This window comes from Lactuca serriola, chromosome 5, assembly GCF_051521515.1.
Source record: "Lactuca serriola cultivar US96UC23 chromosome 5, Lser_US96UC23_V15, whole genome shotgun sequence".
In the NCBI taxonomy this organism is placed as follows: Eukaryota; Viridiplantae; Streptophyta; class Magnoliopsida; order Asterales; family Asteraceae; genus Lactuca; species Lactuca serriola.
In genome coordinates this window covers 12,499,061-12,643,239 of record NC_136412.1, presented here as the reverse complement: position 1 = coordinate 12,643,239, position 144,179 = coordinate 12,499,061, and the positions used below count along the sequence as shown (strand labels likewise).

Sequence of the window (144,179 nt, the reverse complement as noted above, 5' to 3'; positions counted from 1 at the left end):
TGCCCCGAGTGATTATACGAAGTTGAGAGAGATTTTGAAAGAGATTTGGGAGAGACTTGTCGTACTTGGAGAGATTGGGCATTCTTAGAGAGATTTGGGAGAGATTTCACATACTTGCAGAGATTTCTCAATCACGGAGATATTTGGGAAAGATTTCACATACTTGGAGAGATATCTCATTCAAAGACATATTTGGGAGAGATTTCACATACTTGGAGAGATTTCTCATTCAAAGAGATATTTCGGAGAGAATTCACATACTTGGAGAGATTTGGAAGATATTTGACATTCTTGGAGAGATTTCTCATACAGAGAGAGATTTGGGAGAGATTTCACATAGTTGGAGAGATTTCTCATACAAAGAGAGATTTGGGAGAGATTTTACATTCTTGGAGAGATTTATCATACAAAGAGAGATTTGGGAGATATTTTACATTCTTGGAGAGATTTCCCTTACTTAGAGAGTTTTGGGAGAGTTACAGTGAAAGAGATTTGGAAAGATTTCTTTTGTGACCTTTTTGAGTGTTTGGCTTCGCAACGCAAGGTTCTTATACTCTATTTAGCCTTGTTATGAATGTTATATGCTCTCGAGGGGTATGGTATAATGTTTTATCGAGTAGAGTCATCACTTACTCTGATTAGGGTTTAGAATTTCCGAACACGTGAAAACGCTAAGTGATAATTTGTATGAGGATTGCGAGTTGTACAATCAGAAACATAATGGAAACCCTAATGTAAAAGGGTTAGATAAGTTGACCGATTTGACTTGTTGACTTTAGTTGACTTTGACTTGGCCAAAAATTGACGGTTGTCACGTTGTTTGGTTTTGGTATAGACCCTGGTTAGGGTCATATGTTCTGTTAGATGACTTGAGGATTGTCATATGGGGATTGAGCAGCCGAGGGGAGCCAACCTTCACGCCGGGGGCAGTTTAGACGCTACACGAAACCAAGGTGAGTTACCTTCCAGTAAGGGGGGGGGGTCTACAGCCACAATGTTGACCCACCAACAAGGATATTTAGTAGGTAGTTGTCTTTGTGATAATTATCTTGGTTTGGTTATGTTACTGGGTCAAAAGATATGCGTGCGTATTTTGAACGTTGTGGTAGTGGTAGTGGCAGGGAATAGTCTTTCCCTGGCATAGGTCGTTAAGACCAATGGGTAGGTCAGTACCCAATATGCATGACTGTATGTTTATATCTGGCTATTGTACGCTAGTGGTAGGGGTGAAATAGTCCTTAGTTACCGGTTGAAAGATATCGATGGTAGTTACCGGTTGAAAGAAACCGATGACAGTTACCAGTTGAATGATACCGATGGCGGATACCAGTTGAAAGATACCGATGATAGTTACCGGTTGAAAGATACTGATGGTAGTTACCGGTTGAAAGATACCGATGATATTATATGGTATGCGGTATGATGGGGGAACTCACTAAGCTTTGTGCTTATAGATTTTGGTTGTGGTTTCAGGTACCTCTTTGTCAAAGGGGAAGGAGCCAGCGGTGTAGCAGTGTCACACCCCAACACCAAGAACGGCGGAAACGTTCTGGGGCGGAGGACGTCATGTATAGTATCACAACACAGAAATACAGTAAACAAGCAAACAACATCATCCTTTTCATTACTGATGTATTTTAATACAAGTGTGTTTTGTACAGTTTATAGACATCAAAAATGTGAATCAAAATGAAAAGACGAGTCTTATAAGTGCTCCATCTCCTCAAAAGTTGGCATCAGTACCTGTCTAATGATGACCTAAGAATACAAGTTATTTTGTAAGAGTTTATCAGCATTAAAGCTGGTGAGTTCATAAGTATTTTAGTGTCGTTGTTTGCATGAAAATGATTGTAAGTATTAAGTGTGTAAGTTTGTAAAAATGTTTGTAGTAATTGTTTGTAACTCTCAGAAAAACCTATATTTTCTATTAAAAGTAGCCTTCTACCAAGGCATCAAGTGCTGCATGTTTGTATATTGTAAAAGTGAGTATTTCTCCCAAATGTGACTATCATTTAATAAAATATAGTTCTTTCATTTATGTTTAAGTGAAAAGATCACAAAGTAGATGTAACGAAAAAATAACGAAGTACTTTGGTATTATGATATAGTAATTATTGTTGTACTTATTACCTTAAACCAAATGTTAATTAAGGTATAATGTGATATAATTGTAACCGTACGAATTGACTAAGGGAAATCACAACGCTGTAATACGTCGAATAGTAATGACATTTGTCACCCGAAGATCTGCAGATCCCACTATAGCTAGAAGTAAGGTGTAGGATTGTCAATCCAGTATAGATCTATACACAAATTCACGTTCTCCCTCTAGGAGATTCTTGATACATATCGAGCCATGGTAGGTGGTGCCATGCCACGAAACAGTGGTTCACATTTATGTTATAGTATGTATGTATTGTATGTATTTTTGTAGTGAATGTCCTCCCTGATTCTCATCATAGTATGTTCTTTAGTATAGTATTTAGTGTGTATGAATAGTGTGTAATAGTGTATGTTCTCTCTTTCTAGTGTGTAGTATGTTCATTTTTATAGTGTAGAGTATATATTGTTTACAGTATTTATTAACTCACGTATGAACTGACTCTTTGTATGTTTCGAAGTACTAAAAGTAGTAAGTAGTATATCACTAAACTATACCTATTATAGTTTACTAGAAAGGTTCTTTGTATAACTAAGTGTATTGAAATAAGACAAAAAGCTTTTATATCTATACATATACAGATGATATATAACTAAGGTTTAAACGACACTCGGAGAAACAGTAGGGGGCTCTAAGTCCACAACCAAACAAGGAACAGGAAATAGAGTGTATTATCAGTCCTAAGTCCTTCAAACCTTACTTATATAACTATATATGTGTTGGACATGATTTGACAGTATATAAGTTGAAAGACTTTGAAAGTAAGGATATGGAAACTGAAACTAAGTTCTATAAAGAGTTTAACATGTAAAGCTGTTTAGAAATCATTTTGAAGTAGTTTTGTTGACAAGACAGTTTAAAGCATAGTAAATCCATTTGTGTACTAGTTATTAATCACATGTAATTGATATAATAACTACTATAACTCAACTTGTATCCCCCCATAAGGCATTTAAAAACCTATAAAAGGATAATTAAGGGGATATGAACTCACCTGTTAGTGAGTGATGCGACATTAGGATCAGTTTAGGAGGTTGAGTGTCACTTGTGGACTTGAGCACAAACGAATCCTATTAACCATATTATGACATATGCATGTATACAATTAGTGTTTGTAACAACTAATTATTGATTTGGGACCACCTTAGGGACTAGTAACCACTCATATTGAAGTGTTACAATCATATATGATTGTATATAACGAGTGTATGGATATACAAGGGAGTGTATGGTCAAAATACACCATATTGGTGTCTGTGCGGCCAGGGTGTGTGTGCGGCCGCACACTCCCTATGAAGTGTGTTAAAACGTATTTTAAGGCCGTAGAACCTATCTAGGAAGGTTTCTCACTTCATGTTCTAGCCTTATATGGAGTTTATTGCCATTTTAGGACCTAAAAGGGGTCTGTATGGTTGCACATGGTGTGTGCAGCCATACACAAGGTGTGTGCGGCCGTACACTCATGAAGATTGTAAGAAATGGCATTTTTTCAGCATATCTTCAAGTGTTCTAGGCATATAACTGTTGGATTAGTGTCTAAGCCCGTAACCATATTTGGTAAGTACTTGACCCGGTTGTGCATGGTCCTTTTGGGTTGCCTTCACCAAAGCAACTTGACTGGAGAAATTAAATAGAGAGAGAGGTTATTTTGATTTATTAATATGTTATAAGAATAATATATTAAAGTAAAAATCATATTTGTTTAATTAATATAGGTCAATAATTAATTAGGAATTAATTTTGTGATCAACTGTAATTAATTAAACTAGAGGGGCTGAATTGTAATTATAAGATAGTTGCAAGATAGGGCAATATTTATCCTTTTTAAAGGATGGACGAATTCAAGGACAAGTATATCCTTAAAATCATCCAAGGATAAGTAGATAAGGGTTTTTAAGGCTTATCTTGTGGTTGCTTGGTGGGCAAGCAACTGGATAGGGATAAGGACTGAAACCCTAATCTAAACCCTATATAAAGACCCCTAGGCCTTTAGAATTAGTGTACATGCTCCTAAGAGGTCCCAAGGACGAATTCCATCTCCTCCCTCCTCTATCTTAAGCCTCTACAATTGCTTGTGGTGTTTGTGAGCCATTAGAGGCACTATACTTGTGGTGCTTGCTTTCAAGACTTGGGATTTGAAGATTTAAGTTGTTATTGCAATATAACAACAAGAGGTATGTAATCCAACCTTATATGTTAATTTCGAAAATAGCAATGCACATTAGGGTTTTATTCTTGTGTTCATAATGTTGTGTATCTAGTAGTGAAAACATAGATCCAAACTAGGGTTGCATGCACACTTAGGATTGTTTGTATAAAACCCATCAGTGGTATCAGAGCCTTTGGTTAACTTGTTTTCAATTAGTTTTATTCAATTGTATGAACTTGACAAATTAGGGTTTATAGCCAACAAACCCTAGGAGGCCATAGATTTCGAGATTAGGGTTTCCTAACCCCAATTTGCGAAAACCTTGAAAGGGTTTTTGAATCCTTTCCTTTCAATACAAGATTTCGAAATCTAGGGTTTGCAAACCCTTAGATTTTGAGATTTGCCTCCTTCCCCAAGATAAGATCCTAAATTTTAGGGATTTGGATAATCCCATATCTTGTAATTATCCTTTAATAGTTAAATATGGTAATTAAAGATAACTTAAATGTTTAAATGGTAATTATCTTTAAGGGATTAGGATAACTTAAATGTTTAAATGGTAATTATCTTTTAGATTTAGATAATCCCTTATGATTTGATAATTTAAATTAATAGTTTAATTTAAGATAATTATTAAATCAAGAGTTTTAATAATTAAAATTTTAATTTAAGTGACATTAAATTTCAAAAATTTTAATTGAAGATTAAAACCCTAGTATTTTTGAAATGTTTAAAATACACCCTATACTATTATATTATTACAAGCTTAATATATACATATGTATAATTAAAATGTTAGTCTTACCGTTAGTAGGCCTCATTCACGAAGCCGGTCTATAAGGTGGGTATAAGGTTGCGGCCTATAAAATGGCGCTTAATGGGTGTACACTCACACCCACCGTTTGCTTGATCGGTGGAGGGTCGTTAGCCGAACGGGTAGGATAGGGCAACCTCATTCTCTCATTAAAAGTATAATAAGAAATACAAAGTAACTACATGTTTTCTAAAATTTCCCAATCTTAGTTACTTTAGGAAAAGTGAATTTGATGCAATCCCATGAAATTACACTTTGCACCTTGCTAAGAAGTTAGTGGAGCGTGCGTGGTTTACCGCCACACTAATTGGTTCTAAGCGAAGGTGGCAAAGGGTGATTCATTGTTTATCATAGTTTGATGGAGCGTGTGTGGTTTACCGGCGTATCGAATAGGTGATCGTTACAACGAAGGAACCATGTGAATTTGCATGGTAATTCACACCCACTTTGTGATCCTCGGTATCCCAGTCACAAACGAGAGGGGCATATCGAGATTTAAACATGCCATTGAAAAGTTCAATGAATCTCATCCGAACCTATGAATTCTCAATACATTTAGAACTTAGAGTTAGGTTTTTCATGATGGAGAATTAGTGAATCGTCATTCACTTACCTTCAAATTATTTGCATTTAGATTACAGCATCCCTTTTCTAAGATGTAAATATTGTTGTTGGATCCTAGCCCTAATTTTTCTTATTGGGTGATAATTAGGGATTCATATTCTAATCTATCTTTCTCCTTATCTTTTGTAGATGTCGAAATCAAACAACGCTGTCGATAGTTCCTTCTCATTGATGAGCCTTTGCCAAAAGGTTACTTTCGATGGAACGAACTTTAGCGAATGGATAAGATACATTCGCACAATTGCTCGCTACGAGGACAAGGAGTATGTCCTTGATGAAAAGCTCGAGAAGATCAATCCAGAAATCGCTACTCCGGCTGAAATGAGTGCTTTTGAGACTCATGAACGTGATGCAACGAAGGTTCACTGCATCATGATAGCCACAATGAACTCCGAATTCCAAAAGTCTTATGAGGACATGTATCCATACGAGATGCACCAAGACTTATTGGAGAGATACCACCGAAATGCGAGACAAGAGCGTTATGAGATTTTCACTAACATGATTTCCGCTAAGATGGGTCATGGAGAGTCTCTTACCGTGAACCTGCAAAAGATGCAAAGGTATGTCGATCGTCTTCGCAAGTTGAATGTTGACTTTGGGGAAGACTTGGCGATCGACATGGTGCTTCACTCCTTGCCTCCGGTGTACAATCAGTTTAGGATGACCTACCACATGAACAAAGAAGAGGTCACCCTAAGCAAACTCCAAGGTCTCTTGAGGGTCGCTGAGAGCAACTTCTAGGACAAGTCTGTTGCACCAACTCCCAATCCACCCGTTGCTCCTGTCTTGGCTATTGGTCAAGGAAAGGGAAAGAAGAGGAAGGCTTCGTCTAAAAACTATCACAAGGTTAAAGCCCGAGATGGTGCCTCTTCTAGTGGGACCAAAGTTGATCCCGCTAAGCCCTGCCCTAACCCTAAGGAGGCAGAGTGCCACCACTGCCACAAGATAGGACATTGGAAGAGAAGCTGCCCAGAGTACCTGCAAGCCATCAAGGAAGGAAAGATCAAGCCATCTTTCGCAAGTATATACACAATTAAATCTAACGATTCTAATCATGCTATTTCTTGGGTTCTTGATACCGGTTGTGGTTATCACATTTGTTCTAATGCGCAGTGACTAAGAAGAAGTAGGGATGTGGAGCAAGGAAGAATCAATCTAATCATGGGGAACAGAAGATCGTCGCCTATGACCAAGATTGGAGTGTATTCTTTAGTGCTTAGGAATAATTTATGTTTAGATTTGAACAATTGTTGCTATTCGCCAGAAATGGCTAGAAACATCATTTCATTTCATGGTTTATATAGACAAGGTTTTAGATTTTCTTTTAATAATGAGAATGGTTCTATTTTAGCTTATCTAACTGGTGTCTTTTACTTTGAAGCTATACCATGTAATGGAATTTATGAAACTGTTATGATTGTTGATAACTTAGGAAATGATGTTTTGAATATAGATTCTTCCAATAGTTTGGATAAAGCATCCTTGTGGCATAGTTGTCTTGGACATGTCAACAAGAAACGCATAGCCCAACTCCAAAAGGATGGAGTGTTAGAGTCATTTGACCTTAGGGAAGATGACACGTGCGAGTCTTGTTTGCTTGGAAAGATGACTAAGTCACCCTTCTCTGGTACGTGCGAAAGGGGTGAAGGTTTATTGGACCTAATACATACCGATGTATGTGGACCGTTTAGATCAACCACGAAGGATGGGAACCGCTTCTACGCGACTTTTACCGATGACTATAGTAGATATGGGTATATCTATTTAATCAAGCAAAAGTCAGAAACTTTTGAAAAGTTCAAGAGTTTAAGAATGAAGTGGAGAATCAATTGGGCAGGAAGATCAAGATGCTTCGATCCGATCGAGGAGGAGAGTACCTAAGTCTTGAATTCCATGAATATCTCAAGGAGTGTGGAATAGTTTCGCAATTGACGCCACCTACGACACCACAATTGAATGGTGTGGCAGAAAGGCGTAATCGAACCTTATTGGATATGGTTCGCTCTATGATGAGTCGTGCTTCACTATCAATCTCTTTTTGGGGGTATGCCTTAGAGACTGTCGCCCATATCCTTAACCGAGTCCCTACTAAGAAGGTTGCCAAAACACCTCATGAGATGTGGACGGGGAAAGCTCCTTCGTTGGCACATATCAAGGTTTGGGGTTGCGAGGCTTTCGTAAGACGAGACACTCACGACAAACTTGAACCTCGAAGTGAGCGATGTATTTTCATCGGCTACCCGCAAAAATCCTTTGGATATCTATTCTATAGACCGAAGGACAATGTTGTCTTTGTTGCGAGGAGAGGAGTTTTTCGAGAACGAGAACTCATAGGCCAAGAGGACAGTGGGAGGCAAATCGAGCTTGAAGAGATTCAAGAGTCGATAGATGAAGGAACCTCTACCGCGGGCACTCAACCCGAGGAGGAAACTCCGGTTGAACCAATTGACGAGTCCTTACCTCTTAGACGTTCCGATAGAGTTAGAGTTCAACCCCAGTTTTATGGTTTTCATATTACTACCAAAGAGGACACGTATATTAGTGATGGTACACTAATAAATCTTGATGAACCTAATAGCTATAAGGAAGCCATGGCTGGCCCGGAGTCTGCGAAATGGAAAGAGGCGATGGATAGCGAGATGCAATCCATGTATGATAACCAAGTTTGGAATTTGGTTGATCATGTGCCCGGACGTAAGACCGTTGCGTGTAAGTGGATCTTCAAGAAGAAGACCGATGTGGATGGAAAGGTACACACATATAAAGTGCGATTGGTTGTGAAGGGCTTTACTCAAACTCCCGGAGTTGACTATGAAGAGACCTTCTCACCAGTTGCGAAGATAAAATCTATTAGAGTGATGCTAGCTATTGTCGCATTTCATGATTATGAGATTTGGCAAATGGATATCAAGACCGCTTTCCTTAATGGAATGTTGGCTGAGGATGTTTACATGGCTCAGCTAGAAGGGTTTGTGGATCCGAAGCATCCAAATAGAGTGTGTAAGCTTGAGAAGTCCATTTATGGACATAAGCAAGCATCTCGCAGATGGAATCTCTGCTTCGATGAGAAAGTCAAAGAGTTTGGATTTGTACGAAGCGAAGATGAGTCGTGTGTATATGTCAAAGCCAGTGGGAGTATAGTAAGCTTTCTAGTTTTATATGTCGATGACATATTACTCATAGGAAACGACATCCCGACTTTGCAGGAGGTTAAGTCCTAGCTCGAGAAGTGCTTCGCTATGAAGGACCTCGGAGAAGCTTCTTACATTTTGGGAATAAGGATAGTAAGAGAAAGAAGTAAGAGACTAATTGGACTTAGTCAGAACACTTAATTAGAGAAAGTACTAAAACATTTTAGTATGGAAAACTCAAATTAGGGAGAATTACCGATACAAAGTAATGCCAGATTGAGTAAGACTCAAAGTCCGAGTACCGAAGCTGAGATACCTGAAATGAGCCGAGTTCCATACGCTTCCGCAGTTGGCTCAATCATGTAGGCTATGAATTGTACTCGCCCTGATGTAGCCTTTGCTTTGAGCATGGTTAGTAGATATCAAGGGAACCCTGGCAGAGCACATTGGATTGTTGTGAAGAATATCCTTAAGTACCTTCGGAGGACGAAGGAATGGTTTTTAGTCCTCGGAGGGAGTGATGACTTGAAGGTGCGAGGGTACAGTGACGCCAGCTTCCAAACCGATAAGGACAACTATCGTTCGCAATCGGGCTGGGTCTTTACCCTAAATGGAGGAGCAGTGACTTGGAAGAGTTCCAAACAGGAAACAGTAGCTGATTCAACGTGCGAATCAGAGTACATAGCAGCGAGCGAAGCGTCGAAGGAGGCAATATGGCTGAAGAACTTCATTGGTGACCTTGGAGTTGTACCCGCGATAAAGGAGCCCATGGAGATTTTCTGTGATAATGAAGGAGCGGTTGCCTTGACCAAGGAACTGAGGGATCATGGTAGATCTCGACATATCGACATAAAATATCACTTCATCAGACATCGTGTAGAAGAAGGAGAACTCGTAGTGAAGAGGATATCATCAGAAGATAACCCAGCAGATCCACTTACGAAGGGACTGGGTAGGGTTAAGCACTTGCAGCATGCTAGGAGTATTAGGCTAAAGGATGGTATTAGCATAGATTAGAGAGTTTTAGAAACGTGTAATAGATAAATTTAATTGACATTTGATGATTAAATAAAGGAGTTTTATTTATAAGTAAAGCTACTGTCATATGTTAATTGTTTAACTATTGTTTCAATTTTTGCATGTTTTGACTTCCAGAATAATTGAGTTTATTAGGAATAATCGAATTATTCAAATTGTCCACAATCGTTCATGTGTTGGAAGTAGATATGAATGAAGATTGTCATGAATTGGTGCGTAGATTGTCTAAATCGTATTAGACATAGCAAAGGGTTGATGCGACGTTCATGAGTGCTTATGAACTGGTTTTGAGCATTGGAATAAACCCGCGCTTGCTGGAATCACCGTATGGAATATGATATATAAGAGGTGATCGCAAGACGTTAATATCATATAGTCTTAAAACCTAGATATATGGTTTATTATTTGCTAATTGATTGTGCATTGATAATGCGAAAACGCATTAGTAACTCAATGTTATAAAATGCATTGTTGTGTATAGTTGATTATTGAATAAGTAAATACATATAAGTCGAAGTTTATCTATAAATTTTATCCTAAGAGGGTAGAAGAGATATCTCGGTTGCTCGATGATTTGATTTGACTTATGTGCTGGGCCCGGTCAGAATTAAATTAATGTGTTGGATTAAGTTCTATGTCAAATAAATCAGAGATCGAGAAACCTAAATGCTTGACTAATCATTCCATAGAATTGTCAGCATGATATCTAACAGAGGACTGTACGATCCCTTATCTAGAGGACAGGTTACTGATAAGATCAGAGTTTGACAGTGTCTTTGAGAGCTACGATTGCTAATCGGGTTGCACGTTACATTTGTGGTTACTAGACTTATCCAAGTGGGAGACTGTTGGATTAGTGTCTAAGCCCGTAACCATATTTGGTAAGTACTTGACCCGGTTGTGCATGGTCCTTTTGGGTTGCCTTCACCAAAGCAACTTGACTGGAGAAATTAAATAGAGAGAGAGGTTATTGTGATTTATTAATATGTTATAAGAATAATATATTAAAGGAAAAATCATATTTGTTTAATTAATACTGGTCAATAATTAATTAGGAATTAATTTTGTGATCAAGTGTAATTAATTAAACTAGAGGGGCTGAATTGTAATTATAAGATAGTTGCAAGATAGGGCAATATTTATCCTTGTTAAAGGATGGACGAATTCAAGGATAAGGATATCCTTAAAATCATCCAAGGATAAGTAGATAAGGGTTTTTTAAGGCTTATCTTGTGGTTGCTTGGTGGGCAAGCAACTGGATAAGGATAAGGACTGAAACCCTAATCTAAACCCTATATAAAGACCCCTAGGCCTTTAGAATTTGTGTACATGCTCCTAAGAGGTCCCAAGGACGAATTCCATCTCCTCCCTCCTCTATCTTAAGCCTCTCCAATTGCTTGTGGTGTTTGTGAGCCATTAGAGGCACTACACTTGTGGTGCTTGCTTTCAAGACTTGGGATTTGAAGATTTAAGTTGTTATTGCAATATAACAACAAGAGGTATGTAATCCAACCTTATATGTTAATTTCGAAAATAGCAATGCACATTAGGGTTTTATTCTTGTGTTCATAATGTTGTGTATCTCATAGTGAAAACATAGATCCAAACTAGGGTTGCATGCACACTTAGGATTGTTTGTATAAAACCCATCAATAACAAGCTATGATAAGTGTTTACACGATCTAGAGGCTTAGAAGTATCGATAAACTCCAAAAAGTTTAGTATGTGTTCTTGGTGTTCTTGGTGTTCTTGAGGATATATACCAAAAACGTGTTTTCATGGATCTAAGTGGGGAAGAAGGCTAGTTAAGTTCAAGTACCAATAATCAAAGGAAGTATTACTTACTTTTATGAAGAACAAGATGAAGATTTAGATGATACTTGAGATAAAAACGTGTTCCATCTTTGAAGGAGTGGGAAAAGTGTTCAAAATGACCAAGGATGGAATATATAGGCAAGAGTATGTGGTTGGGATGGGTGTGTGGCAGCACACACCTGTGTGTGGCCATACACTCAAGTGTGCGGCCGCACAGTCCATGTTTTGGAGTGTTTGGCCCGATTTTGCTTGATATGCATCATGTTATCCCATTTTTAGGTTCCTACCTTAATTGTACAAGGTTTAGAACACTCAAATAGACCCCAAACAGCGCAAAAACCTAGCAAAACGAGTCTAACTTTGATTAAATTGATCTCTTGTACAAGATGGAAATTTCGGGTTATCACAAGCAGCCCATCACACACATGATTTCCGCATGTAGTTTTCTGGGAATGCACTCTGATTTTATTACTTTCGATGATATGGTTTTCAGACACATTGTTATGGTTTTTATAAATTGAAATGACATTGGCAATGTTTGGTAAATTATGTTATGAATTACTTAATTTAAAATGAAATTTTTGGCCTCGATTTTTGGGATGTTACAAGTTGGTATCAGAGCCCTGGTTTGAAGGATTTGGACACACCCTCAAGGGTGTCTAGACTCAAACCGAGGGATTAAAAGATTTTTCACAAATAAAACGGTTTTCTAAAATTCAAGTAAAGGAATTTGAGAAAGAATAAGGTGTGTGATGCATGCTACCGGCTGAGCTCAAGTAAGTTTTCCCCAAGATACCCATACTTGTTATGTTATGACATGTGATATATGATTCTGAGAATTGCATGCTAGACTAGGGCTAAGGAATTAGGAGGATGCCTTGTATGCCTGATATATGCTTATGAGAACTGCATGCTAGACTAGGGCTAAGGATATAGGAGGATGCCTTGAATGTCTGTTATATGAGCTATATGCTAGGACAGTCTAGTCAGCACTAGGATAGCCTGGTTAGGCCATGCTTGATGTGGTTACTCAACGCACGAATGCTACTTGCTTTGTGCTATAGGGTTCTGGACTAAATTTAACTAACTAGTGAGCGGATATGTAACAGTATCCACAAGCTAGTTAGGGAAGGGTGGTAGGGACTCCTAGTGTAGCTGATTACAGAGAGTAGGTCGGAGAGTGCCCTAGGAAAGCCTAGGACGAGATTAGTTGGAAAGGGATATTGGTTGAGGGACTTGGCAAAGTTGAGGAAATCCTTGAGGAAAGTACGGATAGATGTGGAAGGTAGTATGGGCCTGTACTACTGGAAGTAGAGGATCCGCACTCGAATCAGGGAGGGCCGAGATGGAACCAGGAAACTTGGAGAGTGTGTGAAACCTCTCGAGAGTATGTATGATCCTGACGATTGCGTGCTTATTTTCAGTATGGTGGTTACACACATGGAGCGACAGGTTCTTGATCAGGGCCAGGATCGGGCTCGGGTGCAGGATTCGAGGAGGTTGACGGTACTATGCGAGTTCATCGTGTCTGAGATCACGAGAGGTATCCTTGAGTCCACCCCGGTTATTTTAGGTTCGAAAAAGGAGGTGATTATCGAGTTGATGGAGGATCGTCTCCGATCATTCAGGGGTGATTTGGCATCTAGCCAGACGGGTATGCGCACAGTATCCTTCAAGGACTTTCGTGGGAGTGGTGCATCGGATTTCCACAGGGTGAAGGACCCCATTGCTGCCAGGAGATGGATCGTACGTTGATGAGCTTCTGCCCAGAAGAGTTGAAGGTCCGCTTTGTTGCGGGATGTCTAAGGGATAGAGCCAAAGATTAGTGAGAGTTAGTTGGTGATTCGTTGGGAGCCCCAGCCATTGAGGCTATGACTTGGTTAGATTTTGTGACCAGATTTAGGGCTGATTTTGCACCAACTATGGAGCTTCAGTAGCTAGCCAGGGAGTTTTTGGATATGAGACAGACTACGAAGACTGTGGCAGAGATCACCACCAAGTTCCAAGAGAGAGAATTGTTGGTACCCCAGTATGCGGGGGATGGGGAGATGCGGAAGACCCGCTACCATGATATGTTGAGGGCTGATATCCAGGAGCATGTCAGCTATTCAGCCTGCCCGACCCTGGAGTCCATGATTGCCTGGGCAAGGGAAAGGGAGCTCGATTTGGAGCACATCAGGAAGAGGAAGTCAGAGACTGTGCAGGTTGTGGGGGTTTTACGGAAGAAACCCAAGGGATTCAATGCGAGGTCGAAGGGCCAACAGGGGCGGGACCGCTGTGGGAAGTTTGGTCGGTCACATGAGGGAATTTGCCGCACTAGACCGGGTTCTGGCTGCTATAAGTGCAGCCAGATTGGACATTTTGGTAGGGATTGTACTGCCCCGGCTCCCATGGTTAAGATATCAGACCTGATTTGCTTTCATTCCAATTAGAGGGGCCGTAAAAAGGCCAACTGCCCTAGATTTTCAGCAGCGACAGCAGCAGCGCCAACCCCAGCGTCAGCACAGGTGACGGATGGCCGAAAGGACAAGGTAGAGGCTTCATTGGTGCGGAGCCGAGTAGTTCAGTTGACAGCTGAGGAGGCACACGCTGCACCCGATGTGGTGACGGGTACGATTTCCTTCTTATGCTTTTATGTTATGTCGCTGTGATTTTGATATGTTATGTATGTGTTTTGTTTAGGATCGTTCCATGTGAACGGTATCCCATTTTAGGTATTTTTTTATTCAAGTGCTACCCGATCGTTTGTCTCTCTTGCGCTTAGCAAGAAGTTTCCTGAGTCTTCGGGTATGCTGGATTGCCCTTTGGAGGTCGAGATTGCGGACGACCGGTTAGTGCGAGCATTAGATGTCTACCGAGATTGTGTTTTGAGGATGTTCGAGGAACGTTACCTGGTAGACCTGGTTCCCATACCTTTATGGGGGAACAAGTTTATTATTGGTTTGGATTGGCTAAGCCCTAATAGGGCAGTGATTGACTGCGCGCAACAGTTGGTGCGGATCAGGACCCCCAGTGGGGGAGAGCTGGTGATTCAAGGCGAGAGGCCACATCGAGGACCAGCTTTATTTTCAGCAGCGAGAGCAGGTGCTACCTCCAGCAGGTTGCACAGGATTTGTCGCCTATGTTATGGATACCCGAGAGGTGGGTAAGGCGACGGTGGGCGATGTGCCCGTGGTGCGAGAGTTTACGGATGTATTCCCTGAGCAACTGCCTGGGATACCTCCACAGAGGCAGGTAGAGTTCAAGATTGACCTAGTGCCTGGGGAGGCTCCGATAGCCAAGGCACTGTATCGGTTGGCTCCTCTTAAGATGCAGTAGTTGTCGAAACAGCTGCATGAGCTGTTAAACATGGGATTCATTAGACCGATCAGTTCACCCTGGGGAGCCCCGATTCTGTTTGTAAAGAAGAAGGATGGGTCACATCGGATGTGTATACACTATCGAGAGCTGAATAAGGTAATGGTGAAGAACCGTTACCTGCTCCTGAGGATTAATGACGTCTTTGACCAGCTATACGGAGCATCTTGGTTCTCCAAGATTGATCTGCGTTCAGGATATCATCAGATGAGGGTTACAGAGGAGGATGTGCAGAAGACTATGTTCCGGACGCGCTATGGCCACTATGAGTTCGTGGTGATGCCTTTTGGGCTCACCAATGCTCATGCTGCATTCATGGATCTCATGAACCACGTGTGCACACCGATGTCGGATCGGTTTGTGATAGTTTTCATGGATGACATCTTGGTTTATTCCAAGACGCGAGAGCAACATGAGGAGCACCTACGGGAGGTTCTGGGTACATTGAGGAGGGAGAGCTTTTATGTTAAGTTCTCCAAGTGTGAGTTCTGGTTGCACGAGGTGCGGTTTCTTGGGCACCTTGTAAACCAGAACGGGATTTCGGTTGACCCGGCCAAGGTGGAGTCCGTGATGAGGTGGGAGGTTTCGAGGTCTTCATTTGAGATTCGGAGCTTTCTAGGACTTGCAGGCTACTATCGGAGGTTTATTAAGGACTTCTCCCAGATAGTCGTGCCCCTTACCCGGTTGACGAGGAAATCCATGGCTTTTCGCTGGGGGCCTGAGCAGCAAGCTGCATTTGAGACGTTAAGATAGAGATTGTGCGAGGCGCCAATCTTAGCCCTGCCAGAGGGCATGGAGGACTTTGTGGTATACTACGATGTGTCCATCTCAGGTTTGGGTGCGGTATTGCTGCCTGGTACAAGAGATCCACGGCGAACTCAAAATCCTGGCAGTCCTTCGACAATCTAGCTCACTATCAGAGCTGGGAACAAACCTGGTCCTTCCCATTGCGTGCTCATCTGCATTCTGCATCGCAACTGCTCCCACATTGCAAACATAATCAAGTATTCCCCTTTGTAGGCTTCTTAGGTTCTCCAAGAATCTCACTGATTCGAGTATGGATCCTTTGCTTTCAGTAGTACGGGCCCATACTATCTTCCACACTTATCCATACTTTCCTTAGCAATCCTCCCAAATCCGTTAAGTCACCTACCCCATTGATCCACTAAACATCCGCTAAATGAAAACACAATATCCACCGAAGCCCCTCCTAGGCTACCCCTAGGCTCCTTACCTCACTGAACCACCCCACTAACTCATTGGAGCACATGCTAGGCTTTCCTAGGTTCCCAACCTCGCCCTGCCATCATCTGCTAAAGAACTCCCCATGATGCCAGCCATTCACCTCCTAGATATCGTCACATCCACTTATTAGCTGACTCCCGTCACTTAAGAGTTCCACATAGCACAAAGCAAGCAACATTTAGGTAATCGGTAAATCTAACCAGCATACTCTAGACAAGTCATTCTATCCACACATCCAATCCCCAAGCAGGTAACACCTATCACTAATCTCATCATCGGCTCTCCTTAGGGTAGTCTCTAACCTGCGAAGCTATCATCAGACAATCGTTCCACATACCACAACCCATGTTGTCCACATCCATCCATCCTCGTTGTCAGCTGTCTTTGTACATCCAAATTGTAAATAGAACTGGAAACGAGTCCTAACCATATACAATTTTTAAAACATACACTTAATAGTTACAAATACCAATTATCATTCTAATTCCAGTGTGACGTTCAATATCCTCATGGCTACAAGCACCACTTATCAAGCCAACCTATTGCTGACTACTCAGCACTAGCATGCAAGTCTACCAGCTCATACAACATATAAGGCATCTCCCCTAGCCCTAACTAGCATGCGATTCACAGATTCATAAACCAAATCATAACAGACAACATATGTCAGTATTCTAGGGAAACTTACTTGAGCTCGGCCGATTGCATGCACCACACCCTTTCTTGTCTTAGAAATTCTTTACTCGAAAACATCTTTCTTTCAAAAACTTTACAGATCCTCAGTTTGAATCCAGACTCACCCGAAAGTATGTCCGTATCCCTCAAACCAAGGCTCTGATACCAACTTGTAACGACCCAAAAATCAAGGTAAAAAAATTTCATTTTTAATATAGCTAAAACATTGATACCATTTATTTTAAACAATTCCAAGTCATCATTAGGTAAAAAATTTATTAGAGTTCATCCCAAAATCAATCATTGCGGAAATCATAGGTATGTGCACTGCGATCAATCTGAGCCCTCCTGTCCAAAATGATGATACCTGAAACCATAAACAAAACCTATAAGCACAAAGCTTAGTGAGATTCCCAGAGCATACCATACACACAAACTATAATCACATATCTTGTTGCTATAAAAGCTACGTGTATCACAATTCCTGATAATTATAGAAGCTACATATAACACATAAGCCATGCATACAAAAACTTGTAAGGATGTCGTGGGCTCCCCCCAGGTCTTACACCATTGTGCCATGGGCTACCCCACATGGTCTTAACCTAGGAATGTCATGGGCTACCCTACATGGTCTTATATCTAATGCCAATGGCTCCCCTCCCCCCCCCCCCCCCTCGAGGTGTTCCATGCAAGTATCACAAAGACAACTAGCACAACACATATCACATAAACATATCATATATCACAGAAATATCTACACATAACACAAATAACCTGAAAGGATGTCGTGGGCTCCCCCCAGGGTGTTACACCGTTATGCCATGGGCTACCACACATGGTCTTATATCCAATGCCACGGGCTCCCTAGGGTCTTCCATGTAATAACATACAATCACCTAGCATATCAAATCACATATGACTAACACTTAAACCATAATCACATAATGGGCCGACCTTGGTGCCTGAGACCCATTGGTATGGTGAGAAGACTCACTTCGAATGCAGAAGCTTCCTGAAGAAATGCATAGCTGGTGCCCACTAGCTTCCCGAGTCGTCACTACCAATCAATATACCCAAGTTAGCAATTGGGCCCCATACCATAATCCTTGATCCACGCATGGGGTTAAAATAACCATTTTACCCCTGGCCCAATTCCAAAACAAAAACCCAACACTAGGTAGGCTTTCCAAGCCCATTAATGGCACAATTTGCCAAATTGGGCCCAAATCCTCCAATGGGATTTACCCTAAGCCCGAACATCTCCTTGGCACACCTTACCTGACTTCTGATGACCCACTATAGAATAAAGGCCCAAAGTCCAAAGCACAGCCCAAACCGAGGCCTATTAACCCAAAGCCCAAACTGCCAGAGTACACGGGGCGTACGTCTACATACGCTAAGCGTACATGCAAGATGGTGAGTACGCTGGGTGTACCTGGATGTTCACTCAGCGTAATTCCCCTGTTAGGTCCTTTTTCCATTAAGCGCTTATTTATCCACTCCATAGGCTACAAACTCAGATCCAGGTCCTTTTTCATGTCTTATTCCATAAAGTCATTGACTTGGTGACTTTACTTGTCCCAAACAACCCAAAATCCAAAAATAATCTTCTACTTCCATAAAAAGGGCTAGATCTCATGCATGATTATGAATGGACCATCAAGTTCGAAACTTTATTGCTTATGAAACACTTTTAGCCTGGAGGGTGGTAACCCGAAGCTCAAAAATGAGATTTCATCATAAAGGTCCAATCTTGGGACCCAAAATGACTCAAAAACTCCATTAGACTATATCTATGCATCCTTAAGTAAAGTTATGAACTATATACCTCCACAAAATTAGGGTTTCTAGGCATTGGGAGTACGCCAGAAGGGACCCACGATCTTTTACCCATATACGCTGGGCATACTCGCGCATTTGCCACCTTGCATACATGGTTCTTGTTGCCATTTATTTCCATTAGGGTTCATTTTTGTCTATAACTCAAAGTGTCATAACTCCTTTGTTCCAAGTCTGTTTCCGAAGAACTTTATATCCACGAAAAGGTGGCGAGAAGCCCTACGCTTCTAATGACACAACCCAGCCCAAAACCTCTGGAATAAAAACTCAAAACCCATAAAAGACCGAAACACCTCTATCCTTGGCATTTGAACCCCATAAACGTATATTTTCAAAGCAAGGTGTTACATTATAGGCCCCTTTCTACAGAATGTTCATGTTACTAGGAAGTTATGTGGCGTTGTTCTATTGTTTGTACGACTACTAGAAGTAATGAAATGTTGTCCTCTTAACGCCTTTTTCGATACTGTTGTGAGTTTTTGTATACATTTATGTGTTTTATTTATTATTGTCCGTTACTTTGTAGATGTACCACATATATATAAATCATGGAATTTTGTTGACGCACCATATATATATATATATATATATATATATATATATATATATATATATATATACCACGTTTATTATCATCTTTTGTTTCGAACAATGAGTTAGCGATACATTCCCTTCCTAGGTTACTGGGAATAATCAATATAAGTTCATAAATCATGATTTGTTCTTATGTTTTAGAATATTGTATGTTCCTCCCAATTTCTATTTATAGTATGTTCCTCCCTGTCCTAGTTATAGTATGTACTGAATCCTTAAACTATATCTATTATAGTTTACTAGTATGTTTTACTTGAACTGTTACTGACTTGAAGAAAAAGACTCATTTATCTACCGAGTTATGATTGTACTTTAAATAAACGGTGTTTTATAAACAATAAAGTAACATAACTTAAAAAGAGTTTTTGAAATGGTTTTGATCACTTATAAAAGTATAAGAAATCCTTTAAAGTAATGGTTATCACGAATAACATTTACACAATTATCATTGCGTTCAACTTGTATCCCCCACCCCCTTAAAAGCATTTAAAACATTTAAAAGATTGATTATAGGGGTATGAACTCACCTTATGTGGGTGATTCAATTGCAGATTCGTGTAACGATGAGAAGTTCCATGAATGAATTTTGAGACACAAACGAGTCCTAACTGACATATGTAGACATGTAATTAGTGTTTTAAACAACTAACATGCAAGGAAACACCCTTAGGGACTAGGAAACACTTGTTAGGAAGTGTTACAATCACATGTGATTGACTAAAGGGAGGTTATGGCTAAAGGCAGGTGTGTTCACGACCACACATGATTTTACGGCCTTGGGTTCATGGCCAATGAGTGTACGGCCATACACTCATGGAAGAAACATGCAAAATAGGTAATTGATCCATGAAAAATCAAGGCCTAGTCGTGAAAAGAGGTAAACAACAAGTCAAGGGTGGATTTCTTATGATTTGGAACCCTTTTAGGGTGTGTACAGCCAATGAACCTATGAAGGGTTCACGGCCGTACTCCCTTCTAGATCATGAAGGTGATGCTGAAACATGAAGAATCAAGGCTTGGATCTAGTGGTCTTTCAAGTATAACAAGGTACATGAAGAAACACTTATGATTTTGGCATCCCTTGGGAGTTCACAGCCACCAAGAACAAGTGTGTGTTCTTGGTGTTCTTGGTGAAAGATGATGATCTTGAAGATCTAGAAAAAAGTGGTGAACTCATGGATGAAATCAACGGGTTGTACTAGATTAAAAAGGCTGTCAAGGAATACAAGGGAGAATCACTTATGATTTGGATCAGAAATGGATTAATTCTTGATGATACTTGAGAGAGAAGTTGGATTTGTAAAGAATGAAGAAGGAATGAGGGAAATCTATACACAGTTCACTGCTAGAGGGTGTGTACGGCCATACATAGAGTTTACGGCCGTAAACCCCATGTGTTGGGTTTTCTTGCTCGTTTTCATTCCCCCAATACTAAGCTAACACTTCATAACACTCAATCTTTATGTTCACTAGGCTTAGAACCCATAAAATGATCCTTAACAATGCTAAAAGATAGCAGAAACAAGTCTGACTCTCGATTGATTGGCTGGACTTACAAGATAAATTTGTTTGGGTTCCCACACAAATACATGTGGTGCAAGTGAAAATGATGAATGTTCGTGCCTTGTGCAGAAACACCTATATAGTTGAATCTTTAGAAATATATGTTTTTTTAATAAAGCAATAACGTTGTTGTTAAATTTGATATAATAATTCATATACTAAATTGATATAATATATTGATTATTTTGAATTATATAATAATATATACATCTATTATAACTACATAATCTCAATGGTTTGAATTACTTCTACCCGCGAGTTACATACGAATAAAATTAAATATAATATATGGTTTAATGTTATTTATAGTTGTTGTTATTGTTAATTAATTTTTTAAAATTTATTTGACTAATGTTTCAATTTCTATCATTATAATTATTTACAAAATTAAACATTGTTTTTTGATTTTAAAGGTAACAATATAATTATTTATATAAAGTTATTTTTAACTATTTTTACTGTAAGTTATTTTAAGCTACCTATTTGAAAACTTTTAACGATTATAAAAATATATTTAGGAAATATTTTAGTTAAATTGAGATTACACTTTCGTTTTTGTATTTATCACTATAGTTTATCACTTTTAACTATTTACAAAATCTTCTTTGGTTTTTTTAAGTAAACTGAAATTTATATTTAAGTTGATATTGTAATGTTATATTTAAAATAAAAATTTAAGTATTTTGTCAAAACTGTTCAAAAGATGTAGCTTTAAATTGATAATGTTTTACATACAACAACATATTAAATCTAATAAATTAAGTATAGTATGTTAAAAGTTAAAGACACAACTTTATATGTAGAAGTAAATATATTATTTTAAAATTAAAATTTAGTATATATTTATGATTTCACTTTAGGTTTGATATTTATTTAACCTTATTAATCAACTTATAATCATTATTAGAAATACACTACAATTAATCACTTTTAACTATTTACAAAATATTCTTTGGGTTGTTTATGTTAAACTAAAATTTATATTTAAGTTGACCATATAATGTTATATTAAAATTAATAATTTAAGTATTTTATACAAATTGTTCCAAAATTGTATCTTTAAAATGATAATGGCTTACATCCAACAATATATTAAAACTAATAAATTAAATATAATATGTTAAAAGTTAAAAAACATCAGTTAATAAATAGAAGTAAAGATATTATTTTAATATTGAAATTAGGTTATATATGATTACACTTTAGGTTTGATATTTATTTAACCTTATTAACCAACTTAGAATTATTATTAGAAAGAAATTGAAAAGTAATGGAAGTTTCAAATGAATATGGTGAAAGGAAATATGCATGAGAGTCTCAAATGAATGTGGTAATAGGAAAAAAGTTTTCTTTATAATATAGTATGATATGATATGATATGATATGATGATATGATGATATATATATATATATATATATATATATATATATATATATATATATATATATATATACTTATAAAATAATCATTTTACTTGTACCACATGCATTTCAAACCTCCATGACTTTTCAAGTTCTTTTTAATAATTATTATAAATTGGTTAATGATGTTAAACTAATGCAAAAACTAAATTCTAATTATAAATTAACTAAACTACAAAATAGTTAAATTATTAATTTCAATATAATGTTAAACGGTTAACTTTAATCAAAGTTTTAGTTAAGCTTGAAAAAATCGAGAGATTATTTTATAAATAGTTAAAAGTTATAAATTATAGCGTTAAACATAAATTGTAATCCTAAATAAACAAAAAAACATGAAATTATTTTTTATAAACAATAAGAATTTTCAAATATGTAGTTTAAAAATATCTTACTATAAGAATAGTTAAAAGTAATATATAAAAAAGTATAATGTTATCTTAAAAAAACAATGATTGTTGTTTTAAATAATTATAATGAAACAAACTAACATTATTCATCAAATAAATTTAAAAAAAATTAGATTTCTAAAACCAAATTAAAATAACTAAGACTTTTTAAATACGTTATTTTAAGTAATTTACAACAACAATAATTAAAAGTAACATTATATATAAAAAAATATATTGTTAAATTTAAAAACAAAAACAATGTTTTATATTTTAAATAATAACAATGATAGAAATTAAAATCTTAAGAAAATAAACTTTTTAAAATTAGTTAATCATAACAACAACTATAAATATCATTAAATCGTATATTATATTTAATTTTATTCATGCGTAACCTGCAGGTAGAGGATATTGAGACAATTGAGATTATAGAATTTTAAAAGATGTCTATATTATCATGTACTTAAAAAAAACAATGTTTATATCAACTTATTACAAGATTTATTATAAAATAGTTAATAACAACGTCATTGATATATATTTTAAAAAAAATATATATTTGTGAAGATTTCAAATATATTGTTATATTCTGCGTAACGTGTCGGTATTCGCCTATTGTGTGTGTGTATATATATATATATATATATATATATATATATATATATATATATATATATATATATATATATATTGATTTGAAACTCATGTCTTTTCAACTTCCAACATTATCTAACTTATTAAACAAAATATTATCATTAATATGATAGATTATTTGAAATATTATTAGAATATATTTAGTTGTTTAATTTAAATATGTTCTTGATCAATAAATTGTTTATATACAATTTTTGAATCATCAATGTAATCTATTTAATTTATTAATTTAAATATGGTATTAGATTTAAATGCTAAACCAAAATATAAAATAAACTTCAAAACTAATCAAATATTTTTTAGATAGTTAAAATGTTTAAAAGTGTTGAATACAAACCTCAATCGAATTGTCAAAGTAGTTAAAATACTATCCATAAACTATTTTTTAAAGTTAACAAGAAACTTAAATATATCTATATCTATATCTATCATCAAAAGTAAAAGATGGTCATATAAGTAAATTTTCAATTAATCTTTCGTAACAATTATTAAAAATAACCGTAAATCGAAAAGTATATCAATTTTATGTATGTGCAAGCAGCGGGTAGAAGTCATTAAGTCATATTGTTCAAAATAATTGATTTATAGATATAAAGTTAGTGGAATAACTATTACATTAGTTTTTCGTCAATAATATAACCCTTTTTAACAATATTTTTTAACATACGCAATGCATGAACATTCTAGTTATACTTATAAATAAGTCATTTTTTTATCACCACATGCATTTAAAACTCCTATTCTTTTCATATTATTTATATTTAATAATGATTCTAATTTTAGATGCATGCAAAACCATTTCAACTTATGTAACTTACATTCCTAATCTTTTCAGCTTACAAGAAATGTGATTCTTTATAAGTTTATAGTACGTTTTTTCTAGTTTTACTTTTCAAGTCTCAACTTACACGCATGAAAATTATTTTTGAATTAGTGCATAAACAGAGTCCATAATCACCACCTTCTGTAACATCGCAGAATTCATGACCAAAAAATTCATTTTTAATATAACTAAAACACATTTGTAACTTGGTTCACACATTGAAATGCATTTCAAATAAAACATTTATCAGAGTTAATTCTCAGAAATCATATATTGCGAAAAACACAGGTTTATGTGTTGCGATCATCCTGAGCTTCTTTATTTGAAAGTTGGAGGTACCTGAAATCGAAACTGAAAACCGTTAGCACGAAGCTTAGTGAGTTCCCGAAATACCATATACCATACAATAAACATACTGCCTAGCATATCAAGGAGCTGTCCTACCCCATCGGTCTCTTTCAATCAGATACTGCCTAACATATATGGGTGTTACCCTACCCCTTTGGTCTCTTTCAACCGGATATTGGGTCTATTTCATCCCCTAACACTACCACATAATATCCTAGCATATAACCACATAAATCACATACTATCATACATAACCGTGAGCAATACATATCATTCATATATTATAATCAATAAAGGTGCTATGTGACACACATAGTCTTGCCAATATGCCACGGGCCGCCTCATGGTCTTTCTTGCCAAGCCAGGGGCCACTCCATGGGTCTTACACACAAGTGCCAAGAGCCACCTCCTGATCTTCCATACAAGCATCACAAAGACAACTAGCATACATACTACTCTACTTAAACAATTAACATACAATTTGCCAGGAGCAACCTCCTAGCCTTTCATACATAATGCCTAGGGTTAATCCTCGGGTCTACCTACAATACATAAACCAAATAGGCCGGCGTTTGTGCCTTCGGCCCATACAAATAGTGAGGAGACTCACCTCACACTGCTGAAGTCCCGCGAATAAATCTTTAGCACATAGCTGACCGATCCCCCAACTTTCAATCATCAAGACAAGACCCAATTAACTATTTGGGTTTCAATGCATAACCATAAATCCACACTTGGGGTAAAAGGACCATTTTACCCTTAAGGTCCAAAAGCCAAATAATCAACCTAGGCCCGACTATGGCCCAATTTTCCAAATTAAGCGCAAACCCCTCACTTGGGCCTTACCCTAAAGCCCATCCGAATATCCTAGTCCATATACTTGTTCTCAGATGGCCAAAAAAGAACCCAAACACCTATGCCCAAAAGGAAGGCCCAACTTGAAGCCCAAACTTAATTAGGGGTTTTCGCATAAAATGATGATTAGGGTTAAGTGTTCTTACTTAACCCATTAAGGACTTAATCCAATAAATCCATCACCCATTAGGCCAAACATACAATATAATCGGGCATAAGTTATAACATTAATCCAATTATCCAAAACACGGGTCCCGATAATTCCAAACTAAAATATCCAAAATTAGGGTTTTCTAAACCCTAATTAGGGTTTCCAAACAAATCACGTGCCAAGTAGTCAAATGGTTAGGTTTTTAGGTCAATTAAGATTTCATTAGGTTGGACACCACCCACTGCCACCTCGAGCGGTGGAAGCCACCACCTCGTGGTGGTGGTGGCTATGATTCTAGACTAAAGCAAATCAAAAGCATCCCAAATAACAGTCCAATCACACACAAGTGCACATTGCCACCCAAGGTGGCGGCAGAATGGCGGCATGAGGCGGCAGCCACCACCTCACGGTGGTGGTGACGGATTTCCTTGTTTATTCCTGCAACAAAAATATGAAGATATAACATAATATCCAAAAGAAACTATCACAAATTATAACACACATACACACATACTCAACCACCCTTATGGCGGCAGGCGGTGGTCGGTGGTGATAGCCACCACCTCATGGTGGTGGTGATGGATTTTCTTGTTATGTTCGACCAAGAAAAATATACACACGTCATGCACACTAGCATCAAAAGCTCACACACACACATATACACCTCTTAGCCCAGAATATGAACACAACCACCCACCTGGTGGCATACAAAGACGGTAACGGCCTGAATGGCGGCACCAATAGCGCTAGCGGCGACAGACGATAGCGGGTGGAACAAACGCTGGAGCGGCAAAGACGATGTAACAATACGAGAAAGGTGGCGGAGAGATGAACAGGTATAGTAATGATGACAACCTCGACATCTGATGGCAGCTTCGTCTTCAACGGGAGTGGTGCAGCAGCGACAACATCCCTGGTCGTTCACGAACCACACACCAATGCTCCTTGCTCCGCCTTCGGTCTTCAGTGGGTCTCCCGACTGCTCACTATGTTCTCAGAAGTAGGATGGTCGCGGTGGTTGGCTTTGGTGGTTGACGACGGATGCTTCAGTGTTCTTTGGTGGCAACAAAGGGCGGCGGCTGGAGGAAGTTGAAGTAGGGTTAGGGTTTCATTGAGATGCATCCTTCAAACGGGTAGGGAGAGCATCGGGTTTAATCCTGTCTCCATCTCCCAAACTTCATACAAAATTTGACACAACTGGCCCCTCCCACTAAAAATCTTTTCGAAACAAGCCCATAAGTTACCATTCAGCCCTCAACATTCCAAAATCCTTTCAATTTAAGTCCAATAATTACCAAACACCCCCTGCCTTCAGAAATCTTTATAAAATCACTCCTAAATTACATTTAACCCTCAATATTCCAAAAATTATGACATTTAGCTTCCAAAACCAATGCCTTGCTGAATTATTATGAATTTAGGGCTACAATAAAATAACATAAGAAAATGATATAATTACATCTTGGGGTTTAGGGCTACTTATTTAGTTACTAATTTTCTTTAATTTAAACAGAATGTTACACCTTCGCTAGTCCTAATGTTCGTGTCTATTTATTTTGTGTCTTATAGCTATTGTTTCCTATTACAATTCTTCTTATAGGTTTAGCTCTTTCATCACAGCTAACATTACCATAAATCAAAGGATTGTTTGTGTAGGTCTAATGAACTATGGATCAATGGTAGTGAAACTCTTTACTTGCTGCTAGAACATTGTTTACATTGTGAAATCTACAATTGATATGTTTTTATAGGGTGACATCAATTATTAATTTGAAATTATCTTTTTGATATTTAGCTCATCATGGCATGACAATATACTATAATGATGAGCGTTTTGACTGAAAAAATTGAATCAAAACCATTGGTAAAAATATGCTTAAATGGTATTGTTATCGGTTCTAAATATCCCTCAATTTCTTTATCAGTTTTGGTCTTAAAAAGTATCATTTATACTGATTTCAAGAATAGGAACCGAAATTTCAAAAGATAGTAAGCTTACAAAACTCTATTAGTAAAGACTTATAAAACTATTATACAATAAACTGTTTCTTATTTTTAGCATATGCGTTAGTAAGTTAGCAAGCTAACAAAACATAACTTGGCAAGTATTTTGGATTTTAATTGTGTCCTATATTTTGAGAAAAATTCTCTATGATTCTCTAGGCAATATGTATTTGTTATTTATAACTATTTCTGTATGGATGGTTTCTTTTTTAGTGGAATTTTGATGTTCTAAAAACAAATATGCATGCATGTATTTGACTATATTTGTATTTACATGGATGTAATAATCTAATAGAGGATACAGTGAACTATGGATCCATGGTAGTGAAACTTTTTAATGTTGCTGGAACGTTGTTTACTTTTTCAAAGCTACAACTGGTATGTATTTATAGGGTTCCATCAATTGTTAATTTTTTATTAGATTTTTAATATTTAACTCTTGATGGCATTCCAATATGGTGGAGAGATGAGGGTTTTCAATGAAAAAATGAACCAGAACTGATTGGTGCAAAGTATGCTTAGACGGTCCAATTAGAGGTTCTGAATATCCTTCAATTTCGTTATCGGTTTCGGTCTTAGCAGGTATCATGTATATCGGTTTCAAGAATGGGATGCAACACCTGATTCCTAATAAGCCTTTAATTCAAGTATTTATTATGTTTTCCTTTGGGACTCGATGAGTTGGAGACCCAACTCGTTGAGTAGAGTTATGATCCGCGGGATGTTTACGTACTCTACTCAACGAGTCGGGAGACCGACTCAATGAGTAGACACTGTTTGAGTTAAACCCTCAATTGAGGGTTTACACCCTATTTAAACACATTATAACCCCTCAACCCAGCCCCCATCGTCCCGAGCAAACCCTAACTCAAAACTCTAGCCTTGTTTGAGTGTTCTAAGGTCATTTTATGCATTTTGGTGGTTTATGAAGCTTGGGAGTTCAAGTGGGAGCTTGGAGATCCAGAGATTGTGTTCCATTTCCAGCTCATTTAAGGTAAAAATCACCTATCTTGATCTTCCATTTGGATCTTGGTATATTTAGGGCTTTCTAAGCCATTTTAGGTTTGTGAAGTGTAATACGAAGTTATGACTTCAGATCTATGGCCATTGGGGGTCTTTATAGCATAAAGATGCCAAATTTGTTGCCACAAACACCCCATGCATCTTGTAGACCATCTTTTATGGCTTTTTAAGCCAAAGATCGCATGCATGTGCACCAAGCTTGAGACTTTACGTGTAAAATGGACATTAGCAGGCCAGATCTATAGTTTTGATGTTTTAAAACCCATTTAAATCGACTGTAAAGTAATGGTCAAGGATGGACTCGGTGAGTCATTCTTCAGACTCGGCGAGTCGGGGTGTAATGACCACCAAATCCCTTCTGTCAAAGGACCAGATGATAGTGTGGAATGTTCCCCAGTTGTTTAGGCTCTTAAGGGACCTGGGAATCATGGGACTCGACGAGTGCTAGAACACACTCGGAGAGTCCAAGGCAATCTCCCAATCTTTGAAGATGGACTCGACGAGTTCTTCTTACAACTCGGCTAGTCATAGACTGGACATATTCATATGCTGAAGATGAACTCGACGACTTTAAGGAAGAACTCGCTGAGTCGGTTGAAGATTGACTGAAGTGTTGTTAAAGGTGCACTCTTCGAGCTCTTGCTAGGCTCGACGAGTGGGGACGGGTTTATAGTATTATGTGGACGAAGGGACTCGGCGAGTTGGCGGACCAACTCGGCAAGTCTGGTCAACCAAAGAGTTTACATGACCAGGGTTTGACTTTGACTTTGACTTGGATTCAAGTTGACCCTTGTAAGGGTTGTGGGTACAAATTAATAACCTATAAGGGTTGTCGTGTAGGGATTAAGGAGTCAAGGAGAGCCGAATTTCACACCGAGGACAGTGCAGATGCTACACGACATCAAGGTGAGTTAACTTCCAGTAGGGGTGGGTATAAGGCCACAATGCCGGCCCACCAACAAGAGTAATTGTTAGATAATTTTCTTTATGATAATTATGGTATGCTTAGGTGATATGCTTATTAGATATCCTTATGTGATATGCTTATGATATATGCTTATGTGATATGTTCATGAGAAATGATTATGCGATATGCTATCTGAGTTAGTGGTAGTAGTAGGGAATAGCTTTTCCCTGACTCGGTCGTTAGGACCGAAGGTTAGGTTAGTACCCAAGATATGCCTGACCGTATGATTATATTTTGTTATTGTATGGTAGAGGTAGGGGTGAAATAGTCCCCGTTGCCGAATGAGATAGATCGTAGGGTAATTGGCACCCCAGAACGGCCTGACGTGGGTAGTTCTGTACCCCAGAATGGCTTGACATGGTTAGGTCAGCACCCTAGAATGGCTTGACATGGGTAGGCCAGGCACCCCAGATTTGCCCGACAGTATCTATGCTCTGTGATTGTATGGTATGTGGTATGATGGGGGAACTCACTAAGCTTTGTGCTTACAGTTTTAGTTTAGGTTTCAGGTACCTCTTCATCCAAGGGGAAGGAGCTGGCAACGTAGCAATGCATCACATACACCCACATTTGATTCCGCATTGAGTTTTCTGGGATTGTACTCTGATTTATACTATTGTTCAATGTTGTGATTTTTAGACTTATTCATTATGGTTTATGGGTTTATATGATACTGACAATGTTTTTAGTAAACGAATATATAATTTACTTAATTAAAAACGAAAAAAATTACTCGAAAATTGGGATGTTACAAGCTGGTATCAGAGCCTTAGTTTGAGGGATTCGGACACACACTCGGGGGGGGGGGGGGGGGGTCTAAACTCAAATCGAGGGCTTGGAGGATTATTTTTACAAGGAAATAGTTTTTCTAAAATCTAAATTAAAGGGTTTTGAGAAAGAACAAGGTGTGTGATGCATGCGACCGGCCGAGCTTAAGTAAGTTTTCCTTAAGATACCCATACTTGTTATGTGTTTATGAGAACTACATGCTAGATTAGGGCTAAGGATCTAGGAGGATGCCTTGTATGCATGTTATGTGTTTATGAGAACTGCATGCTATATTAGGGCTAAGGATCTAGGAAGGATGCCTTGTATGCCTGCTATAGGAGCTCATTGAACTGTATGTTAGAGTTGTTAGTTAGCAGTGAGATAGCTAGATTAGGTTATGCTTGATTTGGTTACTCATTGCACGAATGCTGCTTGCTTTTTGCTATAGGGGTTCTCACTAACTTTAACTAACTAATAAGTGAATATGTAATAGTATTCGTGAGCTAGTTAGGGAAAGGAGGTAGGGACCCCTAGTGCAGCTAATGGCGGAGAGTATGTCGTAGGGTGGCCTAGGAAATCCTATGATGAGATTAGTTGGAGAGGGATAATGGTTAAGGGACTTGGTGAAGTTGAGGCAATCCTTGAGGAAAGTACGGATAGATGTGGAAGGCAGTATGGGCCCATACTAATGAAAGCAGAGGATCCTTACTCGAGTCAAGGAGGGCCAAGATGGAACTAGGAAACTTGGGGAGTGTGTGAGACCTCTCAAACCTATGTATGATCATGATGTTTACGTGTTTTACGTTCAGTATGGAGGTCACACGACATGGAGCATGGGGTTCAGGATCTAGAGTAGGATCAGGATCAGGCTCGGGTGTAGGGTCCGAGCGGGTCGATGACAAGCTATGCGATTTCATCACGTCTGAGATCATGAGAGGTATCCTTGAGGTGACCTTGGTTATTTTCGGTTCGATCAAGGAAAGGATTGTTGAGCTGATGGAGGATCGCCTCCGAGCATTCAGGAGTGACTTGGCGTCCAGCCAGTCGCGTACGCGCACACTGTCCTTTAAGGACTTTCGAGGGAGTGGTGCGTCAGACTTTCATGGGGCAAAAGACCCAATTGCAGCCTATAGATGGATTGCGGACATCGAGTCTGCACAGTTGATGAGCTTCTGCCCGGAGGGGTTGAAGGTCCGCTTTGTTTCGGGTTGTTTGAGGGACAGAGCTAGAGATTGGTGGGAGTCAGTCGGTGACTCGCTGGGAACCCCAGCCGTGGAGGCTATGACCTGGTCAGACTTTGTGACCAGGTTCAGGGCGGAGTTTGCGCCAGCTGTGGAGCTTCAACAGCTGGCCAGGGAGTTTCTGGATATGAGACAGACTACAGAGTCAGTGGCGGAGATCACCACCAAGTTCAGGGAGAGGGCATTGTTGGTACCTCAGTATGCTAGGGATGAGGAGATGCGGAAGACTAGCTACCATGACATGTTGAGGGCTAACATTCGGGAGCATGTCAGCTATTCAGCCTGCCCGACCTTAGAGTCCATGATTTCCAGGGCGTGGGAGATGGAGATTGATTTGGAGAACCTCAGGAAGAAGAAAGCAGAGACTGAGCAGGTTACAGGGGTTTCGGTGAAGAAACCCAAGGGATCCGACGTCAGGTCTAAGGGCAAGCCGGGCCAGAGCCGCTGCATGAAATGCGGCAGGCCGCATGAGGGAGCTTGTAGAGCAGGATTGTTAGGATGCTACAAGTGTGGCAAGACGGGGCACTTTGGCAGGGATTGTACTGCCCTCGCCCCCACAGTTCGGACATCAGACCTGATTTGCTTCCATTGCAATCAGAGGGGCCATAAGAAGGCCAACTTCCCTAGATTGTCAGCAGTATGAGCAACAACAACAATGGTTGTGCCTACTCCAGCAAGAGCACGAGTTGTGGATGGCTGGAAGGTCAAGGTAGAGGCTCCAGTGGTGTGGAGCCGAGCGTTTTAGTTAACAGCTGAGGAGGCACGCGCCGCACCCGATATGGTGACAGGTATGATTTCTTCTCTCTAATCTTTTATGTTATGTCGTTGTGATTTTGATATGTGATATGTATGTTCCGTTTTGGGTCGTTCCATATCAACGGTGTCTCATTTCATGTGTTGTTTGATTTGGGTGCTACCAAATCGTTTGTCTCTCATGCGCTTAGCAAGAAGTTTCCAGAGTCCTTGTAACATCTTAATTTTCGAGGCCAAAAATTTTATTTTTAAATAAATACTTTGCAATATAGTTTACCATAACATTACAAAAGTCATGTCGTTTTAAAAAAACTATAACAACGTGTTCAGAAACCATCTCAACATACGTAATATAAATCAGAGTACAATCCCAGAAACTCAATGCGGAAAACATATGTGTGTGTGACGCTCTGCTACACCGCCGGCTCCTTCCCCTTAGACGAAGAGGTACCTGAAACCAAAACCAAAACTATAAGCACAAATCTTAGTGAGTTCCCCCATCATACCACATACCATAAAATCACATAGCATACATACTGCCGGGCATTTCTAGGGTGCCCGACCTACCCATGCCAAGGCATTCTGGGGTGCTGACCTACCCATGTCAAGCTATTATGGGGTGCTGACCTACCCATGTCAGTGATGGGTTTTATACAAACAATCCTATGTGTGCATGCAACCTTAGATTTGGATCTATGTTTTCTCTATTAAATACACAATATTAAGAACACAAGAAGAACCCTAACACGCTCCTAGGTATTTCGAAAATCACATAGTAGAAGGGATTACATACCTCTTGTTGTTATATTGTAATAACAACACAAATCTTCAATCTTCTTGTCTTTGAAAGCATGTACCACAAGTGTAGTACCTCTAATGGCTCACAAACACCAAAAGCAAATGGATAGGCAAGAGAGAGAGAGAGAGAGAGAGAGAGAGAGAGGAGGGGTAGAAAATCAGCTCTAGGAGATTCTAGGATCAAGTGGCTGATTTTCCTAAGCCAAGGGGTCCTTATATATGTGTACGGATTAGGGTTTCAGTCCTCATCCTTATCTGATTACTTACCCACCAAGCAGTCCAAAGGATAACCCTATAAACCTTATCATGGACGAATTCTAGGGCCTTATCTCTTTGAATTCGTCCACCCTTTCCATAGGGCATCCATTGCTCTATTTTGCAACCATCACATAATTACAATTCAACCCCCCTTAGTTTAGTTAACTTCTTTTAATCACAAAATTAATTCTTAATTCATTCTTGACCAATATCAAGTAAATAAATATGATTTCTCTTTTGATACATTATTCTTATAATATATTAATAAACCTTAATAACCTCTTTCTCTATCATTTCTTCAGTTAAGTTGCTTCGGTGAAGGCAACCCAAAACGACCATGCACAACCGGGTCAAGTACTTACCAAATATGGTTACAGGCTTAGGCACTAATCCAACAGTCTCCTACTTGATTAAGTCTAGTAACCATAAATGCAAGTACAACTCGATTAGCAATCGTAGCTCTCAAATATGTTGTCGAACTCTGATCTTATCAGTAACCAGTCCTTTACATAAGGGAACGTATGATCCTCTGTTCTAGATATTGTGTGGACAATCACATGGAACATGGTCATACTTATTATCCAGCAGTTTGTTTCTCGATCTCATATTTCTTTGACATAGAACTTAAATTCAACACATCAATTCAGTCCTGACCGGGCCTAGCACATAAGTCAAATCAAATCATCGAGGGGCTCAAATATCGCTTTACCCTCTTAGGATAAAAGGAACAGATAAACTTCGACTTATATGCATTTACTATTCACTAATCAAATCATACACAACAATGCGTTTTATAATATCAAGTTACTGATGCATTTTTGCATTATCAATGCACAACCAATTAGCAAACAATAAACCATATATCTAGTTTTTAAGACTATATGATATTATCGTCTTCCGATCACTCGTGATAAATTCCATGAAGTGATTCCAGCAAGCGTGGGTTTATTCCAATGCTCAAAACTTGTTCATTAGCACTCATGAACGTTGTAGCAAACATTTGCTATGTCTAATACCTTTTAGACAATTTACACCCCAATTCATGACTGTCTTCATTCATACATACTTCAACGATATGAACGACTGTGGATCGTTGGAATAATTCTATAATTCTTCAATAAATCAACTATTCAGGAAGTCAAAACATGCAAAGAGAAACAATAGTTGAACAATTAACATAAGACAATAACTTTACTTATAAATAATAATCCTTTATTTAATCATTAAATGTCAATTACATTTATCTATTACACGTTTCTAAACTATCTAATCTAAACTAATATCGTCCTACAGCCCAATGCTCCTAGCGTTCTGCAAGTGTTTAACCCTACTCAGTCCCTTTGTAAGCGGATCTGTTGGGTTATCCTCTGACGATACCCTCTTGACTACGAGGAGTCCATCTTCTACCCAATGTCGAATAAAGTGATATTTTATGTCGATATGTCGAGATCTACCATGATACCTTGGTTCGTTGGTCAAGGAAACCGCTCCTTCATTATCATAGAAAATTTCCATGGGTTCTTGTATGGCTAGCACAATTCCAAGGTCTCCAATGAAATTCTTCAGCCATATTGCCTCTTTTCATGCTTCGCTCGCTGCAATGTACTCTGATTCGCACGTTGAATAAGCTACGGTCTCTTTCTTGGAACTTTTCCAAGTCACTGCTCCTCCATTAAGGGTAAAGACCCAGCTCGACTGCGAATGGTAGTTATCCCTATCGGTCTGAAAACATGCGTCACTATACCCTTGCACTTTTAAGTCATCACTCCCTCCGAGGACTAGAAACCATTCCTTGGTCCTCCGAAGGTACCTAAGAATATTCTTGACTAGGGTCCAATGTGCTTTGCTAGGTTTCCCTTGATATCTGTTGACCATGCTCAAAGTGAATGCCACATCAGGGCGAGTACACGTCATAACATACATGATCGTGACAACTATGGAAGCGTAAGGTACTCGGCTCATCTCTGCTATCTCGGCTTCGGTACTCGGACTTTGAGTCTTACTCAATCTGGCATTACTTTGGATTGGTAACTCCCTTTTCTTGGAATTCTTCATACTAAAACATTTTAGTACCTTGTCCAAGTAAGTATTCTGACTAAGTCCTATTAGTCTTTTACTCATGTTTCTCACTATCCTTATTCCCAGAATATATGCAGCTTCTTCGAGGTCCTTCACAGCAAAGCTCTTCCCGAGCCAGGATTTAACTTCCTGCAGTGTCGTTATGTCGTTTCCTATGAGCAGTATGTCATCGACATACAATACGAGGAAGCTCAATATACTCCCACTGGCTTTGACATATACACATGATTCATCTTCGCTTCGTAGAAATCCAAACTCTTTGACTTTCTCGTCGAAACAAAGACTCTATCTGCGAGACACTTGCTTAAGTCCATAAATGGACTTCTCAAGCTTACACACTCTATTAGGATGCTTTGTATTGACAAAAACCTCTGGCTGAGCAATGTAAACATCCTCAGCCAACTTCCCATTAAGGAAAGCGTTTTGACATCCATTTGCCATATTTCATAATCATGAAATGCAGCAATGGCCAGCATCACTCTAATAGTTTTATCTTCGCAACTGGTGAGAAGGTCTCATCGTAGTCAACTCCAGGAGTTTGAGTAAAGCCCTTCGAAACCAATCGTGCCTTATACGTGTGCACATTCCCATCCATGTCGGTCTTCTTCTTTAAGATCCACTTGCACCCGACCGTCTTACGACACGATACATGATCAACCAAACTCCAAACTTGGTTATCATACGTGGACTGAATCTCGATGTCTATCGCCTCTTTTCATTTCGCAGACTCTGGGCCTGCCATGGCTTCCTTGTAGCTGTTAGGTTCATCCAAATTCACTAGTGTACTATTACTAATGAGCATATCCCCTTCCATAGTAATATGAAAACCATAAAACTAGGGTTGAACCCTAACTCTATCAGAATGTCTAAGAGGTAAGGACTCGTCAATTGGGTCAACCGGAGTTTCCTCCTCAGGTTGAGTGCTAGCGTTAGAGGTTCCTTCATCGCTCAACTCTTGAATCTCTTCAAGATCGATTTTCCTCCCACTGTCCCCTTGGCTTATGACTTCCCTCTCTCGGAAAACCCCTCTCCTCGCAATGAAGACAACATTGTCACTCGGTCTATAGAAGAGATATCCAAAGGATTTATGCGGGTAGCCGATGAAAATACACCGCTCACTACGAGGTTCAAGCTTGTCGTGAGTCTCTCGTCTTACGAAAGCCTCGCAACCCCAAACCTTGATATGTGCTAACAAGGGAGCCTTCCATGTCCATATCTCATGAGGTATTTTGGCAACCTTTTTTGTAGGGACTAAGTTAAGGATATGGGCGGCAGTCTCTAAGGTATACCCCCAGAATGAGATAGGTAGTGAAGCACATCTCATCATGGAACGAACCATGTCTAGCAGGGTTCGATTACACCTCTCAGCCACACCATTCAACTGCGGTGTCTTAGGTGGTGTCAATTGTGAAACTATTCCGCATTCCTTGAGGTAGTCGTGGAATTCAAGACTTAGGTACTCTCCTCCTTGATCAGATCGAAGCATCTTGATTTTCCTGCCCAATTGATTCTCCACTTCTTGTTTAAACTCTTTAAACTTTTCAAAGGTTTCTGACTTGTGCTTGATTAAGTAGATATACCCATATCTGCTATAATCGTCATTGAAAGTCACATAGAAGCGGTTCGCATCCCTTGTGGTGGATCTAAAGGGCCCACACACATCGGTGTCTATGAGATCCAATAGACCCTCATCCCTCTCACAAGTACCAGTGAAGGGTGACTTGGTCATCTTTCCAAGTAAACGAGACTCGCACACCTCATCGTCCCTAAGGTCGAATGACTCCAATACTCCATCATTTTGGAGTTGGGCTATGCGTTTCTTGTTGACATGTCCAAGACGACAATGTCACAAGCATGCTTTATCCATACTATTGGAAGAATCGATACACAACACATCATTTCCTAGGTTATCTACAACCATCAAAGTTTCATAAATTCCATTACAAGGCAATGCTTCAAAATATAAAACACCATTTAGATAAGCATAAATAGAACCTTTCTCATTATCAAATGAAAATCTAAATCCTTGTCTAAACAAACCATGAAATGAAATGGTGTTTCTTGCCATATCTGGCGAATAACAACAATTATTTAAATCTAATCCTAATCCATTACTAAGCACTAAGGAATATACTCCAATCTTGGTGACAGACAACGATCTTCTGTTCCCCATGATTAGATTTATTCTTCCATGCTCCACATCCTTATTTCTTTTTTGTCCCTGCAAATCAGAACATATGTGAAAACCACATCCTGTATCAAGAACCCAAGAAATAGCATTCGATGAATCATTAGATTTAATTATATAAATACTTGCAAAAGATGGCTTGATATTTCCCTCTTTGATGGCTTGCAGGTATTCTGGGCAACTTCTCATCCAATTCCCTATCTTGTGGCTGTGGTGGCACTCTGCTTCCTTCGGGTTGGAGTTGGGCTTAGCAGAACCAACTTTGGTTCCACTAGAAGAGGTGCCATCTTGGGACTTTCCATTGTGGTAGCTCTTTGAGGGAGCCTACCTCTTCCTGCCCTTCCCTTTACCTATTTCCAAGACAGGCGCGACGGTTAGAGTGGGAGTTGATGCAACAGACTTATCCTTGAGATTGCTCTCAGCAGTCCTCAACAAGCTTTCGAGCTTGCTGAAGGTGACCTCTTCCTTATTCATTTGGTAGATCATGTGGAACTGTTTGTAGCAGGGAGGCAATAAGTGAAGGATAATGTCAATTGCCAGCTCTTCATCGAAGTTATCATTCGACTTCAGCAGGCGATTAACATATCTTTGCATCTTTTGCAGATGAGCGGTAAGGGACTCTCCACTGTCCATTTTGGCAGTGATCATTGAAGTGATGATCTCATACCTTTCTTGCGTCACAGTTTGGTGGTACCGGTCCACCAAGTCTTGATGCATCTCGTAGGGATAATAGTCCTCATAGGACTTTTGCAGTTCAGCAGTCATGGTCGCTAGCATGATGCAACGGATTTTCGTGGCATCACGTTCATGGGCCTCAAAGGCAGTGATTTCTTCGGGAGTAGCAGTGTTGATGTTCACCTCCTTTAGCTCCTTATCGAGGACATACTCTTTGTCCTCGTAGAGAGTGACCATTCGGATGTTTCGGATCTAATCATTGAAATTGGACCCGTCAAAGATCACTCTCCCATACAAATTCATGAGTGAGAATGAGCCGGAGGAGTTCGAGCCAGAAGCATTGTTGTTGTTTGAGTTCGACATCTAAAATAGAAAAGAACAAAGATGATTAGAAATGAATCCCTTATTAAGCACCCAAAATGAGAAATTAGGGCTAGGATCCAACAACATTATTTACACATTATAAACGCGATGCCATAATCTAACATTTAAATAATTTAAAGGTAAGTGAATGACGATTCACTAATTCTCCACCATGAAAAACATAAAAGGCTTAAGTTTTAAATGTATTGAAAACTCCTAGATTCCTTTGAGAGTCATTGAATTTTTCAATGGCATGTTTAAATCTCGATATGCCCCTCTAGTTTGTGACTGGGATGCCGAGGATCACAAAGCGGGTGTGAATAACCATGCAAATGTACATGGCGCCCTCATTGTTACATTCACCTATTCGATGTGTCGGTTAACCATACACGCTCCATCAAACTATGAAAAACATTGAGTCACCCTTTCCCACCTTTGCTTCGAACCAATTACGGTGGCGGTGAACCACACACGCTCCACTAACTTCTTAGCAAGGGTACAAAGTGTAATTTCATGGGATTGCATCAATTCACTTTTCCTAAAGTAACTATGCTTGGGAATTTTGTAAAAACATTTATTTACTTTATATAGATTCATTAAACTTATTAATGATAAGGGGTTCCCTATCCTACCCGTTCGGATAACGACCCTCCACCAATCAAGGAAGTGGTGGGTAAGAGTGGACACCCATTAAATGTCTATTTTATAGGTCATAACCTTATACCTCCCTTATAGATTGGCTTCGTGAATAAGGCCTACTAGCAGTAAGACTAGCATTTTAATTATATATATATATATATATATATATATATATATATATATATATATATATATATATATATATATATATATATATATTATTCTTGTAATAATATAATAGTATAGGGTGTATTTTAAACATTTTAAAATACTAGGGTTTTAATTCTAATTTTAAAATTTTCGAAATTTAAAACTTTTAAATTTTAAAATTTCAAATATTAAAACTCTTGATTTAATAATTATCCTCAAATTAAACAAATAATTTAAATTATCAAATCTAGAAGGATTATCTTTTAAATTAAGCAATTAATTTAACTTAATCCCTTAAATCCCCTAAAATTCGAAAATATGGGATGGGATAATTCAAAATCTTTAATTACCATATTTAAACCATTAAAAGATAATTATAAGATACGGGATAATCCAAATCCCTAAAATTTAGGATCTTATCTTGGGGAGGAGGCAAATTTCAAAAACCCTAGGGTTTGCGAACCCTAGATTTTGAAATCTTGGTGACTAAGAAAAGGGTTTGAAAACCCTTATCAATTTTCGAAAAACAGGGTTCAAGAACCCTAATTTTGAAATCCTTGCCTCCTAGGGTTTATTGGCTATCTAAAGTGTCAAATTCATACAATTGTATAATTCTAATTGAAAACAAACAATCCTATGTGTGCATGCAATCCTAGGTTTGGATCTATGTTTTCACTATTAGATACTCAACATTATGAACACAAGAAGAACCCTAGCATGCTCCTAGGTATTTCGAAAATCACATAGTAGAAGGGATTACGTACCTCTTGTTATATTGTAATAACAACACAAATCTTCAATCTTCTTGTCTTTCAAAGCAAGTACCACAAGTGTAGTACCTTTAATAGCTCACAAACACCAAAAGCAAATGGAGAGGAAAGAGAGAGAGAGGGAGAGGGGAGAGGTAGAAAATCAGCTCTCGGAGATTCTAGGATCAAGTGGCCAATTTTCCTAAGCCAAGGAGTCCTTACATAGGTTTAGGGATTAGGGTTTCAGTCCTTATCCTTATCTGATTACTTGCCCACCAAGCAGTCCAAAGGATAACCCTAGAAACCTTATCATGGACGAATTCTAGGGCCATATCTCCGTGAATTCATCCACCCTATCCATAGGGCATCCATTGCCCTATTTTTTAAGTATCGCATAATTACAATTCAGCCCCCCTTAGTTTAGTTAACTTCTTTTAATCACAAAATTAATTCTTGACCAATGTCAACTAAATAAATATGATTCCTATTTTAATATATTATTCTTATAATATATTAATAAACCATAATAACCTCTTTCTCTATCATTTCTCCAGTCAAGTTGCTTTGGTGAAGGCAACCCAAAAGGACCATGCACAACCGGGTCAAGTACTTACCAGATATGGTTATGGGCTTAGACACTAATCCAACCGTCAGGTTGTTCTAGGGTACCGACTACCCTCCGATCTATCTCCACCGGCATCGAGGACTATTTCACCCCTACCTCTATCATACAATAACAAAATATAATCATATGGTTAGGCATATCTGGGGTATTGACCTACCCTTTGGTCCTAACGACCAAGTCAGGGAAAAAGTATTCCATGCTACTACCACTAACTCACACAGCATATCACATAAGCATATCTCATAAGCATATCTCATAGGCATATCACATAAGCATATCTCATAGGCATGTCACATAAGCATATCTCGTAAGCATAACAAGATATTTATCACAAAGACAATTATCTAATGATTACTATTGTTGGAGGGCCGACACTATGGCCTTAGACCCACCCCTACTGGAAAGTAACTCACCTCAAAGTCGTGTATCGTTTGCACTGTCCTCTGTGTGTAAGTAGACTCTCCTCGACTCCTCAGTCCATACACGAAAACCCTTATAAGTTATCAATTTGTACCCACAACCCCTTCAAAGATCAACTTGAATCCAAGTCAAATTCAAACCCTGGTCAAGTCAACTCTTAGGTTGACCAGACTCGCCGAGTTGGTCCGCCAACTCTCTGAGTCCCTTTGTCCACATAATACTACAAACCCGTCCCCACTCGTCGAGTCTAGCAAGAGCTCGACGAGTTCACCTTCAACAACACTTCAGTCAATCTTCAACCGACTCGACGAGCTCTTCTTTGAACTCGTCGAGTTCATCTTCAGCATATGAATGCGTCCAGTCTATGACTGAGCGATTGCCTTGGACTCGCCGAGTGTGTTCTAGCACTCGTCGAGTCCCATGACTTCCAGGTCCAAGTAAAACCCCCTAGCAGGCTGAGCGTTCCTTCCACTCAACCAAAACCATTTTCAGAAGACGTTTTTTGGGGAAAAAGTGTCTCGAATCGCCGAGTCACCCAAGTGACTTGTCGAGTCCCTCCTTGTCCAAAACTATACAGGCGGTTTTAGTGCGACTTAATGCATCCAAATCATAGATCTGGCCTTTTAGGGTCCCTTTTATACGTAAAGTCCCGAACTTGATGTCCATGCATGGGTTCTTTGGCTCAAAAAGCCATAAAAGATGTTCTACAAGATGCATGGGGTGTTTATGGCAACAAGGTGGGCACCTTTATGCCATAAAGACCCCCAATAACCCCAGATTTGAAGCACAAACTGACTTCCAATACTCAATCCCGAATATAACCTCTCCAAGGCTTAGAAAGATGTAGAAAAAGGCCCAAAATCAAGATCTAGACAATGAATAGACAAAGTTTCATCTTTATACCTCTAATAAGCTGGAAATATGCTCAAAACTCTGGATCATCTTGTTCCCCCTTGATCTCATAAGCCTCTTACTCTTCTTCAAGCTTCAATCACACAAAGTAACACCACAAGGCTCAAGAACACACTAAAATCAGCTAGGGTTTCGAGTTAGGGTTTGCTTTGGATGATGAGGGATGATTTGAGGGGTTATAGTGGGTTTAAATAGGGTGCAAAGCCTCAATTTAGGGTTTCACTCAATCAACGTCTACTCGCCGAGTCGGTCTCCTGACTCGTCGAGTAGACTACTTAAACTTCTGGCGGATCATGACTCTACTCGACGAGTTGGGCCTCCAACTCGTCGAGTCCCAGAGAAAAACATAATAAATACTGGAACTAAAGGCATACTAGGAATCGGGTGTTACGGTCCTTGGGATTATTGGATTGTCCTCTAGAGGTCGAGATTACGGACAACCGGTCAGTGCGGGAAACAAAGGTTTTTAGGGATTGTGTGTTGAGATTGTTCGAGGAGCGTTACCTGGTAGACTTGGTTCCCATACTGTTGCGAGGGAACAAGGTTATTATAGGTATGGATTGGATAAGCCCCAATAGGGGCGGTGATCAACTACGCACATCAATTTGTGCGGATCAGAACCCCAAGTGGTGGAGAGCTGGTGATTCAGGGCGAGAGGCCACAACGAAGACCAGCCTTATGTTCAGCAGCAAGGGCTAGGCGCTACCTTCTGCAGGGTTGCGCGAGATATGTTACCTACGTTGTAGATACCCGGGAGGCGGGTAAGGCGACGATGTGCGATGTGCCAATAGTATGAGAGTTCGCGGATGTATTCCCTGAGGAGTTGCTTGGGATACCTCCGGAGAGGCAGGTAGAATTCAGGATCAACGTAGTCCTGGGTGCGGCTACGATAGCCAAGGCACCGTATCGGTTGGCTCCTCCTAAGATACAAGAGTTTTCTACACAGCTGCAGGAGCTGTTGGACAAGAGGTTCATTAGACCGAGCAGTTCACCCTGGGGAGCCCCGATTCTGTTTGTGAAGAAGAATGATGGGTCGCATCGGATGCGTATAGACTATCGGGAGCTGAATAAGGTAACGGTGAAGAATCGTTACCCACTCTCGAGGATTGATGACCTCTTTGACCAGCTGCAGGGAGCGTCTTGGTTCTCCAAGATTGATCTGCATTCAGGATATCATTAGATGAGGGTCAGAGAGGAGGATGTGCAGAAGACAGCCTTTCGGACGCGTTATGGTCACTATGAGTTTGTGGTGATGCCTTTTGGGCCCACTAACGCTCCTGCCGCGTTCATGGATCTCATGAACCGCGTGTTCAGGACGATGTTGGATCGGTCTGTGATAGTTTTTATTGACGACATCTTGGTTTATTCCAAGACGCGAGAGCAGCATGAGGTGCACTTGCAGGAGGTTCTAGATACATTGAGGAGGGAGAGCTTGTATGCTATGTTCTCCAAGTGTGAGTTCTAGTTACGCGAGGTGTAGTTTCTTAAGCACCTTGTCAACTAGAACGGAATTTCCGTTGACCCATCCAAGTTGGAGGCCGTGATGAGATGGGAGCTTCCGAGGTCTCCATCTGATATTCGAAGCTTTCTGGGACTGGCAGGCTACTATCGGAGATTCATTCAGGACTTCTCCAAGATAGTCGTGCCCTTGACCCGACTGACAAGGAAAGTCGTGGTCTTTTGCTGGGGGCCTGAGCAACAGGTCGCGTTTGAGACGTTGAGACAGAGATTGTGCGAGGCACCAATATTAGCCCTGCCGGAGGGCATGGAGGATTTAGTAGTATATTTCTATGCGTCCATCTTAGGTTTGGGCATGGTATTGATGCAGAGAGGGCATGTTATTGCTTATGCGTCAATGCAGCTGAAGCCTCACAAGGCAAACTATCCATCACATGATTTGGAGCTGGGGGCCGTTGTTTTCGCCCTCAAGATTTGGCACCACTACCTCCATGGGGTTCGTTGTACTATTTACATGGACCACAAGAGCCTGAGGTATCTCAAGGATCAACCAAATCTGAATATGAGGCAACGTCGGTAGCTTGATGTGGTAAAGGATTATGATTGTGAGATCCTCTACCACCCGGGGAAGGCCAATGTCGTGGCCGACATGCGTATCCACAAGGCAGCGCTGATTAGGAATATCTGCATGAGGATGACAGTTGTGACTCCGTTGTGGGAGCAGATTCGGGAGGCCCAGCAGGAGGCCATGAAGGAGGAACATCGGAAGAGCGAGCGTATTGTGAGTCAGGTTTCCTCCTTCGACTATGATAGCCGGGGATTATTGACTCAGCACCGTAGGGTGTGGGTTCCATATCATGGAGGTGTGCGTCAGGTATTGATGGAGGGGGCACACAAATCCAGGTTCTCTATCCATCCCGGGGTGACAAAGATGTACAGAGATCTTCGTCTTGATTATTAGTGGCCCTGTATGAAGAGGGACATAACTTGATTTGTGGAGAGGTGCCTCACCTGAAGGAAGGTTACGGATGAGAACTAGAGACCTCTCAACAAGGTCCAGCCGTTGGATATCCTGCTGTGGAAATGGGAGGATATTACTATGGATTTTATCACGAAGCTTCCCAGGATCGCGCGAAGGGTAGATTCGATTTGGGTCATCGTTGATCGATTGACCAAGAGAGCCCATTTCATTCGGATTCAGGAGAGCATTTCGGCCGAGAAGTTGGCTGACATCTATATCAGGGAGGTAGTGGTGCGGCACGGGGTTCCAGTTTCAGTGATTTCTAAGAAGGATGTGTAGGTTACTTCCAGGTTTTGGAAGAAGTTTCATGACGAGCTAGGTACTTGTCTACACTTTAGCACCGCCTTTCACCCGCAGACGGATGGTCAGAGCGAGCGGACCATCCATACTCTAGAGGATATGCTGCGGGCGTGTGTTTTAGATTTTGGAGGTAGTTGGGATACTTACCTTCCGTTGGCAGAGTTCTCCTATAATAATAGCTATCACGCGAGTATCGACCGTTCTCCCTTCGACATGTTGTATGGGAGGAAGTGCAGGACCCCAATATACTGGGGTAATGTTGGTCAGAGGGTCATGGGGAGTACCGAGGTGGTAGTCAATATGACGGAGAGGATCTAGCAGGCTTCAAACAGCTCAGAGTCGGCAGAAAAGTTATGCCGACAAGCGTCGATCGAACCTGGAGTTCCAGGTCGAGGATGTGGTGCTCCTGAAAGTGTCGCCTTCAAAGGCGTCATTCGATTCAGGAAGCGGGGCAAGCTGGGCCCCAGGTATATTGGACCCTTCAGGGTTGTAGCCCTGGTGGGCAAGGTGGCATATAGGCTGGATCTACCAGCCGAGCTCAGTAAGATACATAGCACTTTTCACGTCTCCCTGTTGCGGAAGTGTCTGGTGGACAATTCAGTAGTAGTTCCATTATAGGATATTCAGGTGGATGACAACCTGAAGTACATCGAGCGGCCAGTAACAATCCTTGATAGAAATCAAAGGATCTGAGGAACAAGAGAGTGGAGCTTGTTAAGGTGCAGTGGCGTCACCGCAAGGGCTCAAAATGGACCTGGGAGCCGGAGGACGAGATGATGGAGCATTACCCCGAGCTTTTTCAGGACCAAGCAGCTGACTTAAAGGACAAAGTCTAAGATAAGTGAGGGAGATTTGTAACACCTGATTCCTGTTAAGCCTTTAATTCAAGTATTTATTATGTTTTCCTCTGGAACTCGACGAGTTGGAGGCCCAACTAGTCGAGTACAGTCGTGATCCGCGAGAAGTTTAAGTAGTCTACTCCGCGAGTTGGGAGACCGATTCAGCGAGTAGACATTGTTTGAGTGAAACCCTAAATTGAGGTTTTGCACCCTATTTAAACACATTATAACCCCTCAACCTAGCCCCCATCGTCAAGAGCAAACCCTAACTCGAAACCCTAGCCTTGTTTGAGTGTTTTAAGGTCATTTTGTGCATTTTGGTGGTTTGTGAAGCTTGGGAAGAGGAAAGGGTCTTGAGAGTTCAAGTGGGAGCTTGGGGATCCAGAGATCGTGTTCGATTTCCAGCTCATTTAAGGTAAAAAGCTCCTATCTTGATCTTCCATGTAAATAATCATCTTTAGGGCTTGGATTTTGGTATATTTAGGGCTTTCTAAGCCATTTTTGTGTTGTGAAATGTAATATGAAGTTATGACTTCAGATCTGGGGCCATTGGGGGTCTTTATGGCATAAAGATGCCAACTTTGTTGCGTTAAACACCCCATGCATCTTGTAGACCATCTTTTATGGCTTTTTCAGCCAAAGATCCCATGCATGTACACCAAACTTGAGACTTTACATGTAAAATGGACATTAGGAGGCCATATCTATAGTTTTGATGTGTTAAAACCCATTTAAATTAACTGTATAGTAATGGTCAAGGATGCACTCGGCGAGTCGTTTTTCAGACTCGGCGAATCGGGGTGTAATAACCACTAAATCCCTTCTATCGAAGGACCAGATGACAGTGTGGAAGGTTCCCCAGTTGTTTAGGCTCTTAAGGGACCTAGGAATCATGGGACTCGACGAGTGCTAGAACACACTCGGAGAGTCCAAGGCAATATACCAATCTTTGAAAAAGGATTCGTCGAGTTGTTCTTACAACTCGACAAGTCATAGAATGGACGCATTCATATGCTGAAGATGAACTCGACGAGTTCAATGAAGAACTCGCCGAGTTGGTTGAAGATTGACTGAAGTGTTGTTGAAGTTGAACTCGTCGAGCTCTTGCTAGACTCGACGAGTGGGGACGGGTTTGTAGTATTATGTGGACGAAGGGACTCGATGAGTTAGCAGACCAACTCGGCGAGTATGGTCAACCAAAGAGTTGACTTGACTAGGGTTTGACTTTGACTTGGATTCAAGTTGACCCTTGTAAGGTTGTGGGTACAAATTGATAACCTAGAAGGGTTGTCGTGTAGGGATTGAGGAGTCGAGGAGAGCCGACTTTCACACCGAGGACAGTGCAGACGCTACACATCATCGAGGTGAGTTACCTTCCAGTAGGGGTGGGTTTAAGGCCACAATGCCGACTCACCAACAAGAGTAATTGGTAAATAATTATCTTTGTGATAATTATCTTGGTATGCTTATGTGATATGCTTATGAGATATGCTTATGTGATATGCTTATGAGATATGTTTATGTGATATGCTTATGTAATATGCTATGTGAGTTAGTGGTAGTAGCACGGAAGAGCTTTTCCCTGACTCAGTTGTTAGGACTGAAGGGTAGGTCAGTACCCCAGATATGCTTGACCGTATGATTATATTTTGTTATTGTATGATAGAGGTAGGGGTGAAATAGTCCCAGTTGCCGGTTGAGATAGACCGGAGGGTAGTCCGCACCCCACAATGGCCTGACATGAGTAGGTCAGCACCCCAGAATGGCTTGACATTGGTAGGTCAGCATCCCAGAATGGCTTGACAAGGGTTGCTTGGGCACCTCAAAATGGCCCAACAGTATGTATGCTATGTGATTGTATGGTATGTGGTATAATGGGGGAAATCACTAAGCTTTGTGCTTACAGTTTCAGTTTTGGTTTCAGGTACCTCTTCATCCAAGGGAAAGGAGCCGGCAGCGTAGAAGCGCATCACACACACCCACATTTGATTTCGCATTGAGTTTTCTAGGATTGTACTATGATTTATACTACCGTTCGATGTTGTGATTTTTAGACTTATTCATGATGGTTTATGGGTTGATATGATATTAACAATGTTTTCAGTAAATGAATATATAATTTACTTAATTACAAACGAAATTTTTTTTGGACTCGAAAATTGGGATGTTACATGGGAATTGGATGTTCAAAAGTTAGCAAGCTTAATAAACTCTATTACTGAAGACTTATAAAACTATTATACAATGAATTGTTTTTTTATTTTTAGCATAGGCATTAGTAAGTTAGCAAGCTTACAAAACATAACCTGTATAGTATTTCGGATTTTAGTTGTGTTCTATATTTTGAGAGAAATTCTATAAGATTCTATTGGGAACATGCATTTTTTATTTATTACCATTTCTTTTTGGGTGATATTTTGATGTTCCAAATACAAATATGTAACCATGTATTTTGCTATATTAGTATTTACATTGATGTAATCTAATAGATGATATTATCATAAAATTATTTGGAGGATTGTGTAAATAGGTTTTTCATTTCATAGATGTATCATTTTCTCTTTACCCCAAGGATGAAGTTAGGATGATCCATAACTAATAAAGCGGTACAATTTACTTCCTCTGCATTCGAAGTCATTTGTTTTAAGGAAAATGAGTATTAAGTATTGACTAATAACGCATTGAAATTTACTTCCTCTGCGTTCATATTTCACATAAACATTCCCCGCTATTTAAAAACAAGAATCAAATAGCCCACTTTACACATTTTTTTGTACCGAACGCTCGCAGTTTCGGTTATTTTCATTCCAAAACCAATTTTTCTTTATTTCCAGTTCTGATTGATAATAGATTTTTCGGTCTTAAATTGCTTCTAAACTCGATATAACCTGTTTTGTAATGAAAACCGAACTGAAAATCTTCATTTTTGGTTCTTGGTTATTATGGTTCTGGTTCAGTCCGGTTCCGAAAATAAACACATCCGAGATTCTGAAGACTTTTCTTGGTCCAATACATAGAACCAGAATAGGTACCAACGATTTTGGAAGTAATTTTGAAATTATTAAACATGTAACTTGTTTCGGGACTGGTTCTAACATTTTAGGTACGGTTGGCTCCAATTAATTAAGCTTATATGTGCAAAAAAGCCAAAATCAATATAAATAAAATTGTAAATGGTAACATATTTTAATCATATAGTTGCTTTTTTTGCTACGCACTTGAAGTTCGCAAGTTCTTATGTTTTTTTAGTTCTCACAAAACATATATATATATATATATATATATATATATATATATATATATATATATATATATATATATATATATATATATATATATATATATATATATATATATATATATATATTAGGAAAAAGAAAAACCTTGGTAAAATGGTAATAAGTTTTATTATCTTCTTGTTTTTTACGAATAAAAAAAATTGAATCTTACGTCTTGATAATTTCTTTTTTAGTAAATTAAGATTTTTAGTGATATTTTTTATGAGTAACAACTAAATAATCAAAAAAATAAGTTATTCGTGGTTTTATTTCAAATTTTTTTTGATGTATTATCTTATTTTTGTATCGTGTATTGATCTTTTTTGTTGTTTTTTTTAAAAATATGTAGATAAAAAAAAGCTTGATATATATATATATATATATATATATATATATATATATATATATATATATATATATATATATATATATATATATATATATATATGTTTGTTTATTAAAAATGTTTTGGTTGGAGATTCAAGCTCAAATGTTGATTTACTCCTTAAAACAATAAGAATATACAACTTTATGTTGTTTCTTTTGGATAAACATAAAATAAGATTTATTTTCAATTAATTAGTTTTTTCATTGTTATCATTTAACCTATATAATTTATTTTATAGGGTTACTCTTTTGTTTTTTTCTGAAATTATATATTTCGGTCTTATATTTTAAAGGGCACTGTTGAGTAAGACAAAAGATTACAACTCATTTAAACACTACTTTTGCTCTTTTTTTTTTCTTTATTACTATTATTTTTATTATTTCGGGTACATTGGATTATGTTTTGTCTATATTAAAAATAAATTTTCGGTGCTTCTTAATTTGTAATAAATATATATGAACCATAATGCAGAAATGCAGCTTAATTACCTGCCTTTTCTGAATCGAATAATAACTTTTGCCAAAATAATAATAATAATAATAATAATAATAATAATAATAATAATAATAAGCGTCGATCGTTTTATATTTGTATTTGTATAAAAAATATATTGCACTATCAGAACATCTCATCGATTATGCTAAAACGGACCAGTATAGAAGCTACTATACTAATGGATTGGTTTTGTCGGAGTATACTGTAAACTCGAAATGCTATTTATTTATTTAAGAGTTCATTAATGTAAGTTAACTATGTAAAGGTAGAAGAGCAATGAATGATGGTTGTTGTTTAAAATAATGGTTTACAGGTAACAATCGAAACATGTACAACACAAGAGATTACAAATTTCAAGCGTTATACTGGAAAGTGGTTACCATCAACCCATCCAAAAAAATATTGTTACGGGGTCTTTATCATCAACCTATTAAACATTGGAAATGGTTATTAGTATACAATATTTTATTATTATTATTATTATTATTATTATTATTATATATATTATAGAAATTGTCTCTTATGAATAATGAACTTCCATAGTTTTTGTTTATTTTAGTCCCTGGACTTTATATTGTTTTTTTGGCAGAACTGGTCTCTATATTTTGGCAACTTAGGTCCTCATTTTTTAGCCATTTTGACACTTTTGGTCATTGTAATCGATATTTTTACATTTTTTAGGAAACTTTTAATATTTAAAGTTTAGCCACAAAACTTTAACGGTTTGACAACTTTGATCCCTTTTCTATTTATGAACCTTTTAATATTTAAAGTTTGACTACAAAACTTTAACGGTTTGACAACTTTGGTCATCATTTTTTAGCCATTTTGACAATTTTGGTCCTTATAATCGATATTTTTACATTTTTAGGAACCTTTTAATATTTAAAGTTTGACCACAAAACTTTAACGGTTCGACAACTTTGATCCCTTTTCTAAAAACTTGCTAATCCTACCGCTTTAATTCTTTAGCCATTTTCACACTTCTGGTCCTTGCAGTCAAAACTTTTACATATTTTCATAAAAACATGAACAAAACGGTCTGGGGCAATGTCCGAACTTGTCATCCTTGCACTTTCTACGTCTGTCATATTTATCGATTCGGAAACAACATTGAAAGCTTATGGCCCCCGCATAGCGGGGGTAACCTTTCTAGTTATTATTATTATTATTATTATTATTATTATTATTATTATTTATATTATTATTATTATTATTATTATTATTATCATTATTATTATTTGTAACATTATATTAAAAAAAAAACATAATTTCGAACATAAATAAATTTTTAAAAAACAAAAAATAAATAAAATTAATCAAAAATATTGAAATTTAAAACCTAAATTATTAAAATAAACATAAAACATAACAAATAAAACATTACATTTTTAAAAAACATAAAAACCATAGACAAATACGCCTCGTCGTCACCGTCCTCATCCGCCTCGCCGTCACCCTCCACCTTGTCATTATCGCTCTTATCATCTTCATCCTCATCGTCATTTCGCCTTGGAATTGTCTTTCCTATATGTGCTCGGTCAAATCATGACGTAGATTGTGATGTGTTTCACGATTTTGTATTTCCAAAACCCTAGAGAAGTATGTCGGGCTGCCAACATGTAAAACTGCAGATGGATTAAGTATATCGTTCTCCGTATATGAACAAATAGCCTTATCCCCTTCTTCTATTATCATGTTATGTAAAATAACAAAAGTAGTCAACACCGTCGTTAGTTTTGCCCTATCCCATGTTCGTGTCAGATGTTTGATTATGTGCCACTTTTGTTTTACGACTCCAAACGCTCGTTCCACATCCTTCCATGTAGATTCTTATGCTACCTCGAACAATTTTCATTTTTCATCGGCTAGAAATGAATATGACTTGACAATTGTAGCATACTCTGGATGTATCCCATCACCTAGATAATACTCATACTTATATTTATTTCCATTCACAACATATGACATCTCTGGTGTTTTACCCTGCAAAATATTGTTAAATAACGAAGATGCTTGAAGCACATTCAGGTCATTGTTCCACCCCGCCATACCAAAGAATGCATGACAAAATCATAGGTCATGTGAAACAACTGCCTCTAATATAATAGTCGGGACCCCATGATCACCTCGCGTGAATTGACCACGCCATGCATTGGGACAATTTGCCCACTCCCAATGTGTATAATCAATACTACCAAGCATCCCTGCAAAACCATGTTTAGCTTGATGCGCGACATACAACTGTTCGACATCACTTTTAGTCGGATGCTGCAAGTATATGTCACGATAAAGCTCTATAACATACTCATAGAAAATATATGTACAGTCTCGACCCGTCCTCTCAAACATTTTCAAATACTCGTCAGAGGCGTCTGTGGCTATGCCATATCCCAATTGTCTAAGAGCGGCCGTATATTTTTGTATTGTAGTAAAACCACCTTTACCTCTAGCATCCCATCTTAATTGGAAAACAGAAATAATTATTTTTTGTTAAATGCACAATTATTTGTTGGTGCTAGTGCGTGGGGATTTTCCTTATCAACTGTCCGATATTTTATCTGAGATATTTGCAGTTTAAGGTGAATCTTCCTCACTGTACTTAAGGATAGAAGGCGCCAAGGCCGACCCATTGGATTAATATCCTGCTATACATACATATGTTGAGTATGAAATAGATCTAAATGATTATATGCTAGTTGTCGATATGCTTATTCTGGTAGATATGTAAGACTACCTGTGATTCTGTCTGCATGACATACTGTATATGCATCTAATCTATTATATGAAACATATTATGGTGGGTTGAGGTTGTAATGCTTTGTGTTGTGGCCAGAAAAACCCTAGAGCATTCCAGATACGATTTAAGGACCAGTTGGCATGCCAAACTCATACTGCGGCCTCAAAAGCATTCCAAATACAAGCTGAGGTCCGGTTGGCATGCCATTCTTGTACTGAGGGATTGAGGCATATTGTGTTGGGTTGAGGTTGTACTTCTTTGTGTTGTACCCAATAAACCCTCGAGCATTCTAGTTATGAGCTCAGGGTCGGGTGGGGCATGTCAGACTCATACTGAGGGCTCAAGTGTATTCCAAATACAAGCTGAGAACCGGGTGGTATGCCATACTCGTACTGAGGGCTTGAGGGTATTTCAGTCTGATGAGTGATTGGTTCAGGAGCAAGCCAGACATAAGTTATGGGCCCCGTGGGCAAGCCAGACTTATGTTGTGGGGTGAGAAGCAAGCCAGATATGAGTTGTGGGCCGGTAGGCAAGCCAGACTGATACTGTTAGCTCAGGGGTATCAATCCTTTAGCTGTAGACGCAGTACATGTTGTTATTTGTATATGTCATCTATTTGTGTGTTGGTACTTTGGGGGAACTCACTAAACTTTATGGTTACAAATTTTAGTTTATGGTTTCAGGTACTTCAGAGGACCTTGGCAAGGCGAAGGCGTGACCGTACACATCCTGATCGTACAATTGTTGATCTTAGGAGACTCTGATTTTAAATCATGTCTTGGAAAAAATGGTTTTTTGTAAACACTTTCATTATTAAATGGGTGGTTTTAAAAAGTTTAAATTTGTTGATGTTTTTGGGGATGCTACATAGTGATTAATCGTTGATTAATCGGCTAATTAGGCCGATTTCTGCAATATGCAATCACATGAACCATCTGCATAATTACTACTCCCAATCCCAAAATCGATGCATCGCAATAAACCACAAAATCATCCATACCCTCAGAAAGAGTCAGAATCAGAGCCTCACACAACCTCTTCCTAAAAGTCTCGAAGGCTACCTGCTAATCAAGCCCCTACAGGAAGGTAACATTCTTCTTTGTCAAGTGGGTAGAAGGTACAACAATCTTGGAGAAATCTTGAATAAACCTCTGATAATAACACGCTAGACAAAGGAAATTACGGATCTCTGATGGTATGCTCAGAATCTCCCACTGCTGCATCACTGCCTCAATCTTGGCCAAGTCGGCTAATATACCTTTCTAGTTGGCAATGTTCCCCAAAAACTACAATTCGTGCAACTAGAACTCTCATTTTATGAACTTTTCATAAAGCCTCTCCCTCCTCAAGGTCTCCAAAACCTCTCGTAGATGCTCCTCGTGCTGCTCCTTGGTCTTAAAGTATACCAAAATATTATCGATAAACATAATCACTAATCGACCTAGATCAACCTACATACCCGGTTCATGAGATCCATGAACATTGTCGGTGTGTTGGTGAGCCCGAATGGCATTACCACAAACTCGTAATGACCATAACAATTTTAGAAGGTCGTCTTCTATACATCCTCATAACTAACCCTCATCTGATGATAACCTAATCTCATATAAATCTTGGAGAACTAAGACGCACCCTGAAGCTGGTCAAAAAAATCATCGATGCTCGGAAGTGGGTAACGGTTCTTCACCATCAGCTTGTTCAACTCCCGGTATTAAGGACTTTTTGGACGTACAATGTAACGCCCCGTTTATTTAAATAAATTAATAAATGTAATTCCCGGATTAATTTGTGAAGAATTTTGATTGTGGAGGGCCGTTTAGTAAATTACGGAGTTGATTTGAGAAGAATTTCAGAAGCGGGGGTATGTTCGATAATTATTAGGTCTTATGATGAAAGAAAATCATAGAATCAGGGCTTAAAATGTAAGTTTTGGATTCAGTTTGTAAAGATTTCTGAAGGCATGGTTAAAAGTGTAAAATATGGATTTATTTTGAAAGGAATAAAGAAAGGGAGGGCTGGAAGTGTATTATAAGGAAAGTTGAAAGAAACCAGGGTATATATACCCATCATTCTGCAAGAACACTAACCCTAGGTGCCTTAGCAGCCGCAAACCCCCCCTTGTATCCCCTCCGTCGATCACCACCTTTCCACTCTGGACTCCCGTTGCCACACCATCATCATCATAGAGGTCAGAAGCCACCAACGACCACCATCTGCCGGCGATGCTGGGAGCGACAAGGACCACCGAGACCGGATTTTAAGCTGTGAACGACTTGTGCGGGCTGTGAACGATCGGAATAGCGCTAGACGAGGTGACTCTCAACGTTGATGTACCCGCTCGTTGTTCTTCTCCATTCTTCTCCGGTAATGACGAGTTCTTCTATCTCTCGTTCTTTTATCGTCCCATGTATTGAGGCCGCCGCCATGCGGCTATTCCCTGTCGCTGTAGTTTCCGACCACCCGACTGTCGCCACGATGATGAACGTGTTATGTATGTTACAGGTGAGTTTGAGTTCGTTTTCTAAGCAAAGACTTGCTGGCGTGTGCATTTGCTGGTGAGGAGTCACGAACCGTCGTGGGAGGATATCAAACGCTTTGTTATTGCTGCTGCCAGACCGCCGTGAGCCACCAGGTGGGTGGCTGGGTGCTTAGTGCAAATAAGAAACGTGTACGGGGCTGTTGTTCTATAGTTAGTGTGTGGGATGTGTGTGTGTTTTGTCAAATAGGAAAAGTTGAGAAAAGACCCACTACCACCACCATGAGGTGGTGGCTGCCGCCAAGCGCCACCGCCGGCCACCATGGTGTGGTTGGGTGTGTGTGTATTAGTTAGTGTGTGTGTGTGTGTTAGTGAGTGTGTTTATTTTGGATTAAAGCCTTGTAATTGTAATTAGCAAATTGAATAATGAAAAGAATCATAACCACCACCGTAAGGTGGTGGCCGCCGCCTCGAACCGCCATTGACCACCACTACCCAAGGTGGTAGTGGGTGGTGCCCCTCTAGCAAACCCTAATGGGCTTAGAGATTGGTTTTGGGCCTATTGGGCCACGTTTGGGTGGAAAACCCTAATTATGAGTATTGGGCCTTAGACTAATTGGGCCACTTGTGGGCCATTGGGATTGGATTGTGAATTAAGCCCAAACTATTCCATGCCATTTATCTAGTAGATTAAAGGACTTAATGGATTAAGTCCTTAATGGGCTAATTGAGAAAATACTAATATTTGAGAGATTATCAGCAAACACAAAAATTATTTAATAAGTGAATATTAAATAATAATCATTGGCAGAAATTAATCTAAGCAATAAAGGACTTAATGGATTAAGTCCCTAGTGTGTTAAGTCCTTAGTGGGTTAAGTAAGAAACACTTAACCCTAGTTATCATATGATGTGAAACCCTAATTTCACTTGGGCTTTGTGTTGGGCCATCCGAGAATAATCAAATGGACTAGAGTAATTAGTAGGGCTTTAGGGTAAGGCCCATATGAATGATTGGGCCCGATTTGGAAAATTGGGCCATAGATGGGCCATAGTTGGGGCCTAGATGGTTGTATGATATTGGGCCCTAGAATGATACATGTTGGACTGGACTGATCAATTGGGCCATAAGGGAAGTCCATGTAGACGTTTGGGCCCAATTTTATGTTGGGCTTTGATCCGTAGTTGACTTTGGGCCTATGGATTGGGCCTTGGGCTTGGGTAAGCCAAGCTAGGGGTAATGTAGTAATTATCCAAAGCATGTATTTTTAGTTATTTGTTAGTACCCAATTATTAATTGGGTGTTATTTGGTGTTGACAGTTCGGAAATCTGTCAGCCAGCAGCTGGGGTGGAGTCTGCGGGACATCAGCAGTGTGGTATTGTGTCTACGGGACTTCAGCAGTGTGAGGTGAGTTTCCTTCCAGTAGGAACGGGTCTAAGGCCACAATGCCAGCCCGTTTAGTTAGCCGTAGTTTCCAGACTTCGGTCCGATGAAGTAGTTAGTATGTTTGATGCCTTCGTGGCTCAGACAGGATTTATGTGTTATGCGTTATGTGTTCCGGGCAACGGCCCGATGCAGTATGCACTATATGTGTTTATGCTAGTTGATATGTTATGCTATGCTATGTTCAGTCAGTTTTCGGACTTCGGTCCGATGCAGGGGGCAAGGCCCCATTTAGTCCGGCTTCGGTCCGATGCAGGGGACGGGGTCCCAGTCAGTTAATCTAGACTTCGGTCCGATGCAGGGGACGGGGTCCCAGTCAGGTAGTCAGGACTTCGGTCCGATGCAGGGGACGGGGTCCCAGTTAGTTAGTCCGGACATTAGTCCGATGCAGGGGACGGGGTCCCAGTCAGTTTCCGAACTTCGGTCCTATGCAGGGGGCAAGGCCCCAGTTAGTCCGGACTTCGGTCCGATGCAGGGGACGGGGTCCCAGTCAATTAGTCCGGACTTCGGTCCGATGCAGGGGGCAAGGCCCAGTATGTGCTTTATATGTATTGTATGGTATATGGTAGTTTGGGGGAGCTCACTAAGCTTCGTGCTTACGGTTTTCAGTTTTGGTTTCAGGTACAATATGGGCTTAAGTGCTTAACCTATTGTATGCCCCGCGTATAGAGTCAACCACCCCGATGGTGGTCAACGTAAAGTGAAGTACGCCCAGCGTACCAAGAGGGTACGAGTTAAATTTTTGTGTGTGCTGATAATCTCTCAAGTATTAGTATTTTCTCAATTAGCCCATTAAGGACTTAATCCATTAAGTCCTTTAATCTACTAGATAAATGGCATGGAATAGTTTGGGCTTAATTCACAATCCAATCCCAATGGCTCACAAGTGGCCCAATTAGTCTAAGGCCCAATACTCATAATTAGGGTTTTCCACCCAAACGTGGCCGAATAGGCCCAAAACCAATCTCTAAGCCCATTAGGGTTTGCTAGAGGGGCACCACCCACTACCACCTCGTGCAGTGGTGGTCAATGGCGGTTCGAGGCGGCGGCCACCACCTTATGGTGGTGGTTATGATTCTTTTCATTATTCAATTTGCTAATTACAATTACAAGGCTTTAATCCAAAATACACACACTCACTAACACACACACACTAACTAATACACACACACCCAACCACACCATGGTGGTCGGCGGTGGCGCTTGGCGGCAGCCACCACCTCATGGTGGTGGTAGTGGGTCTTTTCTCAACTTTTCCGATTTGACAAAACACACACACATCCCACACACTAACTATAGAACAACAGCCCCGTACACGTTTCTTATTTGCACTAAGCACCCAGCCACCCACCTGGTGGCTCACGGCGGTCTGGCAGCAGCAATAACAAAGCGTTTGATATCCTCCCACGACGGTTCGTGACTCCTCACCAGCAAATGCACACGCCAGCAAGTCTTTGCTTAGAAAACGAACTCAAACTCACCTGTAACATACATAACACGTTCATCATCGTGGCGACAGTCGGGTGGTCGGAAACTACAACGACAGGGAATAGCCGCATGGCGGCGGCTGCAATACATGGGACGATAAAAGAACGAGAGATAGAAGAACTCGTCATTACCGGAGAAGAATGGAGAAGAACAACGAGCGGGTACATCAACGCTGAGAGTCACCTCGTCTAGCGCTATTCCGATCGTTCACAGCCCGCACAAGTCGTTCACAGCTTAAAATCCGGTCTCAATGGTCCTTGTCGCTCCCAGCATCGCCGACAGATGGTGGTCGTTGGTGGCTTCTGACCTCTATGATGATGATGGTGTGGCAACGGGAGTCCAGAGGGGAAAGGTGGTGATCGACGGAGGGGATACAAGGGGGGGTTTGCGGCTGCTAAGGCACCTAGGGTTAGGGTTCTTTCAGAATGATGGGTATATATACCCTGGTTTCTTTCAACTTTCCTTATAATACACTTCCAGCCCTCCCTTTCTTTATTCCTTTCAAAATAAATCCATATTTTACACTTTTAACCATGCCTTCAGAAATCTTTACAAACTGAATCCAAAACTTACATTTTAAGCCCTGATTCTATGATTTTCTTTCATCATAAGACCTAATAATTACCGAACATACCCCCGCTTCTGAAATTCTTCTCAAATCAACTCCGTAATTTACTAAACGGCCCTCCACAATCAAAATTTTTGACAAATTAATCCGGGAATTACATTTATTAATTTATTTAAATAAACGGGGCGTTACATTGTACGTCGAAAAAGCCCTTAATACCGGGAGTTGAACAAGCTGATGGTGAAGAACCATTACCCACTTCCGAGCATCGATGATTTTTTTGACCAGCTTCAGGGTGCGTCTTAGTTCTCCAAGATTTATATGAGATTAGGTTATCATCAGATGAGGGTTAGTTATGAGGATGTATAGAAGACGACCTTCTAAAATTGTTATGGTCATTACGAGTTTGTGGTAATGCCATTCGGGCTCACCAACACACCGACAATGTTCATGGATCTCATGAACCGGGTATGTAGGCTGATCTAGGTCAATTAGTGATTATGTTTATCGATAATATTTTGGTATACTTTAAGACCAAGGAGCAGCACGAGGAGCATCTACGAGAGGTTTTGGAGACCTTGAGGAGCGAGAGGCTTTATGAAAAGTTCATAAATTGAGAGTTCTAGTTGCATGAATTGTAGTTTTTGGGGAACATCGCCAACTAGAAAGGTATATTAGCTGACTTGGCCAAGATTGAGGTAGTGATGCAGCAGTGGGAGATTCTGAGCATACCATCAGAGATCCATAATTTCCTTTGTCTAACTTGTTATTATCAGAGGTTTATTCAATATTTCTCCAAGATTGTTGTACCTTCTACCCACTTGACAAAGAAGAATGTTATCTTCCTGTAGGGGCTTGATTAGCAGGTAGCCTTCGAGACTTTTAGGAAGTGGTTGTGTGAGGCTCTGATTCTGACTCTTTCCGAGGGTATGGATGATTTTGTGGTTTATTGCGATGCATCGATTTTGGGATTGGGAGTAGTAATTATGCAGATGGTTCATGTGATTGCATATTGCAGAAATCGGCCTAATTAGCCGATTAATCAACGGTTAATCACTATGTAGCATCCCCAAAAACTTCAACAAATTTAAACTTTTTAAAACCACCCATTTAATAATGAAAGTGTTTACAAAAAACCATTGTTTCCAAGACATGATTTAAAATCAAAGTCTCCTAAGATCAACAATTGTACGATCAGGATGTGTACGGTCACGCATTCGCCTTGCCAAGGTCCTCTGAAGTACCTGAAACCATAAACTAAAATTTGTAAGCATAAAGCTTAGTGAGTTCCCCTAAAGTACCAACATACAAATAGATGACATATACAAATAACAACATGTACTGCGTCTACAGCTAAAGGATTGATACCCCTGAGCTAACAGTATCAGTCTGGCTTGCCTACCGGCCCACAACTCATATCTGGCTTGCTTCTCACCCCACAACATAAGTCTGGCTTGCCCACGGGGCCCATAACTTATGTCTGGCTTGCTCCTGAACCAATCACTCATCAGACTGAAATACCCTCAAGCCCTCAGTACGAGTATGGCATACCACCCGGTTCTCAGCTTGTATTTGGAATACACTTGAGCCCTCAGTATGAGTCTGACATGCCCCACCCGACCCTGAGCTCATAACTAGAATGCTCGAGGGTTTATTGGGTACAACACAAAGAAGTATAACCTCAACCCAACACAATATGCCTCAATCCCTCAGTACAAGAATGGCATGCCAACCGGACCTCAGCTTGTATTTGGAATGCTTTCGAGGCCGCAGTATGAGTTTGGCATGCCAGCTGGTCCTTAAATCGTATCTGGAATGCTCTAGGGTTTTTCTGGCTACAACACAAAGCATTACAACCTCAACCCACCATAATATGTTTCATATAATAGATTAGATGCATATACAATATGTCATGCAGACAGAATCACAGGTAGTCCTACATATCTACCAGAATAAGCATATCGGCAACTAGCATATAATCATTTAGATCTATTTCATACTCAACATATGTATGTATAGCAGGATATTAATCCAATGGGTCGGCCTTGGCGCCTTCTATCCTTAAGTACAGTGAGGAAGATTCACCTTAAACTGCACATATCTCAGATAAAATATCGGACAGTTGATAAGGAAAATCCCCATGCACTAGCACCAACAAATAATACCAATTTAAAAAAACAGAAATAATTATTTTTTGTTAAATGCGCAAACGGTTGAAAATTGACCATCCAATCACCTCTTCCGTCTTCTTCCGTCCTCGTCGCCATGCCACCACCAACCCACCAAAACCGGGGGCGGTGTTCATGCATGGAGAGGGTCTCCACGTAAGCAGCTAACACGTGGAGCTCTCTCCACTCCATATAGCCTTATTGTAAGAGTAGTGGAGGTGTGAGTCTCATGAAGTGAGTTATAAACCAAAAATTCCTTATCAATTGCAATGATTTCCATAGATTGGTGTAAGAATCGACCAATGAGTACATCTGAACTGTTGATACAATATTGACATCTTTACTGATATGATCATCCCAAATTCACAATAAATACTCTTGTACGATCAAGTCAAGGTTTTCCAAAAATAAAAATAAACAAAAGCTCATCCCGTTTAAATTTAGATGTTTAAGTTGTATGTTTAAAATTTTAATACACTTTAAATCAACTCACATAGGAAGTGTCTTTTTCATAAGTATGTAATTCTAGCATACAAAAATAAATATATAAAATGGGTTCTTCCTAAAAAATATAAAGGGTTGCACACATGTTTTATGGTTTGCATACATGTTTTAGGGGTTGCACTCGAAGAAAATTTGAGGTACTTCAAAAATTTTCAAAAAGTTACAATATGTCAAAAAACATAAGAGGTTGTCTGTGCTACCTTGTGATCCATATAGGTATGCCATAATCCTGACCGTCCAATGTGTGTCCCCGCCATGCGATGAAATGGGAGATAGTTCGTCTTTGGCAATGATACTAAAGAACCTCTTTAAGACCTGAGTTGTGCATCATTTGTCTGGCCACCACTGATTGAAACATCCATGGTTTGAACTTAGACATACAGGTAAATGCTTACCTATCCTTACCTTGTTGATCCATCTTGTGGTGGTTAAGAATGAAGTTAACTAAAAAATATTAGGTGTTGTTTTTTTTAAAACTTCTTCTTGACCTCTTATGTTTGCTCCGCATACACAACACGGAGATGTATGCTCATGCAAACCGTTTGTTTTTTAGAAGACCATGGACTTAAAAAGCTTTGCATGTCCTCTTCTTAGTGCAGACATGGATATGTGTCTTACAACGTCTACTTACTCACTTAAAAAAACAATCTCATTCTATCCTTAAAAAAATGCATGTGAAAAACACTCTCACCAGAAAGCGTTGTCTTCCTCTTCTTCACAACAAACAATCGACGATCTTCTTCGTTCATTCCTAATTAGATGAATTTTGCATTGATTGTGGTTATATGGTTGCGAAAATCAATATTTTTGGCTTAAATTTGTATGCTTAGTCCAATTTTATAATGTTCTGCTTGCCTAAATCCGATTTGTATATGTTTTCTTTTGGTATTAGAAATGGGATAGAAACAAAAATGTCCCAATGAGCATCTAAACCCCTTATTTGAAACTCGTATGTCCGCTTTTTTAGAAGAGAGGTGTAAAACGAATGAGCATCTAAACTGCTTATTTGAAACTTGTATGTCGGGTTTTTTGGAAGAGAGGTGTGAAAAGAATGTGAGATAGTGATTTGAAATTGTCTCGACGTCAATACACATTAGAGTAATATGAGGGTAATTCTCTACAATGCATTGAAGTACTACACATGTCTCGTGAATCCTTTGTCTGGCTATGCAATCATTTTAGCATAAATTATTTGTTAAAGGATAGAAAACATGTATCTGTTGAGGAAAATATGGCTATCTTTTTTATAATGATTGATCATAATCAACGCTATTTGATTATCAAGCATAGATTTCAACACACAAAGCAAACAACTCACAAATTTCTTTTATGAAGTGTTGAGAAAAGGATATTTATATAGAGGTATAAGAAAAAGAGATTTTTACCAAAACGTACTGACAACTTGAGACCTCAACATCATTTTTACGTTTATTATGGTCGGATTGGAAAGGATAGCGCATGATTTTAGAAAATTATCAGAAGCATTAGCAAATCTACGTTCACCATTCTTGTTTCCACCAATAGTTTTTTTTTGTTTTATAAATATTTACATCTTAGTTTGAAAATTAAAAAATTATTTGCATTTTCAGGGATAAATATTATATTTGTAATGGCATGTATACACACATATGATGATTAATGGCCCTATATTGTAATGTGAGGTATGGGCTTGGATATTTTCATCAAAGACGTGCATTGACCAATAAAAAAAATTAACCATGCACATGTGAAACTTCATAATGTTAATTGAGCATGCTGTTGGTGTCTTAAAAGCACGATTCCCTGTATGGAAGAGGATGGTACCATTTTCGTTAGTTACACAAAGAAAAATTACCATTGCATTTTTTATGCTTCATAACTTTATAAGGAAAGAGGGACTGAGTAACGAGTATTGCACTCAATACAATGAACCCAATGTTACGTTTCGAAATAACAATGTGTGCATTGATAATAATGAATACAAGGTTGCAACACATGATACTATAGCGGACCGTTAATATATGACTCAGTTATGAGATGAAATTGTTGAATAGTTTATGTAAAATATGGAATGAATTGTTATTGTAAGACTATAACTATTGTGTGGTTATATGAAGTTTTATTTCAGTGTTGTAAGATTATAATTATTTAAATTTCGGTGTTGAAAAACTATTTTAAGTTGCTAAAACCAGTTTATTTTAATAGTCTGCAAACGTTAAAAAACAAACAATCATCTTCTTGTAGACTGCACACACGTTTGGTGTACTTCTTCTTCTCCAGAGGTTTGCAGGTATACAGAATGTAGACATTTTTCCTCTAAAAGAACTTACATCACCTTAGTTATAAATGTTCATTAAGGATGTAATATTATATAAATTAGAGAAAAGGTTGAAAAAACTTCCTAGTCCCATTTTATTCCTTTTTTTGTCCACATGAGGTTCGTGAGCAAATTATTTTTTCCACAGTGAGTCCTTTTTACTGGCTTCTATTCATTTTACCCATAAATATAATAATCATTTAATACTTCATTCTAGATTATCCTTAATCTCTTTTTACAGTATGTTTTGTTTCATTTGAGTCCATGAAGGTAACGATCAACCTTTTAGGAGGAAACAAAGCTCTTAATGATGATAAACTTCAATCAAGATTCCAACACATAAATTAAGGTAAGTATGTGTTTAATTTTACATATTGAGGGTTTTGAAAAATCTAATCTTGAAAGAAAGCTCGATACTTGTAGAATCCATTATTCTCCGAATTGGGAACTTTAACTGGGAGCTTTTGACGATTTTTGAAGACCAAGGATCTAAATTGAAGCTTGGAAGAGAATAAATCGACTGAAGCTTTGGAATGGAGAGTAATAAGGCAAACACTTCTTAATTACGATCTTATATTCTAGTATAATCATGTCTTTGCATATAGAATTTGTTTTTCTGACTTTAGCTGCTGAAATCATGGGCTAAAACCCCATGACTTTTGTTTGCGATATATTTACTTGACTATATGTGGTTTGATTTATGGTTGGATTAAGTTTTTATTGGTTATTTGTTTAATTAGCATATTAAATAACCTTTTTGTGATTACGATAACTGCTTAATCTATTTATTGATGAGTTTAATTAAGTTTGCATGACTATCTTTCTTAATTGAACTTGAATCTTATGATCTTTGTGGATTGCGAAAATTGTAGGACTAGAGATTTGACTAAAACCTAGGGTTAGATAGAAAAGTGGGTAAATATTTGTGGGAGCTAATATATGTTGACCTATCATCTATTGAATTGAATCGATTAACCAATTTGATCAATATATTATAAGCCTAATTTAACTCGAACCGAACACCAGTGAGCTTGTTAGTTTATATGCCTGATCACCGTATGGATGAACTAGTTTGCTAAAGGATTAAGTTAGTGAATATTAACTTGGTGATCTTAGGAATCGGTAACAAATTAAACATTAATCCATTGCACTTATATAAATCAAACATAATAGCAAGTAAATTGAAGCTAAACGAAAGTCTCTCTAATACATTGGTTTAAATCATTTCTTGTGTTCTTTGCTTTAATTTGATAATTGCTTTAGTTAATTGTTAGTTTAGCTTAGTAAATTAAGTTTCTAGTATTGTAAAACTAGAGAAAAAACATTTTTCTATATTTCTTAGTAATTTAGTTAGTAGTAGGTAAAAATTAGCTAATAATATTGTTCCCTGTGTTCGATACCTGTCTATTGTGCTATACTATTTACAACAAGGTACACTGCCTTAGGTAGAAAGTAGTTACATTAGTAGGACAAAACTAGTTGGTAACTATTTTGTACATCAAGTTTTTGGCGCCGTTGCCGGGGAACAATCCAATTTTAGTTATTTTAAATCTGCTATTTTATTAGGATTTTTCTTCTACTTGTTTTTAAATTTTTGGTTTAGGAATTTATTTTGTTTGACCCACCACATAGTGGTCACTACCACCACGTCATGGTATTGTAGAAGTTACTTTCAGTTTTTGTTTTTTGTTCTTTTTATGCATCTTATATGTTTATTTTGCAGCAGTATATGACCCCGAGGATCCAACACACCTCTGATTCCACCACTTGAAGACACCGAGTCAGCTTTTCGGGAAAACACGGATAAACTCTTAGGAGAATTTGCAACACCTAAGAAATCACCTTTCAAGAATCTCAAATCGGTTTTTAGTAAAAAGAAGGGAAATCAAGTGGGAGAGTCAAGAAAAAAACCAAAAATTGAAAGCATTTACGACACAGACTGTTGAGTCTATTTGTGTTGCATCATGGGCCTCATGTTTTGTATTCGGATTGGGCCTGTCCATCCGTGATTATCTAGTAGGGTTATAATATAAATATGCATGCAGGTATGCATTATATAAAGGACGTTCATTGTTTTGTAACCCTAAACACCTCTACAGTCGAAGTTCTTAATCGAGCTCTTCTCAGGTGTTGAAGTATTACTCTTTCGACACATTCAAAGCCATACTCATGTTCTTATTTAATTTCATAATTGTTTGCTTGCATAGAATCTAACGATCCTTAAAGAACTTTTGTTCTAACACAGACAAAGGAGAAAGCGAAACTGGATCAAACGAAGAAAGCGAACCCGATGACATCATGGAAGACATTGCAGACATTTCCATGGAGGCATACAAGAAAATAATTTGTGACGACACCGGTCCTAGCCTCGTGCAACCCACCATACCAGCCACTGCCACATTTGAACTCAAGGAGCACATCCATGCTATGATAAAGGAGATCCCATTCACCGGAAAAGATCATGAAGATTCTTACAAACATCTTGATGAATTCATTGAAATCGCCGATTAATTTAACATTAAGAATGTCCCATGCAAAACGGTGTTGTTGAGAATGCTTCCAGTCACCTTCAAGGGAGCTACCAAGGACTGGTTGAAGGCACTTCCACCCGACTCAATCACTACATGGGCAAAAATGCATGAGGAGTTCCTGGAACAATTTTTCCCACCATCAAAAGTGGCTATGCTCAAAAAGGCCATCGCTAACTTTGAGCAACAAATATGGGAGTCGCTATTTGAGGCATGGGAGTGCTACAAAGGGTCTACTACGAAATTGCGCCCAAAATGACCTTAATTTGCAAAAATAAGTTTTTATCTTTTATGATGCGGTAAATGTCACGACTAGGAAACTCCTTGATTCTCAAGGTCCCATAACCAAGAAAAATCCCACTGAAATCAAGGAGCTCAATGAAGAATTTTGTAAACATTATAGAGAGTACCATAACCCGCGAAATAATGTAACAAGGGGTGGTGGTTGTCGAGGCCAACAAAATTAATAACCCTAAATCTTTTACACTAAAATAGTGTATAGTGGTAAATGGATCGAATCCACGGAGATTGGTTCAATTTATAACTCTATAAAAGATCTCTTTGTAAAAATAATTGTAAAATAACAATAAAAATAAAATGGGGTTTTGATGTTTTGAAATACTTGAAACAAACTAGAATTAACTATGACTTAAATAGATAATTTCAACAAAAATAAGGGTTTGATGTAAAATCAATAAGGGAGAGATAGTTGACTTAAAGATTCCCCACTTTGACTCCTGATGAACATATCATCAGAATCCAATGGTTGATTTAAGGTTTCCTCACTTTTCCTCTAGATGAACATATCATTAGAATCCAATGGGGCAATACTTTGATTTAAATCTGTAATTTGGCTATAGTAATCCAAAGAGCTTGAGATTACCTAGACTTTTCTTAATTATTGAAATGGCTAGAGAAGCTCATAACAATTTCCTTGGTCAAAGTCACTAATTCTAAATAGTATGTAATTAGAGAAAGTCAACTAGCATATTCTAAATAGTATATCCTACAGTTTTTAGTATTGCGTGAATAATTCTTCACGAAACTACTTGGCCATGATCACTTACCCCTTTAAGCTTCCAGCATCTGATCCCGAGTATGAAATCCCAAACTGCAACTAGTGGTCTCGGTTTGATGGGTGAGATAACAACAAGATCCTAGACCAATAATGATATAATAATTGTGAACCTGTTCCACGGTATCCAAGGAGGTGAGAAAAAACAGACAACAAAAATGCATGAATGCTAATGCCTTAAGCTAAATGTTATGCAAAAATAAAAAGTGGAAAAGAAGAAAATAATTTTTTTTTGAAATTTTATTAAAATAAAATGAATGCAAATTAACTTAAAATAATATGTTATGCAACCTAACTAAAGAAAAATGTATGAAAAATTAAAAGATAAGGGAAATGCTCCACCCCAAGCTTAAGAACAAGCATTGTTCTCAATGCTTAAGGAAAGGGCAGAAAGGACCTAAATCGGAGGGTTGGGTAGATCATAGGGGTTCGTAGAGGAGGAAAAATAGTGAATAATGGTGGTGGTCTCGTGGGATTCCGACCGGTAGATCTCCAGGAAATGAAGTTTTTATGTGGAGTGCGGGCGGGGCGCGAGCTGCGTAGAGGCTGCATCTATTTTCCTTATTTTTCCCTCGAGTGAAAAGAAGAGCTAGAGAAAATTTTGGTATAAGGCATGCGGGCCGCGTGGAACCCGCATGATGGCCGCACAAAGTCTTACGCGGGCCGCATGGAACCCGCACGCTGGCCGCATGTGTTGAACATGGTTGGAGGTGATTCTTCTACACGGGCAAGGAATGGGCCGCACATAAGCTGCACAAGACCCTATGCGGGCCGCGTGGATTTTCACGCGGGCCACGTGACTTCCTGCACTTCAAAATTTGAAATTTTTCTAAAAACTTGATTTTTGGCCAAAATGATTCCCGCAAAGTCCCGGTTTCAAAAACACAACAAAAGGTTTGGATCAAAGGTGAGAATAAAGCTTAAATTTTTTTCAACAATGAACATTTTCAAAACAAAAAAAAAACATTTTCAAAATCATTTTATTCGGTTTATAAAAGACAAAAGCACAATGCTTCCCAAAAATGCCCTTCTTTAATGTCTTTGGCGAGACGCCTCGAAACTTCACTTTAACACTTTGGGGCGTCCAAATGGACGACATCTTGTACATTTGAATCAAAACATTCATAGAAAGGCTTCAACCGATGTCCATTAACATTGAAAATTTGCCCCGTCTCAACAATTTTTAGTTTCCACATCTCCATTAGAACTCTTTTCTTGTATTTGACTTTCATTTTACGGGAAAACCATACCTGACTTAGACCTTTGATAATAGAAAGCATCCAACCATATTATTTATTGTACTTGTTCAGTAAGGTGACCAACTCTTCCCTCGTTGACATGGTGGTAGAGTTGGTGACCGGTTGGGTGTCTTCCTTCTCGGGATATGTATCAATTAAAAGGTCTGACAGATTTATCGTTTTCATCTCTTTTGGTTCGTCTACCGCTTGAGTTAGTTTCTCAATGGTAGTGGGTGGCTCAACCTCTCTTTTGTTAACACCGAAAACTTACTCTATAGTTTCATTGACATCTTTCTCAATTTCGTCTTCCTCCGTGATAGCCTCTTCCATTTCTACGCTTTCTTCCTCTTCTCCATATAACACTCTTGGGCCATCAAAACTTTTATCATCTATCAAAGGAATGGCACAGGGCGCTCTTTAGATGGTAGTTTGTCTTGATCTTCCATTATACTTATTGTTTGAGCAAGTTGTGTTATTTTTTGCACTAAGCTTTTGAGGCTAGCTTGCGTTGTTTCCTGGAAATTTTGGGTAGATGTGGCAATGATCTTCACAATGTCCTCTATGGACATGCTTGGCGTTTTAGGTTGTTAAGGATGTGGAGGATATGGATATTGGAACTGTGGAGGTTGTTGGTATTGGTCACTTCTCTAACCTTGGTATGAGTTTTGGTATTGGTTGTATCCCCAAGCTTGGTTGTTGTCCCACCATTGATCCTATTGAGGTTGATGATAACTCAACTGGGTTGACCAGTAGTAGCTTCCCTTCTCTTGCACTACTTCCCATTCTCCTTGTAAATATGGACACATGTCAGATTGATGTCCACTTTGGGCACAAAAATCATAATGAAAAGGTGTGGGTTGCACACTATGCTCACTTTCAATCATCATAACTAACTGAGCTAGCTCAGAAAGTTTTATCTTCAATGCTAGGAGTATTCATTCCCGAACCACACTTTTTTTCTTCAATTTTTGAGGTTTAAACTAGAGTACCAGCACAATGACATCTAGGCGTAGAGAAACAAACTGATTAAATCAAAACCAATCCCCGACAACGGCGCCAAAATTTGGTGGTTGTCGAGGCCAACAAAATCAATAACCCTAAATCTTTTACACTAAAATAGTGTATAGTGGTAAACGGATCGAATCTATGGAGATTGGTTCAATTTATAACTCTATAAAAAATCTCTTTGTAAAAATACTTGTAAAATAACAATAAAAATAAAATGGGGGGGGGGGGGGGGGGGGTTTGGTGTTTTGAAATACTTGAAACAAACTAGAATTAACTAAGATTTAAATAGACAATTTCAACAAAACAAGGGTTTGATGTAAAATCAATAAGAGAGAGATGGTTGATTTAAGGTTTCCTCACTTTTCCTCTTGATGAACATATCATTAGAATCCAATGGTTCGATACTTTGATTTAAATCCTTAATTTGGCTATAGTAATCCAAAGAGCTTGAGATTACCTAGACTTTTCTTAATTATTGAAATGGCTAGAGAAGCTCATAACAATTTCCTTGGTCAAAGTCACTAATTCTAAATAGCATGTAATTAGCGAAAGTCAACTAGCATTAAGAACCAAAATAGTCACCAAATCCAAGAGGAGTCAATTGATTTCACAACCATGTTGGAGAAAATGTTTTTGTGATTGAGTGAAGAAAAACAACACAAAAATCGTTTGTTGCTTGCTAATTTGAGGATCCTTTACTTATTCAAGAAATTAGCAAACTAATCACCACAAACACATCTAAACTCATGAATAAAATCATACTAGTAGTGATAATATGATAAAACACAAAACATTTCCATAAAGATTTAAGAACAAGTTCATGGATTCTTCAACATTCAATAAAAGTTCAAAGGACTCAACAAAAAGTCAACCAAGATTAGTTTATCCAAGCATGACTAAACTCAAAGAAACAAAGTTAGTTAAGATTGTACGAAACATTTGACAAGAATCAAGAGATGAAAAGAAGACATTCTTGAGGTGTTCTTGGCCTTCAAAAGTGCTCCAAACTCCAGAGAGAACGTGTCAAACTCAGACCTCCAAGATAAGGCTAAAGAGGCACACCAACCTTCCCAATATAGAGCTCTAAACAAAATCCCGAATTTGCCCTTGTTAGGAATCCATGCGGGCCGCGGGGAATCTTACGCGGGCTACGTGACTATGAAAAGCTTTTGGGATTCTTCAATATTTGTGCCCCTACAGCTTAACCATTGGCCCAGTTCGAGTCTAATAAGCTTCTAGCCCATTTTTCTTCAATATCTCTTCAATTTGAGCCCAATTTGCCTCTCCCCATCACTCAAAGCTTCCGCAAACTCCTAAACATCGATCTTGCACACTCAAGAATTCTCCCGTACCTTTCAAATTTAAAGTTCAACACTTCCATGCCTTCAAGCAATTGACAAGCCCACTCCATGAATCACTTGCACAACCATCAAGCACGAAATCCCCATTGCTCTTCAAGTCCAATCGCCTCCCAAAAATCCCGCTCCGCTAGTCTCCAAAAAATCTGCAATAATGCTCAAGAAACTAGAAAGTACCCGAAATGGTTAAAAAAATAACAAAATGGAAAATATGCATAGAAATTAACTAAAATACGAATGAAATGTGCTAAAAAAAACTATAAAAAGAAGTAAATAAAATGAAGCTATCAAATCACCCTAAGCTTAAACCTTACTTGTTCTCAAGTAAGACTAGACTAAAATGAACTCGGGATGAACTATCCTAAGGACAATAAAAAGAATGGACAGAACCGCGGAACCTGATCACCGTTATTAAACATGGTCAGAATTGATCATGCTATTACCTCACAAAATTTTCATCCGATGACAATGGAACCATAAACCATAGCCAGGACAATTCCTTTAGGTGAGTAAGGAGGGATGAGCAGTCGCAGCCCCAATGAAACATGCATACAACGAAGAACATCAGTAGTAGGAAGAAAGCATCTGGATAGGCTCGTGTGGAGCACTTCTTTTAATTTTACACTCTGATCTCACGTTTGTCGGCTACTCTCATGTGTAATTGGGTTTAATCGCTCGGGCACCGTTGTAGGAATCGGTTCAGTTAGTGTTGGCCCAAACTTCCCGTAGTATCCGACTTGACAGTCTCTCTAACATCACCAATTTGCGAAAAAAAACCTCGATCTATATACAATAAAACAAGCCTATACAAATGAAAATCAAACGTTGGGTGACCAAAATGTTGGAAAATTTGTTCAATAATTAAACCGATCACCTATTTAAGATAGTTGCAGCTGGAAATTCACATGCTATTCGTTTTCTCTCTCTTTTTTTTCTTTTTTGATAAACTTGAAGGTAATGTATCAATAATCAAAATTTTTAACAAGAACCTTTTTACTCATAATTTGGTTCACAAAAGTGTGAAAGTGGAACTGAAAGGGTAGTGATATAACCTGAATGGTCTAAGTGTGAAAATGACCATGTGTGGAGCATAAAGATGTAATGTAAGCTCCTTTTCAAACTTGTGATTTTTCAAAGATGATGAAAATTTCAAAATGTGGACTAAAAGACTCTCTAAAATACTAAAAAAATCGTAAAAAAATATGGTGATGTAAAGAGATCGAATATGGATTCTACTCGGGGACAAGCACCCGTGCTTCATCCTATCGGTTCAAACATGATCAAGTGTGATCCTCTTGGCGGCGTTAACCGCAAGGCTAAGAACATCCATTGATATAGTATATCCTACAGTTGTTAGTATTGCATGAATAATTCTTCACAAAACTACGTGGCCATGATCACTTACCCCTTTAAGCTTCAAGCATCTGATCCCGAGTATGAAATCCCAAACTGCAACTAGTGGTCTTGGTTCGATGGGTGAGATAACAACAAGATCCTGGACCAATAATGATATAATAATTATGAACCTGTTCCATGGTATCCAAGGAGGTGAGAAAAAACAGACAACAAAAATGCATGAATGCTAATGCCTTAAGCTAAATGTTATGCAAAAATAAAAAGTGGAAAAGAAGAAAATAAAATCTTTTTGAAATTTTATTAAAAAAAAATGAATGCAAATTAACTTAAACTAATATGTTATGCAACCTAACTAAAGAAAAATGCATGAAAAATTAAAAGATAAGGGAAATGCCCCACCCCAAGCTTAAGAACAAGCATTGTTCTCAATGCTTAAGGAAAGGGCAGAAAGGACCTAAATCGGAGGGTTGGGTAGATCATAGGGGTTCATAGAGGAGGAAAAATAGTGAATAATGGTGGTGGTCTCGTGGGATTCCGACCGGTAGATCTGCAGGTAATCGAGTTTTTATGTGGAGCGCGGGCGGGGCGCGAGCCGCGTAGAGGCTGCGTCTATTTTCTTTATTTTTCCCTCGAGTGAACAGAAGAGCTAGAGAAAATTTTGGTATGAGGCATGCGGGACGCGTGGAACCCGCATGATGGCTGCAAAAAGTCTTACGCGGGCCGCATGGAACCCGCACGCTGGCCGCGTGTGCTGAACATGGTTGGAGGTGATTCTTCTACACGGGCAAGGAATGGGCCGCACATAAGCTGCACAAGACCCTATGCGGGCCGTGTGGATTTTCATGCGGGCCGCGTGACTTCCTGCACTTCAAAATTTGAAATTTTTCTAAAAACTTGATTTTTGGCCAAAATGATCCCCGCAAAGTCCCGGTTTGAAAAACACAACAAAAGGTTTGGATCAAAGGTGAGAATAAAGCTTAGATTTTTTCAAAAGTGAACATTTTGAAAACAAAAAAAAACATTTTCAAAATCATTTTATTCGGTTTATAAAAGACAAAAGCACAATGCTTCCCAAAAATGCCCTTCTTTAATGTCTTTGGCGAGACGCCTCGAAACTTCACTTTAACACTTTGGGGCGTCCAAATGGACGACATCTTGTACAGTTGAATCAAAACCTTCATAGAAAGGCTTCAACCGATGTCCATTAACATTGAAAATTTGCCCCGTCTCAACAATTTTTAATTTCCACATCTCCATTAGAACTCTTTTCTTGTATTTGACTTTCTTTTTACGGGAAAACCATACCGGACTTAAACCTTTGATAATAGAAAGCATCCAACCATATTATTTATTGTACTTGTTAAGTAAGGTGACCAACTCATCGCTCATTGACATGGTGGTAGAGTTGGTGACCGGTTGGGTGTCTTCCTTCTCGGGAAATTAAAAGGTCTAACAGATTTATCGTTTTCATCTCTTTTGGTTCGTCTACCGCTTGAGTTAGTTTCTCAATGGTAGTGGGTGGCTCAACCTCTCTTTTGTTAACACCAAAAACTTACGCTATAGTTTCATTGACATCTTTCTCAATTTCTTCTTCCTCCTTGATAGCCTCTTCCATTTCTACGCCTTCTTCCTCTTCTCCATATAACACTCTTGGGCCATCAAAAGTTTTATCATCTTTCAAAGGAATGGCACAGGGCTCTCTTTAGATGGTAGTTTGTCTTGATCTTCCATTATACTTATTGTTTGAGCAAGTTGTGTTATTTTTTGCACTAAGCTTTTGAGGCTAGCTTGCGTTGTTTCCTGGAAATTTTGGGTAGATGTGGCAATGCTCTTCACAATGTCCTCTAAGGACATGCTTGGCGTTTTAGGTTGTTAAGGAGGTGGAGGATATGGGTATTGGAACTGTGGAGGTTGTTGGTATTGGTCACTTCTCTAACCTTGGTATGAGTTTTGGTATTGGTTGTATCCCCAAGCTTGGTTGTTGTCCCACCATTGATCCTATTGAAGTTGATCATAACTCAACTGGTTTGACCAGTAGTAGCTTCCGTTCTCTTGCACTACTTCCCATTCTCCTTGTAAATATGGACACATGTCAGATTGATGTCCATTTTGGGCACAAAAATCATAATGAAAAGCTGTGGGTTGCACACTATGCTCACTTTCAATCGTCATAACTAATTGAGCTAGCTCAGAAAGTTTATCTTCAATGCTAGGAGTGTTCATTCCCGAACCACACTTTTTTTCTTCAATTTTTGAGGTTTAAACTAGAGTACGAGCACAATGACATCTAGGCATAGAGAAACAAACTGATTAAATCAAAACCAATCCCCGACAACGGCGTCAAAATTTGGTGGTTGTCGAGGCCAACAAAATTAATAACCCTAAATCATTTACACTAAAATAGTGTATAGTGGTAAAGGGATCGAATCCATGGAGATTGGTTCAATTTATAACTCTATAAAAAATCTCTTTGCAAAAATACTTGTAAATAACAATAAAAAAATGGAGCGTTTTGGTGTTTTGAAATACTTGAAACAAACTAGAATTAACTATGATTTAAATAGACAATTTCAACAAAAACAAGGGTTTGATGTAAAATCAATAAGAGAGAGATGGGTGATTTAAGGTTTCCTCACTTTGCCTCTTGATGAACATATCATTAGAATCCAATGGTTCGATACTTTGATTTAAATCCTTAATTTGGCTATAGTAATCCAAAGAGCTTGAGATTACCTAGACTTTTCTTAATTATTGAAATGGCTAGAGAAGCTCATAACAATTTCCTTGGTCAAAGTCACTAATTCTAAATAGCATGTAATTAGCGAAAGTCAACTAGCATTAAGAACCAAAATAGTCACCAAATCCAAGAGGAGTCAATTGATTTCACAACCATGTTGGAGAAAATGTTTTTGTGATTGTGTGAAGAAAAACAACACAAAAATCGTTTGTTGCTTGCTAATTTGAGGATCCTTTACTTATTCAAGAAATTAGCAAACTAATCACCACAAACACATCTAAACTCATGAATAAAATCATACTAGTAGTGATAATATGATAAAACACAAAACATTTCCATAAAGATTTAAGAACAAGTTCATGGATTCTTCAACATTCAATAAAAGTTCAAAGGATTCAAAAAAAAGTCAACCAAGATTAGTTTATCCAAGCATGACTAAACTCAAAGAAACAAAGTTAGTTAAGATTGTACGAAACATTTGACAAGAATCAAGAGATGAAAAGAAGACATTCTTGAGGTGTTCTTGGCCTTCAAAAGTGCTCCAAACTCCAGAGAGAACGTGTCAAACTCAGACCTCCAAGATAAGGCTGAAGAGGCACACCAACCTTCCCAATATAGAGCTCTAAACAAAATCCCGAATTTGCCCTTGTTAGGAATCCATGCGGGCCGCGGGGAATCTTACGCGGGCTACGTGACTATGAAAAGCTTTTGGGATTCTTCAATATTTGTGCCCCTACAGCTTAACCATTGGCCCAGTTCGAGTCTAATAAGCTTCTAGCCCATTTTTCTTCAATATCTCTTCAATTTGAGCCCAATTTGCCTCTCCCCATCACTCAAAGCTTCCGCAAACTCCTAAACATCGATCTTGCACACTCAAGAATTCTCCCGTACCTTTCAAATTTAAAGTTCAACACTTCCATGCCTTCAAGCAATTGACAAGCCCAGTCCATGAATCACCTGCACAACCATCAAGCACGAAATCCCCATTGCTCTTCAAGTCCAATCGCCTCCCAAAAATCCCGCTCCGCTAGTCTCCAAAAAATCTGCAATAATGCTCAAGAAACTAGAAAGTACCCGAAATGGTTAAAAAAATAACAAAAAGGAAAATATGCATAGAAATTAACTAAAATGCGAATGAAATGTGCTAAAAAAAACTATAAAAAGAAGTAAATAAAATGAAGCTATCAAATCACCCTAAGCTTAAACCTTACTTGTTCTCAAGTAAGACTAGATTAAAATGAACTCGGGATGAACTATCCTAAGGAAAATAAAAAGAATGGACAGAACCGCGGAACCTGATCACCGTTATTAAACATGGTCAGAATTGATCATGCTATTACCTCACAAATTTTTCATCCGATGACAATGGAACCATAAACCATAGCCAGGACAATTCCTTTAGGTGAATAAGGAGGGATGAGCAGTCGCAGCCCCAATGAAACATGCATACAACGAAGAACATCAGTAGTAGGAAGAAAGCATCTGGATAGGCTCGTGTGGAGCACTTCTTTTAATTTTACACTCTGATCTCACGTTTGTCGGCTACTCTCATGTGTAATTGGGTTTAATCGCTCGGGAACCGTTGTAGGAATCGGTTCACTTAGTGTTGGCCCAAACTTCCCGTAGTATCCGACTTGACAGTCTCTCTAACATCACCAAGTTGCGAAAAAAAACTCGATCTATATACAATAAAACAAGCCTATACAAATGAAAAACAAACGTTGGGTGACCAAAATGTTGGAAAATTTGTTCAATAATTAAACCGGTTACCTATTTAAGATAGTTGCAGCTGGAAATTCACATGTTATTCGTTTTCTCTCTCTTTTTTTTTCTTATTTGATAAACTTGAAGGTAATGTATCAACAATCAAAATTTTTAACAAGAACCTTTTTACTCATAATATGGTTCCCAAAAGTGTGAAAGTGGAACTGAAAGGGTAGTGATATAACCTGAATGGTCTAAGTGTGAAAATGACCATGTGTGGAGCATAAAGATGTAATGTAAGCTCCTTTTCAAACTTGTGATTTTTCAAAGATGATGAAAATTTCAAAATGTGGATTAAAAGACTCTCTAAAATACTAAAAAAATCGTAAAAAAATATGGTGATGTAAAGAGATCGAATTTGGATTCTACTCGGGGACAAGCACCCATGCTTCATCCTATCGGTTCAAACATGATCAAGTGTGATCCTCTTGGCGGCGTTAACCGCAAGGCTAAGAACATCCATTGCTATAGTATATCCTACAGTTGTTAGTATTGCATGAATAATTCTTCACAAAACTACGTGGCCATGATCACTTACCCCTTTAAGCTTCAAGCATCTGATCCCGAGTATGAAATCCCAAACTGCAACTAGTGGTCTTGGTTCGATGGGTGAGATAACAACAAGATCCTGGACCAATAATGATATAATAATTATGAACCTGTTCCATGGTATCCAAGGAGGTTAGAAAAACAGACAACAAAAATGCATGAATGCTAATGCCTTAAGCTAAATGTTATGCAAAAATAAAAAGTGGAAAAGAAGAAAATAAAATCTTTTTGAAATTTTATTAAAAAAAAATGAATGCAAATTAACTTAAACTAATATGTTATGCAACCTAACTAAAGAAAAATGCATGAAAAATTAAAAGATAAGGGAAATGCCCCACCCCAAGCTTAAGAACAAGCATTGTTCTCAATGCTTAAGGAAAGGGCAGAAAGGACCTAAATCGGAGGGTTGGGTAGATCATAGGGGTTCATAGAGGAGGAAAAATAGTGAATAATGGTGGTGGTCTCGTGGGATTCCGACCGGTAGATCTGCAGGTAATCGAGTTTTAATGTGGAGCGCGGGCGGGGCGCGAGCCGCGTAGAGGCTGCGTCTATTTTCCTTATTTTTCCCTCGAGTGAACAGAAGAGCTAGAGAAAATTTTGTTATGAGGCATGCGGGACGCGTGGAACCTGCATGATGGCTACAAAAAGTCTTACGCGGGCCGCATGGAACCCGCACGCTGGCCGCGTGTGCTGAACATGGTTGGAGGTGATTCTTCTACGCGGGCAAGGAATGGGCCGAACATAAGCTGCACAAGACCCTATGCGGGCCGCGTGGATTTTCACGCGGGCCGCGTGACTTCCTGCACTTCAAAATTTGAAATTTTTCTAAAAACTTGATTTTTGGCCAAAATGACTCCCGCAAAGTCCCGGTTTCAAAAACACAACAAAAGGTTTGGATCAAAGGTGAGAATAAAGCTTAGATTTTTTCAAAAGTGAACATTTTGAAAACAAAAAAAAAACATTTTCAAAATCATTTTATTCGGTTTATAAAAGACAAAAGCACAATGCTTCCCAAAAATTCCCTTCTTTAATGTCTTTGGCGAGACGCCTCGAAACTTCACTTTAACACATTGGGGGGTCCAAATGGACGTCATCTTGTACATTTGAATCAAAACCTTCCTAGAAAGGCTTCAACCGATGTCCATTAACATTGAAAATTTGCCCCGTCTCAACAATTTTTAATTTCCACATCTCCATTAGAACTCTTTTCTTGTATTTGACTTTCTTTTTACGGGAAAACCATACCGGACTTAAACCTTTGATAATAGAAAGCATCCAACCATATTATTTATTGTACTTGTTAAGTAAGGTGACCAACTCATCGCTCATTGACATGGTGGTAGAGTTGGTGACCGGTTGGGTGTCTTCCTTCTCGGGAAATTAAAAGGTCTAACAGATTTATCGTTTTCATCTCTTTTGGTTCGTCTACCGCTTGAGTTAGTTTCTCAATGGTAGTGGGTGGCTCAACCTCTCTTTTGTTAACACCAAAAACTTACGCTATAGTTTCATTGACATCTTTCTCAATTTCTTCTTCCTCCTTGATAGCCTCTTCCATTTCTACGCCTTCTTCCTCTTCTCCATATAACACTATTGGGCCATCAAAAGTTTTATCATCTTTCAAAGGAATGGCACAGGGCTCTCTTTAGATGGTAGTTTGTCTTGATCTTCCATTATACTTATTGTTTGAGCAAGTTGTGTTATTTTTTGCACTAAGCTTTTGAGGCTAGCTTGCGTTGTTTCCTGGAAATTTTGGGTAGATGTGGCAATGCTCTTCACAATGTCCTCTAAGGACATGCTTGGCGTTTTAGGTTGTTAAGGAGGTGGAGGATATGGATATTGGAACTGTGGAGGTTGTTGGTATTGGTCACTTCTCTAACCTTGGTATGAGTTTTGGTATTGGTTGTATCCCCAAGCTTGGTTGTTGTCCCACCATTGATCCTATTGAAGTCGATCATAACTCAACTGGTTTGACCAGTAGTAGCTTCCGTTCTCTTGCACTACTTCCCATTCTCCTTGTAAATATGGACACATGTCAGATTGATGTCCATTTTGGGCACAAAAATCATAATGAAAAGCTGTGGGTTGCACACTATGCTCACTTTCAATCGTCATAACTAATTGAGCTAGCTCAGAAAGTTTATCTTCAATGCTAGGAGTGTTCATTCCTGAACCACAGTTTTTTTCTTCAATTTTTGAGGTTTAAACTAGAGTACGAGCACAATGACATCTAGGCGTAGAGAAACAAACTGATTAAATCAAAACCAATCCCCGGCAACGGCGTCAAAATTTGGTGGTTGTCGAGGCCAACAAAATTAATAACCCTAAATCTTTTACACTAAAATAGTGTATAGTGGTAAAGGGATCAAATCCACGGAGATTGGTTCAATTTATAACTCTATAAAAAATCTCTTTGCAAAAATACTTGTAAATAACAATAAAAAAATGGAGGGTTTTGGTGTTTTGAAATACTTGAACCAAACTAGAATTAACTATGATTTAAATAGACAATTTCAACAAAAAAAAGGGTTTGATGTAAAATCAATAAGAGAGAGATGGGTGATTTAAGGTTTCCTCACTTTGCCTCTTGATGAACATATCATTAGAATCCAATGGTTCGATACTTTGATTTAAATCCTTAATTTGGCTATAGTAATCCAAAGAGCTTGAGATTACCTAGACTTTTCTTAATTATTGAAATGGCTAGAGAAGCTCATAACAATTTCCTTGGTCAAAGTCACTAATTCTAAATAGCATGTAATTAGTGAAAGTCAACTAGCATTAAGAACCAAAATAGTCACCAAATCCAAGAGGAGTCAATTGATTTCACAACCATGTTGGAGAAAATGTTTTTGTGATTGTGTGAAGAAAAACAACACAAAAATCGTTTGTTGCTTGCTAATTTGAGGATCCTTTACTTATTCAAGAAATTAGCAAACTAATCACCACAAACACATCTAAACTCATGAATAAAATCATACTAGTAGTGATAATATGATAAAACACAAAACATTTCCATAAAGATTTAAGAACAAGTTCATGGATTCTTCAACATTCAATAAAAGTTCAAAGGACTCAACAAAAAGTCAACCAAGATTAGTTTATCCAAGCATGACTAAACTCAAAGAAACAAAGTTAGTTAAGATTGTACGAAACATTTGACAAGAATCAAGAGATGAAAAGAAGACATTCTTGAGGTGTTCGTGGCCTTCAAAAGTGCTCCAAACTCCAGAGAGAACGTGTCAAACTCAGACCTCCAAGATAAGGCTGAAGAGGCACACCAACCTTCCCAATATAGAGCTCTAGACAAAATCCCGAATTTGCCCTTCTTAGGAATCCACGCGGGCCGCGGGGAATCTTACGCGGGCTGCATGACTATGACAAAGCTTTTGGGATTCTTCAATATTTGTGCCCCTACAGCTTAACCATTGGCCTAGTTTGAGTCTAGTAAGGTTCTAGCCCATTTTTCTTCAATATCTCTTCAATTTGAGCCCAATTTGCCTCTCCCCATCACTCAAAGCTTCCGCAAACTCCTAAACATCGATCTTGCACACTCAAGAATTCTCCCGTACCTTTCAAATTTAAAGTTCAACACTTCCATGCCTTTAAGCAATTGACAAGCCCACTCCATGAATCACCTGCACAACCATCAAGCACGAAATCCCCATTGCTCTTCAAGTCCAATCGCCTCCCAAAAATCCCGCTCCGCTAGTCTCCAAAAAATCTGCAATAATGCTCAAGAAACTAGAAAGTACCCGAAGTGGTTATAAAAATAACAAAAAGGAAAATATGCATAGAAATTAACTAAAATGCGAATGAAATGTGCTAAAAAAAACTATAAAAAGAAGTAAATAAAATGAAGCTATCAAATCACCCAAAGCTTAAACCTTACTTGTTCTCAAGTAAGACTAGACTAAAATGAACTCGGGATGAACTATCCTAAGGAAAATAAAAAGAGTGGATAGAACCGCGGAACCTGATCACTGTTAGTAAACATGGTCAGAATTGATCATGCTATTACCTCACAAATTTTTCATCCGATGACAATGGAACCATAAACCATAGCCAGGACAATTCCTTTAGGTGAGTAAGGAGGGATGAGCAGTCGCAGCCCCAATGAAACATGCATACAACGAAGAACATCAGCAGTAGGAAGAAAGCAGCTGGATAGGCTCGTGTGGAGCACTTCTTTTAATTTTACACTCTGATCTCATGTCTGTCGGCTACTCTCATGTGTAATTGGGTTTAATCGCTCAGGCACCGTTGTAGGAATCGGTTCACTTAGTGTTGGCCCAAACTTCCCGTAGTATCCAACTTGACAGTCTCTCTAACATCACCAATTTGCGAAAAAAAACTCGATCTATATACAATAAAACAAGCCTATACAAATGAAAATCAAACGTTGGGTGACCAAAATGTTGGAAAATTTGTTCAATAATTAAACCGGTCACCTATTTAAGATAGTTGCAGCTGGAAATTCACATGCTATTCGTTTTCTCTCTCCTTTTTCTTCTTTTTTGATAAACTTGAAGGTAATGTATCAACAATCAAAATTTTTAACAAGAACCTTTTTACTCATAATTTGGTTCCCAAAAGTGTGAAAGTGGAACTGAAAGGGTAGTGATATAACCTGAATGGTCTAAGTGTGAAAATGACCATGTGTGGAGCATAAAGATGTAATGTAAGCTCCTTTTCAAACAAGTGATTTTTCAAAGATGATGAAAATTTCCAAATGTGGACTAAAGGACTCTCTAAAATACTAAAAAAATCGCAAAAAAATATGGTGATTTAAAGAGATCGGATATGGATTCTACTTGGGGAGAAGCACCAGTGCTTCATTCTATCGGTTCAAACATGATCAAGTGTGATCCTCTTGGCGGCGTTAACCGCAAGGCTAAGAACATCCATTGCTATAGTATATCTTACAGTTGTTAGTATTGCATGAATAATTCTTCACAAAACTACGTGGCCATGATCACTTACTCCTTTAAGCTTCCAGCATCTGATCCCGAGTATGAAATCCCAAACTGCAACTAGTGGTCTCGGTTCGATGGGTGAGATAACAACAAGATCCTGGACCAATAATGATATAATAACTGTGAACCTGTTCCATGGTATCCAAGGAGGTGAGAAAAAACAGACAACAAAATGCATGAATGCTAATGCCTTAAGCTAAATGTTATGCAAAAATAAAAAGTGGAAAAGAAGAAAATAAAATCTTTTTGAAATTTTATTAAAAAAAAATGAATGCAAATTAACTTAAACTAATATGTTATGCAACCTAACTAAAGAAAAATGCATGAAAAATTAAAAGATAAGGGAAATGGCCCACCCCAAGCTTAAGAACAAGAATTGTTCTCAATGCTTAAGGAAAGGACAGAAAGGACCTAAATCGGAGGGTTGGGTAGATCATAGGGGTTCGTAGAGGAGGAAAAATAGTGTATAATGGTGGTGGTTTCGTGGGATTCCGACCGGTAGATCTCCAGGAAATCGAGTTTTGATGTGGAGCGCGGGCGGGGCGCGAGCCGCGTAGAGGCTGCTTCTATTTTCCTTAATTTTCCCTCGAGTGAACAGAAGCGCTAGACAAAATTTTGGTATGAGGCATGCGGGCCGCGTGGAACCCGCATGATGGCCGCACAAAGTCTTATGCGGGCCGCATGGAACCTGCACGCTGGCCGCGTGTGCTGAACATGGTTGGAGGTGATTCTTCTACGCGGGCAAGGAATGGGCCGCACATAAGCTGCACAAGACCCTATGCGGGCCGCGTGGATTTTCACGCGGGCCACGTGACTTCCTGCACTTCAAAATTTGAAATTTTTCTAAAAACTTGATTTTTGGCCAAAATGATTCCCGCAAAGTCCCGGTTTCAAAAACACAACAAAAGGTTTGGATCAAAGGTGAGAATAAATTTTAAATTTTTTCAAAAATGAACATTTTCAAAACAAAAAAAAAAACATTTTCAAAATCATTTTATTCGGTTTATAAAAGACAAAAGCACAATGCTTCCCAAAAATGCCATTCTTTAACGTCTTTGGCGAGACGCCTCGAAACTTCACTTTAACACTTTGGGGCGTCCAAATGGACGACATCTTGTACATTTGAATCAAAACCTTCATAGAAAGGCATCAACCGATGTCCATTAACATTGAAAATTTGCCCCGCCTCAACAATTTTTAATTTCCACATCTCCATTAGAACTCTTTTCTTGTATTTGACTTTCATTTTACGGTAAAACCATACCTGACTTAGACCTTTGATAATAGAAAGCATCCAACCATATTATTTATTGTACTTGTTCAGTAAGGTGACCAACTCTTCCCTCGTTGACATGGTGGTAGAGTTGGTGACCGGTTGGGTGTCTTCCTTCTCGGGATATGTATCAATTAAAAGGTCTGACAGATTTATCGTTTTCATCTCTTTTGGTTCGTCTACCGCTTGAGTTAGTTTCTCAATGGTAGTGGGTGGCTCAACCTCTCTTTTGTTAACACCAAAAACTTACTCTATAGTTTCATTGACATCTTTCTCAATTTCTTCTTCCTCCTTGATAGCCTCTTCCATTTCTACGCTTTCTTCCTCTTCTCCATATAACACTCTTGGGCCATCAAAACTTTTATCATCTTTCAAAGGAATGGCACAGGGCTCTCTTTAGATGGTAGTTTGTCTTGATCTTCCATTATACTAATTGTTTGAGCAAGTTGTGTTATTTGTTGCACTAAGCTTTTGAGGCTAGCTTGCGTTGTTTCCTAGAAATTTTGGGTAGATGTGGCAATGCTCTTCACAATGTCCTCTAAGGACATGCTTGGCATTTTAGGTTGTTAAGGAGGTGGAGGATATGGATATTGGAACTGTGGAGGTTGTTGGTATTGGTCACTTCTCTAACCTTGTTATGAGTTTTGGTATTGGTTGTATCCCCAAGCTTGGTTGTTGTCCCACCATTGATCCTATTGAGGTTGATCATAACTCAACTGGTTTGACCAGTAGTAGCTTCCCTTCTCTTGCACTTCTTCCCACTCTCTTTGTAAGTATGGACACATGTCATATTGATGTCCATTTTGGGCACAAAAATCATAATGAAAAGGTGTGGGTTGCACACTATGCTCACTTTCAATCATCATAACTAACTGAGCTTGCTCAGAAAGTTTATCTTCAATGCTAGGAGTGTTCATTCCCGAACCACACTTTTTTTCTTCAATTTTTGAGGTTTAAACTAGAGTACCAGCACAATGACATCTTGGCGTAGAGAAACAAACTGATTAAATCAAAACCAATCCCCGACAACGGCGCCAAAATTTGGTTGTTGTCGAGGCCAACAAAATTAATAACCCTAAATCTTTTACACTAAAATAGTATATAGTGGTAAAGGGATCGAATCCACGGAGATTGGTTCAATTTATAACTCTATAAAAAATCTCTTTGTAAAAATACTTATAAAATAACAATAAAAATAAAATGGGGGGGGGGGGGGCGGGGGGGATTTGGTGTTTTGTAATACTTGAAACAAACTAGAATTAACTATGATTTAAATAGACAATTTCAACAAAAACACGGGTTTGTTGTAAAATCAATAAGAGAGAGATGGTTGATTTAAGGTTTCCTCACTTTGCCTCTTGATGAACATATCATTAGAATCCAATGGTGCAATACTTTGATTTAAATCCTTAATTTGGCTATAGTATTCCAAAGAGCTTGAGATTACCTAGACTTTTCTTAATTATTGAAATAGCTAGAGAAGCTCATAACAATATCCTTGGTCAAAGTCACTAATTCTAAATAGCATGTGATTAGTGAAAGTCAACTAGCATTAAGAACCAAAAAAGTTACCAAATCCAAGAGGAGTCAATTGATTTCACAACCATGTTGGAGAAAATGTTTTTGTGATTGTGTGAAGAAAAAAACACAAAAAGCATTTGTTGCTTGCTAATTTGAGGATCCTTTACTTATTCAAGAAATTAGCCAACTAATCACCACAAACACATTTAAACTCATGAATAAAAACATACTAGTAGTGATAATATGATAAAACACAAAACATTTCCATAAAGATTTAAGAACAAGTTCATGGATTCTTCAACATTCAACAAAAGTTCAAAGGATTCAACAAAAAGTCAACCCAGATTAGTTTATCCAAGCATGACTAAACTCAAAGAAGCAAAGTTAGTTAAGATTGTACTAAACATTTGACAAGAATCAAGAGATGAAAAGAAGATATTGTTGAGGTATTCTTGGCCTTCAAAAGTGCTCCAAACTCCAGAGAGAAAGTGTCAAACTCGGACCTCCAAGATAAGGCTGAAGAGGCACACCCACCTTCCCAATTTAGAGCTCTAGACAAAATCAAGAATTTGCCCTTGTCAGGAATCCACGCGGGCCGCGGGGAATCTTACACGGGCCGCATGACTATGACAGAGTTTTTGGACTTCTTCTGGATTTGGACCCCTACAGCTTAACCATTGGCACAGTTCGAGTCTAATCAGCTTCTAGCCCATTTTTCTTCAAGATCTCTTCAATTTGAGACCAATTTGCCTCTCCCCATCACTCAAAGCTTCCGCAAACTCCTAAACATCGATCTTGCACACTTAAGAATTCTCCCGTGCCTTTTAAATTTAAAGTTTAACACTTCCACGCCTTCAAGCAATTGACAAGCCCACTCCATGAATCACCTCCACAGCCATCAAGCACGAAATCCCCATTTCCCTTCAAGTGCAATCGCCTCCAAAAAATCCCGCTCCGCTAGTCTCCAAAAAATCTGCAATAATGCTCAAGAAACTAGAAAGTACCTGAAATGGTCATAAATATAACAAAAAGGAAAATATGCATGGAAATTAACTAAAATGCGAATGAAATGTGCTAAAAAAACTATAAAAAGAAGTAAATAAATTGAAGCTATCAAGGGGATTTGCAAATTCTGCTTCAAAAGACATGTCAGCAGTTTTAGCAATGTTACAAAATATGGATAGGAGGATGACTAAGATGCATCAAAAAATCCATTCTATAAGACTTGGGTGTGAAAACTATAACGGACCACATTTGACTAAAGACTATGATCTTGATGAAATTGGAAACCAAAAGGTTCAAGCTTTCTACTCGAGCAGTGAACGATATGATGAAGATTGGAGAAAGCCAAGAAGAAGTGGTTTCCTTATGATAAATACAAGAAAGCCAAGGAAGAGAAGTATGAACAAAAAGGAAGAGGCTTTTTTCAAAGGGATGAACCAACACCCAAGAAGAAATCTGATTTTGAGTCAATACACACACACACACACACTTTGTAGCTGCATCTGAAAAGAGACACGATGAAACGGAAGCAACAATAAGAGAACAACATGCACTAATGAGAGATCAAGAAACCTTACTCTTAAATCAGCAAGCTTAAATCTTAAACATCGAAAAACAACTTTGGAAACTAGCTAAATAATTCAATGAAAGATCACCGGGAAGACTTCTAGGAAATACCGAACAAAACTCAAAGCGAGCTCACATCCAAGCGGTAACAACCAGAAGTGGGAAAATTGTTACCATCTGATTCCCATTAACAGAAACAACCCGGATGTGGAGAAAGAAAGTCGAGAAAAAGTCAAATAAAAGAGACTGAATAGTCACCACGATGTGGTGATGATACCATGCCGTGGCAAGAATCTGAAAGGAAAAGTATTGAACCCGTTAAGCCATACCACCCACCGCTGCCCTTCCCATGTAGAGCAATCCAGGAAAGAATGTTAAAGATTACCTGAATTTTTTAAATCACATAAAGTCCCTTAAAATTAATATTCCTTTCCTTGAAGCCTTAACTCAAATGCCAAAATATGCAATGTTTTTCAAAGGCCTCCTAACTAACCGAAAGAAGATGGAGGGATTGTCAAAGGTAGTGCTAAATGAAACCTGCTCAGCCGCGATGTTGAATATGCTACCAAAGGAAATGGGTGATCCAGGAAGCTTGACACTACCATGCCAATTTGGAAATATACCTACAAACAAGCCACGCTCTAGACGACTCGAGAGAAAGTGTGAATCTAATGTCATATTTATTCTTAAAGAAGCTTGATCTTCCCAAACCTAGACTGGTTCGCATGGTCATCCATGTAGAAAACAAGACTATGACCTTTCCGAGAGGTATATGTGAAGACTTACTAGTAAAAGTTGGCAAGTTTGTTTTTCCCGTAGATTTTTTTGTTTTAGACATAAGGGAAGATGAACAAGTCCCAATTATTCTTGTAAGGCCATTTTTGAGCACTGCTCGAGCTTTAGTTGATGTAAGACAATCCAAGCTAACTCTTTGAGTTAGAGAAGAAGCAACCACTTTTGGAGTAAATCGAGCAATTTAATATTCAAGGATAAGCGGCGATACGGCATTTTCAGTCAATGCGTTTGATGAATTACTTGAGAAAGAGCTTGGAGAATGGAAAGAGAAGGAAATCAAGAGCTATATGGTGCTAAAAGAGGAGATTTTGATGCTGAACTTGACATACAAGAACTAGAGAAGCTTTTGGAAGAGAGCGAGTACAATGATGTGATAAAAGGAGTTGAAGAAACACCACGACGTGGCACTGACCCCACGACGTGGTCTCTCAATTTTTCACGATCAAACGAAATAAACTGCAACACCATAATGTAGCAGGATGCCCACGTCGTGGTGACTGACGAAAAACCAAAAATCGAGCTGAAAGCTTTACCCGAACATTTGGAGTATGCATTTTTGGAAGAAGGACAACAAAAACTAGTAATCATAGCATCTGATCCTATGAAACATGAAAAAGAAAGTCTAGTGGAAGTACTCAAGAAAAGACAAAGTGCCATAGTGTGGAAGGTTACTGACATCAAATGAATTAGTCCCGCCTATTATTCGCATAAAATCAACTTAGAAGAAGGGCTAAACCAGTGGCTCAATGCCAAAGAAGACTAAACCCAAACATGCAAGAGGTGGGGAAGAAGGTGGTAGTCAAACTTTTGGATGTCGGTATCATATATTCCATATCCGATAGCCAATGGGTGACTCCGGTGCACGTGGTACCATGTAAAGGAAGACACTATAGCAAAATTACCACCTCCTACAAATGTAAAAGGGGTGAGATGTTTTCTAGGCCATGCAGGATTTTACCGTCGATTCATCAAAGACTTCTCAAAAATCACAAGGCCATTGACTCAACTTCTTTTGAAGGATGTTCCATTTGACTTCTAAAGAATTCCTTAAATCCTTTCAATTATTGAAAGAGAAATTGACTAGTGCCCCTATTATGATCGCCCCAAATTGGAATCTCCCTTTTGAGCTGATGTGTGATGCGAGTGACTATGCAGTAGGAGTTGTTTTGGGCAAAGGGTTGACAAGCTTCATGCTGTAGTTTATGCTTTTAATAAATTTCACACATACTTAGTTTTATCCAAAACAATTGGGTTTACTAACCATTCTACCCTTAAGTATCTTTCTGCTATGTTTGATGTCAAACCAATACTGATACGATGGGTGCTCCTTTTACAAGAATTTGACATAGAGATAAGAGATAAAAAAAGGAATGGAGAACATGGCAGCCGACCACTTATCAAGACTTGAAAACTTGAGATTGGAAGAATTAGAAGAGAACAATATAGGATATGACTTTCCTAAAGAATATTTAATGGTTATCACGGGTGGGGTACCTTGGTATGCTAATATAGCCAACTTCTAGGCTAGTGATTACTTTCCAAAAGACTTGACATACCAACAAAAGAAGAAATTATTTTTCGAGTTCAAGTACTACTTTTGGGATGAGTCATACCTCTTCAGAAGTTGTGCGGATGGAATTATATGAAGATGTGTGTTCAGGAAAGTAAGCCTTGAGATCTTGAAACATTGCCATAGCGGGCCCACCAGAGGACTGATGGGTTTTGAGCAAAAGAATATTCCTATGTGCACATGCAAAACCCTAAAACTTTGGATCTAGGTTTCTGTATTATACATGAAAATTTATCCAAAGCTTGTAAACCGTAATCTACCATACTATAAAATCGAGATCTAGAACTAAAACAAATTTAGATGATTACTTTTTGATAGTAGCATGAATTTTCAAATTCAAGAGCTTAGTATCACAATTGTAATACCTCTAATGGCTTACAAACACCAAGGCAAGAAGATGATTGAGAAGAGAGGGAATTGAGGTTTTATTTCGACTCCAAGAACTCTAGGGTTTCTTGGGGTTATCGAAATCTAAAGCCCTAGGGTCCTTTATATAGGTGTTCTGCTAGGGTTTCAGTCAGAACCGTAATTGGATAGCTTAGGCCTTCAGTAGTATATTGGAACCTTCCAGAACAAGGCCATGGAGGATTTCGAATTGCGCTTCCACCTTAAAATCGTCCACCCTATAATTCAAGAGATCCATAACCCAAAATCCAGTTATCTTATAATTGCAATTTCAGACCCCTTAGTTCAATTAATCTCTTTTGACCACAAAATCAATTTCTTAATTAATTCTTGATCAATATTAATTAACTAATATGATTTCTCTTTTAATATATTATTCATATAATATATTAATAAACCATAATATCCTCTTTCTCCATAAATCATCCTGTCAAGTTGCTTTGGAAGGCAACCCAAAAGGACCATGCAACAACCGGGTCAAGTACATACCAAATATAGTTATGGACTTAGAAACTAATCCAACAGTCTCCCACTTGGATAAGTCTAATAACTATAAGTGCAAGTATGACTTCAGGATCCGATTACCAATCGTAGCTCTCAGAAGCCGCTGTCGAACTCTGATAATTACATGGAACATAGTCATACTTATTGTCTTGCAGTTTGTTCCTCGATCTCTGATTTGTATGACATAAAGTTTAATTGAACATATCAATTCATTTCTGACTGGGCCTAACACATAAGTCAAGCCAAATCATCTAGGGGCCCAGATATCGCTTTTAGCCTCTTAGGATAAAAGGAACAGATAAAACTCGACTTATATGCATTTACCATTCACTCATTAAATCATGCACAACAATGCGTTGTATAACATTAAGTTACTGATGCATTTACGCATTATCAATGCACAACCAACTTGTAAACAATAAAACATATATCTAGGTTTAAAGACTATATGATATTATCGTCTTGCGATCACTCGTGATAAATTCCATGAAGTGATGCTAGCAAGTGTGGGTTTAGTCCAATGCTCAAATCATATTTCATAAGAACTCATAAACGTTGCAACAAATGTTTTTTTATGTCTAATACACTTTAGACAGTTTACAAACCAATTCACGATAGTCTTCATTCATACCTTCTTCCAAAGTATGAGCGACTGTGGACTGTTCGAATAATCCTATTACTCAGAAAGTCAAAAAATGCAAAGTAAAACAATAGGTAAATAATTAATACAAGACAATAACTTTAATCATAAATAACACACCTTTATTTAATCATCAAATGTTAATTACAATTTATCTATTACACGTTCCGAAACTATCTAATCTAAGCTAATATCGTCCTTCAACCCAATGCTCCTAGCATGCTGCAAGTGATTAACCCTACTTAGTCCCTTCGTAAGGGGATCTACTGGGTTATCCTCTGACGATACCCTCTATACCACGAGGAGTCCCTCTTTTACCTGATGTCTAATAAAGTAATATTTCCTATTGGTATGTCGGGATTTGCCATGATCCCTAGGTTCCTTGGTCAAGGCAACCGCTCCTTTATTATTGCAAAAAATCTCTATAGGCTCCTTTATGGCTGGCACAACTCCAACGTCTCCAATGAAGTTCTTCAACCATATCGCGTCCTTTGATGCTTCACTCGCTGCTGTGTACTCTGATTCAAACGTTGAATTAGCTACGGTCTCTTGCTTGGAACTTTTCCATGTCACTACTCCTCCATTCAGGGTAAAGACCCAGCCCGACTGAGAACGGTAGTTGTCCTTGTCGGTTTGAAAACTAGCTTCACTATACGCTCGCATCCTTAAGTCATCACTCCCACCGAGGACTAGAAACCATTCCTTGGTCCTCCGAAGGTACTTAAGAATATTCTTGATTGCGGTCCAATGTGCTCTGCCAGGGTTCCCTTGATATCTGCTGACCATGCTCAAAGTGAAGGCCACATCAAGGCGAGTACAAGTCATAGCATACATGATCCAGCCAACTGTGGAAGCGTAAGGTACTCGGTTAATCTATGCTATCTCGACTTTGGTACTCGGGCTTTGAGTCTTACTTACATTGCTTTGGATCAGTAACTCCCATTTCTTGGAATTCTCCATACTAAAACATTTTAGTACCTTGTCTAAGTAAGTATTCTAACTATGTACTATTAGTGTTTTACTCCTGTTTCTCACTATCCTTATTCCGAGAATATAGGCAGCCTCTCCGAGGTCCTTCATAGCGAAATACTTCCCAAGTCAGGACTTAACCTCCTGCAGGGTCGGGATGTTGTTTCCTATGAGTAGTATGTCTTCGACATACAATACGGGGAAGCTAACTATACTCCCGCTGGCTTTGACACATACACATGACTCATCCTCACTTTCAGAAAAGCAAACTCTTTGACTTTCTCTTCGAAACAAAGATTCCATCTGCGAGATGCTTGTTTCAATCCATCAATGGATTTCTCAATCTTACACACTCTATTTGGATGCTTCATATCTACAAAACCGTCTGGCTGACTCATTTAAACATCCTCAGTCAACTTCCCATTAAGGAAAACAGTTTTGACATCCATCTACCACATTTCATAATCATGAAACGTAGCTATGGCTAGCATCAGCCTAATAGACTTTATCTATAAGTTATTTAGTCATTATAAAATATATCCTTCCCACTTGTTCAACAGACCACATCGGTCTCACAAGTACTTCTTCCAATGTTCGGTCTTATGTCAAGACTCGATATTCGGTTGAATCTAAGCTACACTTAAGCCTATGACTTAAAAAGAAGTCTTTCAATGTTTCTTAACAAACATTTGATCGTATTTGTCACGAAACTACACAAGTACTTAAAGTCTCTCTTGACTTTGAAGGAAGCGATTCTTGCCTGGAATCACCTGCTTTATGGCCAATAATAATACATCACTCACATCCACTACACATTTGCTTTATTTCTTTATCTTTTGTCACTCTATTGCACGATAATTTTACTTTCCAACATTCTGATGGCTGTTAGTTTGAGTTTTTGTTTATCTTTTGGCCAAACAGTGGCAATCCTATTTCTTGGAGCGACACTGAATTTCAAACGACGATTGAGGATAAGAATTTGAGAGGTGAATTTGAACGGTCTCTATACCCACGCGTGCTGATCTATACCTGGGAGTAGCCAACCTGTTACATCGTGCTTTTTCCGGCGACGTTTTAGTGATCACGTCATTATCGTAATGAATTTTCTCTCTCTCATGGAAACGGTATATAAAGGGTTTCTACATTTATTTGTCTTTTACCAGCAACAAATTCTCTCAAATTACAAGGCAAGTTCACACTGTTCATCTTCCTTCTTCAATCAACAATGGCGAGTTCTTCATTAGTTCACGATCAGATTGCTTTGTCAACATTACTTACGATCAAGCCAAATCAGAATATGATCATCGAACTAAACCCATATCTGTATGATTCATATATGCTGCACGTTGTTGAATGCTTGAAGTATCCTCCCTGGTTATTGCCCTAACGCAGGTGGAAGCTGTTCCGATGTCACTCTTATCGCTGGTTTACTCTACTGCCACATATGACAAGAACAAAGAACGAATCTACTTTCAAATCCATTCGAAAAATGCTTTTATTTCAAAAGGGAGGTTTTGTTCGTTGTTGCATCTCACTGTGGATTCCTCTGTTATTTCACCAGACTTCATCACCACTACTCAATTATTCTCGATGCTCTACGAGATGGGTTATATGGATGTGGTCACCACATTTATAAAGGTTAAGAAGTCGTGTTTACCATCTAAGTGGAATGGATTGCTTACTCTTCTCATTAAGAATTTGGCAGAGAGGAGTGACAGATCTGATGGCACTAGCAAAGGTTTCCTGACCCTTCTCTATGGCCTTTATAATGGTCTCAATCTTGATTACCGGACGATTATTGTTTTCAAGTGGTGTAGAGCCTCAACACTTCTATGAGGCATTCATAGATTTCAGTTGGTCACTTTTGGACTCTTGTTACACAACAGGCGATTACTACTTTGGACATTCTTGTGGTGAAGGATGCCCTAGTCGCGTCTATTGCTACATTTCACACCAAGAATATCATCATCTCTAATCCAATCAAGTTCCCTCACAATGGCTCAGTTCCTGAGTCTATGTATCGATGTGTCACAACCGAGAGTCATGTTATGGCTGATTACCAGAAACTTACTCCTAAGGAATCGAGAGTCCTTTCTCCAGAACAGCAGGCTGCACTGGCTGTTATGGACAAGCCGGGAAACCGATGGAAATGGGCTACAACCAAGAAGGAAACCATAGAGGAAGATACATCTAAATTTTCTAAGTCAAAGAAGCGAAAATATGATAAAGGAGATTCTTCTAAGCCCGAGAAGATTAAATAGATGGCACGAAAGTCCAAGAGTCCTACTCCTTTTCGTTCCGACAAAGACGAGGAGAATGAAGAAGAGGAAATTCGTCATGACTCACCGAAAGGCAAAACTCCTCCCCAATCACCTACTCCAATTGAATCTCCTCGTAGCAAACTTCCAACCCCACCTTCATCACCGAAACAGACAATTCCAGTTTCGGTTATTCCTATTCTTCCTCTTACCACATCCCAAACAACAACTTCTTTTCCACCATCACCACCCCCAGTTACTTCCATTCCTATTTCTACAACTTCCTTACCACCTCCTATAATTTCCCAATCCACAATTACTTCTATTCTTGAACCGACAGTAGCAGTCAACGTATTTGATACGGTGGCAACTACTAAAACCGAACCTCCAATCATCGCTAAACCTCTTTCACCTTCAGATTCCACCGATTCTGGTGCCACTCTCGGTGGTGTTAATGATGAGTATGGCTCTACATACTTCAGCCCATATCGACTTCCTACTGATGAGGATGATGATGCTCCAATCACTAGCCAACACTTGCAGAGTATTCATGAGAAATTAGACAAACTGCTTGATGACAGCAAGTCCTATTGTGCTTAAAGCCTTTCTGGACACTACTCTTGAACAATACATTGACTCTATTCTAAAGTTCACCAAAGTTGTTGATGCGTCTACCTCCTCTTGTCGAAAGGCCACCACTGATATTAATGACATTGTTCATAGTACTCATATCTTTCTTGAGTCACTAAAAGGGCATGCTGATACAAATGTAGCAAAGGTGAATGCTTCTATGGATTCTTTGTCCAAGCCTCTTCAAGAAGAGCAAATCAAGTTTGAGGCTGTGCGTTCCTCTATCCAAACTAAGAATTCTTCACTTATTAGTTCAGTAACTTCTCGACTTGAATCTCTTCACGCTGATCTAGCAAAAGAAAGTGCTTTGAAAGAAGAACTTGCTCCACAAGCCTCCCTGATTGAAGTTCAGAAGGTTCAGCTAGCTCACACTGAAAAAGAAATTGGTTTGTTGAAGACAGGGAGAGCTGTTTTTCGCAGCTGTACAGGGGATGTCAAGGATATGCTCACCAATATTCTTGGTGCTCATTATCCCATTCTCACTTTGACCATTAGGAATCATCTCACCACAAAACTACTTCCTGTCCTAGCCATGTTGCACGAAATAAAAGGTGTTTCGGAGAGATTCACACCTCCAAAACAAGGGGGAGAAAGTGCTCAACAGAAGGTGATTGTGAAAACAGAAACTACCCAACCGAAAGTCAAAGTCACAACCTAACTGAAGGATAATGTAGCTTCAGTTTTCATTCACAAGCTAAGAGAAAGGAGATCATTAATGACAGTGATAGTGATGTTGAAGAAACTATTACTGAAGCTCTCAAAAGAAAGAAGAGAGACCGAGAGTTGGATGAAACTCTAAAAGTTGCAAAGGAAGCAGGGGAGAGGGAAAGGAGAAAGAAAGAAGTAGAAGACGCCTTGAACTGTAAGAAGGCCTTGTTTCCCTTATGGAAAAAAGAGGCTCATATCAATCAAGCTATAGAGTTTCCAAGTGTTTATTGGCTGGAGCCTGTTGCTTCGTTTGATTGTGATAATTCCAAGGACTCGCAGTTCGACATGCCGATAACACAAAAGGCATTCACGTTTAACAGCTTTGATTCGACTGCTGAGGTTCCTTTCCCTCAACCAAAGGTTGACCAAGAGCTTATTGATTTCTATCTGAAGTATGGGCAACTTCAATAATTGACATGGAGTGCTCAGAAGATTGTTACTGTCAAGGTGCTCAAATTTTAATATCACACGAGGATCTGCAAACTCGGTGTCGGTTATCTCCCTGGCAGACCTTGAAAATCTAAATACTCACGACTGGATTCTTTTGTTTAATATTATGCTCAAAAATCCGAGAGAATATGAGTCGATTTTGGAGCACTTGAAGAGGATGTTGGCTTCTTACATCTATGAGGTTGCTGCTATGGATCAGGAGATAGCGAAAGTCTTGAACAAGAAACCGAAAGTCAAGCCTACACCGAAACCAGGGGATGTGGATAAAATGAAGATGGGCCAAATAGATTCAACACATCTCACTGTAGTATTTACCAAAGGCGAAGCTCATAGATTTTTATTCACTCTTGTGGATAAACATTTATTTTCAACTAACTGCTTGGAGCACATGATCAACATTTGTCACACCCCGAAAACCGAAGGCGGAAACATTTCCGGGGTTGACTCCACGTTGAGTATCAAATCCAATGCACATAGTAAGTAAAGTAAAACAACCATTACATTACATAATAAAGTTTTACAGTTGTTTCAAAAGTAAAGTTTGTACAGGTGTGATACGTAGTATATATATAGACAAAATGAAATGGGTCTTCATGTACTCCATCTTCTGATCAAAAGAAATCTTCAGATACCTATTCTAACGCTGACCTGAGAACACAAGCGGTTTGAAAATCAGCATAAAGCTGGTGAGTTCATAAGCGGTTTTTGTTTGTGAACATGATTCGAATTTCCTTTCTGTTTCTGAAATGTTGTATGCACCAAGAAAGTCCCATATTTTCTTAATAGTTATGTTTTTGATTTACATGTGAAAGGTATGGTAAGTTTGTACACTGAAAACATGTTTATTCATGTGAAAATATATAGTTGGTTGTCTGACTGATCAAACTGATCTGTTTGATTATCATGTGTTACCAGGAAAGTCCCATACTTTCCTTATTGTGTATTACAAATTGTAAAAGTTGTAATGTTATCCAGTTTGTTACTCTTCTAGTTAGGTTTGTGTTACCCAGAAAAGCCCCATGCTTTCCTGCATTTTGGTTACAAATGTAAACGATGTAAAGATGTAAAAGATGTAACTGTGATTGGTATCCATGTTTTCCCCAGGAAAGTCCCGCACTTTCCTGAATGTTAGTTACAGTGTTGTGAAAGATGTAAAAGATGTAAAAGATGTAACTGTGATTGGTATCCATGTTTTCCCCAGGAAAGTCCCGCACTTTCCTGAATGTTAGTTACAGTGTTGTGAAAGATGTAAAAGATGTAAAAGATGTATAAAGTGATTCATTATTACTATAAGTAAATCTCTGTTATCCCAATTGCGAGTTCCATAACCATACAATAGACTAAAACCTGTGGCAATAAGTAGTCCACATGTGGCAATAAGTCGTCCACATACTTATGACTTTCGTCACCCTTGAACCATTTCGGTTCGGCTGTAGCTAGCAGCCAGGTGTGGGGTAGTCAGCCCCGTATAGATCTATACACTCAAGTCACGCTCTCTAAATACCAGAGATTCTTGTTATGGGTGTAGTCCTCCACTCGCGTACTTTGGTGGAGTGTTCTCCAAGGACGTGTCTCCAATTATACAGGATTAACAAATTTACTAGTAATAATATGATAGTCCTCCACTCGCGTATATATGTGGAGTGTTACCGAGGACAAAACAATGTACAGGTATTATATTCAAATGTCTTATGTAATGCTTTTAACTGATAAAGATGTGGAAAATCATTTGTGAAATATATGTAAAACATAACAGTTTAAAGACCTATTTCACAAATATATGTTACGTGATCTGCATGTTCAAATGGTTATCAGTTGTGGTAATCAGTAATAAAAGCATATGAATTATAAAACACACATTTTAAAACATGTTTTGAGTACAAGAATTTCCTTGTACTTTGCTTCTGTTCCCTCCCCGAAAAACAGTGAAAACAGTGAAAAAGGGTAGGGGTATGAACTCACCGGACTCGGAAATGTGTCGGTTTTGAATGCTAGACGTTGGTTCAGGGTTTGATTACTCGCGATGACCTTATGTAAAATGAAATAATGTCCATATATATACAATTAGGGATACATTCACTAATCATATGGAACATTACACTCCAATGAGGTTAAACACCTTAAAATGAGCGTTTGGAGTGACTCGGGTGGCGTTTAAGGACTTGTAAAGGCACTAGGGACTTGGGACTTGAGTTTACTCTCCATAAGTAAACATTTAATTGAGTTTACAACCACAAAACACACACATACATGAGTTTACGGCCGTAAACTCATGTGGGTGTGGTTTTGGGTGTTTAAATGGCTTAAATGGCTTACATGGACTTGGGAAATGATTCTAGGATTTGTTCTAAATGCATGGAATGGATTAAAATTACCAAAAATGATTAATTTATGGGAGTTTACCGCCTAGTATAGGCTCCTGGCTGTAAACTCCTAAATCCTCATGAAAATGATGTTAAATGTTGTTAAAACAAATCACATGTGATTAATAGGATTATTCCAAGACCTACCATGAGTTTTATGGGACATTTGAGGGGTATTATGGAGTTTACGGCCCATGAGACCCTCTTCATGGCCGTAAACTCTAATATGGGGTGATATAATGTGTTTCAAAGTCTAAAACTTGCATAGAAAGGCTTCAAAAATTCATCTAAAGGCTATAGGGGTGTTTAGTTTGCATTCTAACACCAAAAGTTTTGGAGTTTACGGCCTAAGAACAAGCCTTGGCCGTAAACTCTTAGAAAACTCACAAATGAAGTGTTTAAGTCCCTTAAACTATTTTTGGTTGGTCCCTTGATTTATTCCAAGGCTTTTGGTGGTGTTGGATGGCTTTCTAACACTTTAAAATTGATTTTATGCCTTGTTTTAGGGAGTTTACGGCCCAAGCACTCCCCTTGGCCGTAAACTTACATAAGTCCTTCAAATGTTATGATTCAAGTGTCCAAATGTTATATCCAAGGTCCTATAATTCATATCTAAGCCATAGAAGCGATTTGGAAGGGTTTAAAGGCATGAAAACCCTAGATTAATGAGTTTACGGCCCAAGAATGCTCCTTGTCTATAAACTGCTTCAAACTTCACAAAGTCCAAGTTTTAATTGATTAAAGTCCATATCTTAAAGTCCCTTAGCCGTATCTAAAGTCCAATTGAGTTTTGGAAGGAGTTTAAGAGCTTAAAACCCCATAAAATGGAGTTTACGGCCCAAGCTTGCTCCTTGGCCGTAAACTCATGTTCTTGACTCTAAAACTCAATTAATTCATCACTTTGAAGGCTAAAGATGTTGAATAACATGCTAGAGAGGTTACCTTAAAAATTTGAAGCCTTAAACTTGAGATTTTGACCTTAATTCTAGCTTGGAGGAGAGAGGATGTAAGAGTTTAGTGAGAATCTGGCCAAAGGCTTCAAATGGAGTCCAAATTATGTTTATATAAGGTTCAGGAATTGGACACGATAGAATTCTACCCGATACCGACGTTAAGTGGGGCTTTTGGTCGTATCCGATTGAGTTAACGTAACCCGATATGGTAATTTCTAGAAATATTCTGATCACTAAAGTTGGGTGTTAAAATGATTTCTAAATGTATTAAGACACCCATTAAGTCATTTTAAATGTATACTAATAAATGACTTAATAAAATGGCGAATATTGGAATTGAAATTGAAAATGACGTTTGGTTGATCGGATCGAATTACAAGTTGTGGTACAATAATTGACATGAAATTTCGGGTTGTTACATTATCCCCCCGTTAGAGGGAATTTCGTCCCGAAATTCAAAGTTTAAAACACAAGACAAGATACAAATCATGGATTAGAAAAGAGTTGTGGATATTTTTGTTTAATCGAGTCTTCTCGCTCCCAAGTGAACTCCGGTCCTCGCTTGGCATTCCAGCGAACCTTCACCAACGGGATGCGACTCTGTTTCGTACGTTTGACTTCTCGATCCATGATTTCGATCGGTTCCTCCACAAAGTTAAGGTTTTCATTGATCTCGATCTCGTCTAAGGGAATTGTTAGGGTTCCATCGGATAGGCACTTTTTGAGATTTGAAACATGGAAGACAGGATGAATGTTACTGAGTTCGTGAGGTAACTGAAGTTTGTAAGCAACTGGACCGATCCTGGAGAGGATCTCAAAGGGTCCAATGTACCTTGGATTAAGTTTCCCACGCTTACCAAAACGTACAGTGCCTTTCCAGGGCGAGACTTTTAACAGAACATGGTCTCCAACCTGGAATTATAAGGGTTTCCGACGATTATCGGCGTAACTCTTTTGACGATCACGTGAGGCTTTCAGTCGGTTACGGATTTGAATGATCTTTTCGGTGGTTTCGCGGATGATTTCAGGACCAGTGAGAGCACTGTCGGGAACTCGATTCCTGGCTAACTGTGTATCCCCCACCTCGGCCCAGCACAGAGGGGATCTGCACTTACGACCGTATAAGGCTTCGAATGGAGCAGCCCTAATGCTGGTGTGGTAACTGTTGTTGTACGAGAATTCGATCAAGGGTAGATGTGTATCCCACGATTTTCCAAAGTCGATGACACATGCCCTAAGCATGTCTTCCAAGGTTTGAATTGTTATTTCACTTTGTCCATCGGTCTGAGGATGATATGCCGTGCTCATATCTAATTTGGTTCCAAGGGCTTTCTGAAGGGATTGCCAGAATCTAGAAGTAAACCTGCTATCGCGATCAGAGATAATGGATACAGGTACACCGTGTAGACGTACTACTTCCTGGATGTAGATTCGCGCAAGTCTTTCCATCTTGTATGATTCTTTAATTGGAATGAAGTGAGCGGATTTTGTCAAACGATCGACAATTACCCAAATGGTATCGTACCCACTAGAACACTTGGGTAGTTTGGTGATGAAGTCCATGGTAATCATCTCCCATTTCCACTCAGGGATCTTGGGTTGTTGAAGCAGACCTGAAGGTTTCTGATGTTCGACTTTGACTTTGGCGCAAGTCAAGCACTTGCCCACGAATATAGCTATCTCAGCTTTCATGTTTGGCCACCAATATTGTCTCTTGAGATCCAAGTACATCTTGTCAGAACCTGGGTGAACAGAGTATTTAGTTTTGTGCGCTTCTTCCATGACTATTTGGTGGTTGTCGAGGCCAACACAAATAATAACCCTAAATATTACACACTAAAATAGTGTATAGTGGTAAAGGGATCGAATCCACGGAGATTGGTTCAATTTATAACTCTATGAAAAATCTCTTTGTAAAAGTACTTGTAAAATGACAATAAAAATAAAATGGGGGGTTTTGGTGTTTTGAAATACTTGAAACGAACTAGAATCAACTATGATTTAAATAGACAAATGCAACAAAAATAAGAGTTTGATGTAAAATCAATAAGGGAGAGATGGTTGACTTAAAGTTTCCTCACTTTGACTTTTGATGAACATATCATTAGAATCCAATGGTGCAATACTTTGATTTAAATCCTTAATTTGGCTATAGTAATCCAAGGAGCTTGAGATCTTAATTGTTGAAATGGCTAGAGAAGCTCATAACAATTTCCTTAGTCAAAGTCACTAATTCCAAATAGCATGTAATTAGTGAAAGTCAACTAGCATTAAGAACCAAAAAGTCACCAAATCCAAGAGGGGTCAAATGCTTTCACCACCATGTTGGAGGAAATGTTTTTATGATTGTGTGAAGCAAAAACAACACAAAAATCATTTGTTGCTTGCTAATTTGAAGATCCTTTACTTAATCAAGAAATTAGCCAACTAATCACCACAAACATATTTAAACTCATGAACTAAAACATACAAGTAGTGATAAGATGTTAAAACACAAAACATTCCCATAAAGATTTAAGAACATGTTCATGGATTCTTCAACATTCAACAAAAGTTCAAAGGATTAACCAAAAGTCAACCAAGATTAGTTTAGCCAAGCATGGCTAAACACAAAGAAACAAAGTTAGAGAAATTTGTACCAAACATTAAGCAAGAATCAAGAGGTAAAAATATGATGTTCTTCAAGGGTTCTTGGCCTTCAAAAGTCTCCAAAACTCCAGAGAGAATCTTCAAAAATCGGATGTCTAAGAGTATCCAAAAGATGGGCACCAACCTTCCACAAATAGCCTTCCAAATGGATTTCCGAAATTACCCCTGCAGAGCCTTGCGCGACCCGCGTGCTGTTGCGCGGGTGGGTTGCGCGGGTGGTCCCTGGATGTAACATCTTTGAGGTTTTGGGCCTCCATAGCTTAACCCACTTAGCCCAGATCGAATCCAATCACCTCCTAGCCCATTTTCTTCAAGTTTTTCATCATTTTAAGCCCAATTTGACCTCTCCAAATCCTCCAAAGCTCGTGCACTCTCCCGATTAACAATCTATGCAAGCTTGAATAAACTCCCGCATCTTGCAAATTTAAAGTCTATTTCTCTCCAAGCTTTTAAATAACCATCAAGCTCGCTCCATGCATCATCTCCACAATCACCAAGCCTAACATCATTTTTGTCTACCAAATCTCATCGCTTCCCATACGTCCCGAACACTCCAGCTCCGCTAGACCCGAAAACCTGCAATTATGCTCACAAGATTCGAAAGTACCCGAAATAGTCATAAAATAACAAAAGGGAAAATATGCATGGAAATTATCTAAATTATGAATGAAATATGCTAAAATAAACTATAAAAAGAAGTAAACAAAACTAACTATCAAATCACCCCAAGCTTAAACCTTACTTGTCCTCAAGTAAGACAAGACTAAAATGAACTTGGGATGAACTATCCTAGAGAAAATAAAAAGAATGGATAGAGCCGCAGAACCTGATCACCGTTAGTCAACATGGTCAGAATTGATCTTGCTATTACCTCAGGAATTTTTCATCCGATGACAATGGTACCATAAACCATAGCCAGGACAACTCCTTTAGGTGAGTAAGGAGGGATGAGCAGTCGTAGCCTCAATGGAACATGCATACAATGAAGAATATCTGTAGTAGGGAGAAAGCAGCTGGATGGGCTCGGGTGGAGCTCTTCTTTAAATGTACACTCTGATCTCACGTTTGCCGGTTTCTCTTATGTGTAACTAGGTTTAATCGCTCGGGCACCGTTGTAGGAATCGGATCACTTAGTGTTGGCCCAAACCTCCCGTAGTATCTGACTCGACAGTCTCCCTAACATCACCAATTTGCGAAAAACAACTCGATCTATATACAATAAAACATACCTAAATAAATGAATATCAAACGCCGGGTGACCAAAATGTTGGAAGATTTAGTTCAATAATTGAACCGGTCACCCTTCTCAGATTTCTGCAGCTGGGAATTTGCCTGCCCCCTTTTTTTTTTTTTGTTTTTTTGTTTTTTTTTTTTTTGTTTTTTGTTTTTTTTTTGTTATACTTGAAGGTAATGTAATAACAACCCTTTGACTCAAAATTTGGTCCCTAAAGTGTGTAAGTAGAACCGAAAGGGTAGTAATATAATCTGAATGATCTAAGAGAGAAAATGACCATGTGTGGAGCATAAAGATATAATGTAAGCTCCTCTTCAAATTTGTGAATTTTTTTTTCAAAAATAATGAAAATGTCCACATGCGGCCTAAAAGACTTCTCCAAAATCCTAAGAAAATCGCAAAAAGATATGGTGATATAAAGAGACCGGATATGGATTCTACTCGGGGACAAGCACTAGTGCTTCATCCTAATGGTTCAAACATGATCAAGTGTGATCCTCTCGGCGGTAGTGACCGCAAGGCTAAGACATCCATTGCTATAGTATATCCTACAGTCATTAGTATTGTATGCATAATTCTTCATGAAAACTACCTGTCCATGATCACTTACCCCTTTAAGCTACCAGCATCTGATCCCAAGTATGAGATCCCAAACTGTAGCTAATGGTCCCCGTTCGATGGGTGAGATAACAACAAGATCCTGGACCAATAATGATACAATAACTGTGAACCTATTCCATGGCATCCAGGGGTGAGAATAAACAGACAACAAAAATGCATGAATGTTAATGCCTAAGCTAAATGTTATGCAAAAATATAAAAGGTGAAAAAGAAAAAATAAATTTTTTTTGGATTTTAAAAAAAATGAATGAAAATTAGCTTAAATCTAAAATGTTATGCAACCTAATTAAAAATGCATGAAAAAAAAATATAAAAGGAAAATGAAATGCCCCACCCCAAGCTTAAGAACAAGCATTGTCCTCAATGCTTAAGGTAAGGGCAAAAATGACCTAAATCGGAGGATTGGATGACGGGAGATGTTTGTGGCGGTGGTTTCGTGAAATTACGACCAGTAGAACTCCGACAATCTTGAATTTTCCGACGAGGTGGGTGCTGGAAGGTTATATAAGAGGAATGGAGTGGGAGGTCAAGATGATTAAATGAAGAAGAAGGGAAGCTGAACATTTTAATCTATGGGTCAAAAAGGGTCAATTTCGGTCAATGTTGGTCAAGAAAAGTCAAAATGTCAACTCATTAAAACCTTTGGTCAACACTTGATCAAATAATAGCCAAAAATAGCCCAAATTGCCCAGCACAGTGCGCGGGTCACGCAGAGTAGCACGCGGGTCGCGCAGACCTTGCAGTTAAGTCTTGGGCCAATGTCGCTTCATCACACATGGCCGCGCAACCCACCCGCGCAACAGCACGCGGGTCGCGCAACCCGCTGATGCTGATCTTCATTTTCGCTTCATTTTTCTTCATTTTTCACCCGTTCTTGCTTCGGACAGCCCCAAACACCTAGAAACTCTTGATTTCTTCAAAAACAACTCTTTTGAATCCCAAAAATATCTTCCAAACTCATTTATTCAAATTAAAAACACAAAAACACAATGCTTTCCAAAAATGCCATTCTTTAACGTCTTTGGCGAGACGCCTCCAAACTTCACTTTAACACTTTGGGGCGTCCAAATGGACGACATCTTGGACATTTGAATCAAAAACTTCATTGAATGGCTTCAATCGATGTCCATTAACCTTGTAAATTTTCCCCGTGTCGACATTTTTTAATTTCCACACCTCCATTGAGACTCTTTTCTTGTATTTGACTTTCTTTTTACGGGAGAACCATATCGGACTCAAACCTTTGATAATAGCAATCATCCAACCATATTCTTTCTTGTACTTGTTCATTAAGGTGACCAACTCTTCCTTCTTTGACATGGTTTTTGAGTAGGTGACCAGTTGGGCGTCTTCTTTCTTGTGATACGTATCCTTTGAAGAGTCCGACAAATTTATCGCTTCCATCTCTTGTGGTTGGTCTACCAATGGAGTTAGTTTCTCAATGGTAGTGGGTGACTCAACCTCTCCTTCGTTAACCCCTATTACTTCCTTTACAGTTTCATTGACAACATTCTTAATTTCTTCTTCCTCTTTGACAACTTCTTCCACTTCTACTTCTTCTTCCTCTTCTTCATATAACACTCTTGGGGCATCAAAAGTTTTCTCATCTTTCAAAGAAATGCAACATGCGTTATGACATGGGCTCTCTTCAGATGGTAATTTGTGTTGAGATTCCACTATACTGAATGATTGAGAAATTTGTGTTATTTGTTGCTCTAAGCTTTTGAGGCTAGCTTGAGTTGTTTCTTGGAAAATTTGGGTACAAGTGGCAATGCTTTTCACAATGTCCTCTAAGGATATGCTTGGCGTTTCAGTTTGTTGAGGAGGGTAAGGATAGGGTTCTTGGAACAGTGTAGTTGGTTGGTATTGGTTATTTCCCCATGTTTGGTATGGGTTTAGGTAATGGTTATTTCCCCAAACATGGTTGTTGTCCCACCATTGATCATGTTGAGGCTGATCATAACTCCATTGGTTTGACCGGTAGTAGCTTCCTTTATCTTGCACTTCTTCCCATTCTCCTTGTAAATATGGACACGTGTCGGAATGATGTCCATTTTGGGCACAAAAATCGCAGAAAAGAGGTGTGGGTTGCACACTTTGGTCACTTTCAATCATCATAACTAACTGAGCTAGCTCAGAAAGTTGGTCTTCAGTGCAAGGAGTGTTCATTTCCAAATCATACTTTTTTTTTTAATTTCCGGGTTTTAAATTAGAGTACCTGCACAATGAGATGTAGGCATAGAGAAACAAACTGATTAAATCAAAACCAATCCCCGGCAACGGCGCCAAAAATTTGGTGGTTGTCGAGGCCAACACAAATAATAACCCAAAATATTACACACTAAAATAGTGTATAGTGGTAAAGGGATCGAATCCACGGAGATTGGTTCAATTTATAACTCTATGAAAAATCTCTTTGTAAAAGTACTTGTAAAATGACAATAAAAATAAAATGGGGGGTTTTGGTGTTTTGAAATACTTGAAACGAACTAGAATCAACTATGATTTAAATAGACAAATGCAACAAAAATAAGAGTTTGATGTAAAATCAATAAGGGAGAGATGGTTGACTTAAAGTTTCCTCACTTTGACTTTTGATGAACATATCATTAGAATCCAATGGTGCAATACTTTGATTTAAATCCTTAATTTGGCTATAGTAATCCAAGGAGCTTGAGATTACCTAGACTTTTCTTAATTGTTGAAATGGCTAGAGAAGCTCATAACAATTTCCTTAGTCAAAGTCACTAATTCCAAATAGCATGTAATTAGTGAAAGTCAACTAGCATTAAGAACCAAAAAGTCACCAAATCCAAGAGGGGTCAAATGCTTTCACCACCATGTTGGAGGAAATGTTTTTATGATTGTGTGAAGCAAAAACAACACAAAAATCATTTGTTGCTTGCTAATTTGAAGATCCTTTACTTAATCAAGAAATTAGCCAACTAATCACCACAAACATATTTAAACTCATGAACTAAAACATACAAGTAGTGATAAGATGTTAAAACACAAAACATTCCCATAAAGATTTAAGAACATGTTCATGGATTCTTCAACATTCAACAAAAGTTCAAAGGATTAACCAAAAGTCAACCAAGATTAGTTTAGCCAAGCATGGCTAAACACAAAGAAACAAAGTTAGAGAAATTTGTACCAAACATTAAGCAAGAATCAAGAGGTAAAAATATGATGTTCTTCAAGGGTTCTTGGCCTTCAAAAGTCTCCAAAACTCCAGAGAGAATCTTCAAAAATCGGATGTCTAAGAGTATCCAAAAGATGGGCACCAACCTTCCACAAATAGCCTTCCAAATGGATTTCCGAAATTACCCCTGCAGAGCCTTGCGCGACCCGCGTGCTGTTGCGCGGGTGGTCCCTGGATGTAACATCTTTGAGGTTTTAGGCCTCCATAGCTTAACCCACTTAGCCCAGATCGAATCCAATCACCTCCTAGCCCATTTTCTTCAAGTTTTTCATCATTTTAAGCCCAATTTGACCTCTCCAAATCCTCCAAAGCTCGTGCACTCTCCCGATTAACAATCTATGCAAGCTTGAATAAACTCCCGCATCTTGCAAATTTAACGTCTATTTCTCTCCAAGCCTTCAAATAACCATCAAGCTCGCTCCATGCATCATCTCCACAATCACCAAGCCTAACATCATTTTTGTCTACCAAATCTCATCGCTTCCCATACGTCCCGAACACTCCAGCTCCGCTAGACCCGAAAACCTGCAATTATGCTCACAAGATTCGAAAGTACCCGAAATAGTCATAAAATAACAAAAGGGAAAATATGCATGGAAATTATCTAAATTATGAATGAAATATGCTAAAATAAACTATAAAAAGAAGTAAACAAAACTAACTATCACTATTTCTCTGAATCCTCCGGATTTGGGAATCCAGATTCGATTCATGAAACAGTGAACTCCGTCACTTCTGATCTCAAGTTTCTTTTCCATCTCTCTCAAAGCTTCAGTTGTCATGTTCTCAGATTTCAGGGCTTCTAACTGAGCTTCTCAGATTTGCACGGGTAGGTTGGAATGGATGGTCATCGTCTGGTTTTTCACTTTGTGGCCTGCACTATCCTTTCGACTAAGGGCATCTGCTACCACGTTGGCCTTGCCGGGGTGATAACGGATTTCACACTCATAATCACTGAGTAATTCTACCCATCGCCGTTTCCTCATGTGTAAGTCTTTTTGATTAAAGATGTGTTGTAGGCTCTTGTGATCAGTGAAGATTGTGCACTTGGTTCCGTAGAGATAATGTCTCCAAATCTTTAATGCAAAGACTACAGCTCCTAGTTCCAAGTCGTGTGTAGCATAGTTGACCTCGTGTGCTTTCAACTGCCTTGAGGCGTAAGCAATCACTTTTCCTCTTTGCATAAGCACACAGCCTAAACCTTGATTAGACGCATCGCAGTAGACGACGAAATCCTCTGTCCCTTCGGGCAGAGACAGAACAGGCGCGCTACATAAGGCTTTCTTCAATGTTTGGAATGCAGTTTCTTGTTTATCACTCCAACAAAAGGGTACACCTTTCTGTGTTAGAGTGGTTAAAGGTTTGGCGATTTTGGAAAAGTTTTGAATGAATCGTCGATAGTAGCCGGCGAGACCCAAGAATTGACGAATTTCTGTGGGTGTTTTCGGTGCCGACCAATTCTCTATTGCTTTAATTTTGGAAGGATCTACATGAATACCCTCCCCGCTTACCACGTGACCGAGGAAAGTTACCTTCCGTATCCAGAATTCACATTTGGAAAATTTCGCGTATAGTCTTTCGGATCTAAGGGATTCCAACACTAGCCTCAAGTGTTGTTTGTGGTCTTCTTCGCTTCGGGAGTAAACGAGGATGTCGTCAATGAACACTATGACGAATTTGTCTAAGAAGGGACGGCACACCCGGTTCATAAGGTCCATGAGCACAGCCGGTGCATTGGTTAAACCGAAGGGCATCACTACGAACTCGTAGTGTCCATACCGAGTCCTAAAAGCTGTTTTGGGCACATCACTTTCATGAACTCGCAATTGATGGTACCCTAACCGACGGTCTATCTTAGAAAAGTAGCTGGCTCCCTGAAGCTGATCGAAGAGGTCATCTATACGTGGAAGAGGGTATCGGTTCTTAACGGTCAACTTGTTCAGTTCACGATAGTCGATACACATCCGAAAGGATCCATCTTTCTTTTTGACAAATAGAACCGGAGCTCCCCAGGGTGAGGAACTCGGTCTAATGAATCCTTTACTGAGCAACTCATTGAGTTGACTAGATAACTCCTGCATTTCTGTCGGAGCTAGACGATACGGATATTTTGCTACGGGAGTAGCTCCAGGAATTAGGTCAATACGGAACTCGACCTGACGTTCGGGAGGAATTCCTGGAAGCTCTTCAGGGAACACATCGGGAAAATTGCAGACCTCGGGGATGCTCGCGAGGTCTTTTACTTCTTGATTCTTGTTGATTACATGAGCTAAGAATGCAACGCACTCCTTTCGAAGGAGCTTTAGAGCTTTGATGCAAGAAATGATATGAAGATTGGAACTGGGTTTATCGCCATAGATTACCAGAGTTTGATCCGAAGGAAAATTGAGACGGATAGCCTTTTCATAACAAAGAATGTCAGCATGATTGGGACTCAACCAATCCATGCCAATGATAACATCAAAGCTCTTAATGGAAACGGACATGAGATCTATAGGAAATGAGTGATCGTTTAAGGTAAGCGTACAACCTATGAATATATCGTTAGCGCGTTCTTTCTCACCGTTAGCCATCTCGACGGTAAACGTTTCAGTTAGTGGTTGAGGATTTGGTTTTAGATTATGTTTGAATGCATGACTAACAAAACTCCTTTCAGCACCCGAATCGAAAAGAATATTAGCATATGAGTTGTCGAGAAGGAACGTACCCGAAACAACAGTAGGATCAGCAACTGCTTCCTCTCGTCCCATGGTTAGAATCCTTCTAGTGTTATCAACAGTTGACTTCTTGGGACAGTTCCTTTTGAAATGCCCAACTTCTCCACAGTTGTAGCAGGCTTGACTAACACCTGCTCCTGACGATTGGTTGGCTGATTGGGTAGGAGTTCTGCAGAATCGAACTGTGTGCCCTTTCTTACCACAGGTGGTGCAAGACAATTCTCGGCAGGGACCAGGATGATGATGGTACTTACACTTGTCACACAGAGGGAGGTTACCAACATATTTACTGGTAGGAGTTGAGGTTGTGGATCCCATGACAGAAACTGCAGTAACAGGAGTAACAGTGGCAGCATGGACTGCTACCGTCTGTTGTTTCTTGGAAGATCCTTGAGAAGATTGACCCTTCTTCTTTTTCCAGAATTTCCTCTTTTCACCACTCCTTTGAGTCGGTTCAGATATGGTAGTGATTTCCTTAACGTCATCGTTGTGATCAATCAGAATTTAAGCCAAAGTCTTGGCACTATCATAAGTATTCGGACGAGCAGCCAAAACATGACTCTTTGTCGGTTGAGATAACCCCGAAACGAACCTTTCGATCTTTTTGTTTTCAGGAGTGACTAATCCCGGGCAGAGAAGTGCGAGGTCATCAAATCGGGAAGTATACGCAGCAATGTCAGAACCTTTCATCTTCAAGTTCCAAAGCTCGTGCTCTAATTTTTGCATTTCGCCACGGGGGCAGTACTCAGCAATGAGAAGTTCTTTCATGGCCTCCCAGCCCATGGCATTGGCTACAGGTAAGGTCAGAGATTTGACTCGGCAATTCCACCAAGTCAAGGCTTTATCCTCGAAGGTACAAGCCGCAAATTTAACTTTATCAGACTCTGCACAAGCACAGATTTCGAAGATGGACTCGATTTTCTCGAACCATCGGGATAAGGATATGACACCTCCAGTGTCGTTAAAGGATGTTGGTTTCGCGTTCATGAAATCCTTATAAGAATTTCCTCTTTGGTGCCCCTGACTACCTTCAGGGTTTTGAGATTGAGAACCACCTCCTGAACTATTAGAGTTCATTGGCGACATAGCTGCTACCATTGCAGCTGTCATCATCGTTTGGAGTGATGCTAGGTCAAACTGGGGAGGGGGTGGCGGCGAAGAGGGATTATCGTTGTTCTTTGAGCTGGGTCTTTTTCTTGGAGGCATCTTGATCTAAAAAGATCAGGAAAGAGAGGATCATAAGTCCTCTGAATTGAATTAAGAGATATGGGACAGGAGATATCTCATCAAGGCAATTATAGCATCATACTAAGCGAATAAGCAGAAAGGAGTTATCTATATAGAACATTTTATTGCTAGAGTAATAATCAAGGATTAATGCGTATACAAGAATTTCTACAAAGGAACGGCTCAAGAAATACTCCCATAGTATTTCATGGTTTGCTGCAGCGACGATTTGTTGTTTGGGATATTGGGTAAGTTTTAGGCATGCCGTATATTACAGTCACTCCCAAGCACATGTTGGCCGTGTCTCGAATGAATATAGTTGGCCAGGCTATATTGACCCTAGACACGACTACATAACTCCCCAGGTTTAACCATAGTACACAACACCCAATTATTTATGTTCGGTTCTACTTGTAGTTACGGATAGCGACGATTTGGTATACTTGTATACTTTTTGAAAATACTTGTAGTTAGAAGATACTTTTAATTCAGAGCACTTAGGCCCCTTTAGTGTTTATAGTTTTGTACCATGTAAGGTTTGGTATACTTCATTCACTATAAACAAGGGCTCTGATACCAATCTGTCACACCTCGAAAACCGAAGGCGGAAACATTTCCGGGGTTGACTCCACGTTGAGTATCAAATCCAATGCACATAGTAAGTAAAGTAAAACAACCATTACATTACATACTAAAGTTTACAGTTGTTTCAAAAGTAAAGTTTGTACAGGTGTGATACGTAGTATATATATAGACAAAATGAAATGGGTCTTCATGTACTCCATCTTCTGATCAAAAGAAATCTTTAGATACCTGTTCTAACGCTGACCTGAGAACACAAGCAGTTTGAAAATCAGCATAAAGCTGGTGAGTTCTTAAGCGATTTTTGTTTGTGAACATGATTCGAATTTCCTTTATGTTTCTGAAATGTTGTATGCACCAAGAAAATCCCATATTTTCTTAATAGTTATGTTTTTGATTTACATGTGAAAGGTATGGTAAGTTTGTACAATGAAAACATGTTTATTCATGTGAAAATATATAGTTGGTTGTCTGACTGATCAAACTGATCTGTTTGCTTATCATGTGTTACCAGGAAAGTCCCATACTTTCCTTATTGTGTATTACAAATTGTAAAAGATGTAATGTTATCCAGTTTGTTACTCTTCTAGTTAGGTAAGTGTTACCCAGAAAAGCCCCATGCTTTCCTGCATTTTGGTTACAAATGTAAACGATGTAAAGATGTAAAAGATGTAACTGTGATTGGTATCCATGTTTTCCCCAGGAAAGTCCCGCACTTTCCTGAATGTTAGTTACAGTGTTGTGAAAGATGTAAAAGATGTAAAAGATGTAACTGTGATTGGTATCCATGTTTTCCCCAGGAAAGTCCCGCACTTTCCTGAATGTTAGTTACAGTGTTGTGAAAGATGTAAAAGATGTAAAAGATGTATAAAGTGATTCATTATTACTATAAGTAAATCTCTGTTATCCCAATTGCGAGTTCCATAACCATACAATAGACTAAAACCTGTGGCAATAAGTAGTCCACATGTGGCAATAAGTCGTCCACATACTTATGACTTTCGTCACCCTTGAACCATTTCGGTTCGGCTGTAGCTAGCAGCCAGGTGTGGGGTAGTCAGCCCCGTATAGATCTATACACTCAAGTCACGCTCTCTAAATACCAGAGATTCTGGTTATGGGTGTAGTCCTCCACTCGCGTACTTTGGTGGAGTGTTCTCCAAGGACGTGTCTCCAATTATACAGGATTAACAAATTTACTAGTAATAATATGATAGTCCTCCACTCGCGTATATATGTGGAGTGTTACCGAGGACAAACAATGTACAGGTATTATATTCAAATGTCTTATGTAATGCTTTTAACTGATAAAGATGTGGAAAATCATTTGTGAAATATATGTAAAACATAACAGTTTAAAGACCTATTTCACAAATATATGTTACGTGATTTGCATGTTCAAATGGTTATCAGTTGTGGTAATCAGTAATAAAAGCATATGAATTATAAAACACACATTTGAAAACATGTTTTGAGTACAAGAATTTCCTTGTACTTTGCTTCTGTTCCCCCCCCCCCCCCCCGAAAAACAGTGAAAACAGTGAAAAAGGGTAGGGGTATGAACTCACCGGACTCGGAAATGTGTCGGTTTTGAATGCTAGACGTTGGTTCAGGGTTTGATTACTCGCGATGACCTTATGTAAAATGAAATAATGTCCATATATATACAATTAGGGATACATTCACTAATCATATGGAACATTACACTCCAATGAGGTTAAACACCTTAAAATGAGCGTTTGGATTGACTCGGGTGGCGTTTAAGGACTTGTAAAGGCACTAGGAACTTGGGACTTGAGTTTACTCTCCATAAGTAAACATTTAATTGAGTTTACAACCACAAAACACACACATACATGAGTTTACGGCCGTAAACTCATGTGGGTGTGGTTTTGGGTGTTTAAATGGCTTAAATGGCTTACATGGACTTGGGAAATGATTCTAGGATTTGTTCTAAATGCATGGAATGGATTAAAATTACCAAAAATGATTAATTTATGGGAGTTTACGGCCTAGTATAGGCTCCTGGCCGTAAACTCCTAAATCCTCATGAAAATGATGTTAAATGTTGTTAAAACAAATCACATGCGATTAATAGGATTATTCCAAGACCTACCATGAGTTTTATGGGACGTTTGAGGGGTATTATGGAGTTTACGGCCCATGAGACCCTCTTCATGGCCGTAAACTCTAAAATGGGGTGATATAATTTGTTTCAAAGTCTAAAACTTGCATAGAAAGGCTTCAAAAATTCATCTAAAGGCTATAGGGGTGTTTAGTTTGCATTCTAACACCAAAAGTTTTGGAGTTTACGGCCCAAGAACAAGCCTTGGCCGTAAACTCTTAGAAAACTCACAAATGAAGTGTTTAAGTCCCTTAAACTATTTTTGGTTGGTCCCTTGATTTATTCCAAGGCTTTTGGTGGTGTTGGATGGCTTTCTAACACTTTAAAATTGATTTTATGCCTTGTTTTAGGGAGTTTACGGCCCAAGCACTCCCCTTGGCCGTAAACTTACATAAGTCCTTCAAATGTTATGATTCAAGTGTCCAAATGTTATATCCAAGGTCCTATAATTCATATCTAAGCCATAGAAGCGATTTGGAAGGGTTTAAAGGCATGAAAACCCTAGATTAATGAGTTTACGGCCCAAGAATGCTCCTTGGCCGTAAACTGCTTCAAACTTCACAAAGTCCAAGTTTTAATTGATTAAAGTCCATATCTTAAAGTCCCTTAGCCATATCTAAAGTCCAATTGAGTTTTGGAAGGAGTTTAAGAGCTTAAAACCCCATAAAATGGAGTTTACAGCCCAAGCTTGCTCCTTGGCTGTAAACTCATGTTCTTGACTCTAAAACTCAATTAATTCATCACTTTGAAGGCTAAAGATGTTGAATAACATGCTAGAGAGGTTACCTTAAAGATTTGAAGCCTTAAACTTGAGATTTTGACCTTAATTCTAGCTTGGAGGAGAGAGGATGTAAGAGTTTAGTGAGAATTTGGCCAAAGGCTTCAAATGGAGTCCAAATTATGTTTATATAGTGTTCAGGAATTGGACACGATAGAATTCTACCCGATACCGACGTTAAGTGGGGCTTTTGGTCGTACCCGATTGAGTTAACGTAACCCGATATGGTAATTTCTAGAAATATTCCGATCACTAAAGTTGGGTGTTAAAATGATTTCTAAATGTATTAAGACACCCATTAAGTCATTTAAATGTATACTAATAAATGACTTAATAAAATGGCGAATATTGGAATTGAAATTGAAAATGACGTTTGGTTGATCGGATCGAATTACAAGTTGTGGTACAAGAATTGACATGAAATTTCGGGTTGTTACAACATTATTCATCGGTCCAAGCTGAACTCAGGTGCTGATAAGAAGAACTTCATGGATATGCTTCGGTGGTACATAACGTTTCATCATCATCTTTTGGCTATCATTCCAAAGGTGTTCAAAACAATAAAGAAGTCTTTTGTAGCTCAACTAAAGTGAGCTTTTGGTTCCATTGACGCAAAGGGGGAGATTGTTGAGTTTAATTGTGTTGCATCATGGGCTTTGTATTTTGTATCCGGATTGGGTGTGTCCATTTGTGATTATCTAGTAGGGTTATAGTATAAGTATGCATGCATGTATGCATTATACAAGAAGGATTATTATGTTGATTGTTTTGTAACCCTAAACAGCTCTACAGTCGAAGTTCTTAATCGAGCTCTTCTGAGGTGCTGAAGAATTAATGATACGACATATTCAAATCCATACTCGTGTTTATATTTATGTTCATTATTGTTTGCTTGCATAGAATCTAACGATCCTATTAGAACTTTGTTCTAATAGGGTACCGTTCACATGGAACGATCCTAAATGGAGTACATACATAACATATCAGAATCACAGCGACATAACATAAAAGCATAAGAAAGAAATCATACCCGTCGCCACATCGGGTGTAGTGCGTGCCTCCTCGGCTGTCAACTAAAATGCTTGGCTCTGTACTACTGAAGCCTCTACCTCGGCCTTCCGGCCATGTGTAACCCGTGCTGACGCTGGGGTCAGCGCCACCGCTGGCGCTACTGCTGTTGCTGCTGTCCATCTAGGGCAGTTGGCCTTCATATGACCCCTCTAATTGCAATGAAAGCAATTTAGGTCTAACATCTGCACTGTGGGTGCAGAGGCAGTACAATCCCTCATGCGGCCTGCCGCATTTCCTACATCAGCTCTGGCCCGGATGGCCCTTCAACCTAACATCGGATCCCTTGGGTTTCTTCCCTGAAACCCCTGTCAACTGCTCAGTCTTTGCTTTCCTCTTCCTGACGTGCTCCAAATCGTGCTCCCTCTCCTGAGCCCTGGAAATCATGGACTCCAGGTTCGGGAGGCTGAATAGGTGACAGCCTCCCGAATATCAGCCCTCAACGTATCATGGTAGCAAGTCTTCTGCATCCCCTCATCACCCGCATAACGGGGTACCAACAGGGCCGTCTTCCTAAACTTGGTGGTGATCTCTGCCACTGTCTCAGTCGTCTTCTTCTTATCCAAAAACTCTTTGGCCAGCTGCCGAAGCTCTACAGCCGACGCAAACTCAGCCCTGAATTTGGTCACAAAATCTGACCACGTCATAGCCTTGACGGTTGGGGATCCAAACGAGTCACCAACCAACTCCCACCAGTCTCTAGCTCTATCCATCATACATCCCGCAACAAAGCGGACCTTCGACCCTTCCGGGCAGAAGGTCGTCAACTGTTCAGACTCAATGTTTGCAATCAATCTCCTGGAAGCAATGAAGTCCTTCACCCTGTGAAAATTCGGCGCACCGCTCCCTCTGAAGTCCTTGAAGGATAGTGTGTGCGTACCCAACTAGCTAGACGCTAAGTCACTCATAAATGCTCGGAGGCGATCCTCCATCAGCTCAACAATCACTTCCTTTATCGACCCAAATGTAACTGGGGTCGCCTCAAGGATACCTCTCGTGATCTCGGACGCGATGAACTTGCGTAACCCATCATCGACCTGCTTGGACCCTACACCCGAGCCTGATATTGATCCTTATTATGAACCTCTTGCTCCATGACGTGTGACCACCATACTGAAAATAAACACGCAAACGTCAGGATCATACATATTCCCGAGAGGTCTCACACACTCTCCTGATATCCTGGTTCCATCTCGACCCTCCTTGACTCGAGTACGGATCCTCTGCTTTCAGTTGTACGGGCCCATACTACCTTCCAAATCTATCTGTGCTTTCCTCAAGGATTGCCTTAGCTTTACCAAGTCCCCTCACCAATATCCGTTTCCAACTGATCTCATCCTACGCTTTCCTAGGGCACCCTCTGACCTACTCTCCACCATCAGTTTCACTAGGATTCCCTACTTCCCTTCCCTAACTAGCTCGCGAATACTGTTATATATCCTCTCACTAGTTAGTTAAAGTTAGCCGGGACCCCTTTAGCACAAAGCAAGCAACATTCGTGCATTGAGTAACCACACCAGGCATAACTTAATCAGGCTATCCTACCGCTAGCTAAATAGCCCTAGCATACAACTGATGGGTTTTGAGTAATTCTAACACTCCTAAGTGTACATGCAACCCTAGAAAACCTTGGATCTATGTTTGTCTAAGATACATGCATAATACTTTTTCCAAGGTTCATAAACCTATCTAGCATACATAGGGAACTTTATAATATAAAAGATAGCTAAAAATACATACCTTGTTGTTGTTATGATTCCTTGAAACCTTGAGAGCCTAGCACCCCAAGTGGGATGGCTCAAATACTTCACACAGCACCAAATGCTTTGGAATAACTTTGAGAGAATGTGTAACTATGTATAACCACTTTTGGTGAGTATGATGTTTTTTATGTAGTGTGTCACATCTAGGGTTACACCATGTAAACCCTAATGTGGCATGACTTTTCATTTTCATGACCCAAGGGTTTGTAACTCCCATGGAGCCTCCATGGAGCATCCAATGGGTTTAACCCAACTTGATTATCCATGGAGCCTTTTAGCCCACTATATAACTTATGGATGATTTACATAATCAACACATATATTTAATTAGTCACCATTTGATCACTTAATTAATTCTAGATTAATTCTTGATCAATACTAATTAAATAATACTATTAATATATTAGAACTTATAATATATTAATAAAACATAAGTGTTAATTCTCTCATTTGGTCTATCCAAATGCATGATGCCATGCAACCTAAATGGACCATGCCGGGTCGAGTCAAGTACATACCATAAATAGTTATGGACTTAGACACCTTTTCTAGTAGTCTCCCACTTGGATAAGTCTAATAACTATAACTGCAAGTATGACTTCAGGAACCGATCGACAATCGTAGGTCTTTTCAAGGTTTCTCGGAACTGAGAAGATGATGATAAGCCATTTCAGATAAGTGATCATATAATCCGTTGTTCTAGATATCAGCTGGACAAATACATGGAACAGTGTCTTACTTTTTGTTCGAACAGTTTGTTTCCCGATTTCCGATTTGTTTGACATAGAAGTTAATTGAACACATCAACTTAGTTCTGACTGTGCCTGGTACATGGGTCAAAAGAAAATCATCAAGGGGCCCAGATATCACTTCTAATCCAAGAAGGAACAGATAAACTTTGACTCATATGGTTGATCTTCTACTTATTAAATTACACACAACCGCACGTTTTATAACATCGAGTTACCAATGCGTTTTCGCACAATCAATGCATAACTAACGCATAGTTAACAAGTCATATCTCTAGGTTTAAAGACTTATATGATATTACCGTCTCACGATCACTCAAGATAAATTCCATGAAGTGATACCAATGAGCGTGGGTTGAATCCAATACTCAGAACTTATGAGCACTCATGAGTGTTGAGGCCATGTCCAACATCTTAGACCTCTACAACAAACTCATGACTGTCTTACTTCATATCTACTTCCAACATATGACAAGGGATAGCAACACTTTACTCATAAATAAACACAGCTTTTATTCATCATCAAATGTCAATTACACTTTACATATTTTAAAATTATCTAACTACTAAAAATAATATCATCCTTCAGCCCTATGCTCCTTGCATGCTGGAGATGCTTAACCCCACCCAGTCCCTTCGTGAGGGGATCTGTCGGGTTCTCATCCGATGATACCCTCTTTGCCACGACGAGTCCTTCTTTTATACGATGTCTAATGAAATGTTATTTTCTGTCAATGTGTCTGGATCTCCCGTGATCCCTTGGTTCCTTTGCTAAGGCAATTTCACTTTCACTATCACATAAAATCTCTATGGGCTCCGCTATAGCTGGTACAACTCCAAGGTCTCCAATGAAGTTCTTTAGCCATATAGCCTCCTTTGCTGCCTTGCTTGTTGCTATATACTCTGATTCGCAAGTTGAATCAGCCGCTGTCTCCTGCTTGGAACTTTTCCAATAAATTGCTCCTCCATTTAAGGTAAAGACCCAGCCTGACTGAGAGTGGAAATTATCCCTATCAGTCTGGAAACTAGCATCACTATACCCTACAACTCTCAAGTCATCATTCCCACCAAGGGTAAGGACCCAGTCCTTAGTCCTTCGCATGTACATGAGAATGTTCTTTACCGCTGTCCAGTGAGCCTTACCAGGGTTCCCCGGATACCTGCTAACCATGCTTAAAGCAAAGGCTTCATCAGGACGAGTGCAGGTCATAACATACATGATCGAGCCTACTTCAAAAGCATAAGGTACTCGACTCATTTCTGCTATCTCAACCTCGGTACTCGGGCTCTGAGTCTTGCTCAGTCTAGCGTTACTCTGGATGGGTAACTCTCCTATCTGGGAATCTTACATGCTGAATCTCTTCAGCACCTTCTCCAAGTATGTACTATGACTAAGCCCAGTTAGTCTTTTACTCCAGTCTCTCAGAATCCTTATCCCTAGAATATAGGCAGCTTCTCCAAGGTTTTTCGTAGCGAAACACTTCCCAAGCCAGGACTTAATTTCCTGCAAGGTTGGGATGTCATTTCCTATGAGTAGTATGTCATCCACATATAGTACGAAAAAGCTAACTATACTCCCACTAGCCTTGACATATACACAAGATTCATCTTCACTCCTCGAAATGCCAAACTTTTTGAATTTCTCATCAAAGATAAGATTCCATCTGCGAGGTGCTTGTTTTAATCCATAGATGGATTTCTCAAGCTTACACACTCTATTAGGGTACTCTGTGCTGACAAAACCCTCTGGCTGATTCATGTAAACATCTTCAGCCAACTTTCCATTAAGGAAAGCTGTTTTGACATCCATTTTCCATATTTCGTAGTCATGAAATGCAATAATGGCTAACAATACCCTAATAGACTTAATCTTGGCTACTGGTGAAAAGGTCTCATCATAGTCAATTCCTAGAGTTTGAGAAAGGCCCTTTGCAACCAGTCATGCCTTATAAGTGTGTACAATACCATCCATGTCGGTCTTCTTCTTGAAGATCCATTTGCACCCAACTGTCTTACGACCTGGCACATTGTCAACCAAAGTCCCAAACCTGATTGTCATAAATGGAATGTATCTCTCTATCCATTGCCTCTTTCCATTTAACAGACTCGGGGCCTGCCATGGCTTCTACATAGATGTTAGGTTCATCTATACTTACCAATATCCTATCACTGATAAGTGTCTCACCTTCCGCAATAATATGGAAAACATAGTAATGCTCAGGTACATTCCTAATCCTTGTGGAACGCCTCAGAGGTACAATTGGAGGTATAATTGGATCAACAGGAGTTTCCTCCTCAACTTGACTGCTAGGGTTTGAGGTTCATTAACCACTTGACTCTTGAATTTCTTCAAGGTTAAATTGTCTCCCATTGTTTCCTTGGCTTATGAACTCTCTCTCTCGAAATACAGCCCTCCTTGCTACAAAGACCACATTTTCACTAGGTCTGTAGAAGAGGTAACCAAAGGATTTTTGTGGGTATCCGATGAAAATACACCTCTCACTTTGAGGTTTGAGCTTGTCGTGAGTCTCGCATCTCATGAAAGCCTCGCAACCCTAAATCTTGATGTGGGCTAGACTAGGAACTTTTCCAGTCCACATCTCGTGAGGTGTTTTGGCAACCTTCTTTGTAGGGACCAGATTAAGGATACGGGTGGCAGTCTCCAAGGCATACCCGCAAAATGAGATTGGTAGCATAGCTCGACTCATCATGGAACGAACCATGTCCAATAAGGTTTGATTACGCCTCTCAGCTACATCATTCAATTGTGGTGTCCGGGGAGGTGTCTATTGTGAGACAACCCCACATTCCCTCAGATAGTCGAGGAACTCTATACTAAGGTACTTACCACTGCGATCGGATCAAAGCATCTTAATGTTCCTGCCCAATTGATTCTCGAATTCCTGTTTAAACTCTTTAATCCATTCAAAAGTCTCTGACTTATGCTTGATTAAGTAGACATCTCCATATCTACTGGAATCATCAGTAAAAGTGAAATAATAAGGATTAGCATGCCTTGTGGCATGTTTGAAGGGTTCACACACATCCGTGTGTATAAGATCCAACAAACCTTCACCCCTCTCACAAGAACCAGTGAAGGGTGGCTTTGTCATTTTTCAAAGTAAGCATGATTCAGAACTATCATCTGACTTTAGATCAAATGATTCCAAAACTCTATCCTTTTGGAGTTTGCCTATATGTTTCTTGCTTATATGTCCAAGACGACAATGCCATAATGATGCTTTATACAAGTTATTATAATTTGTAGAATCAATACACGACACATTATTTCCTAAATTATCCACAACAGACACAACTTCATACACACCATCACAAGGTAATGCTTTAAAATAAAACACATTATTAAAGAAAGCATTCATTCCACCAATTTCATTATCAAAAGAAAAGGTGAAACCTTGTTTGTACAAAGCATGAAAGGAAATAACATTTCTTGCCATTTCTGGCAAATAACAACATTTATTCAAATCTAAAGTAAACCCACTACTTAGCAACAAACTATAAACTCCAATCTTGGTGACAGGTAAAACTTTCCTATTTCCCATGATCAAGTTAATCTTTCCATGCTCCACATTCTCACTTCTTCTTAGTCCCTGCAAATCAGAACAAATATGAATACCGCAGCCGGTATCAAGGACCCAAGAGTTAGAATAGAGTGAATTATTAGTTAATATAGTGTAAATACCTGCATGGTTGGGTTTCACTTTCCCATCCTTTAAATCTTACTGGTACTTTGGGCAGTTCCGCTTCCAGTGCGCCTTTTCATGGCAGTAGAAGCATTTAGCCTCTTTGGGATCAGAAGAAGGTGTAACGAAACCTTTCTTGGTTTCGCTAGAAGACGAACCATCAAGGGTCTTACCCTTGGTACCCTTCGAAGGGGTCTTCCTCTTCTTACCTTTCCTTTTCCTGATTGCCAGGACAGTTGCAGAGTTTGGAGTAGGAGTAGAAGTGGTAACGACCGAATTACCTTTAGACATGATTCTACGGTCTTAAGGAGTCCCTGAAGTTTGATGAGGGTGACTTCTTCCTTGTTCATGTGGTATGTCATGCAGAATTGATCATAACACGATGGTAAGGAGTGCACATAGATATCTATTGCTAACTCCTCTGGGAAGTTCACATTCAGCTTCATCAGACGGTCCACATACCTTTGCATTTTCTGCATGTGGCATGTGATGGGTTCACCATCTTTCATTCGGTTTCTTATCATGGAGGAGATGATTTCATATCGCTCTTGACGAGCATCCTGATGGTAGTGGTCCATCAAATCCTGGTGCATCTCAAAAGGATAGTATTCCTCATAGGACTTTTGAAGCTTGGCTATCATAGTGGCCATCATGATGCATGCCACTTTGGTAGCATCTCTTTCATGTGCCTCATATTCAACAAACTCCTCAGGAGTAGCAGTTGGCTCTGGCACCTTGAGCTCCTTGTCGATAATATATTCCTTGTTCTCGTATCGAGTGACCATCCTGATGTTTCTGATCCAGTCAGTAAAGTTGGATCCATCAAAGTTGAGTCTCCCACAAAGGTTCATGAGAGAGAAGGAGCCAGTAGGGTTTGAGCCAGGAGTAGCATTGTTGGAAGACATCTGAAAAGAAGAAAACAAGTTTAGTTTAGATATAGAGAAAGTCCTTAATAAAACACCCAAATGTAATATTAAGGCTAGGATCCAATCACAATATATTATAACTCAGAAGAGGGATGTCGTAATCCAAGCTATAACATATTTGAAAGGTAGCTGAATGACGATTCACCAATTTCCACGATGAAAACGAAATATAAATTATTAGGTTTTATTTGGTTTTTAGAAATTCCTAGATTCTTTTGAGATTCATTGAGCTTTTCAATGGCATGTTTCAATCTCGAGTGTGCCCTTTATGTTTTGTGACTGGGATACCGAGGATCGCAAAACATGGTGTGAAGTAACCATGCAAATTACTTGGTACCCTTAATGTTTTTTCCACTTAATCCATGTACCGGTAAACCACACGCGCTCCACCGACCTTATGAAAAACCTTAAGTCACCCTTTGCCTACCTTGTTAAGTCTAAGTTAGTGTGTCAGTAAACCACACATGCTTCACCAACAAATTAATCGAAGTGCAAAGTGTAATTTCATGGATAAGCACCTTAATCACATTTTTTCCTATAGTAACTAAGATTGGGAATTTAAAAAACATTTAGTTACTTTATAATAATCATTATACTTTTTAATGAGAATTTTAAGTCACTATCCTACCCGTTCGGCTAACAACTCTCCACCAATCAAGGAAGCGGTGGGTGAGAGTGGACACCCATTAAGCTGCTATTTTATAGGCAACAACCTTATACACTCTTATAGACCGGCTTCGTGAATGAGGCCTACTAACGGTAAAACGACTTGATCTTATATATATATATATATATATATATATATATATATATATATATATATATATATATATATATATATATATATATATATATTAAACTTATAATATTATCAAGTATAAGGGTTGAATTTTAACATTTAAAATTCTAGGGGTTGGAACTAAAGTTAATTAGCTGACTTTACCAGTTCCAAAACTTGAGGGAAAGTTTTGTAACTTAACAAAACTCTTCAATTCATAACTTGTGAGATTAATTGGTTCATTAAAATGAGTGACCCTTCATTTTATGTAACCTACGTGTTTCTTTAATGGACATCAAAAGATAAAACTTTTGGTAATCCATAACTTGAGGACAAATTATGGATTCCATTAAAACACATAATGATCAAGAATTAAAACTAGCAAGAAGTTACACATAATTCCTATGATCATCTAAACTAATAAGAACATGAATATGAATATCAAAATTTCAAGAACACATAAAATCATGGAATTTTGATATTAGCCATTGTAAATGGATTAGAACAACCATTACACCATCTAAAACAGGTTTAATAACACCAAAATAGTTTAGGGTAATGTATCTAGTCCATTTCCAGCAGCAAAAGTCGAAAAACTGCATTCTGAGGCTCCTACTCGTCGAGTGCACGAACCTACTGGACGAGTAGGATGAGTTTCACTTGAACTCGGCGAGTCCCCCCATGGACTCGGCGAGTTCAGCATGCAGACAACAAAAAATTGGCTTTTTCACTATTGTACATCAAGTATCAAACAAGCAAGCCTAGCTTCTGATACCACTGATGGGTTTTGAGCAACTCTAACACTCCTAAGTGTACATGCAACCGTAGAAAACCTTGGATCTATGTTTGTCTAAGATACATGCAAAATACTTTTTCCAAGGTTCATAAACCTATCTAGCATACATGGGGAACTTTATAATATAAAAGATAGCTAGAAATACACACCATGCTGTTATGATTCGTTGAAACCTTGAGAGCCTAGCACCCCAAGTATGATGCCTCAAATGCTTCACACAACACCAAATGCTTTGGAATAACTTTGAGAGAATGTGTAACACTCTAAAAATCGGTCAAGCCCTCGTGACACTATGTCTAACCGATTTTGGTGAGTATGATGTTCTTTATATAGTGTGACACATCTAGGGTTACACCATGTAAACCCTAATGTGGCATAAATCTTCATTTCCATGACCCAAGGGTTTGTAACTCCCATGGAGCCCCCATGGAGCGTCCAATGGGTTTAACCCAACTTGATTATCCATGGAGCCTTTTAGCCCACTATATAAGTTATGGATGATTTACATAATCAACCCATATATTCAATTAGTCACCATTTGATCACTTAATTAATTCTAGATTAATTTTTGATCAATATTAATTAAATAATACTATTAATGTATTAGAACTTATAATATATTAATAAACCACAAGTGTTAACTCTCTCATTTAGTCTATACAAATGCATGATGCCGTGAAACCCAAATGGACCATGTCGGGTCGGGTCAAGTACATACTAGAAATACTTATGGACTTAGACACCTTATCCAACAACAACTCATACAACACGCATTCAAGGCATTCTCTTAGATCCTCTGTCCTAATCTAGCATGGAGTTCTCATAATCATATATCAAGCATACAAGGTGTAACACCGTGATTTCCAAAAACAAAATTTTCATTTAAATAATCAATTTAATATTAAAAACACTTGTTTAAAATCTTATTCACATTCGAATTACAAAACATAGATTCATTTTCATTATAACAGAAGACCAGGATCCTCCAAAACACAACTCTTTCTTCGGTGTGTACAATCGAACCGTTGCCATCCCACGTTACTGTAAGAACCTGAAACAACATAACATAAACAACGTAAGCACGAAGCTTAGTGAGTTCCCCAATATACCTTACGCACATACGCCTTCCGGCCCGGACCTTTCGGTCCACATAACATTGCCTTCCGGCCCGGACCTTTCGGTCCACTTAACATTGCCTTCCGGCCCGGACCTTTCGGTCCACATAACATTGCCTTCCGGCCCGGACCTTTCGGTCCACATAACATTGCCTTCCGGCCCGGACCTTTCGGTCCACTTAACATTGCCTTCCGGCCCGGACCTTTCGGTCCACATAACATTGCCTTCCGGCCCGGACCTTTCGGTCCATATAACATTGCCTTCCGGCCCGTAATAGTATCGCCTTCCGGCCCATAATATATATCGCCTTCCGGCCCGTATTAGACTGCCTTCCGGCCCATAGCATTTTGCCTTCCGGCCCATGATAGTATAAAACATAAACACATGTAACATAATACTCATAACACATAAATCATACATCATACCGTTCTTTCTATCGCATAAAGTCTCGCCTTCCGGCCCGTATAAGCATACATCACATATAAGCACACATCACATATAAAGCATCTACCTCTCTAGACATAGCATGAATATAACACACACGACCTTCCGGTCTAACAGTCAAACCCTTTCCGGGTGAAGTATAGTGAGAAGACTCACCTCGCGGACACTGGAAGATAGCAACTCCTAAAATCCCTTGCACTTGATCCTCCGAGCTACAAGCTCCCTGTAACATCATATATCCCTTATTAATACTTCTATCTTCCACGTTAACTGACCCTAAGAAATCACACCAGTCAACTCTGGTCAACAGTCCATTGTCAGCTCGACTGGACTCGGCGAGTTCCCTGGCGACTCGGCGAGTCTGGTCGTCCTTCAATCCTCTAAGATTCCCCTTCTACTCGTCGAGTATCCTCTTTGACTCGACGAGTCACTCCTGGAAGAATCACGGGGCCACCCCGACTCCACTCGCTGAGTCTGAAGAACAACTCGGCGAGTCCCAGTGAATCTTCAAGCTACTCGCCGAGTCTGATCATCCGACTCGGCGAGTCCACGCCATGCAGTCGATCAAACTGCTTCCTGAGATACATATTTTCCCGAATATACAAACATAGGACCTTCTGGACCTCTAAGGGGTACTAATACAGCGTTATAAACGTTGGATAGTAACACAACAATCCATCTAATCCCAAATGGGTTTCATAAACCCTAAATTCGTGTACACATCAAAATAACAGGAATGATCCGAAACATAACCTGAAAACGTACTCTCTGTGTCCCCAAACCTCAGAACTCGACCCCCTTGCTCTTCCTTTGGCCAAAATCCTTCCTCTTCTTGCACCACAATTCCTTCAAAGTCAATAATGGCCTTCAAGTTTGCTCTAGATGCCACAGTCGTTTAGGGTTCTCCACAATCGGCCAAAAGACGTGAAATGACGACATAACAACCCTTATATACGACCCAATACGAAACGGCTAGGGTTTCCGCTGAACAGCGTCGACTCGCCGAGTCCATACCTGGACTCGTCGAGTCCAGTCGCGAACCCGCGACCAAATCTGCGACCCTACTCGGCGAGTCTTGCTCCAACTCGCCGAGTCTCCCCTTTAAAACACCCCAAAATGCAATTTAACAATACTTGAGATTTTGGGCTGTTACAATTCTCCCCCACTAGAATTAGACTTCGCCCTCGAAGTCTCACTCTGAAAATAGCTCTGGCTGCTGCTCCCGCATCTCACTTTTCGGCTTCCCTAGACACTACCGATCTCTCCCGAGACCGCTACTGAACCAATACCAGAGGTACCTCCTTGTTCCTCAGATCCTTGATCTTCCGATCTCCGACGGCCACTGGCCTCTCGACGTAACACAGGCTCGCATCCACCTAATCGTTCTCTAGTAGAACCACTGCTGACTCATCCGCTATACACCTCTTCAACTGCGACACATACCAGTGTCATGGATCCGTCCCAATTCCGTTGACAGCTCCAAACGATAGGCCACCCTTCCTACCTTCGCACCTTCACGAAAAGACCCAACATACCGGGGCCCCCCATTTACCCCTCTTCCTAAATCGAGCACCCCATCAGAAATACGAAGTCGCTGACCTGAATCACATGCTCGTAACGGCGTCTGCCTGCATAACTTTCCTGTTAACTCTAGACGATCACTAACTCTCTTTAACCTGCTGAGTCTGCTTTGTCAACTAAAGTACGAACTCTGAACTGCTCATCACTCTCTGTAATCGGAAATTACCCACGATGCACTCTGCTCCAAATCTCAACGATCACTCAACCCATAAGGGTTAGGAAACCCTGAACCACCGGATCCCCGATCCAAAGCCCACTTTGCCCATTCCGGACCGACTGAGAGATCCGTCCTCCCTCTCAGATCAACTCTCACAAGTTCCCTCTTGCCATCACATACACCTACTGAACTAGTCCCAACACCCGCAGGTGGAAAGACCCGATACACTGATGATATCCTCGAACATCTCCCAAGATGAACCACTACATCCACCCTACACTCTGATCAGATTCACACTGAGAATTTAAGATTTTCTCTCTCCATGCATCCTTCTGAGCCTCAACAGACATCCCAACCGGATGGGTTCCTACTCCACTGCCGCGAACACGATGCTCAAAACCATACTCGAAATACTCTAACCATAACTCTGCTCTGCAGCTTTCACTTTCGTGAACTTGCACCCCCTTCGGAGTTACATACCCTCCTCTTTTCCTTTTCCACGGAACTCTCTTGAACATAATGCCACTCCAACCGGTGCCACGGTGCTCGCCCCAAGCGACACCACCCTTTTTGCGTAACTGCTATTCACATACTCTGGTTCTCATTGCAGGGGCTCTCAATCCCACGCACTCTTTCCACTCATCAAAATCACTGCTTCCGCTAAACAAGATCAATAACCCGGGGCCAGACCTTCCAATGCAATCACACTGCAACATACGCGATCCGCAAATCCCGAGCTAATCCAGCAATACCAACAGAGTCTCCAGTATGACTGGACCGACTCTCATAACACATACTAGCCACTCGAGGCTATATCTCTGTGGGTCCGTACACCCAAACTCTGCGAACCCTCAGGTTCTAACTCTGGGAACCTTCCGGTTCCAGCTCTAGAAACATGCACAACATAATCCCGTGGGATTAATGCAGTACAACCCATCACGTACCTCAAACGTACCAATACTCTGATCGCAAAATTCCGATTACTTACTCAAGCTTGATCCCGACCTCCTCTCAGGCCTCCACAATCAAATGCCCTAGGTCTGTATCTCGCCCCGCACACTCAGCACTCGCTCTCGTCGGCCTATACTTTGCGCTGACAAACACTGCTGAATCCCAACAGCTAAGCACCCTTACATACTCATCGATCTCCCGGAGAATTTTACAATTCTCCCCCACTAAAGCACTGACTAACTGCCACCGGTCGTCATTAACGACCTTACAGAACAATCCTGTACAAAGAGAACAATTACACACTGACTGCTTCCCACAAGCACAAGCAACCCTCAGCAAAACACACCTCCTCCCTGATCAACCCACTCACAAGAATCTAGCCCTTCAATCATCCACTCCCCGACTGTAGATGCTACCCGACAATCAACCCAGTGCCGCGTCTCCCCTAACAACCCCCACGAACGATAACCAAAGGAATCCTCGACAATAACCCATAACCAAACTCACAATCTGCCCAAAGGATGAACACCACATCGAAAACCGCACAAGGCTACTGACACTAAAACACCAATTATAACCATACCCAACCATCAGGGAATAACGAATGCCAAAGCGAAAACCTGAAGCACCAATCCATAACCATGCCAGACCCGCGAAACAACGAATACCGCATCGAAATCCATACAAGATACCAGCACAAACAATACGCCAAATCAATGCCAGACAATTAAGACATCATGAAAGCATCATACCCGCAGCTGTCTCCGGCACTGCTCCGTCTCCCTCTGTCGCACGCAGATAAACACGACCCTGAGCCCTCTGGGGCTCCGCTTCATCCTGTCCTCCTCAAATCCCGAATTGGCACTGACTGCCAACTATCCCGTGCACAGTGCCCCTCCTTTCCGCACTTGCGGCATGCACCACTGGGCCAACAAGCTCCGGTGCCATCTCTCTCACACTTCCCACAAGTGTGACCGCTCCGATCCCCCATTCTAACGTCTACGGTCATGGACCGTTTCGGCGCCGACTGCGACTGCATCGGGGCCTGCCTCATCTCATGCAACTGCAACTCAACCTCTAACTCACGCCACATGGCGGCCTCCTGCGATACCAACACGGTCTTGTGCCTCTGCGCAGGCACGAACTGTCTGATACCCCCCCTTGAGCATACTCGGATATCGGGACATCTGAGCCTGCTCCGAAGCGAACTCAGGGCAAAACATCGCCCTCTCAATAAATATCCCGGTCCTCTTAGTCACCGACTCCAAATCCTGCTTCAGCTTAAGGAACTTCCGAGCCAATTTCTCCTTTTCATCCCGCGGAACATAGCGAGTACTGAACATCCCTCTGAATTGATCCCATGAAACCGCAGCCCTCTGCGCATCGGAAAATGACCTCGTGGTCAATCTCCACCAATCCTTCGCCCCGAGCCTCAACAGGTTCAGAGCACACCCCACCCTCTGATCAGCAGGGCATAAACTCGTGGAGAAACACCCCTCCATGTCCGATAACCATCTCATAGCAACAATCGAGTCCTGAACTCCATCGAATGTGGGAGGCTTCGCATAATAGAAATCCCGATACTGAAAACCCCGACTAGCCCCTTTCTTTGCCGTTGCTACAGCCGCTGTAACCGCCACGGCAGCCGTCTCTGCGAAAGCCGCATATCGCTCATCAACTACTTCAATCATAGTGGTCCTGATCGACCCAAACAATTCTGGCGACTCAGCCCGCAACAATGCAGCAACCTCATCACGCCGGATCTCGCGAATCCTCGCATCCCGCTCGCTCGTGCTCGTCCGATCGATAACCGGATAACAAGATAGCCACAAGCATCATCCACTACGAACCATGGTACTCATCCCATGACATCCCTCCTCAACATGCTTCGGTGTATGGTACCTGAACCATAGCACCACTCCTCAATCTGCTCCAATGTATATCACTCGAACCACAACATCTATCTCAAACTGTTCCGATGTATTGTGCCCTGACCATAACATCACTCTGTATCCGCTCCGATGTATGGTATTCGAACCATAACATCACTCCTCAATCTGTTCCTTAGGACCTTCAAAATGCCCCCTGTATCAAGTATGGGTCCTCTGCTTTCAGTAGTACGGGCCCATACTACCTGCCACATCTACCCATACTTTCCACACGGACCATCCCAGAGTTCCTAAGTAGCTGATAAACCTGCTCTTTCACCCATCTCATCGCGCGTGCTCGCTTTCCAGCGAAATCCTCTACTCTACCAGCGCACTCATCTGGCTAGGTTTACTCCCTAGTCCCTTCTGCTGTCCTCCCACTTCTTTGCTATCAGCTGCTGAAGAGTTCCTAATGATGCCAGCCCTCTACCTCCTGAGTATCGTCATACTCACTTGGTAGCTGACTCCCATCATCGATAACTCCACAAAGCACAAAGCAAGCAGCATTCGAGCATTGAAGCATACATAAGACTCCCCATCTGTGGTAGCTCCACCTTCTCGGCTCATCCTCGGAAGTACCTCTGTACCCCGTAGCTTTACCCCTTGTGCGTTCTAACTAGATACTCTCACTCATCACATACACACAAAAGCATAACGCACATATAACAGCAAACCCTAGACTAAGGCATCACAAATCAGGCCACTCTAGTCCTAAGATGTGAAATACCTAGCCTGTCTCTAGCATGCAATAATGTCTCATAAAGTGCATAATAGATATTTCATAATACAAAAGTAAGGGTATTTTGGGAAATCACCGTTTGGCTCTGGCTGATTGTACACACTGCTCTTTCTTGCTTTCTCTTTGAACTCTTATTCACTTTTAGAAAACCATTTATTTGGAAAACTTTTTCTTACTTCCTCAGTTTGAGTCCAGATTTACCCGTAGGTGCGTCCGAATCCCTCAAACCAAGGCTCTGATACCAATTTGTAACACCGTGATTTCCAAAAACAAAATTTTCATTTAAATAATCAATTTAATATTAAAAACACTTGTTTAAAATCTTATTCACATTCGAATTACAAAACATAGATTCATTTTCATTATAACAGAAGACCAGGATCCTCCAAAACACAACTCTTTCTTCGGTGTGTACAATCGAACCGTTGCCATCCCACGTTACTGTAAGAACCTGAAACAACATAACATAAACAACGTAAGCACGAAGCTTAGTGAGTTCCCCAATATACCTTACGCACATACGCCTTCCGGCCCGGACCTTTCGGTCCACATAACATTGCCTTCCGGCCCGGACCTTTCGGTCCACTTAACATTGCCTTCCGGCCCGGACCTTTCGGTCCACATAACATTGCCTTCCGGCCCGGACCTTTCGGTCCACATAACATTGCCTTCCGGCCCGGACCTTTCGGTCCACTTAACATTGCCTTCCGGCCCGGACCTTTCGGTCCACATAACATTGCCTTCCGGCCCGGACCTTTCGGTCCACATAACATTGCCTTCCGGCCCGTAATAGTATCGCCTTCCGGCCCATAATATATATCGCCTTCCGGCCCGTATTAGACTGCCTTCCGGCCCATAGCATTTTGCCTTCCGGCCCATGATAGTATAAAACATAAACACATGTAACATAATACTCATAACACATAAATCATACATCATACCGTTCTTTCTATCGCATAAAGTCTCGCCTTCCGGCCCGTATAAGCATACATCACATATAAGCACACATCACATATAAAGCATCTACCTCTCTAGACATAGCATGAATATAACACACACGACCTTCCGGTCTAACAGTCAAACCCTTTCCGGCTGAAGTATAGTGAGAAGACTCACCTCGCGGACACTGGAAGATAGCAACTCCTAAAATCCCTTGCACTTGATCCTCCGAGCTACAAGCTCCCTATAACATCATATATCCCTTATTAATACTTCTATCTTCCACGTTAACTGACCCTAAGAAATCACACCAGTCAACTCTGGTCAACAGTCCATTGTCAGCTCGACTGGACTCGGCGAGTTCCCTGGCGACTCGGCGAGTCTGGTCGTCCTTCAATCCTCTAAGATTCCCCTTCTACTCGTCGAGTATCCTCTTTGACTCGACGAGTCACTCCTGGAAGAATCGCGGGGCCACCCCGACTCCACTCGCCGAGTCTGAAGAACAACTCGGCGAGTCCCAGTGAATCTTCAAGCTACTCGCCGAGTCTGATCATCCGACTCGGCGAGTCCACGCCATGCAGTCGATCAAACTGCTTCCTGAGATACATATTTTCCCGAATATACAAACATAGGACCTTCTGGACCTCTAAGGGGTACTAATACAGGGTTATAAACGTTGGATAGTAACACAACAATCCATCTAATCCCAAATGGGTTTCATAAACCCTAAATTCGTGTACACAACAAAATAACAGGAATGATCCGAAACATAACCTGAAAACGTACTCTCTGTGTCCCCAAACCTCAGAACTCGACCCCCTTGCTCTTCCTTTGGCCAAAATCCTTCCTCTTCTTGCACCACAATTCCTTCAAAGTCAATAATGGCCTTCAAGTTTGCTCTAGATGCCACAGTCGTTTAGGGTTCTCCACAATCGGCCAAAAGACGTGAAATGACGACATAACAACCCTTATATACGACCCAATACGAAACGGCTAGGGTTTCCGCTGAATAGCGTCGACTCGCCGAGTCCATACCTGGACTCGTCGAGTCCAGTCGCGAACCCGCGACCAAATCTGCGACCCTACTCGGCGAGTCTTGCTCCAACTCGCCGAGTCTCCCCTTTAAAACACCCCAAAATGCAATTTAACAATACTTGAGATTTTGGGCTGTTACACAAGGCATCCTCCTAGATCCTTAGCCCTAATCTAGCATGCAGTTCTTAGAATCATATATCAGGCATACAAGGCATCCTCCTAGATCATTCTTCCTAATCTAGCATGTAGTTCTCAGAATCATAAACCGTACACATAACATACAAGTATGGATATCTTGGGGAAAAGTTACTTAAGCTCGGCCGGTCCCACGCATCAAACACCTTGTCCTTTCTCAAAATTCTTTAACTTAAAATTTTAGAAACTACTTTATTTGTAAAAAAATGTCATAGTCCCTCGGTTTGAGTCCAGACACCCCCGAGGGTGTGTCCGAATCCTCAAACCAGGGCTCTGATACCAACTTGTAACATCCCAAAATTTGAGGCCAAAAATTCTGTTTTTAATTAAGTGATTTATCAATTAGTTTATCAAAACATTGACAACATCATGTCAATACATAAAACCATAATATCATGTCTCAAAACCAAATCATCTTGAGGTAACAAAATATCAGAGTACAATCCTAGAAAACTCTAAATGAAAATCATGTATGTGTGATGCATTGCTACACCTTCGGCTCCTTCCCCTAGAACGAAGAGGTACCTGAAACCAAAACTAAAACTGTAAGCACAAAGCTTAGTGAGTTCCCCCATCATACCACATACCATACAATCACATAGCATACATACTGCCAGGCAAATTCTGGGGCGCCCCTCCTACCCATGTCAAGCCATTATGGGGTGCTGACCTACCCATGTCAATCCATTATGGGGTACTAGCCTACCCATGTCAAGATATTCTTGGGTGCTAACCTACCCAAGTCAAGCTATTCTGGGGTGCCGACCAACCCATGTCATGCCATTCTGGGGTGCTGACCTACTCTCCGGTCTATCCCAACCGAACACGGGGACTATTTCACCCCTATTACTAACACATAATATCATATCATAATCATGTTGTCAGACATAACTGGAATGTTCGACCTACCCATTGGTCCTAACGACCGAATCGGGGACTAGTCCCCTTTTACTGATATTATCTCATATAACATGGCAACTAGCAAACTAGAATACTCACATATGTAGCAGTTTAGCATACTCCCATATCTAGAAATAACGCACCACACAATTATCACAAAGATAACCATCCTAACTGACAATTACTAGTGGGCCGACCTTGGTGCCTTAGACCCACTTTTACCGGAAGGTAACTCACCTCGATGTCGTGTAGTGTCTGAATTGTTCTCGGCGTGAAGGTCGGCTCTCCTCGACTCCTCAATCCCTACACGACAACCCTTAGGTCATCAAACATAACATATAACCCTAACCCACGTCAATACCAAAACCAGGCAAAGTCAACATTGGTCAATGTCAACACCCAGTTGACCTGACTCGTTGAGTTGGTCTACCAAACAGGGTGAGATGAGGCGTAGGAGGATGAGATAAGGCGTTTAAATAGGGTGCAAACCCTCAATTTAGGGTTTTACCCAAACAGCACCTACTCGCCGAGTAGGTCACTAAAACTGTCCATGAATCTCGACTCTACTCGATGAGTTTGGCCTCCAACTCGTCGAGTCCTAGAGAAAACATAAGAAATGCTTAAATTAACTTCATCCCGGGAATCGGGTGTTACAATTGTGTTGGAGGAGGCTCATTTGTCTCTCTTTTCTATCAATATGTGGGCCACTAAGATGTATCGGGATCTGAGGTTGAGTTATTGGTGGCCGTGCATGAAGAAGGATATCGTCTGGTACGTCGAGAGGTGCTTGAACTGAAGGATGGTCAAGGACAAGCATCAGAGGCCGCATGGCAAGCTGCTGCCTCTGGAGGTTCCCATGTGGAAATGGGAGCAGATTTCGATGGATTTTATCACCAAGTTGTCGAAGAAGGCGAAGGGTTTTGATGCTATTTGGGTTATTGTGGATCGATTAACTAACATTGCCCATTTTATGGAAATTCGGGAGATTTCGTCGGCAGAGAAGTTGGATGATGTGTGTATGCTCTAGATCGTTGCTCGCCATGGGGTTCGAGTCTCTATTGTTGCTAGGTTGATGAGCGTCGGCCGAGAAGTTGGATGATGTATGTACTGGATGAGGATGTAGTGCTATCATTAGATGACATTCAAGTTGATGAGCGCCTAAACTATGTTGAGAGGCCGGTGGCTGTTCTGGAAAGGAAGGTAAAGATTTTGCATAGCAAGGAGGTACCTTTGGCAAAGGTACAATGGCAGCATCAGAAGGGATCTGAATGGACCTAGGAGCCGGACGTCGAGATGCGGGAGCATTATCTAAATTTGTTCACCGCAGAAGGCTTTGAAGACAATAACTAGTCCAAGTGAGGGAAAATTTTCCTTCGAACTTGTCGAGTTGATGGCCTCAACTCGACATGTTGAAAGTTTTTGGGTCGCGGATCTTTTTGGACCAACTCGACGAGTTAGAGAGGAAAACTCGAAGAGTTGGTGGCTGAATATGCAACCATAATTTTTAGGATGTTGCACCCTATTTAAAGCTTGTAAATCCCATTGATGGCCTCCATAATCGCCTCCTATGTCCAGAAACCCTAGAGTTCATGCATCTTATGCCAAGTTGAGTGTGTGAGCTTAAGAGTTGCTTCTTTTGATCGTATTTTTTAAAGTGCTTGAAGCTGGTGGTGCCTAGCTTGAAGGGAAATCTATAGCTCCAGAATTTCCTTGATTTAGCTACACTTTTAAGGCAAAAATCATAAAACATTCTTATCTATTTCTTTGATCTCTTCCTTTGAAGTTTATTGTCATATTTGGCTTATTTTGGGATTATTCACGGGGTTGAACATTTCATGAAGCTATCACTTTAGATTTTTATGTTTTGTGACCTCTTTGGGCTTAAAATTTCAAGATTTATAATGTTCTAGCCCCCCTTCATGCTTTAGGTCCCTTATTAAGAATTCTTTGAGTTTTAGAGCCTCTTGGTAACATGCATGGACGTAAAGTTAAATAATTTACGTGGTTTTCCAGCTCTTGGGTATCTGATCTACATTTTAAAGCGTTAGACTTGATGAAAAGGGACTGAGTTTGTCAAGCTAGGAAAACTTGGCGAGTTGTCGTGCCAACTCAACGAGTTGGCTAGGGTTTTATCGCTTCTCTGGATACTAAAGGAACTCGACAATTTGGTAGGTGCACTCGATGAGTTAAGTCAACATGGACTGTTGACTTTGACTTTGACCACTGTTAACCAAGTTGGACTTTGAGGGCATTTGGGTATTTCATGGTTTTTGTTGAGAGAAAAACTTGAGTAACACACTTGAACAAATGTTAGAACAAGTAATAATGCAGAAAGAAGCTTCACTCAGTGGATCATAAAGCTCAACAATAATAATAAGTTAGAGTTAGATAGTTAGATAATTAGGTGTAGAAATATAAGGAAACGTAAATGACAACAAGTACTATATCAAAAAGACAGTATAAGCTGATTCTTAACAAGGAGTGTAGACAATCCAGGTTAGTAAATGTGATCAAGCTTAGTGATCAACTCAAGATGACTTGCTCCGAAGAGAAAATGATCGTAATATTAGAATCTGAATATTTTTAATATAAGATAATGAGAGAGGATACGATAATTCAAGATAGAGATAGAATGATCGATTGAGAGATGTGTATTCATTCAGAATAAAAGAGCTCTATTTATAGAGACTCAAGGATTGCAATTTAAATCTATTTATGAGTTACCATTAAAGGAACATTGGACAAAGAAATGTAAAGACATAAAACATATAAAAACTAATCAAAGATAGATGGCTTCAATTGCAGATGCAGTTGCTGGTTGCGGTGTTGAGCTTGATTGCGGATCTGGTCGGTAGCTTAGGGTTTCTTTAAGTTTAAGAGGGTCACTTTAATGTTTCAACAATTTCCCCTTAAGTGACCTCTTCAACTTTCCTTTCATTTGTCAAGACTAAGGAATTTGATGAGAATCCACCAAAGCTTCCTGACTTCCCTGAGCCAAACAATTCTTCATGAGATTTCAAACTTTACTTCAGTAGTTGTGTGTTTTAACCTATTGACTGCAGTTTGAGTGATCTCTAATTGTTTTCGAGTCATGTGGTTCATGGCAGTCATTGGAATGAAGTATTTTGTATCATCATTTAAACATTTGAAAATGACTCCAAGATCGGGGAAGTTAGTTGCTCCAAGGGATCTTTCGTGAAAGCCTTTGGTCAGGACCAGAGCTGGCTCAAGAGGAGGGAGGTTGAACTTCTGAGCAAGTGCTGGGTGGATGTCCGCAACAATTCTTACAAAGTCACAGACAACCTCTTTAAGAAAAGAAGAGGCCCTTTCATACACAGTCTTCATCTGTGGGGTCTTTTCACACTTGTTCTGAAATACCTTTGCAATCAGGAAGATTTCCTCCGTGTTCATGCAAGGAAAGTCATATTGGGTTCGGATGTAGTCTGAATCTCTTCTTGTGAGAGTGTACTGGATGAATTTTACTTTCATAAATTATATGGGCTTGTAGCTCTTGACTGCAGCAGGTCTGTCGTTTGACCATATTTTCTCGATTGCATATCCATGTTTGGCATTGAATATGTTGAGTCTTTCAAATTCCAAGGGCAACCTCTGTTCATATGGGAGGTTGCAGTCAAATGATTTAAAGATGGTAAAGAACTTAGCATTAGGAGAGATGGGAATGTCCCAATAACCGTCTGATGGAGGTTTCGTAAAGGTGAGATAGGGCTTGTAGTCATCATATAGTAATCTTCAAATGGGATTAACCCAGGAATGGATGAGGGATTCATCCATAGTGATGTCACATCCATGACCTCTCCAAATTATTTCTACTAACTTAATTGCTCTCTAGTCAGATTTCTTTTGTTTGGTTTTGGGAGAGTCATAAGAGTTTTCGGATGACATTTTAGGGGCTAAGTTTCTGAGATGAGGAGGAGTCTCTGGATGTTGGGAAGAAGAATGTTGAACATCTTGGATTTGTTGAACTGGAGACTGATGAGGAGAATGAATTGGACTTTTCTTAGTAGAGGGCACAAGAATTTTTCTTTGTGGAGATGGTTGAGGGGTAGGAACCTGTTGTTGGGTAATGAGATTTGAAGGGATTGGATGCTGACTGAAGTGGATGGGAGTTTGTAATTATTGATGCGGATGTGAATGTTGAGGTGAGGTGTAATCTATGCCATGGTCTTCACTTCCCCCTCTTGAGGAAGGAACATTGGGTTCCTCCTCAATCCATTGCTTAAGACCATCAATTTTGGTGCAAACTTTGGTGAAATGAACTTTGATAGCCTCACTAAGTTGCTAATTGTTGGGCTTTGCAGTGTTGAAAAGCAAATTGTAAATTTCCTTTGTAAATCCGAGAATCTCCTGGCCATGGAAGTTGGAGGATATGGAGCGTCTGAGGTTGTTGATAGTTGTTTTGAAGACTGAAATAGCAGACTCATAAGCATTGTGAGTTTCCTCAACAAGCTTATTTGAATGATCATCATGACTTGCAAATACGGATTGAAGCCCAACTTTGATTGCGGTCACTTCAGTAATGAGTCGCTCCACAGTGGTGATGAATTGTTGGTGATCAGACTTCCGGCTTGTATCTAGGGCTCGAATACCCATTTCAACCTTGAGAGATGTTATCTCAGTGGCAAGTCTTTCTCTTGCTTACATTCGCTCTATCCTATCGATTAGAGATTGCGGTCTAGGCATATTTTCAGGTTGTGGTTGGTCCGATTTCACTGTGGCTAAAATCTGATCGATCTTGCTTCGCAGACTTAGAAACACCTTCCTGGAGATAGGCATTTTCTTCTTCTTATTCTTCTTTTCCTTAGGGTTTGAAGTAGAATGTTGAGATCCTCTTGATTCATCTTCCTCATTAAAAATCATCATCACATCATCAGAAGGCGCTGGTTGATTGATTTCATCCATGTCAATGTCATCATATCCAAATGTAGGTCCGGAGCTGACTTCGATTGTGGTTCCATCATCTAGAGAGTCATGAACTGCAGTTATAGGAGGGGGCTGGGATGGACCTGCTCCATCAGGAATTGATTGAGCCTTGCAGATAGTTTCTATCATTGCGGTCATCCATTCTTGTACTTTTTGAATAGTTTCTGTCATTGCGGTCATCCATTCTTGTACTTGAAATGCCCCTGCGAAACGCTTCATATATCCTGATATCAGACTCAGTAGTGGGACGATCCCTAGTTAAGGAATCATAAGATTCATAACTGTTAATTCCTTGATTACACACCGAGGTGTCCCTCAGGTTCACGGATCCTTGCACATTTGTGCTCACCGTGCCTATACCACCTGTATGTAAGGTAAGCAGAGTAGGATTTCCTGAGCTTCCTTGGTCTCCTTGACCCGTAGTCAAGTTTGGCCTCAGCTCAGTTCTGGCAAGGAATGAAGAATTGTCATGTGGTTGGGAAGGTGTATCAAGTGTTTAGAGTACAAGATCAAGGATGGAGCGCAACTCTTGTTCCTGAAAGAAATGAAGTTTTGAAGCCCTGAAGACCTTAGGGCGAGAAGAACCAATTAAATCCTCTAGGGATTTAGTTGGGGGTGAGTCTCCACGTTTTGATGAAGTAGACACACTTATTGTGTCTAACTGGCTGGGAAGGGTTGAAGCGAATGGGCCTACAGGGACCCCAAGGATTACTGGAGTCTTTTGAGAGACTTCAGTATTAATCCGGTCATGCATTTAGCTAGATATTTGGTTTGTTTTGCGTTTTTTGAGAACAAGGATGGGGACTAAGTCCACATCAGACTCATCTTCAACATTAACAACAGGGATCTGAACTAGATCAGAGTCTTCATCTGAAAAGACAACGTGCTGAGTTTATGTTTCTTGGTTGGTTCGACTTCTTTGGTTGGAGTGTATTTCTTGGATTTCCCTCGAGAAGTTTTTCTTGAAGAAAGCTTCTTCAGTCTTTGGGCTTGAGGAAGGTTAGAGAGAGTAGTAGAAGATGGGGTTGCGGTATGTTTAGGATCACGGGGTGCGGTAGAGGCAAGTATATTTTGACTTGGTAGAGGCAGGGTAGTAAGGTATGGGTCAATACCTTTCGTAGCCTCAATGTGATCAGAGACTTCTTTTGTCTCAAGTTCAATTGTAGTCAAGATACGGATGGGCAAACGTCTTAAAGGTCCAAATATAGATTGATCTTTAAAGGGAGGGTACCTTTTGAGATTGCAGGTGACGAAGAAGTTGATGTCACTGCCCATACTGAGCTTTGCATCGTGGTGAAGGTCTGAGATGCACAACGACCAGAATCTTGCAAAGGTGAGCTCTGTAGGAGTTTCTCTTGGAGTTTCCTTAGGGATGTACTGAAGGAAATCATCCCACAAGATCTGGCCATAGTTGACGTCATGGCCTGTGAAGATTCTCCAGATAAGCTCCAGCATTTTGAGGCCCATGTTGTCAGTGCCTCCGGTTCTTCCAGACAGACTGTGGATCACATATTGACAAACGAACCGCCAGACCACAGTGAGTTGTTTTTTCTTGAACTCTTATATCACTTTGATCCTCTTTTGGTAACCCATTTGGTAGAGTGAGGAGATGATGTCTGTTACACTGGGAGAGATGAACTTAGTAAAGGGATGAACCAGTAGATTGATTGCAGATAAAAACTTGTCTTTGGTCAAGATGACCAAAGAATCATCCATTAAGTTCAAATGAACTTCTTGCAAATTGTTGAGGGGACGATACGCTGAGAATGCATATTTGAAGAGTGTTGACATTGGAACCACATTAATAAATCAATAAAAAGGTCCAAACAGTGGGTGATTGGTGATGAAATTGATCATGAGTTCAATAGACTCATTGTACAAGGAATGGTCTTTAAAGATTGCCCTAAAGTTGCTTGAGGAAATGGATGGCAATTGGTTCCTAGTGGCATAATCAGAACCAACGGGTTGAGCGGACCCTAAAGCTTTGGATTGCTTCTTTGAGATGCCATAATTCACAATTTTTGAAAAGATTTTGTAGATGCAAGAAGGTGAAGAAGATGAAGATCATCTAAGAGGGTTCAAAAAGCGTAAAGCTTTCTTGGACGAGAGAAAAAGGTTTTATAGGGGCGGATTTCAAAAATTTATTGTTTTTTACCATATATGTGGCGGTTAAAGATAAAAACCCATGAGTTTTTATTTTTCATGACAAAGCTGATTTCAGCCACAAAAACAATTGAAGAAAAGGTTAAGATTTTTTTTTTATTTTCCTAAAAAATGGCATTTAATGAAGTGTCAAGCCCATTATCACACGTTTGAGGATCGTGTCGTGAGGGGCTTAAATCCATTGAATAAAGGTGGAATTTGAACAAATTTGACAGCTTGGGGCAAGGTGGATATGACAGTTTAATGATAAATATTTCTTTTATTAGGAAACTGTTTTATTTGGTTTCAAACCCAAAATAGGTCTGACAAAGGATCATTTGAAAAAGGAGAAATGAAATGGTGATGTGCTATACAAAGAATGCTTTTCTTATTTAATGAAGAACCATTAAATAGCACACATCTTCCTTTGGAATTCATTAAGTAGTTGAGAGTTCATTCAATGTGACTATAGATTGGTCCATCAACGCGGATTGATACATAAATGCTGAGAGATATTCATTGCGGTGGGTGATTATAAGACTGTGGTGGAAGGAACTAAGATAAACACTTGAAAATGATAAGAAATAACAAACAGTAAGGACCATAGAAATATAGCTATGATATATGGTTACGGTACACCAGATATACTGTGGTACAAAGTATAACGAAACCATGTATGATAGATACATTTTGTTATGACCGTCTCGGGGACTAGAGATGGTCCGCTACCTATCAGTTCAAAAAGAATTGCGGGTCCGAATTCATCATTCCTAACATTTGTAAGAAAAAGTTGAGTTTTGTAGACTCAAGTGCTTTTGTAAATACATCAGCAATCTCTTCATGAGTGTTAAGAAAAATTAATTCAATGTTACCTTTCAGAATGTGGTCTTTGATGAAATGATACTGTAATTCAATATGCTTCGTCTTAGAGTGATGAATATGATTGTGGGAAATTGCTATCGTACTCTCTGAGTCACAGTAAATCAGTATCCACAACATCATATATCCGTAGTCCATAAGTTGTGTTTTCCTCCACAAGACCTGTGAACAACAGCTGGCTGTGGCCACATATTCAGCTTCTGCGGTAGACAATGAGACACAGTTTTGTTTTCTTGATAACCAGCTGACAAGTCTTCCTCCAAGAAATTGACAGGCACTGGAAGTGCTTTTTCTATCCAATCTACATCTAGCATGATCCGCATCATTGAAAGCTTGTAGACTAAAGTTATTCCCTACTGGATACCAGAGGCCTAGAGCCTTGTTGCCCTTTAAGTATCTGAGAATTTGTTTAACTGCGGTCATGTAAGATACTTTCGTATTGGCTTGGTATCTTGCTCATACACCTGTTGCGAAGACAATGTTTGGTCGGCTTGCGGTGAGGTACATTAAAGAGCCAATTATTCCTTGATAAGTTTTGTGGTCTACTGTATCACTAGAGGGATCAGCAGAGATCTTATATCCGAAGGCTATAGGGACCTTGGCAGAGGAGCAGCTATCCATTGAGTATTTCTTCAGTAGTTCAAAGGTGTATTTCTCTTGATGAATGAATATCCCTTGAGGGACTTGTTTCGCTTGAAGTCCTAGAAAGAAATTAATCTCTTTATTGATGCTCATTTGTAACTGGTTGGTTATGAGATTTGCAAATTCATCCACCATCCCTTGATCAGTTGATCTGAAGATGATGTCATCCACATATGTTTGTACAAGCATAAGATGATTACCATTTGCCTTTCAAAATAAAGTGGGATCAATCACTCCTCTTTCGTACCCGAATGAGATAAGAAATTCGGAGACAGCCTCATACTACGCTTGTGGTGCTTGCTTTAGACCATAAACTGCTTTCTTAAGTTTGTAACAATGATCTGGGAATTCAAGACATTCAAAGCCTGGAGGTTTCTGAAGATATATTTCCTCTTTCAATTGACCATTAAGGAAGACACTCTTTACATCCATTTGATGTACATTTATATTCTTGTGAGCAACATATGCTAAGAAGATGCGTATGGCCTCCATCCTAGCTACTGGGGTGTATGTTTCAACATAGTCAACACCTTCAAGTTGACTATACCCCATAGCGAATAGTCTTGCTTTGGTTCAGACGACAACACCGGATTCATCCAGTTTATTCATGTACACCTATCTGGTACTAACAACAGTGGGGCCTTTTGGCTTCGAGACAAGTTCCCACACTTTGTTTCTTTTAAATTCTTCCAATTCCTCTTGCATTGCAGTTAGCTAATCGGGCTCCATTAATGCTTCCTTCATGGTTCTGGGCTCGACCGAAGACATAAATGCTGCATAGTGACAATGATCAAATAAGTCTCTTGAGGATCGAGTTTGAATACCTACAGACGGGTTGCCGATGATATGACATGGTGGGTGGTCCTTCGTCCATACATGTAGACGAGGTTGAAGATGATCAGCATCTGCGATGAATGGAATGTCTTCAATATTTGAAGACTCTGCACCAGAAAATGGCAGTCCCCCCTGGACTTGTGCGCAGCCCGCTAAATTGTCTTGGACTGGGAAAATGGTAGAATTATTTTGAGCAAGCGTGAGAGGTTCCCCCTGGATTTCGGATGGGGGTTCCCTTTGAACCTGATTAGGTTCCATGGATTGTTGAAACAATGATAACTCTTGGATTGGTTTCTGTGTTAATGTTTTCTATATCTTCATCGTCTAAATCTGAGGAGACATTTGAAGGAAGAGTAAGTCTATGGATAGGAACTGGAGTTGCTTCTTCAGGTGCTGGAACCTCAATGGTTGTCACTTGATCCGGAGTTGAGCTTTCCCCCTCCACTGATAAGGTAGAAGTATTAAGTGACACATCGTTAGAAAGAGTAGGACTAGAAACTTTGGCATGCTGCTGTTGAGCCTCAGGTGACATAAGAACTTCGGAGAGTAGAGCAGTCTCTATGGGGTCAAAAAGTGATGGGTTTGAGCCACAAGAACATCCTATGTGCTCATGCAAACCCTAATGCTTGGATCAAGGTTTCTCTAATTGTACATGCATTCATCTAAGACGTTCTAACCCTAGATCTAGTGATAACAATTCAAAATTATAATGACCAAATCAGATCTAGAAGATTACCTCTTGTTGCTTGCTTGAATCTTATTGTCTTTGATGCTTAGAGTCACAAGTGTAACTCCTCTAATGGCTTACAAACACCAACTAGAAAGAGGGTAGTATTTGAGAGAGGGAGGAGGCACTTGAAATCGGCTCTAGGGTTCTAAGAGAAGTACTGTCCAATTTCTGTAACCTA

At 39.6% G+C, this 144,179-nt stretch overlaps 1 non-coding gene across 1 annotated transcript; it reads right to left on the bottom strand.

The window, feature by feature from the left end:
* Positions 1–66,414: 66,414 nt before the first annotated feature.
* On the bottom strand, positions 66,415–66,522 carry LOC145056189 (small nucleolar RNA R71). Its single transcript, XR_013685720.1, has one exon. It is a non-coding gene; the product is annotated as a small nucleolar RNA R71 (small nucleolar RNA).
* Between the last annotated feature and the right edge of the window lie 77,657 nt (positions 66,523–144,179).